We start from the raw sequence: 144,179 nt of genomic DNA on the forward strand, positions 1-144,179 counted from the left end.
GTAAAGCAACTGAAACGGGAGTTTAAGAGATGGTAACAAATCTTTGTCTTGCATTCTCAGGGAAGTTACTACATGTATATCCTCTACATTACCTGTGTTCAAGGCCTATTTATAAATATCCTTATCTATTAATTATTTTTGAATAAAATATAACCATTTTCTATTCAATCTATAAATAACCCCCTTATATTACACCCTTCTATATGTAAAAAATGTATAAAAATGGTATTTTAAAAATACCTTACTTTGAACCCACGTGATACACACATATATTCATTAGTAACTTACCCGAGCTTGCATTTAAATAAGGATGTTTTATATAGTCTACTAAATTGACTAAGGATGCAACCTTAAGCACTCTTTTGGATGAATATAAGGACCTCTTTCTGCCACCTATAACTCTCCCACCAAAAAGGCAAGTGGATCATCTTATTGACTTTGAAACCACTCCATAAGTTGCCTTATAATATTTACAAGTGTGAGTGCAAGGAAGTTTCCAACCAAATTAAAGAGCTCATTGAGAGGGTGTATCAAGGATAGCTCTTCCACCTATGCATCTCTTATCTTGTTGGTTAAGAAGAAGATTGGCTCCTTCAAGATGTGTATTGATTACCTTGACCTTAACAAGATTACAGTCAAGAATAGGTATTCCATACCTAGAATTGACAACTTGCTAGATGAGCTCAAGGGAGCCCGCTACTTCACTTAGATAGACTTGAGGTCTAGCTAGATATGCATGAGGGTAGGTGATGAAATCAAAATAGCATTCAAGACTAACTTGGGAATATTGTATCACTTTCTTGTCATGCCATTTGGGCTAACAAATGCCCTTGCCACTTTTTAGAGTCTTATGAACAAAATCTTGCATCCTTCCTTTTCACTTTGTGCTTGTCTTTTTGATAACATACTCATCTACCACCAGGACATTGAGAGAGCATCTACAACATGTACGGTAGGTATTTAATGTATTACAGGAGCATAGATTGTTTGCCAAGGAAAGAAAATGTATTTTCATGTAGACTAAGGTTGAGTATTTGGATCATATTGTGAATGAAACGAGGATCCAAGCTGACCCCAAGAAGGTGTAGTAGCGTGTTCGGGATTGACCCATGCCCTCTAATACTACCTCTTTACATGGCTTTCTTGTTCTCTCCTCCTTTTAACAAATATTTATTTGTCATTATGCTACCATTGTAGCACCATTAATAGATAATTTAAAAAAAAGGCTTTTTAAAAATGTTGTAGCTGATCACAGCTAAAAGAATTGCTTACTTTAGCCCCCATTCTTGTGTGTGGTCCTAACTTCACAAAAGAATTCATTATATAGTGTGATGCTATTGGAAGGGGTATTGGGGATGTTTTCCTACAAGAACATGGTGTTATAGCCTTTGAGAGCTACACATTAGATGAAAAAGAGAGGCAACTGCATGTTTATGATCAAGAGATGTTGAAAAACATTCATGCTATTAAAAAGTGGCACCACTATTTATGTGGCAACAAATTTAAGGTGAAAAGTAACCATTGATTGCTCTGATACTTCTTGACACAACCTAATTTGACTCCTAAGCAAAGACAGTGGGTGGAAACTTTGCAAAACTATGATTTTGAGAGTATTCATACCCATCGAAAGGATAATGTGGTGGTCGATTCACTCTTGTGTATGGGGGACATGCAAAGTCTCATTGATCAACATAACTTCATAGTGATTGGATAGAGGAACTTCAAGAGGCCTACTTGCTTGATGCTGAATTTAGCCTTGTCTTTCAAAAATTATAGCAAGGCACTATGGATGAGCACTCCCCATATTAGCTCAGAAATGGTCTCATCTAAGCACATGTATGGATTGGATCACAAAGTTCTATATCCCTATCAGGAACCATTAGATTTTTACTATTGTCCACCTATGGTGATAGATGAAACAACAATGCAATTAACTAGTTTAACCATTTGACTCTTGGGCATTAATGCAAGAACTAACCTTTTGGATTATCTCTAGGTCTCCAGAATTCCCATTGGATCTTGGGGCTAGTCCAACCACCAATGGCACATTACATTGTAGATTCAATGCCATATAACAACTTGGATCTTCTTATTATAATAACCAATACAACCATTAAAATGTAATCACACAAAAGCAATGAATAAAATCCTTTCTAATTAATAGAAAACTTTAATCAAAGTAACCCTTTTATCTTGAATAAAGTAATTATCTAAAATATAAGTGATTTAACATGCTTGCTTGTCAAACTAGATACAATAGATTTTGCATCATTGGTGACATATTTTAGGCCTATCATTAGAGCATCGTGCTTAGATTGTATGGAACTTCTCTCGCACTTTCCTTTCATTTATAACATTTTTTGGATACAAGATTTGAGCGAAAATTTGGTGGATCTTCCATGGGGTTATGGAAAATAAGCAAGATCTATATAAATTTTACCAAAGATCTTGCCAATTGTGAAAAGAGAGGAAAATGTAGGTGGATGTTGGTAGAACTTCTATATTATTATGGAAAAGAGAGGAAAATTTTGAGCAATTTTAGACAAAGATTCTATGCAACTATGGAAGTGAGAGGAAGAGCTAGCAAAAACTTGATAGAACTTTTGTGAGACACTTGAAAAGAGGAGAGAAACTAAAAGATACATGCTCTCTCTCCCTTCTCTCATGGAGAGGAGTGTCTCCTACAAAAACTATTATGTATTCAAGGCTCACCAGAGGTTATTTATGTAGGCAAAGAAGGGGGATAGTCTTATGCTTCAAATGTGCTACTAATTTTGAGTTCTTTTAGAGAGATTTAGCTCAACCTCAAAGAGTGCAAATATGTTTGTAAAAATAGGGATTCAAATAAAGTGAGAACATGTTCATCTATGCTTGTGCATAATGTGCAAAATAGATAGGAGTTCAAATAGCCATAACTTTTGATCCAAAACTTTGAATTTCGATCTGATTAAAGCATTGGAGTTATGGTAAGCTCTAAAATTGTATGTCATTTCAAAATCCTTAAATATTATTCCTCTATAATCATGCTCAAATAACAAAACTTGCAACCTCCTGATAACTTCTATTCCTCGTATTACATAATATCTAAAGTAGCAAGGTGGCTACATTGCATTCACTTCCACTTTTAAAAATGAGATATTCTTATCTTGACAAAACTTCATGTATTCCAACCTGGCTTACATTCATGAGATACATCTCTATAAAGCTTAATACTTAATTTCACTATCCACAAATATACTTAATTTCACTATCCACATTAAATATTAACAATCCAAACCCTTGAAATCTCTTTATCCACTCCTTTTGAAATATTTGATCTTACTTCTCTTAATCTAAGAAATCATTTCTAATAAGAAGTCTACTCAACATTACTTCTAATCAAAAGCTCATAGAAATGACATAGACTAAGTTTTTACGAAGTAATATGGATGAGTATTCATTAATTTTAAAAAGTTAATATGTAAAATAAGAACACAACAATTGTACTACTATATTCTCAAAGTATTATGATTTGATATCTTTCTCTCTAATACTATTAGAAAACATGGATCAAAGGTAAGAGAAAAAGAGGGCCATGGAGGATAAAAGAAGAAGAAGTGCTCAAACATGTTAGCCTCACTTAATTTCTTCCATTGATGTATAGATGAATAATCATTTTATATCTTTTTAGTAGTTGCCTCAATCCTCACTTTTTTAATGTGATAAACAACCATTTGCCTTTAGCACCACTCTTTGCTTCTATAAATGACTCCACTTTTTTAAATGCCCTTTTAATACTAGCTTGTCCTCTAGATAGTTTCACCTAAGGGGAGTTGTTTTTACATGTTCTAATGACCTCTCTAGATGCTAGCTCTCAATAATGTCAAATCATACAAGGATATAGGCTCCCTACCTTAAGGTTTGCAAGGCCTCTAGCTTGAGCAATGACATTAGAGTGTACGCAATATTAACATACACTTTTTTGGATGAACATTATAGTTGTGGATTTATGATAGCTTTTTAGGCTTTCATTATCTTTTCTTGGATTGTCTTTAATTGTTGATTATAATACCTTGTTTTTTATGTTTTCTTAGCTTGAAGTTTTTACTCCACTTGGATTCATTCTCACTCTTCTTAAATTTGATATTCTTCGTTTCAATTGCCCGTTTACACTTCTTTTCCTCATGTTCTTCATCTTTGCTTGGTTAGGATTTAGTGACAATGAGATCTAGAATCTTATAGCCTCTTAATAAGTTCAATTCTTTAAAAATCAAAATTTAATCTCCATGTACTTTGTTACTAGGATTTTACAAATATATAATTTAAAGACTGAAGTGAAGGACAAGAAGCAAGGATTTGAGCAAGCAACCAACGGGTAAGAAGCTCTCCCATTCTTCCACTCTCTCTCTTGGATAGTGCCTGTGGAGATACCAGAAGTAGGGCAGAGTGAGAATCTCAGATTGCTGTGAGATTTGGTATGCAAGCAAAGTAGTGTATATTGTCCACATCATATCCTTCAAGAAATCCTTGATGCCTTTTTTATAGAAGGCTTTAATGATAAGTGTAGGTTGGTCACAAAAGGAAGTGGAGGTGGCCGCATGTTCACTTTAGATGTTGGAGTTCCTATAAGAAATGCCGCTATGTATGCTAAAGAAAAAGGAGTGGTTGAAAACATTGAAATATGGCATAAACGTATTGGACATGCGAATGTGCAAAGGTTGAAATTAATGTATTCCAAAGGATTAATACAAGGTTTCCTACTTTTAGAGTTGCAAAATTTCATAAAGTGTGTGAAGCATGCGAGTTTTGTAAGTAGGACAAGACAACCCTTTTTGCATGACAAAGATATGAGCAGAAATATACTTGATGTTGTGCACATAGATGTTTGGGGGCCTACACATAATGTATCTCTTGGTACGAGTAAATACTTTGTTATGTTTATTGATGATTGTTCAGGGAAACTATGGGTATACTTTATGAAGGAAAAGAGTGATGTATTTGAGCACTTCAAATCTTTCAAGAATGTAGCTCTTAAAACATAAACAAGCTTGAACGTTAAGTGTTTGAGATCAGATGGAGGGGGAGAGTATCTCTCTAATGAGTTTTGTGGCTTCTTGAGTCTCATGGGATAAAGAGACAGTTTAAAGTATACCTCCCAACAAAATGGAGTTGTAGAAAGAAAAAACATGCATATTGAAAAAGCTGCATGGGCATTGAGGCTGAAAAGAATATGCCAAAATATCTATGGCCAGAAGGTTATGAGGATTTAGAGCATCCCACATATGTGTGCAGGTTACAGAAGGCACTATATGGGCTGAAGCAAGCACCTAGAGCATGGTATGACAAGATTAGAGAGTATCTTGTCAATATTGGATTTTGTATTTATGATGTTGATCACTCACTTTATGTGAGAAAGGGAGATATAGATTTGGTCATTATAGTCATCTATGTGGATAATTTGATTATTACATGTGATAGTAACAATGTGATTGCTAAACTTAAGGACTTTTTGAGATGAAGGATTTGGGTGAGTTGAGATACTTTCTTGGTATTGAGGTGATCAGATGTGATGATGGTATATGGCTATCTCAAAGGCAATATGGCTTGGATATGTTATCCAATTATGGGATGATAGAATGTAAGCCTCTTTCAGTACCATTGGAGCAAAATGTGAAGTTAAGTGCTGACGTTGGGGATGAGATAGAAGACCCTACTATGTTCTTGAGGATAGTAAGGAGTCTGATTTACATGAGTATCACAAGGTGGCTAGACTTGAGCTATGTTGTTAGCCTTGTTAGTCAGTGGAACCCCTTGAGGAACACCAAGGAAAAGGGGATTCTACTGCAAGGAAATCTATCTTGTAACATCAACAAGCTTTTATTTCATTCCTTTGATGATCAAAACAAAGAAAACAGTAAATCTTCACGCAGCATCATAGTAGATATCTCCCACGGATTTGATAGAATCAACCATAAACTTCAACATCTTCATAGAATCCATCAATAGAAAAATGAACATAAAAGAATATACATTTTTTTAATGGAAATCAATCACATAGTATTCATCTTTAATATCTTCATAGTTTTCTCTCTCAATCTCTCATATACAGATACATTGTTTTGATAGAATTGGCTATCTCTGGCTCTCTCTCTCTCTCTCTCTCTCTCTCTCTCTCTCTCTCTCTATCAATAGTACATCATCTCCTCACTACAATGCTCGATAATGACTCTCAATAATCCTCCTTAGGTCGTGGATGCACCTCCCAAGAGGTGATGCGAAGAGGCACCAGAGCCACTACCGTGTCTCTTCATAGCTCACTACTATCAATGTCTCTTTAGAGAGGGTTACTGAACATCAAATCCTCATAAATCATATTAAAACCATTTCAAACTATCAAAAACTACTCAATAAATCTTCAAAATATTTCAACCTCCATCAATAATCAATCCATGCTTCATACAGAAGAAAATCAAAACAAAACAGAAGCTATACAGAAGGTATCAGAACCAATCAGAACCTATCAGAACATCACAGAGCTTCATATTTCTACTAAAAATCATCATGAACTTCCAAAACATAATCAATATAATCCAAAACATTCTCAAACACTTCCATTAGCAACCATACATCACTCTAAATCCATTAAAAATCAATCATTCAAACCTCAAAAACAACAAAAATCAATAAAAAATTCAGTCTTTTTCCACTCTCAACATATCCCCACACTTAGAAAGGAAGTGTCCTCGCGACCTAAGGAAAAGAAGAATATAAGTTCACTAAAGATCTCAATTTGATCTTCTTCAGTATCTTCAATAATCACTCAAAACCACGGCCCCAACTTATCACCTGTATCTGATAGAAAGAATACAATGAAAGGAAAACCCTTACACATTAACACTTCTTATTAAACTAAAAATCACAACAAACTCGTAAATGATATAAGAGGTTTCTTCATCATCATCTCGAACTATCCAACGAGCACCACCACCACAGTAATTTTCCAAAAATGTATCTCTTGAAAGAAAATCGAATAGGCAACCACTACGATCTCATCACATAAGATTAACCCACAACACACACACTAAACACAAAACAACCATCTGAATGACACCTCCAAAAAGAGATATATATATCATTAAGAATAATCCAAAATACATTGCAAAGGCATCAATGAAGGTGATCCCTCTTGAAGGCTTGGTGATTACGAAAATGATCCATGGATAAGCACTCATCCACAAATATCTCGAGAGGATTTTGAAAGAACTGAAGGTAGCACATCCATTCTAGCAAAACAAGGTATCTGCTAGGTAGACAAAGGGTATGAAAATATAGGCCATCCAACTGTTCGGAATCAATGTTCACATTGACATTCATATAAAGCTTTGGAATGGCCTTTTGATCATTATGGGAATGCCTATGCATATATGCTAGATACCAAGCAAAATGGGCGGTCAATCTCACTGAAGGATCTAGAGATTGTGAATATTGTTGAGAAAAATAGAGGTAATTTTGGTATGATTGACTAGTAGTTGTCTAGTCCCCTGGAATTAATGGCCAATTAATCTGTGGTCTTGTGAGAGAATTAGTTGAGCTCCATTCTCTTCTTCTTGGAATCTGCTGATCAAATCCTTCGTACCCGCTAATTACCAACTGAGGGGGTTGAGAAATAGAAGTGGCAGGAGATGAAAGTGGAATAAGTAAAAGAGGATGAAGAGATAGGTAGGCAAAATCATAAAATGAGGAATAAGATAAACAAGGAGTGGCATAAAATTTAAGCGAATCAGTTAGGAAAGGTATCAATTGATAATTAAGAAAAGGAGAAGGTATATGGATAGATGGAGAAGGGCATGGTGGAGAAGGAGAAAAACCTCGATCTTGAATGAAAGAACAATAGGTAAAGTATGGAATTTTAGGAAAACCCTAAGGTTGGAAAAGGAGAGGTAAGATAGCTATTGAGTTGGATTTATAAAGGGAAAAATAAGCATCATAGCGATGTGCTATTTGTTGATAGTACAATAAGCTAGGAATAGAGGGACCTAAAACAGATCGTCTACGGTAGGCATCAAAGAAAGATTAATCAAATGGATGGTTCTTGGAAAGATAAGCTAGGAGATCCACCCTCAGTTGGTTAGTGCTCTAGAGGCACATAAGTAGAAACTGTATTTTGACGTTGGTTCAGGACTACAAAATCAATCATTGAATACCATGAAGTGTCATGGCAAGTAGCCACTTTAGAAGAATAGCATTGGAACATGTCATCTATCCTCAACTCCAAATGGTTGACATATAAGGCAGCTTGTAAGACCACATCCCCCACATACAAAGCTAGATCTACATAATCTGAAATCAAAAGATTACCTCGTAGGTACATATAAGACAGCAACACGGTATTCGTCATCACGGAATCTTCAAAGACCATACATACAACTTTTGTCAGCAAATCAGAAGACCAAGCCCCACTCCAATCATCCTCTAGAAGAGGGAGATCCATCCTTGAGAGCTTAATATAGAAGGCCAACTTCTGCAACTGATAGTGAACAAAAAAGGAATGTTCCGGAGAAACATACTCCTGAAATTACTCAAATGTAGACCATAACAAATCCATCCTGGACTGTAATCTTTCCACTTTATCTTGAAACAACGGATATAATGTGGCTTGTCTCTGGAGAACTGCCAAGTCCTACTGAGATATAGAAGGAATCATAGGAACACTAGGGTTTGGAGGAATGGACAGTGACTATGCCAGTTGTCCTACAATTGCTTAATCTGGGAAGCTTGGGATTCCACTGTATGGTGAGTAGTCTGCAAAGCTGAGAGTTTCATATCTAAAATAGTCTTAAACTCTTGAGCTTCTTTAGACATTTTCTCTTTCTCTTCCAAAACCCTAGTGACCTCTGACTGAGTCTCTGCTAACTGGATTTTCAAAGAAGATATTTCTTCTCTTTGGGTCTCAATCATTTGGATCTGTGCTGCTTCATCTGCTTAAACAGATCGGCAAGATTATCTTTAGTAGAGGCTAACTCTGTGGTTGCCTTATGCAACTGGTCTTTGGATTACATCAATTCTTCATAGAAAGAAGCATATAACTGTTAAACACAAGCTGTCACAAAGAGTTCAATAGAACTCTGGCTGTCATTACAAAGGAAAGGAATGGCATCCCCTGATACTAAACTATTCAGCAAAAGGAACTGATATTTTCAAAGAACCCTCTTGATATGCCTTGAATAAATTGTTGCATGTGAGGTAGGTAGGAAGGTCACTCCCAGAGGTAGCATGAACTATTACTGAAGGAATGACTGGGGGAGTTTTCTCTGCCACACACTTCAAGCACTTCCATTGAATGACCAATGGAGGAGAGGAATCAAGATCCTCTATGTCAATGGGTTCTAAATCCTCTGAAGGTGGAGGGGGGGTACTCGATCTAATGGAGGAGGAGGAAGAACACCCTTCTTAAGGCCTGAATACGTCAACAAAGTATATAAATATGAACCATAAGTTACATTGGTAACATTCCCTCTGGTCACTTTGACAAAATGCTAGTCCATCTTTGTAAGCAAGTAAGTACTCCAGTCAATGGAAACCCCTTTTAACACCATCCTAGAAGCTGTGAAGAGCTCTTTGGACAAATAGTGGGATAGTTTCTTGGCAAGCATGAACCTGTCTTGAAGAAATCGGCAGACTAGATTTCAAAAAGGATCAGTGATCATTGAGAAAGACACTCCTAAAGTGTTACTCACCTTCTTGACATTGATGACCTCTTTAGTCTGCTTCTGTAATAGCTTGAGAATCTCGTCATTTGAGAATAAATGTTTGGCTGTAACAAAGGGTTCTCCTTTGTAGGGAAGAGACAAAGCCTTCCCTAACCCTCTAGGTGTCAAAACCATGGAAGTACCACGAACCAAGCCCGATTTCTTACTATATGACGCAATAAACTCATCACATAGGGCTAGATCGTCTGGAATCAAAGGGAGTGAAGCAGCCACAAAAGATGCAAGGCTTGCTTTCGTGATAGGCTCAAAAGTCAATAGGGAAGAAGAATCCCTACTGATCAATGGGACATAATGAACATGAGGAGGAGCTTGAGATGCCATTCAGATGGAATACGCACACATGACAAACACAGACAATTACAGAGAATGCCTACAAAACAACAAAATAGCTATAAAAAAGAAATCAATCAAAATAAGTACACACACATACGTAGCTAATCAATTGACCACCCTAAAAAACACATATCCTAGAAAAAATTCCGCATGACCCCTACACATATGCGATCGAAAGCTTCATGCTATGCAACAAGCAGGCACCCAAGACCCCGTATGATGCAAAAAAGAAAAAAACTACAAATCGCACATGTAATCGTATCACACAAGCAAACCATAATACTTCAAAAACTTAATCAAGACCTAACCAGAACTTCGATAGACAATATCAGCTTAAAGGACTATATATGCCCATCCCACGAAGTGTATTTATTAAAAAGGAAAAAAAAGTGCAATGAGGGGAATGATTTTAGTGAAGGGTTTATTTTAATAAATTATTAACAATGATTGAAATTTTATTAGATTGTAAACCTTAATAAGAAAACGGCGGTTCATTTTTAAATTGTTAGTTACAATTTATTAATGTGAAATGGTGGTTTTAACGAAACCTGGACTGCGATCCCCAAACTCAGATCTCTAAATGCATATTCATTGATTAAAAATTTAATGTCTCTGAAGCGCTCTTCTTTTTTAGTGTGTGTATTTTTGTGACTGCTGGTTTGTTTTTATTTACAATTTAAGTGCCTCTAAAGCACACGTAGTGCGTGCAAAGTGAACGATAGGTTGATTTTTAGTTATTAGGAAAATATGTGTTTAGCGCGAGCGCGTGAGGAAAAGGTGGGTGAATAAAGTTCATTTTAATAATTAACTGTGGTTAAGGGATGACCAAAATAAATAAAGCACGAAAAATAGATACCTAGTAGGGGTGTGTATGCAAGAGATTGAGGGCGCACTGAGTAGTCCCAAATGCAAGGAATCTAACAAAAAAGCAAAAACCACTAACTGAAAAAAATAAAGCACCTTAGTTTAAAAAATAAAATAAAATAAATATCAAGGCAATGTTAGTGGGACCATGTTTTTTTGGGTATATTTTTATTTTTAAAATATTCAAAAAGCAGTCAAATGCATTGATGGAATTTTATGGTGTGATTTTTTTGAATTTAATTCTAATTTTTAAGGATCTTTAATAAACTTTTCTCAAATTTTAATGAATTTTAAAAGGATTATATATATATATATATATTGCAATTAATTTTCTGTATTATAATCAGCAAGATCAACCAAAAAATTACTAAATTTACCTAGGAAAATTTTAGTAAATTTTTTGGTTTTTAATTGAATTTTTATGAATTTTAAAATATTTTTAAGTGTTTTTAAAGGTATTTTTAGGTATTTTTCTAAGGTTTGTGGAAAATCAAAAGAGATACTCGACTACGTGTGAATATCTGTGTGTGCTCGAGGATGGCACCGCATGAAGAAGACCAAACACGCATCCTCATGTGTGAATACTTGATGGCCACTCCCATACGTGTAGGCACACCTAGAGAGGCCGGCATGGCGTGTGAACAGTGGAGATAGAGTGGAGAAGGGGCAAGAAAGGGGGCTAACACGGGCGAAACGGGGGTTAGTAGATGTTAGTTAATTAGGTGAGCCAAGTGCATTAGGTTAGGTTAAGTGACTTAGTGAAGTTAAGTAAATTAGATAAATTAAGTTAAGTAGGTGAGGTAAGTAAATTAGGTTAATTAAGTGAATTAGGTAAGGTAGGGTGATTAAGTTAATTAAGTTAGTTAGGTTAGGTTAGGGTGATTAAGTTAATTAAGTTAGTGAGGTTAGGTTAGTTAATAAAGTTAAGTAAGTGAGTTAAGTTATGTTAGTTAAGAAAGTTAATTAAGTTAGGGTAAATTAGATACCTAACCAGGAGGAGGAGGGGTGGAGGAGATTTGGCGGTGGCACTGGGAGGCGCGGAGGGAGGAGGCGGGGAGGAGGAGATTCCGCGGCGGCGCTGGGTGGCGTGTAGGTGCTGGCGAGGCGCTGCGACGGGGCGGCGAAAGGGAGGAGAGGGGGTTTTGCGTGGGGGAAGAGAGGGAGGCTCAGGCAGTGGAAAAGAGGGAGGCAAGCATGGGAAAATAGTGGAGGAGGCGCGCTGGGGCATGGAAGGGGGAAGGAGAAGGCGGGATTGGAGGAGGAGGGGAGGAAATGCACCGTGGAGGAGGGAGGGAAGGGAGGAGGTTGGAGACGGCGGCGGGTGGAGGAAGAGAGGGAGCCGAGGCGGCAACGTCTGGAGGAAGACGTAGGCGTGGAGAGGGAAGGAGGGAGGGAGGGTGTGGCAGCTTCGGGAGGGAGGCGTAGGCGTGGAGAGGGAAGGAGGTCGCGTGTGGTGAGGGAGGGCCGAGGGGAGACGCCGAGGGAAGAGAAGGAGGGAGGCAGCGTGTGAAGAAGGGAGTGGAGGAGGCGAAGAAGGTTGTGGTGCTGCGGGAGGAAGGAGAGGACATCAAAGGAGGGGAGGAGAGGTCGACATTCACAGGACAACAAACATGTAAGATTTTTTTTAAAAAATAAGTTTTTTTTTGGGTTTCTTTGTTGTTTTTTTTCCTCATTTTTTCTTTTTTTTCTCTGTTTTTTTCTTCTTTTTTTTCTTTTTTCTCTTGTTCGACGTCTTTGTTGTTTTCTTTTTCGTGTTCATGTCGTGGTGTGATGATTATTGTTTTTTAAAATATTTGGGTTTTATTATGCGTGTTTGTTTTTGTTGTTGGTGTTTGATTAGTTTTGTTATTATTATAATTTATTATTATTATTATTATTAGTGGTTTCTGTTTTTAAAATTTATTGAGGTGTAGGTATGGGTTGTGGGGTTATGTGTTGGGATTTTTTCTTTTCTTTTCTTTTTTCATTTTGTTTTTTATTTTTTGTTTGTTTTTTTTCGGCATGCATGGGGCGAGAGGAAAAAAAAGTTGCATCGGCTAGATTAGATAAGATGGCCACACGCGAGGCATAGAGGCCACGGGGGCGTCCCGAGGCATGTAAAACCAAAAACAGGCATGTTCACGCGCGACACAAGAGACACAACCACACGACAAAAGGAAATTTTTAAAAATAAAACCCAAACCGTACATTGGATCGAAAGACCGTAAAAAGAAAAAATATGCCGAGATATGAGAGGAAGATGATGGAAAAATGTGACATGGGTTCCGGGGCAAAATTAGGGTGTTCACATCACTACAAGATATAGACCTTATACCGACATTTAAAGCGACGAAAATACAAACAACAAAATTTGCCCCCGTCGTCGCAAAAAGCGTCGTTATTGACGACGCCATAGAATCGTCGCTATATGCGGCGCAGATAGCGACGCAGATAGGGATGCAAATAGCGACGCAACCAGTAAAGTTGCAACGCTCATAGCGACGCCAATAGCGACGCGAGCAGTAAATTTGTGATGCAAATAGCGACGGTAATAGGGAATTTTTTTTTTTGTGGCAGCACATATAGCACTGTGTGCTGTATGAGAGCCATACAAAATAGTTTCTGCACTGCTGCATACAAAGCACTTGCAAACAAAAAGAATGTATACTGAAATCATAAAACTGATACATGAAATAAATACATGATTGCATAAAATGCGATTGGTACAATCATGAAAGGATATCATTAATACATAGAAAATGTCTACATAGATCAGGCGACTAAAAACTAAAGGTGTGTGAGCTCTAAGGATCCAAGGGTGAGCTAGAAATCCTCGTCCCCCGAAAGCTCGTCCCGCCGCAAAGGAGCATCAAATGGATTCTACAGAAAAAGAAACAACATATCAATCCACCATACAATAATGCATTCAAATATCTCATGATAACTACGGACAAGAAAGATGAGTGACTTACAGGGCCACCGCGTCTATACAATCGGTCGATCAATGCCCTGAGACCGTGCCTCTCTGCATATCGAGTCTCAAAGCCTTGCGGATCGCGATTTGTAATGGAGTGCTGCAAAGAAAACAAAATGCTAGCTGTTAGAAACATGATTGTCAGTACAAAGAATATTTCAAAAAAACAAATAAGCAAAACAAAAGAGAAACTTACAAAGTCCTCCAAATATGTCCTGTGGCCGCCACTCCCAAGATGATGCACCGCTCCGGCCTCGATTCGTGCCCTCGCTGCCTCTCGCTGCTGACTCCAACATCCTGGTGAATCTGTAGCCTCCTTCCTCAGTCGGCGCCAGTCACCTGTATCTAACCACTCGAGCTTTGGAGCCCTACTCTTGATTGCCTTGTGTGCGTCGGATCTTCTATGTGACATGTATGCACACATGCAATCCATCATCCAGCCCGTAGAGAATCTATCTACTGCGGCTGGCACTGGAAACTCCTCGTGCAAGGATGGTAATATGTAGTCCTTGCTCCCCTCCAGTATGTTCCTCCAATGATCCAGGACGTTGTGCCGAAAAACTTGTTGGCACAACTCCCTCATGCGAGCCATCACCCTCCTCTCCTCATCATTCATGATGATGGCTCCTGACCTACTATCCAACCACTAGGTATCCATAACCCCTAGGAGTCTGCCTAAGATGGGCCCTCTCCCATCTCCGTCCACGCTCCTGGGCATATCCAGGAGACCCCTATACATCCGGTGTATCGACGGGGGTACCCTCTCCCGGAGTGCCACTCAAAGGGGTGCCACCAAAAGGAGTGCCACCAAAAGGCGTGCCACCTGCTGACGGCTGCACAAAAGCCGGAGTAACTGGAGTAGACGTCCCCACAGGTGTGACAAATCCTGGAGGTGACGCAGCTCCAGCTGAACGACGAGACAGAGACACCACGTCCGTGTCTCCACAGCAGCACCCCCCTGGTCCTCCTGCAGTCCCTCCCTCTGGCCCAAGTCATGAGCCTCGAGATCGTCTGCTCGAAGCTGAAGCATCTGATCGCGCTGAAGCAGATCTAGCAGAGCGCCCTGACGAAGAACGAGACAGCTCCTGGTCTGCCATCTCTCTGAATCTCGCGAGCTGATCTGGAGACACGCGTGCCATCATGTCCTGAAACTCCTCATCGCTCATCCCTTGACTCATCTTGAAAATGTCACCTGCACAGATAAAAAATGATGTTAGAATAATCAATTTAAACTATACAAAGCACAGTAATATAAATCATTTTTGAAAAATCCCTCTTAAAATGCATATCTTATGTACCTTTATGGAAGATCTAAACAATGAATTGAGTAATACAATTCTCCAAGAATGAAGTATTCTATGGTCCCATGTTAATCTCCTGACACAACTCTGCATACACTGGAAGGTCGATAGACATGTCACCACAAAAGAACGAGTCTGTCTCGTTCTCAAAAAATTCTAGAACTTCTGTAATTTCCATCATTGTTAGCCGATCCGGGCTCCAAGCTTGCGGTATCGCTCCAACCGTATTTTGCTTGCACACTTAAGAGTGCAAGCAATGTCTTCAACTGAGATACTCGGCACCCATCATATAATGGTATGGATGCTTCCTCTCTAAGCGGGTCAGATGTCTCAACATCCATGGGAATCAATGCATCGATCATTGCCTCCATCTCAGGCTCTAAGATTGTAGGTAGGTCGGGAAGGTTGTTTGTCTCCTCTGGCATTGACGGTATAGATGGGCCTTGCGAGTGGTCGATTGGCTCCTGCAATCCATCCATCGCACGTCCATGAACTCTTCTAATTGGCCGCAAAGGGTACACTCCCCCTTGGGTCGAGACATCACCCCCCTGGATAGAAAATTTGCCAACAAGACCCAATCTTATTGTGTATGGTTTTCAATTAGCTTGAGAGTACAATGCATGATTAATATTAACTTCAAATTACTGTTTGCTGAAAATCCGCAATCGCCTGATCAATGATCTCAGATTGAAACTCGCCAAATCGTCGTACGTGTTCTATAGACAATCGACGTTTTCGTCTAATTGCCAACTTGCATTGAGAGCAAGGACATGGGACACGTTGATTAAGATACGTCTCGCGGTCTTGAACAGTAATACCTTCTTCGTTTTCCATCTTATCTACATTACAGCAAACAAGGCTTAAATGGATAGCTTTATGGAGATGTACGTCAAGTTGCAAGTTGACCATAAATCTTGCATTGTATATAGTAGTTGAGAGATTTTCCGATGTTATTCTCGGCCTTGTATCATGCTCAAGGATTTGTTTGTCCCGGTAGATAATTATTTGTTATATCTCGGCTTTGAGTATAAGTAATCCATTTTGAGCATCATTGAGGATCTCTTAGTCTAATAATAAATCAATCTCAATAAAAAGCATCTTAGAAATGTGGTTTTTTTGTCCTAGGATCGCGTATTAAAATTAATGCTCACCATCTATGAAATTTAATAACTATAGTAATAAAATTTATTTCAATCAATTCTACTCATAGTCATAAGACCTGAGAGAAAATATCCTATACTCAATTTAAGGGTTTCTTCTTCTATAACAATACTTTTGGGTTCATTTTGATGAAGTATCGTAATGACCATTAGCTAGGGTATCATTTTTTTTTAGTCCTTCCGTTGACTAGTTGGCATGATTTCTAATTTGTTTTGCCTATAAAGTCAATACAAAAACAATGAATTATACATATCACAATTAGATCCCCTACTTGGACATTATGAAGGAATTGACCATTTTTAAGCCATCTTAAAGAGTCACCAATGTACGTGGCCCATGGCAAAGCACATTGCATACCATTATCGATAAGTCTATTATCTTAAATTTCCTTCCTCTCCCTCTCCCTCTCTTTCTCTCCCTCTCTCTCCCTCTCCCTCTCTTTCTCTCTTTCTCTCTTTCTCTCTTTCTCTCTCATTTTCTCTCCTAAACAAGCAAAAAAGAAAGTGATTCAAACAACAAACAACCAAACCCGTCGTGAGAGAGAGAATGCACACTCTCTCTCTCACCCTCTCCCTCTCCCTCTCGTTCTCTTTCTCTCCCTCTCTCATTTCCTTCCCCTCCCTCTCCCTCTCCCTGTCTTTCTCTTTCTCTCCCTCTCCCTCTCTATCTCTCTTTCTCTCTCATTTCCTAAACAAGCAAAAAATAAAGTGATTTAAACATCCTCCAAGCAAAAGGGAGAGGGAGAGAGACAATGCACTCTCCCTCTCTTTCTCTTTCTCTCCCTCTCTCATTTCCTTCCCCTCCCTCTCCCTCTCCCTCTCCCTCTCCCTCTCCCTCTCCCTCTCCCTCTCCCTCTCTTTCTCTTTCTCTCCCTCTCTATCTCTCTTTCTCTCTCATTTCCTAAACAAGCAAAAAATAAAGTGATTTAAACATTAAACAAACAAAAGGGAGAGGGAGAGAGACAATGGACTCTCCGTCTCTTTTTCTTTCTCTCCCTCTCTCATTTCCTTCCCCTCCCTCTCCCTCTCCCTGTCTTTCTCTCCCTCTCATTTCCTCTCCTAAACAAGCAAAAAAGAAAGTGATTTAAACATTAAAGAAGCAAAAGGGAGAGGGAGAGAGAGAATGCACTCTCCCTCCCTCTCCCTCTCTTTATCTCTTACTCTCTCATTTCCTCTCCTAAACAAGCAAAAAAGAAAGTGATTTAAACATTAAACAAGCAAAAGGGAGAGGGAGAGAGAGAATGCACTCTCCCTCTCTTTCTCTCCCTCTCCCTCTCCCTCTCCCTCTCTTTCTCTCCCTCTCTCTCCCTCTCCCTCTCTTTCTCTTTCATTTCCTCTCCTAAACAAGCAAAAGAGAGTGATTTAAACCTTGAACAAGCAAAAGAAAGAGAGAGGGAGACTCACCAATGAGATATAGCGAGCGTGGGGCGGCTTCTCTTTGCGATGAAGGCTCCTCCTCTCCTTCGCGAACAACGGCGGTGGCGGCAAGTCTTCTTCCTCTTCTTCTCTCACGACGGTTGCTCTCTCCCTCGCTCTCGCTCTCAAAACTCGAAGCAAAAGAAATGAAAACCACGCTCTGGTTTCGGCCGTGTTTTTTCCCTGCGGCCCGTCGCTATTAGCGACGCCGCTATCTGCCGTCGCTAATCGGCATCACTAATGGCCCAAATCCTTGTAGTGCATGGGAAAAACACAAAAAATAGACTTGAAAACACATATGTGTATTAATATCGAAAAATTCGCTCATCGGAACGAAGTGCAGAAAGAAGGGAAAATGTGCAAAATAACGTGTCCAACAACCCTATCACGTCAACACACGGTTTTAATCTAGATAGGATACGTTTACATGGAAAAAACCCCAAAAATGAACCCGAAAAGAGATTCAAAAATTAATATGGAAGGATCCGTGCACCGGAATAGAGGACAGTAAAAAGGAGAAATGTCCGGAGGAAGGGAATACAAAGGAATTGTGCATCAAAACTCAGTTTGGGGGGAATGAGGAGGGGTTCACATGGAAAAAATGTAAAAAATACGGACGAAAATGTTTCGAAAACCCACATAAATGAATAGCGGATGAACTGTGCATCGGAATGATAGGGTGTAAAAAGGAAAAATGTCAGGGGGAATGGGTAGGGCAGGGCTGGCACATCAGATCAGTGGTCCGAAGCAATAAAAGCACGTTCACATGGAAAACCGTCCCATTTAGGGGAATTACTTAAAAAAATATTAACTCAAGAACCAGTGGTCGGAACAGGGGTTAGTAAAAAGGAAAAATGGACAGTTTGAAGGGACGAACAGGGTTGTAAGGTTGGATGTGATGCTTAGTGAACGTAGGATACGTTCACATGGAAAAATTACAAAACAAAAGATAAAGGCAAACGAATAAGGAATAGCCCCGGGGACAGGGTGAAATAAAACGGAGGAGTAGGGAAGGGACCCCATCAGAGAATAAAAAACAAATTTTTTGCATTTGGTGGTGGATAGATGTATTTCCATGATGATATACAGAACTCATGCGTAGGGACGCGTCCCCACACTTAAGACCTTACCGGGCAGGGTAGATTGATCATCACGACCACAGACTTGTCAACCGACTGGACATTGGCGTCCCCACACTTAAGACATCACATACACTTGCAAACAGAAAAGTAGGCTTAGAAACACTTGGCATGTTTTGCGTATAGTCGAAGGAATTATCACTACTACAGAAGGGTTAGAGTCGGCTGCAAGAGGTACCACGGCTTGCTCCAGCATTCAGTCAGCATGGCAGGGACCATGCAGCAACACCTAAGGATGTAGTTAGTTGATGAAGTCCATCGGGGGAGGTGTCATTGACGAAGAAGAGAAGAGTCACTCAACTCACTAGCACTCAAGAGGGATGAAAGAATAGTTGCTCACCCCATAACTAACATCACTTGAGGTAATATTGATGGAAACCCAGATCTCACACCCGGTTTAGGAATCGACAAGGGAATGGTACAGAGGAAGTATGCCAGGGTGCACAATTGATGGTGCATTAGTGCGTCCAACTCGTCTGGCATATGTGCAAGGAGGAAGGCCAGGGAGCTTTGCAGTACAGTGTACATAATAGAGTGACATGTCCTGTGCTGATAGGAGAGACCCATCTTGTGGGTGCATAGGGAAATAGAAATGTACATGACTCCAATGGTCGTAACGTCCCTTGATCCTCACCTCTCAATACGGCACACTCAACCCACCCTTTGTCTCATGCTCGCTTGAAAGATACAGAAGGTAGTCCATTCCTAAAACCCATTGATGTAATCTTCACTGTCACTTGTGTAGAGGTTGTATGCCTTCTTGTGCACTTTTGATGGTGCAACTATGCATCCTGCCCTGTGCACTGGCATACAGTGCAAGAAGGAAGGCCAGGGAGCCTTATGGTGCAGTGCACATGAACAGATCGTGTGTTTTGCATTGAGAGGCCCATCCCGTGCGTGCAACACTCCATTCACACATCTCACCTCTCATTTGATTTGAAGGGAAAGACTGGTCACTCACCCCATCCTTTGTCTCACGCTCTGATAGATACAGAGGATAGATACAGAGGGAAGCCCCCATACTCACATCCCCATCCTGTTAGGATGAAAGCTCACATCACTCAAAGGGTTGGTGATGAAGATCATGTCGGTTGTTATTGTCAGCAGGATCTTGAAGATGAGGCGTACCAAGGGAGGTGGCTTCAAATTACTTACTGGAAAGGTTCTGCTAGTGAGTCAGCTATCCTGAACTGCGGGGTGTTACCACCTTTTCCACAATCAGCTTCCTGCCCAATGGTGTTTCCGCCTTTTCTTGGAACAAGGCCTGTTATGACAAAGAATTTCTTCCTTTTCTCCCATAACAGTTTTGTTTTTTTCTCATTTTTTTTGGTTAATCAAGAGAATGGTAGAAATACCATGTGTTAGGACCAACTTCACCATCGTGGTTGGATTAGACAAGAAGAAAACAAGGTCGAGTTGAGAGGTATCTGTGAGGGGCTAATAGAACGAGACCGCCTCATGAGGAGAATAATAAGGGCTATCAGAAGCACGAAGAAAATGACGGTGTGACACCCAAAAGGGGAAGGGTAGGTCGACTGTGATTGTCAAGATCCCCAGGGAGGGAAGTACTTCTTCAGACGATAGCCATTGATCAGGAAAGGATCATCAGAGGCATCAACGGTCTGCACCTGAACAGAGCCATTAGGATTGACAGCAAATTCCTTGTATGGGCCCATCCCCCGTTGTTGAAGCTTGCAAGGAAACTTGCCAAATCTCGAATCATAGGCTAGGACAAGATCACCTTCTTGGAACTCCTTGTGCTTAATAAAACTGTCATGATAGGCCTTGTGTCGCGCTTGAGTGGTTTCCATACACTGTAGGGCCATCCGCCATATCTCATCCAAGCATTCCAAGTGTAGGAGGTGGCGTTGCAGTGACTCATCATCTCCCAAGCGTTCTTTAACTGCCACTTGCAAAGAGGGCAATTCCAGTTCAACAGGGAAGATGGCTTTTGTGCCATACACTAACTGGAAAGGGGTCTGTGGGAGATTCTGTATTCCTAAAGGGCCTCTATAAGTTGATCGTCCCAGTCGCAACGATGTGCGGCAATCGGTCATGTTAGGATCGAGTAGAGGATGCGTTTGGTGACTTCAACTTGGCCATTGGCTCTGGGGTAGTAAGGAGTGGACTTATGATGGCAGATCTTATATAGTTCCGTCAGCTCCTCCATGATTTTATTAAGGAAATGAGTACCTCTGTCACTTACCAGCTCGAGGGGATTGTCAAAACGAGTGATAATATTCTTGTACATGAACAGGGCTACGTTGTTACCATCGTCCCGCTTCAGGGATTTAGCTTCACACCACTTTGTGACATAATCCGTACATACTAAGATGTATATATTCTGCTTCCGTCTGGAGGGTGGATCAATGGGACCCACAAAATCAATCCCCCACTTCTCGAACAGCTTTAGGGGAAGAATAGGTTGTAGTGGCATGGCACTTGTTTTGGTGGGTTTCCCCATTCACTAACAAGCATCACATCACTTACAGTAGTCACGTGCATCCTTGTGGAGGGTCGACCACCAGTATCCTGCCAATAGAGCCTTCCTGGCTGTTGCTTCTCCTACAAAGTTTCCACTACATGGTTCGTTATGGCATGCTTTCAATACTATGCCGATTTCATCTCCTGCAACACATCTTCGCAGCACTTCATCTTTGCCTCTCTTGTACAGTGCACCGCCTAGCAAAGTGTAGGGGGTTGATTCTAACAGAAGATTCTTCTTCTCACGGCTTGAGATGCCAGGAGGATATTGTTGAGTTGCCAGGAGGTTGGCTATGTTTGCATACCAGGGAGTAACTGTTTCAACTAGAAACAAGGAAGTATCAGGAAGGTCCAGATCATCTTGTTCCTCTTCTACAGTTTGAGGAATTCGTGATAGATGATCGGCTAGGACATGGGAACGGCTAGGCTTAGTGACCACTTCAAAATCAAACTCTTGGAATAGGAGTAACCATCTCATCAGTCACCCTTTAACATCTGCTTTGTTCATCAGGAAGGACAGGGCTTCATGATCCACATAGAACTTAAAATGCGTTGACAGTAGATAGTGTCAAAACTTCTCTAGTGCAAATACCATTGCTAAGCACTCAAGCTCTGTCACTGTATAGTTCCATTCCCTATCAGTGACCTTCTTGCTTGTATAATATATTAGTTGATCTAATTTAGAGGGGCCCTTTTGACATAGGATAGCACCTAGCCCTTCGACTGATGCATCCGTGTGCACATGAAACTCCTTCGTTTAGTCAGGAGGTTGTAAGATAGGTGCTTGGATAAGGCACTATTTTAGGGTGTTAAAGGCTTTTTCACAATCATCAGTCCAAAGGAAATCCGCATCTTTCCTTAGGAGCTTATGCAGAGGGGCTGCCTTGGTTGTAAAATGTGCAATAAATCTTCTGTAGTACCCCACATGGCCAAGAAATCCTCTCAATTGCTTGAGGTTTGTTGGTGCTGTTAAGGCGGCAATCTTTTCAATCTTTGTCGGGTCTGTTGCAATTCCTTGTGCATAGACAATATGGCCCAGAAGAACTCCTGATGAGATGCCAAAGATACATTTTTCGGGATTGAGAGAAATCCCATACTCTTGGCATATATCAAAACATTACTCTAGGTGTCCCCAGTGGTCACGGATTAAGCTATAGATACAAAAGTCATCAAGGTACACCTCAATGAAATCATGCAAATGATTCTAGAAGGCAGCCATCATTACTCATTGGAAGGTGGTAGGAGCATTACTGAGCCCAAATGGCATCACTCTATAGACATAGGTCCCCCATTCTGTGGTGAAGGTTGTTTTGGATTGGTTTTCTTCTGTGATTTGGACTTGGTTATATCTGCTGAGTCCATCCAAGAGGGAATAGAGCTCATGGCCTACCACTGAGTCCAACAGTTGGTCTATAAAAGGGATAAGGAAATGATCCTTCTTTGTCTTTGAATGGAGCTTTCGAAAGTCTACACATATTCAAAGTTTCCCGTTCTTCTTGGGTACTACCACAATGGGTGAAACCCATTCACTATTAGCCACGGGATAAATGAACTCGACTTCAAGAAGCTTCAATAATTCAGCTTCACCAGAGCAAAATAATTAGGATTCATACGCCTTTGTCTTTGCCTTATAGGTTTGGCATCAGACTCTAGGTCAATGTGATGTTGGCATACTGTGGGATCAATCCCCTTTAGGTCTTTATATGACCAAGCAAACACATCTAAGTTCTCTTTGAGTAGGTCTTGTAGGACCACTAGTTCTTCTGAAAGATTGAGGCCCACTTTTAGGTGACGTTCGGTACCATCAGTATCCAGGAACGTCACTTGTCTTTCACCTTCCACTTCATGGATAAACATCCCACGGATTGCTTTTGGATAGAGGTTCGGACTCTTTCAAGAGAGTAGTGTCATCATCTGATGTTCCACTAGAACTAGTGTCCTCCTTCTGAACAGATGACTCATTTGTTTGTTAAGGTTGCTGGAAGGGTATCAGAGCTTTGTTTGCTTTTGTGTGAGTAGTGATTTCTTCTGGACTTAGGGATTCATCTTTAGAGGATGTGTCCAGGAATATCACATAGCATGGACCTTCTAGAATCCGTGACTTTGATGGTTCTGGATTCTATTGACAAGGGGCATCATCATTATCTTTTCTTCGAAATGAATGGTCAAGGCGATAGGAGCTGCTAGTGAACTTAATTTTTATGCCTTTGATCCATTGCTTATACAAATTTTGCATACTTTGTGGTCCATTGGCCAACCCAAATGGAACCATGGTCACTCCCTCCAACACCTTGAGATCTTTGGCCTCTAAGGTCTCTGTAGGGACATCAACAAGATCATCCACCTATCAGAGGATCTTCTTCATTTACACTTTCATATCCTGCTTCGTTTTCTTCCTCATCATTTTCATCCTCTTCCTTTGGAGGCTCTGTCCCTTCTTCTATAGAGGCTCTGTAGGAGAAGAACCGATCTTCTGCCTCTGCGTCTACTTCTGCTTCTGTTTCTGTCTCTGTTACTATCTCTATTACTGTCTCTGCAACTGACATGTAACAGGGAGAACAATACATCCATGCTTCTATTTCGCTGTCAGAGGTGATTTCAGAAGTCAATTCTAGTTGAGGTAGGAGGTATTCTCCCATGGACAAGGACTTTGCTTCCCTTGGTAGTTCACTTACAGTGCCCACTGTTAGGGACTGTGCCTCTGTTTTCTTGGGAAATATCTGTTTAACAGCCTCTTCGTCTCCTAATGTACCATCCGTTACCTCATTGGAGGAGTCAATTATGACTTTGATGGATGTGGATCCATTGCCTTTTTGCAATCCTCCATAAACACCATATTGGGAAATATGAAAATTTCCCGTAAGTTTGGGACACCTGGTCAAATCTTTGGATTTGTCATAACTTGAATAGTATAACTCCAAATCGAGCGCTCTATAGCTCAATAGATTCCATTTTCCAAGCGCTTTCCAATTATAGGTCACATCATATGGTTTTGAGAAACTTATGGGAATGTTACCCGGGTGCCACCTTGTTAGTATTCAAAAAATGGGAATTGGGAGATTCCCAAACTCACTAATATTGTGTTCATACAACTTCAACACCACTTTGTTGGGTCCTTTGCCTAGGGTTAGGGTTCCTTTGAACCATTCCGTCTTGGCTTTTGCTTCAAAAAGCCAATGTCTTCCCAATAGCAGAGGATATGAGGTCCCATAAGAATTTGGTTTAACCACCAGATAAGTTAGTCAATAGTCTCTTCCTGCAAGGGTTTCTTTTTACGTATGCCCAACAATTTAATTCTGCTTTGGTCTGCCAATCTGATAAGCCACTGTGTAGGTTGAATTCCTTGCAACCCTAAGTCCTTCATTTTCACATCCGTCATTATATTTACTGATGATCCTCCATCAATCAATGCATCTGAAATAAAGCATCCTTCTATCCATACACTAATCTCTAGGGTTCCAGGATCTAGGAAGGTGTTAGCCACATCTACTTCCTTCACAGGTTCTGAGGCTTTGTTGGACTTTGTTGTTGTTGGGGAAGCAATCCTTAGTCCGCATCTTCTTATCAAGTTGATTTTGAATTTCTTTCGGTAGTTGGGAGACAACATCAACAACTGTCGGAATGTTAAGGTTGGTTTAAAAATATTTAGGTCTTTTACCAAGTCATAATCTTTGATAGGGTCCACAGGCTTCTCCAGCTTGCTGGGGAATGGGGCTATACCCATTTTCATCTTTCCTTTTTCTTCTAGCAATGGCAGCATCGGCACTTCCTCTATTTCTGGAGGTGCTTCTGTATCATCTATCTCCTGGACCTCTAGTCCTGTTTCTGGGACTGTCTTTGTGACTCTTTGTGGCACTACACTGCTATGTACTGCACAGTTCTGTCCCTCTGTTGACAAGTTGAACTTCACAGTCTTAGTAGGAGAATTATTTTCATTCTAAACAACTCATTCCTTCTTCTTGGCATGCGTGATAGCGGCAACTTTCAACTCTACCAAATTGGAGGTAGGCTCTTGTGCCTCTTTTTGGCTATCAGTAGCATTGGCCTTGATAGGGGCTAGACTTGGACAGTCCTTTGTAGTGTGGCCTTCTCCTTTGCATTGGTTGCATAAGGGCTTGTAATCCACAGATCATCTAGGGTTTGGACAATTTGGGGAGATAGGGTCCTTTTCTCCACACCTGTAACATTCCACTTCTGATCTCTAACCACCGCCAGATTGTTTATTGCCAGGTGGCACCTACACTAAGGGATGAGCGCCTTAAATGGTTCTCCATCAATGCGGGGCACGTTCCTAAGAATTGTCTTAGGCGGAAGGTCGATGGGGATGCCTATCCTTTTCGGGCATCGATGCAAGTGTGAACGTGGGTGGTACCACTTTATTCACATGAGTATTAACGTCTTTGTGAACTAATTATTGTATGGAATTCCAAATTAATTGATTTATGAGGTCACTGAACAGGTACATTATAATGTATTTGAGGAAGCACAAAGTGCATGGGATCTATGGAATAAGATCAAGAATCTTTATGATAAGAAAAGTCTGGCAAGTCAGATGTACTGGTTGAAGCAGGTTATGGATCTGCGCATGAAGGATAATGCGACTATGTCTGCTCACTTGAGCCAGTTCCATGCTATACTAAAGAACCTGACTTCGTAGGATATCACCTTTGGAGAGGAAGTAACTCCTCTTTTCTTGCTTGGGACTCTGAATGGGTCATGGGATGTATTCCGCACTGCCCTATATGCCTCTAGTGCTACTCTGAAACTGAATGATGTTGAGAGTGCTCTTCTACAGGAAGAGGTTAATTGCAAAAACTTGGATGCCTCTTGTGTTTCACATGCTTTGACAGTTAGAGGCAAGAATGACAGGAATGATTGTGGTCATGGCCGTGGCCGTGACTCGCAGAAGGGTTGGTCTAAATCTCGTGGAAAGTCGCGTAGTAAGTCATGTGGACGCAACGCTAATGTCACTTGTCATCATTGTGGGAAAAAGGGCCATTATCAGACCACAGTGTCATGAGTTGTGCAATGAGAAACGCAAGGATAAGGGGAAAGAGAAAGTGCAGGAGAAGTCCCCTGATCGCAGCATAATACCTGCAAAGTCTAGTGCCAAGATTGAGGAAATTAATGTCACGCAGACCAAGGATTCCAATGGTGGTGATGAGTTCATACTTGCAGCTAGTTCTTCTAATGCCTCACACTTGATTGAGACACCTAGTATGTATGCACAATGCTGGTTATTGGATTCAGGTGCGTCCTTCCATGTGACGCCTTACCGTGAGTGGTTTCACTCTTATCGTATTGTATCTGGATCAGATCAGACTTGGAGATGACAAGTCTCTTGATATTGTGGGATGTGGAGATATTCAGTTGCAGTTTTCCACTGGCAGTTCCTTTTTGCTTAGGGATGTACGTCATGTACGCACTTACGCGCAGTCTTATGTCTGCAGGACAGTTGGATGATGCAGGGTTTCATGTCTATTTTGGGGATTCTGCTTGGAAGATTACCAGAGGCAGACTTGTGCTTGCTAGAGGCGCCAAGGCTGGCAATCTCTATCCTCTTGTTGTATCTGGGTCTTCTATAGACCATGTTTTGGCAGTGGGCTCTATCCCACATGTATCACTTTGGCATGCTCGTTTGGGGCATATGTCTCTGAAGGGAATGAAAATGTTATCTGGTTTGCAGTATCTTCCAGCTTTGGACTATGCACGTTTTGACTCGTGTGATCATTGTCTTTATGGTAAGCAGAATAGGTCTACGCATAAGAAATCGGGTAGGCCATGCATGAGTGAGGCCTTGGCTTTGGTGCATTCAGATGTTTGTGGACCCATGCGGTGTATGTTTATGGGTGGTGCGAAGTACTTTGTTACCTTCATTGATGATTTTTCTAGGCAAGTGTGGGCTTATCTCATAAAGTAAAAGTCCGATGTCTTGGCAGTCTTTCAGCGTTGGCTTGCTCTTGTTGAGAACCAGACTGGGTATAGGCTAAAATGCCTTAGGACTGACAATGGGGGAGAATATGTCTCTCGTGCTTTTGAGCAGTTTTGTGATGACAGGGGTATTAAGCATCAGTTGACCGCCCCTTACACCCTCGCCCAGAATGGTTTGGCTGAGCGCATGAACATGACTATTCAGGAGCGTATCCGCTCTATGCTTAGCCATGCATGCCTACCATAGAGCTTTTGGGCTGAGGCAGTTAGTACGGCAGTGCATGTCATAAACCGATCGCCTTCTACTGGATTGGATTTCCAGGTTGCAGAGGAAGTTTGGGCTGGTAAGCCACCCTCTTATGCGCATCTCCGTGTCTTTGGGTGTGAGGCATTCTGCCATGTGCCCAAGGACAAGAGGAGTAAGTTGGATCCAAAGAGCATTAAATGCATCTTTCTTGGTTATGGTGATTCAGGAGAGATGGGCTATCCCCTATGGGATCCGCAGGCACAAAAAATAGTACGCAGCCATGATGTAGTCTTCCATGAAGACAAGATGCACAGGGAGCCTGAGAAGGTGGTTGAGATCCGTAGAGTGATATTTCAGGAGGAGTCTAGAGCTCCTGCACAGCCAGTTGGACAGCCTACAGCTCTAACAGATGCTCATGGTCAGGGTGTTGGACAGGCAACAGAGCCTGCAGTGAGACGGTCTGCTAGAGACAGACGTCCACCTGATAGATTTCAGCCCTCTATGCATTATGTTTTGGTTACAGATGCAGGAGAGCGTTTCACTTATGATGAGGCTATGTGCAGGGGTGACAATCACTCCTGGGAGAGGGCTATGCAGTTTGAGATTGACTCCTTGCATAAAAATGAGACTTGGGATTTGGTTGCCTTGCCTAAGGGTAAGAAGGCTTTGCCATGCAAGTGGGTGTACAAGTTGAAAAGTATCCCTGGACACCCCAAGTTGGCATACAAGGCTAGATTGGTAGCAAAGGGTTTTAAGCAGGAACATGGTGTAGACTTTGATGAGGTCTTTTCTCTTGTGGTTAAGATGACCACCATGTGCTTGGTCTTGGCTTTGGTTGCTCAGCTTGACTTAGATCTATATCAGATGGATATCAAGACGAATTTCTTACATGGAGACTTGCATGATGAGATCTATATGGAGCAGCCTAAGGGCTTTGCAGAACCTGGCAGGGAGCACCTAGTGTGCAAGTTGAAGAAAAGTCTTTATGGCTTGAAGCAGGCACCTAGGGAATGGTATCATAAGTTTGATGCCTTTATGCAGTCACAGGGCTATAGCAGGAGTGCTATGGATCCGTGTCTTTACATAAAGAAAGCTAATGATGGTTCATTGCTTATTTTGGTACTCTATGTGGATGATATGCTGATAGCAGAGAAAGCTCATGATGAGCTAGATGCTCTTAAATATCAGCTGAAGAAGAGCTTCGAGATGAAGGATTTGGGACAGGCCTCTCATAAACTTGGTATGCGCATTAGACACGACATGCATCAGGGACTCCTCTACTTGTCACAGAGGGAGTATATTCATAAAGTCCTTGAGCGCTTCCGCATGCAGGACGTAAAGCCTATTGGCTGTCCATTGCCTTCTTATGTGAAGGTATCATAGGCTAATTGTCCGCAGACAGATGAGCAGAGGGCCGAGATGGCCCAGATCCCTTATGCTTCAGTCGTGGGTAGTTTGATGTATGCCATGATAGCCACTCGTCCAGATATTGCCTTTGCAGTTGGTGTTGTGGCACGCTATATGGCTACACCTGGCAGGAAACATTGGGATGCCGTGAAGGGTATCATGAGGTACCTGAAGGGCACAACATATATGTATATTTGCTATGGCAGCTAGGATACAGGGGTCGTGGGGTACACTGACTCCGATTATGCAGGACATGCAGATAGTAGGAAGTTCATTTCTGGCTATGTATTCACCTATGTTGGAGGTGTTGTCTCTTGGATGTCTAGGGTTCAGAAGTATATGGCTTTGTCTACCACTGAGGCCGAGTATGTTGCAGCCCACTGAGGCTTGCAAGGAGGCCATATGGCTGACCTTGGGATTGATGCTATACCTACACTGCATTCGGATTCTATGAGTGCCATTCAGTTGGCTAAGAATCCGATCTTCCATGCAAAGACAAAACACGTTGAGGTGAGGTATCACTTCATATGTGGTGTCATGGAGGACAAGTCTGTTGACCCTGTCAAGATCTCCACTGACGAGAATCTTGCAGATCTGCTCACGAAAAGCCTCACTACTGAGCGCTTTGCCTTCCTCAAGAGATTGATGGGCATTGGATGAGATGTTGCCTTTCCTCATCCCTTGTACCTATGTAAAGTTGTACTGTCTTTTTCTTTTCTTTTCTCTTTCACTGGGGCAGATTCGCCTTTAAGTGGGAGGTTGTTGGGGTAAAGGCGCCTCCGCCGTGACGCCCCGTGGATTACTACACTAATAGTACCCGCCACTACACACTACAGGTGGCGGGCACCCGTCACATCACTTTATTCTTAAAATTCATTTTAGTGACTAGTAAATAAAGGAAGGCCCGATCACACATTGTGACTGTTGGAGTTCCCATTTCTTGTCTCTCTCTTTCTTGCTCTTGCTCTCCCGCCATAGCTCACATGCAAGCTTCGATCCTTCTCACCTTTCAGTATTTCGAGTTCTAGTGGTCATATAGTCAACATCAGGAATTGTTTCAGGGATTAGGATTTCATGGTCATCTGCAATCAAGGGTAGTGATTCATAAACAGGGTGAACAGGAAGAGAGCCTTTGAAGGGACGTAAAAGACTAATGTGAAAAGTGTTATGGATTTTCCAATGATGAGGTAACTCTAATTTGTAAGCACTAGGATTAATACAATGGAGAATTTTAAAAGGTACATAGAAACGAGGAGCTAATTTAACATTCAGGTTCTTTTCTACACCATAGAGTTTATGTTTTTCAACATGTAACCAAGCATAATCTCCTTCCTTATAAATCATAGCTTGCCTCTTTTTATTTGCTTGTTTCACATATGATTGTTGGGCCTTTGCTAGTATTTGTTTAACTTGCTCATAAAGACTTGAATGATTTTGAATCCAATCGTCAACAGAATGTATTTTCTGAGTTAGACAAAATGTGGGAGTTGGCAATTTGTGACCATAAACAATTTCAAAAGGTGCCTTTTGTGTAGCAGTGTGAGTGGCATTATTGTAAGAAAACTGTAGAAGGTGAAAATGATTATCCCATGTGGCAAGAGAAGAAATTGTGTAAGCACGGATTAAATCCAAAATTGTGCTATTTGTGGCCTCTATTTCTCTGTTAGTCTTTGGATGAAATGCAAAACTAAAATCAATCTTAGTTTCTAAGTTCGTAAACAATGTAATCCAAAAATTATTACAAGATCGAGGATCTCGGTCGGACACAATAATTTTTGGCAATCCATGGTGCACAAAAATATGCTTGAGAAATAAGTTAGTGGCTTGTGCAGCACTTAAGGTCTTTTTACAAGCAATGAAGTAAGTATGTTTACTAAATCTATCAACTATGGTCCATATCATATCATTATGTGAAGAAGTTTGTGGTAAACCTGTAATGAAGTCCATAGAAATCTGCTCCCAAGGTAAATTAGGGATAGGTAATGGAAGTAATAAACCATATGATTTACCATGATGTCTTTTTATGTGTTGACATACAATACAGTCAAAAACAAAATTAGAAACATCACGTTGCATATTTGGCCAAAAAAAATATTCATGTAAATTTTTAAGTGTGGAGATAATACCATGATGCCCCATATAAGGAGGCTTGTGTACTTCTTGCATAATGAAATGACGAAAAGGTTTAGTAATACATAACCGTTTTTCATAAAATAGAAAACCATCGGAAACAGAAAAGTTATTAGTAGGGATCCATTGATTGTTAGATAAATTTACCCAAACATCATGAAAATCGGGTTCTTGAATATAAGTATTTTTCATTGTGTCTAATGAAGAAGTAGAAATGATAGAAATATTATTTAATGATGGCCTACGGGGCTAAGTGCATCGGCTACTACATTTTCCTTACGTGGTTGATATTGAATGAGTGGATGAAAGGATTGAATAAATGATGCCCATTGTATGTGTCTATCAGATATTTGTGATTGTGACAATAAATGTTTAATACTCTGTTGATCGGTTTTAATCATAAACTCCGAAACCATTAAATGATGCTTCCATATGCGCAATGCATGAACTACGACTAGTAATTCTTTGTCATATGTACTATATTTAACTTCAAACGGTTTCAATTTACAACTAGAGTATGCTATAGGGTGATTGTCTTGCATTAATACTGCACCAATGCCAAAACCACTTACATCAGTAACCACAAGAAAGAATGGTCTATTGAAATCAAGTAACTGTAAAATTGGTGCGTGTTTGAGTGCATGCTTAAGTATTTCAAACGATCATTGTTGGTTGTCCCCCCAACGATAAATAAGACCTTTCTTTAACAAAAGAGTTAACGGTAAAGTAAGCAATGAAAAATTTCTAACAAATTTTTGATAGAAGCTAGCTAGTCTTAGAAATGAACGAACTTCATGGACATTTTTAGGTGTTGGCCAAGACTGAATTGCTTCAATTTTACGTGGATCTACGTGTATGCCTTTGGCAGACACGATATGACCTAAATATTCTATTTCAAATTGAAAGAAAGAACTTTTGTCAGGGTTAGCATATAGATTGTTTTGTTTTAATAAACTAAACACTAAAGATAAATGTTCTTCGTGTTCTTTTTCAGTTTTACTGAAAACAAGAATGTCATCGAAAAAGACTATTACACAATACTGGAAATGCAAAAATATTCTATTCATCATTCTACTAAATATAGCTGGTGCATTGGTAAGTCCAAAGGGCATTACCAAGAATTCATAGTGTCCAAATTGTGTACGAAAATCTGGCTACCGAGCATTCAGCCACAAAGCAATAATGTCTACTGTAGCTGATACAATTGAAAGCCATATGGACTTATTCAAGAGCTTTAAAAATAGGGATAGGATCAAGCTTATGTCCTCGCTGTCACCATGAGGAAGAGACCATCATCCATTTGTTTTATTTTTGCTAGCATAATAGGAATACTCTCAACTCACTTCAATAGATGATGTCTCCCTTTCACTGCTTGACTATCACAAGGAAATAATTAATTCTTAGTGAAATCTATGGATTGCATCCTGTAATATGGAATTGGATACACAGCTTAGTACTATTGACAGATTTGGTTATGTAGAAATAAAAAGGTTTTTGAACATGTAATGGTGGACCCAATGTATGGCTTTAAAGAAGATTTTCTATTGCAGGCTAAGAAGAAAGGAAAACAGTTGGCCAAAGGCTACAGTAAACATCCATCTACCCGCAAGAAGAAAAAATATGATCCATATGAAGGCTTGGGATTCAAAATAAGGAAGTTCCTTATCCATGAAGAAAGAAGAAGGAAGATGGAGCGTAGGGAGGCCTTGTTCTTAGCCATGTTTGAAAAACCTACTCTCAATGCACTCAATGTAATGGAAAATAGAGCCAAGGAATACAATTGTATGTAAAAGGCTTGTCTAATAAGTCAAAGGATGATGGACTCCTGCTTTAGTCCAATGATGTAATACTCCTCTTTTTACCTTTATTAATACAACTTATCGTATGGAAGGATAGATATTAGAGAGCAATGTCAGCCCAAGTAAAGCAACCTCATAGCAGCAGAGCCAACGGAACCTTTGCTGTGGTTGTCATGAGTTTGGCTGGTTGGGCCATGAGCGCCGCCTCGTCACGTCTCGGGCAGTGATCTCATGACAGCCACCCTCAGGATTGATGGACGACTTAGCTACTCCTCTTGTACTGAAATTGGTCTTGTGATGTGTTGATATTATCTTTGCCACGGATGCCATGGCGCCAAGCACAGCGAGGCTGTAGATGCTGATCAGACTAATGATATCGGCCTTGCGTTCAAGATGGCACGCTTGTTGCTTGCTCTGACATTGCAATCTTTGCTTGTGAGCATCCTCATTGGAGCATCATCATCCATGTGACCTTTGCATGCACAACGTGTCTCGACTTGTGTGGGCAATGACTTCAATGTCGGGCAGTAACTCACATCTAATAGGAGTGTGCCAGTGAGCACACCTCTTCCCACCCTGATTCCCCAAGATGCAAAATGAGTGGCAGCACGTCGCAGTTGCAATAGTAGGCGTCAGCATGCCGCATTCTGTAAAGCGGTGTCTCAGCAACGGATGCCAGTGCTGGCATTACACACGATGGCAGAGGCGGCAGTAAATTCGATGGCAGGGGCCGCAACACACACGTAAGCTTCAATCACTTTTTTTAAAAAGCTCTGGTTTTCTTCGTTTTACGCATTATGTGGCATCCACTCTTATGTGACATGCACTCTTGCGCTGGGTTCAGAGGGAGGCGGCAATACTGCAAAACGTGACCAACCTTACATGACCAACCTTCCTCCTCCTTTGTGTGAACAGTGAAGCCAGAGGCACACTGTGTTACAAGAAGGTAAAGAGGTTTTTCCTCAGTGCCAAGGCTCTTCCAAGGGAGCAGGGGTTGGTAGAAAGAGGGTGGGTCCGGTGGAAAGAGGAGGGAAGTCTCAAACATTTGTGGGATGCCATGCCAAAAGTACGCCCCTTTGAGATATCTCTGCTACCGCCAGCCTTACACACCCAAACACAAGTTACCTATACACATATGCTCTCTCTCTCCCACACACCCATTCACACCTACTCACCCCATTCCACCACAAACTAACAACACACACACCCCCACCCACCACACTATCCACACACCCACTTACACAAATATACATGAAACATGTTCACGCCTTACAACCATTAACCCACTAAGCACATACACTAAACCATTCCCTAAGCCTCCTTATACACATCTCCCATATGCCAAACCATAATGATCACCACTTTTGGACTTGCACTATGTTTGGTACTAGGCCTTGAACCACCCTAGGATTCTCACCACTAAGACTTACACTACCTTTAGTGCTTGCACCACTTAGAACTTGCACTATTTACCATGACTTACACATCTCCCATATGCCAAACCATAACGATCACCACTTTTGGACTTGCACTATGTTTGGTACTAGGCCTTGAACCACCCTAGGATTCGCACCACTAAGATTTGCACTACCTTTAGTGCTTGCACCACTTAGAACTTGCACTATCTACCATGACTTACTCCATCTACCCTTTATACTCCACACATATAACCTAAAAAAGCACACACATTAACTACACCCTACACACAATCATCTAGTTCACTCCTAAGTTAAACTCACTTGTTCTAGGTTGAGTTTACCCGTCTTGAGTTTTCCTCATCCTAGGTTTACTTGTCTCAAGTTTACTCATCTTGAATTTCCCTGTCTTACATTAGTTGTCTTGAGTTTACTTGTCCTTCCTGAGTTTACTCATCCTAGGCTTACTCCTCTTGACTTTACTTGTTCTAGGTTTACTTGTCTTGAGTTTATTCATCACCACAAGCTTACTTGTCTTGATTTTACTCATCCTAGGTTTAATTAGTCTTGACTTTACTCGTCCTACGTTTACTTATCCTAGCTTTACTTATCTTGAGTTAACTTATCCCAAGCTTACTCGTCTTGAGTTCACTTGTCCAAGGTTTATTGGTCTTGTGTTTATTAATCTTTGGTTACTCATCTTAGTGTATTCATCCTAGGTTTACTCACCTTGAGTTTCCATACTACTTTCCCTCACACCTCCTGCAAGTACACTTATACTACTCCCACACACACTAATTCTAAATATAAACCTGTCTACCCTTGCACAACATTCATCACATCTCATTTTCTCTACGATTCTCACCTCCACAAGTTTGTGAAAAACTACCACAAGTTGCATGCTTGATCATGCTAGACTCTCATATGCAAACCTAGAAGCAAAAATCATAGCCTTTAAAGATTAGGGGTCTAGTAGTTTCAGTAAGATACCCAAAGATACAGTGGATACAAAGCAAGAACTTTCATATATGAAATTTGAATCTAATGGGATCAAGAATATGCTTTTGAATATCGAAACATCAAGTTCATCCATTGACATTATAATAGACCTTGTTCAACACAAGCTCTTTGATCACATAGATCTACTCACTATAGGAGCTCATATGGCCCAAACATTATTGATTGGGATGAAAAAGACGAGAAGAGTCATACTTGGTTTACTAGCATTGATATAGCTAAGAAGGCTTCCTTCATAGCCCTTAAGACTCTCTTCATTAAGAGATTCATAGAAGTAGGCTATGGGGATAATCTTGTTATCTGCCTCATGAATATAGAGTAATAGAATGAAGAGAATATGAGAGATTATTTATCTAACTAAGAGAGCTATACAAATGAATTCTACTAGTAGAAAAACGAGTATCAAAGTAGTTGCAAAGGCTTTCATCAAGGGTATCCACGATGTAAATAACTAGGAGAGGTTGGGGCTAGGAACTCTATGCTTGATTGGATGAATCTCAATGGAGCCTTAGATGAAGCAATACTAATACAAGACCTACACAATGAGAGAACTCAATACAAAAAAGGAAAAGGCATAAAATCAGAATCCCAATCTAGTAGAGAAAAACTTGAGATAGGAAACACCCAAACTCAATTGGCATGGTCGAGGTGATGAAACAATGACAAGAGTACTTGAAAATGATTGAGTGTATAAAGTATGTCAATTTGGTAAGTAGGACCTAACATTTTTCGCATGATAGAGATGTGAGCAAGAATATACTTGATGTTGTGCATACGTAACTTGGTGGTAGAAAATATTTTGTCACATTTATTGATCATTGTTTAAGAAAGTTGTGAATGTATTTCATAAAGAAAAAGAGTGATGTGTTTGAGCACTTTAAAACCTTCAAGACTATTATTGAAACTAGAAAAAAACTTGAAAGTTAGGTACTTAAGATCAGATAGAGGGGGAAAATACCCCTCTAATAATTTCAGTGACTTTTTAAGGGGTTTGACCATGCCAACAAGATGTCCAATGTACACATTGTGGTGGTGATTAGTTACCATCTAAATACCCTTGACAAAGCAGAAAATGTAGAATTTGTGGGTAATTTGATCATGAGGCAACCACATGTAGAGCCCCTAGGTAGCTTCCATATGCTACACCAAATGCAAAATGTAGGCTCCCATATCCAAGACCACAACAGATGGCTCTACCTACATCCTAGGGCAACTCCTAGAGCCAACTCACCCCATCGTGTATCCCATGGCCTCTAGGACCACCGATCATAACTCATCCACCTAGTGATGCTTCAATTTACTATGTTGAGCCATTTAGGAGGATGATTATACCAACTTGTATGTCTCTTATGAGACGAGAAAGGAAATAAAATACTCATGGACTACAAACTCATTTAGATTATGATGTTAGGAAGATGTAGAGGGAGTGGCATGATGCAATCAACTCAAGAGACTCTTGCCTATTGGCCAACCCAGCCACATCTCCACTGGATGCCATCGGAAACATGAAAAATCCAAGGAGAATGAAGTTGACCAGAGGTGTCTTGAATGTGGAGTTACTCACATGTATCTTGATTGCCCAAAGAGAGAAGATAGCTCCAACAAAGCTATTATACATTTTGTATCCTTATCACTCTTTATGATTGAAATGGTGACAGATGAGAATATGATTCCCATTTTGATTCATGCTATTACCACAACACAGGCTAAGCATGGACTCAATATTCCTCGCCCATCTCTTGCAGCTAGCACTATCATTGGAAAGAAGAATACAAAGAAGAAAGCTAAGCATGTTGCTCTCAAGCTCAAGAGTATAGGAGCAACCTTAGTTCTTGCACACGCTTTAAGTGTTGAGTAAGCTACATCTGCTCCACACACTAACATGGCTGACTTAGCTATAGTAGATGAATACTCAAATTTAGAGCATCAACTTAAGTTGATTAGCAAGGTGAAGCATAAATGAGAGCATATATTTGGTTAGGTAACCCTCACCCTTGAACCAGTGGAACAAGATTGTGTATCCTTGTTGTCAGTATTCCTGGTCCATGTCTCACAATTAGCACTATCATTAGAAAGAAGAATGCAAAGAAGAAAGCTAAGCGCATTCCTCTCAAGCTTAAGAGTATAGGAGCAAGCTCAAGTCCCCCATTTTCTTTAAGTGCTAAGCAAGCTACTTCTGCTCCACACACTAACATCAATGACTTAGCCAAAGTAAGCAAATACCCTAACCTTGAGCATCATTGATTAGCAAAGTGAAGCATTGGGTAGGATGGGAGCAAAGATTTGGTCAAGTCACCATCATCCTCCCTAAACTACTGGAGCAAGCTTTAGGTATCCAATAAGGATCAAGCAAGTACAAAAGGCTATTCAAGTCCTTCTTGCTAGACCAATGATGGAGTGATCAGCCAAACACCAAACACACATTGTACACACAAGAGAAATCTCACTCAAAAATGCAAGAAGAGAGATGGAGGCCAAAAGGTTTTCTTGCTGGTTTCTTTTTCTTCTTCCACACACAATAGTCAAACAGTGCATAACTAACTATCCTAATAGGTAGGCACTATATCTATGCCAGTTGTAGATAGGTGTAACAAACTAAATATAATAAGTGATAAGTGAATGGCCATGTGAGGATCATAATAACTACTGACGTGCTAAGTGTAGATGTGTGGACCCCTCTAGCCAAGCAGTCTATTAACAATGTCCACACATGTTGAGCTTGCTATTTCTGAACACTCCCTTCAAGCTCAACTCCAAGTAAGCTTTGGAACTTTCGAAGCTTCACTACACCCAATGCCTTTGTGAAAATGTCAACTATCCGATCATATATGCTCACATATACCAAGTCAATCTCTCTTGCAAGTACCTTCTCTCTTACAAAGTGGTAGTGCATATCAATGTGTTTTGTCCTAGCATGGAACATTGGGTTTCTAGCTAGTTGTATGCTGCTCATGTTGTCCAATGAATGACAAATCAATCGTCTCCATGTACATTTAAGTTACCCAATAACTTTTGCATCCATACCACCTCACATGTTGCCATAGTAGCACCTCTATACTTAGCCTTTGTATTTGATCAAGCAACTCTAGGTTGCTTTTTGTTGCTCTATGTAACTGCTACAGTACCAAGGAAAAACATGAATCCGCTAGTAGATCTTCTATCTGACACGCTACCAACCCAATCAACGTCTTTGTATCCAAACACTTGTATATCCTTACCTACCTCATAAAAATTTCCATAATGTAAAGTGGACTTCACATACCTCAATATGCATCTAACTGCATCCAAATGAGGCTTTCTAGGCATCTACATAAGCTAACTGTTGAGAGTGGAAATACACTGAATTTTTTATTGATTTTTGATGGATTTAGAGTGATGTATGGTTGTTAATGGAAGTGTTTGAGAGTGTTTTGGATGATATTGATTATATTTTGGAAGTTCATGATGATTTTTAGTAGAAATATGAAGCTCTGTGATGTTCTGATAGGTTCTGTTGAGGTTTTGATTGGTTCTGATACCTTCTGTATAACTTCTATTTTGTTCTAATTTTCTTCTGTATGAAGTATGGATTGATGATTGATGGAGGTTGAAATATTTTGGAGGTTTATTGAATATTTTTTGATAGTTTGAAATGGTTTTAGTATGATTTATGAGGATTTGATATTCTCTGATGACCTTCAGTAACCCTCTGTAAACCTTCTGTAGAGCCTCTGTCTCTATTTTGTCTCTGCTCTGTTCCTGTTTTGTTTTGTTCTATAGATCTTCTATAAATTTTATGTAGAATGTATGTGTGACTTTGGGAAAGTTTTCTAACTTTTGTAAAGGATGAATCTAAGTTCAAAAGAGCTAAAATAAATGGAAGCAGCAACTATTGAAGACTAAAGAGAAGACTGGAGAGACAGTGACAGTAATGAGCTATGAAGAGACACTGTAGTGGCTCTGGTGACTCTTCGCATGAGACATACCTCTTGGGAGGTGCATCCACAAACTAAGGAGGATTATTTAGAGTCATTATTGATCATTTTAGTGAGGAGATGATGTACTATTGATAGAGAGAGAGAGAGAGAGAGAGAACCAAAGATAGCTAATTCTATCAAAACAGTGTATCTATATATGAGAGATTGATAGACAAAACTATGAAGATATTAAAGATGAATACTATGTGATTGATTTCCATTAAAAAATGGTTTATTATTTTATTTTCATTGTTATATTGATGGATTCTATGAAAATATTGAAGATTATGGTTGATTCTATCAAATTTGTGGGAGATATCTACTATGATGCTGTGTGAAGATTTGTTGTTTTCTTTGTTTTGATCATCAAAGGAATGAAATAAAATCTTGTTGATGTTACAAGATAGATTTTCTTGCAGTAGAATCCCCTTTTCCTTGGTATTCCTCTTGGGGCTCCATGTTTTTGGTGCGCAGTTGGGGAAACTTGCCATCAACAAGCATAAGAAGAGGCTGAAAATGAAGAAAATGGCATTGCCAAGAATACAAGAATTCAATGGATGTTTGCAAAGTTCCTTCTTCAACTGAAGAGTTGGAGATTCTTATTATTAAAGACACTTTCCACAAGAAGTTCATCCCACATTGGCAGAAATATATTACCATCATGATGCAAGCTTTATGTGGTGGACTATTTCCTCTTCCTGTTGAGGCAACAAAAACTTGCATCTTGGTAGCAAACTGTTTGGGAACAAACTGAAGGATAGAAGCAGAGAGAATGACTATCCATGAAAGATTTGGTATTCATTGAGAAGTTTATAGACATCATCAAGTGGGATATCGTGAAGAAGCTTCACGAGTCATGGTCTGTGGAGGTTCACGAAAACAAGAAGGAAAAGAGTTGGAATTTGTTCGTGGATGCTCAACAACAAGATACGTGGGATGCTTGGTGCACTGACAATATTCTATTTGTCCAATTAGCGACCCATCGAAAGTTGGTAGACACAGTGGTTTTCACAACATACACTATTGAAACCATCAAAATCTGGCATTATTATCATGTTGGCATAACAACGATCCTAAGAAGAATGAGTTTTGATACTTTCAAAATAGAATATCTTCACCTCTATAGTGGTTTGAAAGCCGAATTCAAAGATGTTGAAAAGAAGGAAGTAGAGATGTTGGCGAGAGAATCCCCCAGAGATTGAAGTCCTCTCTGATTCTATTATGTTGAGTACTGAACAACTGGTTGGAGCCAAGCCCCTGATGAATGATGCAATCAATAGGCAAGCGTTAGAACGAGTCCAGAGGTATGTGAGAAGGGAGAAGGCAAACATCAAAGCCAAGAACGAGCTTGTAGCAGAAGCCTTGTTTGACACCCTAAAAGCACTCTTTACAAAAGTCCTCATGGCAACTCAAGGTCCCCTTCCTAGTCAGATTCATCCTAGAAATATTGATGATAGGCCAGCAAATGTAGTTCCATTGCCAGTTTTTAAGGGAGAGTACAATGAAGACCCTAATCTTCATGTAGCAGAATTGATGGTAGCATGTGTGGCTAACAATGCCAGAACCCCTGAGCATTGGTTAGCAATATTCCCCGCCACTTTCAAGGGCACGACATTTCAGTGGTATGAGAGACAAGCAGCTGGAACTTTTGGCACCTGGGATGACATGAAGTTGGCCTTCCTCACTAAATTCAGGTGTGAAGGTTTTGAAGAGCGGATGTGAGAGGAGTTCATGAATCTAAGTCAGTACTCTAAAGAAAGAGTAGAAGCTTATGTCTCGCAAATGGAATCCATCTTGAAGAGATGGACTAACCATCATTTGGATGAAGGTATCCAGAAATGAGTGTTTCTCAGAGGCCTACAACCAGAAGTTCGCAAGTTCGTGAATTGAGAAGACCAGTCAATCTACAAGCTGCAGTGGAAGGTGCAAGATTGTATGATGAAGTTGAAGCAAGGTTGTCAATGACTCCAGGAAGAGGAGTCTTACCTTCTCCCATGCCAGGAATGGTATACCCACCAAATGCAGTCCTAGGGACAGTTCTCTACCCCTATCCCCAGATGCAAACAATGCCGCAGTATAATGCACCTAATCTACTGTGGTCGCCACAGACGGCAGTGCCTCAAATGATGGTTCAACCACAACAATAGTGGCCTCAAACAGTTCCTCCAATGGTGACTCAATAACAATGGAATCCTACCAACTAGAATCAATAATCCCAAGTCTCAACAAGAGCTTTGAATCACAACCAAAACAGAGAACCCTCTGGATCAATCCAACCAGTGTATGTAGTAATTACAGAAGCTTTCCAAAACCCTACTACAAGTACTTTAGGAGGTGAAAATCTGAAGGACTACTTATCCAACTCAGTTGCAAGTATCAAGAAAGAGATAATGGATGTGATTATTGAGCAGCTATAGACACTGAAGGTGAATACCGCCAATATATCCACTCCTGTGGGAGCTGGGAGAGATGTGATATGCTCTAATACATGGTGAGGAGAGAGGGGGGACTAAAAGGCCCATTTGTGAGTTCATTTTTTTTCTAATGTGACCACTTATTGTTCAAGTATCTCAAGAGAGCTCTAATGGCTATCTCTCACCTAGCCAATGCACTTCCGATCCTATGTGTGTAGCGAGCTTATCTTGATGTCTGAATGAATAGCCTCCTCCTTCAAGCACTCCAGTAGCTCCAGACACACCTAACTTGAGGACCCAATAGCTCCATGGCACGATATACCTAGGGAGTTAGGGACTTGATAGCTCCAGGACATGATATACCATAGGCTAGGGGGTTAGGGATAGAATCAACTAATCAAAGCCACCAAACACACCTAACTTGAGAACCCTTAGGTGCAGTGACTATGGCACTCATGAGTTTCTTGCTTTTTCTTATGATTTTCTTCTTTGTTCTCTTATTCTTTTCTTTCATTTTTCATTTTTCTCTTTCTTTTGTTGTCTCTTTTTTTGTTTGTTTTTTGTTTGTTTTTTTGGATGAGATTATAACAAAGAATTAATATTTTTCATCATGGTCATGAGAGGGAGAAGTGGGGGTTTTAACAGACTTACTAAGAAAGCTTTTCCCTTACATGTATCCTTTTAGGCCCATTCAAATATTGAGAGGATTTGTGGAAAAAAATGGATGATTGCAGCTAGTGAATCGGCTATCGCTCATGTCCTCTAAGAGGGCTACCAAAAAGATGGTAAGAGGGAAACACACATCATTAGCCTACCATTGCACAACTATCTATGCCTGCATTGAGATCAAAAAATAGGCAGGAGGTAGTATTCTTGCGGAGTAGAATCCTGCTTTAATAATACTCTAAGGAGCCGAAGGTAATTATAAGTTATGAGAAAGGCACGATGTGGGTAAGAACTGAACTCATTAAGGATATGGTCAATTGATGCATATAAGTCTTGAGCAAAAAAGGTGATTGCTTCCTTGGGCTTAGTGATGTTGACATTATAGATTCTTGGAAAGTCATATCAGCCATGGATGTTGAGATTGAAGTCCACTCCTACCCTTCTAGGATATGGCATGCAAGCGGGGTTATCTCTTTTGAAGGGTAGGGTGTTGGAAAATGATATCCAGGTGTCCATGTTGTCGTCCCAGATTCTTCTTCTCCACCTTGGCTCGCACTCATAGCCGTTCACTATTTTGGGCACTTCCATGACCTTATTCTCCCAGTAGTCAAGAGCATCTGTTCTCGATAAAGTAAAACTCTTCTCTCTTTCAACAACCCACCTATCTCCTAGCCTTCTTCTTACATTCATCACCTTTTCCACCACCTTGGTTGATAGCACTCTACTCAATGTAGTGAGAAATCAGAAATTAAAGTCAAAGGTTCATGGCCATTCTCTTTTTTCTCCCACATTATGAGCTCTACATTCCAATCTAATGGGAAACTATCATCTCTTGGAGGGATGGGCACTTCTGGGGCCACTATACTAGTTGAGCTCTCAGCCTCCTCCGTGCCTAGTCCAACATGTTCAATCTCTTCTTTTTTATTTTTATTTTTCTTTCAATGGTGGTATCTACCTCTTGCTATAATTCTAGCCATGGAGAGGGAGGTTGGGGGACTAGCTCCTCATCTTGCTACCCCTTTTCAAAGCTTGTTCATGCTTCTTTGATCGGCATTTGCACCTCCTCTCCCTTGTGTTCATATGGCTCTCCTTCTCTGAACCCTAGAGGCTACTTCTTGGATCTTCAAGCCAGCCCTTAGCAAGTAGCTCCTTTGGTCCTATAGGCTTAGGTTGGCTCCTGTTGCTTGTGGTTGGATGTGCAACCCATGTTTTAGAGCCTTGTGGATGATCTCCAACTTTTTCTTTAGTGACTCAATGGTCTCCTCATCTTCTCATTGTGTAACATCCAAGATAATATTGAGGAAAGCATGTTATTGGGCTTCTAAGCTTGTTTGTGCAGCCTCTACCCTATTTTTTGCTAACATCTTCTCATCTTCTGCAAGGGCTAGATGGCTTGCTCTTTTACTCTTCCTTCACTCCTACCCACCCATTCATCAATTCTCTTTTTCATCTCTTCCAAGCTTTCACTATGCATTTGAGCTAAGGTCCTTATTCTCTGCTCTTGCTCCTCGATCTCTTTTTCTAGCTAGACTTATGGGTCAGGGATATAAGCTAAGCTAATACCATCATTAGTATAGACCAGAACTTTGTCCATTCTCAGCATGTTGTACACATCCCTTTTTGGCAGTCTTTCCACTTTGTTGGCCATGAGGCCCAAGGCTCTCTCCACCAACTCCAGGGTCAGCTCAACTTCAACTTGGTGGGTGGCATCTCCTTGCCATATCATCACAGTGTTGAGGTTCTTGTTGAAGGTGCGAAGGAACTTTGTGCACTTACCATAGTTCACTACTTGGCCAGCTTTCTCCACATATTTTTGTAGATTGTGTTGATTCATAATCTGCTTGATGGCTTGATCTTCCATAGCTACATCTTCCAAATTCAAGATGTGCTTGAACTTGAATCGGTTGAAAGCCCTTGTCTCCAACCACTGAGAGGCCATACTTTTCTTGCTCTTCCTTTAAGAATGGCAACTTGTTGGTTTTCTCCTATCCTGCCATTGTAGATGCCTATCGTCATGAAGCCAGAGCTCACCATTAGTGTTCTTCAAATAATTTTTTGGGGAAAGACACGTAGAAAATGGTTGTGTGCTTATGGAAAACTGAAATGCTTAAGTACAGAAAGAGAATTTTCCTTCAATAGTCCATACATTCCCCAAAAAATTTATGACACTTTTCCTCAATCATAAGTTGAATTTTATCCATTTTTTCTACTTTTTGGATGTCGATTGACATTTAGGGTTTGTTTGTATGTCCACACCTTACCCCCTTCCCCCTTGGAAATGAGAAGAATCCTTCTTAGGATTAGAGGTTAAAGGGTTCATGCTATTCAGTGCATGCTCATGGTGTTTCACTTTCACCTAAGCTAAGTGTAGAAATTTGGGTTGTACTCCATGGTACCATAGTGGTCTATGTCAGTAGGTCGGATGCCTGCATGGGTGATGTAAGTGAGGACATCCATTAAGAACTCACTAGATTCTATTCAACTAGCAATGTGAAACTCCTCCTCAGTCAAAATGTGATCTAAATAGGAGTGGGTCATGATGTGCTCTTCTAGGGGTTGGCTACGAATGGTGGTCAACACCCGATGATAGGAGGTCAAAGCTATATAAGTTGTGTCATACTCCAAGGTTTTGATTGCATGTCTTTGCTCAGTGTTGGCCATAATTTGGTGGCCCTCTAGCTCCCAATGAAGTTAGAGAGCATACCATTTTTGCAAGAAAGAGGAGTTGTTGCTAGCAGGTTGTTTCAACTCTTCAATTTCCTGGTATGTGGCAAGGACGATGATCATGTCATATGATATGATGAGTTGTCATTTGCGTGCTTACTCATAGGAAATCTTGGTGACAATCAGCTCTTTAGCTGCCTAGGGAACCTTAAGGAATACAAATTTTGATTCTTCCCAAGAGCAAGGCAACATATGTACCTCTGTTGCTAAAGGCTCTTCTAAAATGCCTAGGTCTAATCGGTCATAGCTTTTAGCAAGCGTAGTAAAGGTAGCATCCAAACATTGAAGGCAAGTAACCAAGTCATCCCCCATATTTCCAACTAAGTCCAAGGCCAAAGTAAGAATTGATCATCACTCATAAGAGGGTTTTAGGCCTATGGGAGGTTGAGGTTTGATTGGGCTAGACAAGGCTTGTAGCTGAGGTTGGAGATTTTGGCTGCTTTTGAGGGAGCGCTGCAATCACTTGCATATTAGGCGTGGGTCATGATGTAGATGTTGTGCTACCAGATGCTTATGAGGCCTTAGGGGCACTAGCAATGCTAGGTTGAGGCAGTTTGGAGGCATCAAGCTGCAATTTCGATCGATAGACTTGTTGAGGCTCTATAGGTGTCGTGGGTTTGGGCTATATGGGCTCCGCATCTTGAGTCATTCAAGCTTTTGGTTTTTGATATGTCATGCGGGCTTGTATGGACAAGCTAGAGGTTTGTGCATGAGTTGTGTAGTTGAAAGTCTTCGCTTTAGGCACCCATATCTAGATATGGGCTTTGTCTTTCATCTCGACAGTTTGCTAGTGTTGAGGCTTAGTGGGTTGTGACAAGTCACAACCGCCCTCCTTAGATTTGGTTGTGGATTTCTCTATTGGTGGCTTTGCGGGCTTGGATGGAGCTACATTGCCCTTACTAGAAGCTATCACAATGTGGACACTATTGATGGCAAGGTGAATGTGATGTGACTCATAGTCAACATTGCTATGGGCCTATTTTTTAAAGGCGCATCCTTACAATGATTCCTTACCAGCATCTTTTGTATTTGGTAACACATAAAAGATCATGGGTATGCTCTTAGACTCGATAGAGACTACGACTTTGCACTTTTTCAAAATTCCATATGATTGGCCCCCAAAAGGTCTGAGCTTAGTGCTCATGAACTATAGTTGTGGTTGATCGATTTGAGTCCAATGATCATGAGTTAAGATATTAAAATCAACTCCCTTATCGATCAATGCATCGAAAGCATGTATTCACTAGGCTATGACTGTTATATGGAGGTAAGCATATTCCACTGCTTATTCATCCTTATCTTCAATTTTCGTACTTGTGGCAACTCAAACTTTCACAAAGGACTCTAGCATGGGAGGCTCATGTAGTGGATGTGTGGGAGGGTAGTATTTATTTATGCAACTACCATTGAAGAAGCCTATGCCCTCTCTGTCTAGGGTCTTAATCTCCACATTATCAATTCAGCTGATGGTGCGAACTCAAAAAGGCCCTAATCCCTTAAACTTCATCTTTTGTTTGTGGCCTTTCAATGAGTATAATAGCATGAGGTTGCCTTGATTGAAGTCTTGTTGCTTATTGACATGCTTGTCAAACCAACTCTTATGTTGTGCCTTTTCGCAAATTTTAGTGCATGGATAGCTAGAAGTCAAGTCTCTAATATGCATTCTAACTCAAATAGAATTCTTTCCATGCCTCCTTCCCATCCCATCGCTCTTTAATTACTATTCTCTGGCTAGGGACAAAGAATTCGATTGGTAAAATGGCTTCAGTTTCATAGGAGAACATAAAGGGGGTTTGTTCTCTGTAGCCATTTTGTAGGCTGTTTGATAGGCCCATAAGGCTGCGATCAACTTGTTGTCCCAATTACTATGCGAAGTAGAGGCTACCTTGGTCAGGATGTTCACTAAGATCTTACTTGTAGATTCTACCTAGCCATTTTCTTGAGGGTAGTAAGGCGAGGATTTCTGATGTATGATTAGAAAGGTAGACAAGAGGTGAGCAATCACTTCATTGATGAAATGTGTGCCTTGATTACTAATTAGTTCAATGGGGTAGCTAAATTGCAAGATCACCTGCTCACAAAGGAACTTAGCTGTGGTTCTAGCATCATTCTTTCTAGTGGCACATGCTTCTGGCCACTTTCTGAGGTAGCTTGTGGTATTTATGATGTAGGACTAATTGACCCGATGAAGTCAATTCTCCAATTTTTGAAAGGCTGCCTTGCAATGATTGTGGTTAGCTCCATCTTGTCCTTGTGAATAGGTACCTTGGTCTATTGGCACTCATCACAATGCTTTATAAATCGTGTTGCATCACTCGAAATAGTGCAGGCCACCATAGTTGAGACTGGAACACCTTGTGGGTTGTCATGTCTCTGTTGAAGTGTCCTCCACCAATTCCGATATGTGCTTCTACAAGTACATCATGCATTTCATGCTCACACACACACCTACGTAGAAAGCCATCCTATCGATGCCCTAGCCTATAGAGATGACCTGATATCAACTGAAAGGGTTGTATCTTGAGGATGAGTCACCTATGTCCGAATTTCTCGATGGGTCTTTCGAGTAGTTCATGTTCAAGCACTTTGACTACGACATCTACCTAGTATGGCATCAAGTCGGCTCTAAACAAATCCTTCTCGCTAAACAAGTTAAAGAGATGCTTGTTTATCGGTGATACCCTGTCTACCACCGGCTTCTCCTGTGGGTAGGTAGGACATGTGGTTAGCCATGTAATGTTGTTTTCTCTTGCGCATAATCATAGAGAAGTAGGATTCTAAAAGTAGAAGTAACCATCAAGTAATGTGTCTTGTAGCTCAAGGTTTATTAACAAGATAGAGCAAGGCTTGATTGTTCAACAAAGAAAGTAAAAGGCATAGCCAAAAGATAATGTCGAAATTTCTTTACAGCAAACATTATGGCTAAATCTTCTCTCTCAATCATGGAATAGTTCACATTTCGATATTCATGGGTAGTCTACTAGCAAAGCTTAACACAGCTCCACCATGGCAAACTTTGAGATGTCGATGTGGACATGGAAGGTTATAGTCCAGTCTGGGGCTCGTAGTATTGGTGCAATTGTCAAAGCCTTTTTCAACTCTTCATATGCATGTTGGCATTCCTCGGTCCATTCCAATATTATTAGTAGCTTGTAGAGTGGTTTAGCGATTAACGCATAGTTTAATACAAATCACCAATAGTATCCTATATGTCAGACATAATAATCTTCGGTCGAGAAAGTAGCCCAAGATGGCAATTAATTAGTGTGTCCCGGACAAGGGCAAGAAGTGCCAAGGTCTGAAGCTCGGGTGATATCCTTAAATTTCTTATTAAATTGGGTAAGACTTGTCTATCTGGGAACACTGGTCGGAGGTGCACCATTAAAATAGGCCCTAGAGACCTGATTAGAAGGTGGGAAGAGGGTATATTTGGTTGGGAGGTAAGTAAGCATTAGGAAAAATATGAACTCACAAATGGGTCCTTAAAAATAATATAGTTTAAGATGTGGGCCTTATGGATTGTCCAATAGGAAGGCTAGATGTTGACATCCATGGAGGGTGAACCTTCTCTCTCCAAATCTTGGGTTTTCTATTAAAAAAAGGGGTAGTGGGGGATTAAAAAAAGGGAGAATGAATAGTACACAAAATTTGAGTTTCTCTCACCTCATATTTCTCCCCTTTTTTTGGGAGAATTTTCAATTTCGGTTTTTTTTCCTCTCACAAAATTAGTTTGAGCCAAAAGTTGAGCAACATACCATTTTCCCTTTCTTCTCTATACTCGTGAATTTTCATCTCCATTGAAGCTCCTTGCTGAGAGTAATTAGGGTTTTGAGCATTCTACTTACCTTTGCACTTTCATCTCCACACAGCTCTAGATTTTGGGCAAAACACAAGTGCCCATCTCTCTTTCCATTTTCTCTTATTTGCTATTTTTTCAATAGGGTTTGATGTCATTTCTTACTGTTGCTGTTGTTTTATTGCAGAGGTTGTTTGGGGCAGGAGACATAGGTGCTCATCTCTCTCTCCTTTCTTTCCCCCCTCTCTCTATGTGTTGTTTCTCTTTTATATTGTGTTTTCAATAGAATTTGATTTTGGTTCTAATTGTTGTCTTCTTGCAGAGCAAGAGGCAAAGGTGTTAATCTCTCTCTCTGTTTGTTTTTTTTTTTTTGCTGATATATTTTGAATACAACACAATGTTAGTTCTAACCCTTGTTGTTGTTTTATTGCAAAGATAATTTTGGGTGACATTGCATAAGTGCTTATCTCTCTCTCCCTCTCTCTTTCTCTCTCTATGTTTCCTCTTCTCTTTTGTTTTTTCAGTATACCTTCATGTAAATAGTAACTCTTACAAAATTGTCTTTTGCAGAGATCAATTTGAGCAAGATTGGATAGGTGCTCATTTCTTTCTCTCTTCCGTGTACTCACACACTCTCTCTTTCTTTCTCTCTGCATTATCCCTTTTCTACTATCTTTACAATAGGGTTTGATGCTAGTTCTAACTTAAGGATCAATTGTTATTCCAACACTTAACACAAGGTAGAGCAGAGATTCTGTAGCTCAATTTATAGGTAAATCTACCATATTTTGTGGTGCCAAAATTTATTCATTTAATTAGTAGCTTTTATATTTGATGGGATTGATGTTTTCTTATATCTATCATTTGCAATGAGTTTTGATTAGCAATGATACAATCTTATCCTCAGCAGATCAGCTTATAGGTAAATTGGCCATGTGTTGTATTACTTTTATTCATGCAGTTGTCTAGATATTTTTTGCTAAAAGAGATTCATGCAAGTATTTTTGTTAAAAGCACGTATTGTATAAGGTTTAGGTGAAGCATATAATTCTCGATCAACTATTTTGATGTGGTGAGTGATTCCTTTGTGTTGGATGATATGGATCTGCTAGAAGTTGATGGTTCAAAAATCCTCTGCTTTATTGGTTCTATGTGTCCATTTGGATCTCCATGCCAATTGGCAATGATCCATGAAACTCTTGTATCATATCATCCATATAACACACAATGTGTTGAGTCTTAGAATATCTCAGGTGTCAATCCAATGTGCCTATTAAGATTTGCATGCCATGTGGTTGCTATCCTTATAACAACTACTCTATAATACCCACATTTCATACAATGTATTGAGTCAAATTAGACTCCTCTTCATTATAATAAAATTTATTTTGGCGAAATTCTCTGAGTTTTCGTGTGCTATTCTTTTCATTATATTTCATGTAAATGGTATGATTAAACTGATGTCTTTAAATTAAACCTATACTTTATGTTGATGTATATATCCACATGGGTTTCGATATCGACATTTATACATGTTTACAAAAGTGTAAACATCTCTTAATGCCATGTTGATTTGTATGGCATATTGGTGATTACTGGACAGACCTAAAATGCTTATTATTTAGGGGTTAATACATACGTTTTTACATCTAATGCGTAGGTTATAATGCCTGAGAGAAGAACAAGCATTCTCTCAATAGAAGTACATAACAGAAAAGATGAAGGAAATTGGATCACTGATATGTATCATTGCTCGTCTTAGGTACATATGCATCCAAGTATGAAGGGAGCTTTCAGGGTGAAAGCATCTACAATTGCAGATGTATCAAAGCATTGGAAGGGTAAAATTTTAGCTCTCAGACAAATGAATGTTGATTCTCACCTTGTAACAAAGGCATTTGTACAACATGTATTCATGCAAAAACAAAAACATATTGCACCCAATGTGCCCTTTCAATAAAACATTGCAACCAGTAAGTATTTGCAACTCATTGAGAATGAGAAATTTCATGATACCTGTGTAACAACTTGTCTCATATTTACAGAAGCCTTCGGATTGCTGTGAGTGGCAAAATGTTGAGAGTTTCACTAGTTCTTTTAAGTGTTACCACCTCAAAATTGGTAGATTGCTCTTTGAGGGGCGTACATCTAAGCAACTCACAGAGGACCTTGTTTTTTTCTATGACTTCAAGTACATATTGCCCAAGGGGAGTCGAGAATATGGAACCCTTGAGTCTATGCACATATCGAATCTCAATAGATTGCTCTTTGAGGGGTGTACATCTAAGCAACTCATAGAGGACCTTGTTTTTTTCTATGACTCCAAGTACATATTGCCCAAGGGGAGTCGAGAATATGGAACCCTTGAGTCTATGCACATATCGAATCTCAATAGCATAGAATGGCCATTGTGTAGTAGCGACATTTTGCACATGTGTAGCACAAAAATTTCAGTAGACATATTGAATTCTATGAAGCCAAGCACCAACTCAAAGAATGCACATCTAAGCTGGTTCATACCGATTGCAATTTTTGCACACGTTCAAGGAATGTAAGGGTTTGAGACGTACCAAAAGCACGTACGTCATAAAAAATACATCAGAGGATTATGTAACAAGGATTCTAGGCAAAACTTGGACATAAAAAATAACTCACAGTCCTGACATAATGGAGTGTCAAGTCACAACAAGGGACATGGCTTTCAGGTAAAAATTTTCTCTCTTAGTTGATTATTATCTTACTTTAGGATGAATCGCGTAACTTTCCTTTCCAATCACAAGTACTTTGTCACACGACAAACTTTATACCTAGTATTCAAGTATCCTAGATGGAGGATGCTCAAGGGTAAATAGTTGTGCCTTGATCAAGACATGTGTGAAAGTACAGTTGTGGATATTACTGTCATTTGTGAGGGCCGGTAGCCCCAAGTGTTGCAAATGGAGGATGGTTGGCCCTGGAGTATATTGCACTAAGAAATTACAATGTTAATGTAAAATCCACATGTTAGCCTCTATTTTAAACTAGATGGTAGAAAAATTCGAAGCCGAGTTGAGGATACTATTACCAGCGGAAAGTGTGTGGCTCCATATATTTTAGAAATTGTAGAGTCTCCCTAAAAATCCCAACACCACAAGTTGTAATATCCAACACCTATAGATTTTTGGATTTTTTTGGCCAATACAATATTATCTCTTACAAACTTGTAATATTTAAAAAGTATGGTATTTATATAAAATCATACACTTGTTATACACTTTTCACATCAACACATTTACATATGCATGTAAACTTTACAAAGATGTAAGTAAAGCCAAAACTAAATATCGTATGCGAATAACCCTTAATGGTTTAAAACTTTAGGTTTTTAAGGTAGAACTAGTTTAGTTCTTGTTTCATTGTTTCATTTCACACTTTCTCTCTTCATCTCTTTATATCCACCACATCTCTCCTACCTGCTATGATGGATGCTCACGCACATTTGATGAGTGGATCCACGAGACTATCTTTGCCAACCAGGGTGACGAGATATTCCAGGTTTTCTCTAAGAACTTCAACCTTGAAAGCATGCTCTCATCGCTGAATCCCCTCCTTCAGGTTTTGCAAGACTTTATGAGCACCATTGCTACATGCACATACTCCATCGAGGGATCCGACATGACTTGGGTGCCTCTGGAATAGCTCATGGTATTTCACGCAGGGAAGAATCACCAAAAAGTGGTGAATAGGTGCCTGGCCCATGTGGATCCTTCGCATAGAGTATGCATTGTTTCCATGGGAAGTGCAGGTACATCACCTTTGGATCTCGTGGAGTGTGATTGCGCATTGGCAATTTACCTCCTTGCATTGGATACACCCCTAGAGGAGAAGAGCAATGAAGATACAACTCCACAGGTTGTTTCTATCACATACACAGGAGAAGAACTGATTGAAGAGCTCATAAATATTGAAAAGGAACATCTAGTGGTGGCAGAGCAAGGGTTTGCTCTCATGGTGCCATCTTCTTTAGAGAACAGCCACAAGTCGACAAACCTAACCTTGCCTCCTTGACACCCATTGAAGTAGATGGTGTACAATACTTACTTATATCAGATGTACTGCAATACTTGGAAATGAAGAAAGAAGAGTTGTTTTCTATCCTAGTCAGGGATTCAATGGAAGACCTGATCGATTATGATTACATGGATGTGCATCCAACAATGGCAGATATTGGAAGATATGATGGCACAAGCTTAGATACTGTGTGTGTGATCATAACAGCATAGGAGCATGATACCTCGGTTGAAGAAGATTACCTTGTGCCAGATGTTGAATTTGAGGCACTATAGCATGATTTGTTCGAAACAAGGCCCCAGCTTCCTACCAAGGAGTTCGTAGATCCCTCTGCCCAAAGAGGTATCTCCGTGACACATGAGGAAATGAAGATACAAGATGACTTGGAGAAGGTGAGATTTCTAACTACCATATATTTTTATGCAATGAAACTTGACGGTAGGGTGCATCGGGTCCCCCGGAGTTCACCGGTGAAATCTTCATAAAAAATGATGCCTGCAGCTACCCTGCTCGAAGTCTGGCATGTGAGGCCACTTTCTTGGCCAAAAATGATGCATGCAGCTACCCTGTCCGAAGTCTGGCATCTTGGGCCACTTTCTGGCAAAAAATGATGCCTACAGCTACCCTAATCAAAGTCTAGCATCTGGGGCACCAGACTTCGGACAGGGCAGCTGTGCAGGCATAATTTTTTGCCAATATTTCACTGGTGGACTCTGAGGGACCCGATGCACCCTACCATCAAGTTTCCTCACTTTCTAATAACTCTAGGTTAGTCGGTAAATATATTGTTTGATTTAACTTTGTCATTCAGGACATACTGTATATAGATGAGTTTGCATCAAGGTAAGGAGGAGCTCGACATGCGGATCGACGTAAGGATTCAACTCTAAAGGAGTATATTGGTAATGTTGTTGCAGATTTGGTGGTCTTCCATAAGAAGAGCTCACCAAGGAGGGCAAGAAATAATAATGAAAATTCGAGCTTTGACCAAGTTTGGACCTTTTCGAGCGATATCTGTGACATCTAGCTTGGAGAAGGTGGTGCTAATCAAGCGGTCAAAGCTTCTTTACTTGCTTGACTAAATGCGTGGTGGAGCAATGTGTGTGCTTGCTACATTAGGCGACCTCGCTAAAGTGTCAGATCCGCTTCTCCTGGAGAAAGAGCTGAAGGGGGAATGCATCATTTTTGAAGCAAAGAAGGAACTTATATTTTCATTGGAAGATGGCCCCTCCTCTCCACTAATGAAAAAGCCAAGGAACAATTGAGAGTTCTTATTGGCTATCGGCTTTTTATATCTACCATCACTAACAGCCATCACATGTATTTTTGTTGATGAATATAAGATACTTTACTTTGTCCCTACAAATAAATATTTATTAAATAAATATCACTAACAGCCATCACATGTATTTTTCTTGATGAATATAAGATACTTTACTTTGTCCCTACAAATAAATATTTATTAAATAAATGTGTGGTTCATATAAGTGTGATGATAATGTGTGGTACGTGAATGATGCATTTGCATACGTTAACATAATTCAATGCAAAGCACTGCACTTGCGATTGTGTAAGTGTGACGATAATGTGTGGTACGTGAATGACGCATCCGCATATATTAACATAATTCAATGCGTAGTACTACACTTGCGATTGTGCATAAGCAATAACGTAACTTGTATCCATACGTATTACTACTTTTGATTAAGAGTCACACGTTTCAAGAAAAAAAACAAAACAACTTTACTCAATTATTTGAATTCAGTACACATCGCATGAGATATTATGTATATATAAATAAATATTCCAAAGTGGCAGAGTATACAAAAATTGTTGGCCTTCCAAGATGTTATGTCACTGTAACACTCATTACAAACCTTGCATCATTAATCTAGTAAACTGTGGCGGAGTCCCCTTGCTATGTCGAAGCCGAATGATAAATTTCATGTCTTTATTTGTTATTGTGACATGCTTTGCATGGATGGCCGCAAGTTGTGTATTATCAAACAAGTTGATGAGAAACCCCTCTGCAGGTGTTTGTAGGGCCTCCATGGCTACAGTAGTCCACCTTCCTGCTGGTGGGCCATCCCGCACTCGTGCCCAAAATCTTCCCATCCCTTTTAGCTCCCAGTCTTGTATGACTTCTCAAACAACCTTATGAAAAGAACTTTTTGGAATGAGAAGCTCGTATCCGCGTTGGATTCTCCTTATCTCTCGAAGAGCGAGAGTGCCCAATTTCCATCTCCTCTTCTTCTGTGGTGGTCCTTGTGCTCTACGGGGAGCACCTATTGTTGCACCAGAGGAGGCTCCACCTTGTGCTCCACGTGGCAGGCCTTGGTGTGATGTCTTTCCGAGGCCAAAACGGTGACATGCTTGCTTGATGTGTGCCATGCAAGCTCAAGGAGGGCAAGACAAGGAAGAGACAGAGGTTAGGGATGTGAAAATAGAGGAAGCAAAGAAATCAAGATGTGAAAATGAGAAGAAGAATAAACTTTTAAACCATTTAAACCCCAAAATCGGGTTAATGCAGCTTCATACGCACTGTCCATTTGTGTGATCGTAAATCCATAACCTTTTATCGGAATGTGACGAAACTTCACACACATACTCGTTAGGTGGCCAAGAGTCCAAATTATTATTTTTTGAAAACAAAGTTCTTGCATATGCCTGGTCCAAAGTCTAGCATCTGGAGCCCCCCTAATCTGAAGTCTGGCGTCTGGAGCCACTTTCTTGGCAGGGAGTCACATACCAGTTGATCTTTCTTGCCCTTGTACTGGTACCTACATATAACATTTGCTCATCTTTAGAGGTGCTTGGTTCTTCTTTGGATTTTACCTTCTTTTCTTCTTGAGATCAATTCCTACAAGTTGAGTTAAGAGACTTTGCATGTAGTTTAAGCGAGTTGCAAGATATGTGTTTAATTTCATATCTAGCATGAAAAATTAAATCTCAGTAATCCATACTTAGATGACTTTGATTGTGCACTAAGGACCCTTCTTCATTAGAGTGAGCTTGATGCGAGTTTGCTAGGTGTGGAACCCAAACCCTTTGAACCAAATAGTTGGAGAGTCATTGCCCATGATGGAGCAGAAAATCAGCACCAAAACACTTAGATTTGAGTAGTAGAAGGTTTAATTTTATCAAGAGACACAAGGAATGTAGTGTCAAATAACACTTGATAAGTAACAGTAGCTAAAGTGCTTTCTGGCACACTTGAGTTTGATGCTTTGATGCTTGGATTTCTCCCCTCCTTGTTGCTGATTTGATGGGAAATGCTTGCTGGAAATAGCTTCAAAATGGCTTCACTTGATTGAGGTTGACCAGTAACCAAGTTGACTTGTAGTGTGTTGAAAAACACAAGCAATGGTAGTATAAAATTTCACTATGCTTGATGCTTGTACTTCAATGAAAGCTTCAAATCTTTAAAAGCTTTCCAAGGCTTGCTTATTGGATACTGAAATCTTGTTTGAAAATTTAATTCTCAGTGGATAAGAGTGGTAGAGGTTTGTCTTGAGTGCTAGGAGAGAGAACATGAAGAAAAGATAAAGTTTCAAGTAAGTTGGCTATGGAGTTTTAGGGTTTGCAGGAAAGGGGCTTGGTTTTTCTCTATATGGCTCACACAGTGAACCATTTGGGACAAGATTTGAGCTAAGGGTGCCTTAAGTGATGGGATTTCATTGCCCTATGAAAATCGTCAACATTGCTGTGGGCGTAGGTGGAATTACTAGTATGAACAGGAAGGGTGAAATCTGGACATCAATCACATTTTTTAGCAATGCTAGACATATACTCCACCAATGTCAGCACAACTGGAGTGCCACAGAGAAGCTTTGGAAGTAGAGGAACAATTCTCCTCTTCCATAATATGCTCGAGAGGTGGTTGATTCATAGCTTTAGGAGGATCCACACTTCTTCTTGTCACTCTCTTAGATATCCTTGCATGAGTGCTATTATTTAGCAAGCTCTTCATTTGGAGCTTTTTAAGTGCTTCTTGAAGCTTTTTGGTCATCACTTGGATTTTTTTTGTTATTTTATGGAGCTTTTTATTTGATTATGTTATCTCTTTGAATTTAATTATTTTGCAATTGCAAACTAATTAGATCAATTATGTTAGGATGTTGAATTGCAAACTAATCGCAAACTATTGAATGCTTTTATCTCTAACAAAAAATAGGTATGCAACTACTTCTAAAGCATGAAGTTTTTAGCATAATTTTATAAGTTTATGAAGTAATCCCAATTTAAGTGAGATCCAAAATCCATAGAGTCATACATAATTCCCGAGCATCATCAAGCCCCATGGCATGCACTACCAATACAAGGCATCATATTAAAAATAATGCAACTACAAATCATGTGAAATCATCATCGTCACTAGGATGAACAGATGGCGGTCCGCATGCCACATCAACCAAGCACTGGTTGTAGAGGCTAAAATCACCCTCAAGGCACATGCAAAAATGATGCATCTTTGTGGCATGCTCTACCAAGGCCGCCACAACCTGAAAAAATATCCAACATATAGTCGAGATCCTCTGTGAACATAGCAAGGAGCCACCTACAAAAGAAACTATTTAGTAGCATCCATAACAAAAGCATGACATATGTCAATGCAAAGTATAAACTAGTATAAGAGTGCATAACGCACCTATAAAAAACTAGTGATCTTTCTGCACCCCCTCGAACCTCTACACCATCCACATAAGAGTGCTCAAATGATGTGCCCTGGAGGTCTGTCTCGAAGAGGAAGCTACGAGAGGCAGGAAACCTGTATGGGCTAACCCTCTCACCATCCTCTCTATCATATGAAGGGACATGCATCCCTCGATAAAACAAGCCAATAGTAAGATCCATGACCTAGCAATGCAGAATCATCTTGTTAGCTACTTAAACTTTTATTTTAAAAAGTTACAAGTTTGTCTTCAACACACTTACCTCCTCTCGAGTATTAGGGTGTCTATATCCACCCTCACACACGAGAGTCCATGTGCGATGGAGCTTCAATCCAATGGCATGAGCTCCTCTAAGCACTTTTCCAAAGTGTTGTGCAAGTCGCAAAGTCACCAAGAACCCCTCATCTCCCAAGAATCTATGGGCTAGGTCCATGACACCTTTGACAAGTGCACTAGAAAATGTATTCCATTCGGGAATCCCTTTCAAATGTAAAGATGTATAAGACCATGCAATATCACATGAGTTTATAAACTAAACTAATGCAAGCACATATACCTTCTGCCTCAACGCCAACAACAAGCAAAGATGTAGGAAAATCTGCAAACAACAACTTAGCAACCTCATATGATGGGACGCCATTACACTGGTAAGAGTTGATGGTATTTCCTTCCATGAAGCGCTTAATGCTAAAATTGAAAACACAATAACAAAGCATAAGTAACCATTACAATAGATGTGTAAATATACCCATCCAATGCAAAATCATCAATCGATGTCATGTTTACCAACAGAGCATCTACGATAGTTTGGTATTTATAAATAGGCTATAAACACACGTGACGTAGAGGATATACATATAGTAACTTCCTCGAGCTGAAAAGTATCCCTAGACACCCCAAGCCGGCTTATAAGGCAAGACTTGTTGCTAAGGGTTTTAAATAGGAGCATGGAGTTGACTTTGATGAAGTATTTTCTCCTCTAGTTAAGATGACTACGCCACCTGAATTTAGCTGAAATTCACCTTTAGCCCTGTTGAATCCAAGCCTTGGAGCTTCCAATTTTTGGCACGCTTTCTGAGACTGTTGCTAAACCTTAATTTCTGTTGTAAATTAGGGTTTTTAGCAGAGAAATTTACAATTTCTCAGCCTCAGAGTCCAAATGCTGAGATCTTCGGAGCAAGGCTGTGTCATCAAAATAAATTTTACTTACAAATGTTGATGTTGGCTAAATGTTAAGACTCATAATGTAAAGCTAGAAATCTACATACCTGTCTTGCGTATAGCGGGACGTCTACAAGACTCTTGTATAGGCTCTAATGACTGAGTCATGAATGACATAGCCCGAGAAGGTGTAGTATGTTGCAAAGATTCCTAAAAGTGACCCTTACTTTTTTCCTTTTCTTTCCAAATGCTATGCATATCAAAACCATCTTTTTTTCCTAAAGATGTAAAGAAAAATAGGAAGGAAAGAAAATTATTTAGTGTTTAATGTTTAGATTTTATATTATCTTCAAAAAAATATAAAAATGTACTTTTAACATGACTCCAATAATCCAAAAAATGATACTTGATTCACCTTCTAATTCTTCATCCAATGAAACAACTTTCTCTTTGTGTTTAGACCTTCGCTTTGTTGTACCAACCTCATTTGATTCACTTATATTACCTACGCAATATAAAGACAACAAAATAATGCTTTAATAAATTGACTCGTCAAATGAAAATCCTAAACTCTATCATTCATGCAAATTGGCTTACCCTTTCTTTGCTTCAATGCATCATCTATCGTGGGGATATTCTTTCGTTTTCCCATGGATTTTTTCTTCATTGTAGTATCAACAGTTGCATCACTAATGGCACCTAAGTAGTGTGAAGTCAACACAATATAATATCATATTCATGCAAATTAGAAACAAGGCTACTTGGATCAAACTAAAAAGTTGCATTCCATCCAATATACCCTTTGCCATGCTACTACCACAAGTCGCCTTTATCCCCACAACATGAGGGACCATGTCTATTGTATTGGACATTTCTAATTTGCAAAAACAACAAAGTTAAGAAAACACAAAAGTCTAAAAAGTTATGATAAGTTTCATGTTAAACAAATAAATTTTTAGAAAGTACCATTTCCTTCATCCTCTTCTTTGTGCATAGAAATTACTCTATTTTGTTCCAAAAATCCTGCATATAAGGCAAATATTACTAAAACAAGTAGCTAAGAGCAAGAGTTACCACATATTTACTATGTTTGGCTCTCAAAGTACTTACTCTCTCTTAATTCAATCTCTTGCCGTGGAATGTCATCCAATGGATAGTCTATCCACCATGGACAAATACGCATTTCCCATTCCGACAGACCCCTCTCAAGCAGTGCTTTTGAGAACATACAATTTTCACATCCCAAGTTCATCCACTCCTCCACTAGAGGAGGGAGGCTTTCTAGCACTCCACTTTCCTGTAGACTACGCAACCATCTTTTCCAAAAACATAAGAACAAACAAAAAAAGCACTCTTAAGTTAGAATACATTTGTACATATGGTATTTAGAAAATATGGTTTCTTTATACTAGAAATACCTGTATACCACCCTCTTGCTTGATTGTGTGAGCTCTGGAACCTTCTCAGAGTCTCCAACATTCTTCATTTCACCAAAAATATTTGCAAATACCTTTAAAATATGTAAACGTCTTTGGCCTTTAAAAAAAGCATCAAAGCCTCCTGGAATCTCAGTGCCATCAACTTGTAAGCTCCTGATCAATAAGGAGCATTCTCCAATCATATGAAACCAACACACCTCTTGCTTCATGTAGCTACGAAATCTCCTTACATCCGCAAAGTGTGACATAGTGGAGTCCTTTGCCTTTGTGACAGTCATGAGAAGTAAAATCTCCCTTTTTCTAATATATTGGTTATTGAACAAAACATAACTTCAATATTGTTGAACCTAATTATGTTCAATTCCAAAAAATAAGAGAACATTAGTCCATGAGGTAAACATACCTCTCCGCAGCAATATTAGCACTACAAATGGCATACAATTTGTCCTTGGTAATAGACATCATGTTCTTTTCATCCCAATTCAATGCAAACAAAACAGAAAAGAAATCCTCTCCATGCGCAGGATTAGCTATTCTAAGGTACTTGTATCCTTTGTCCCTCAATTTATCTTGCTCTTTGTTTATGAATTGTTTTCTTTTTGCCTCATAATTTGCCTCTGGCAATGCAAGCTCCTTGAGGCGGGCCTCCTCTTTGAGTATGGCAGAGTTATAGTCATCCTAAATAGAAAAACCAATACACTATTCTTAGTTATGGTTAAATTCAAGATACCACAATTTGTTATGCTGAAAACTAAAATACTATACCAAACTTTTTACCTTCCACACCAAAAGCGATATTAGCAAACATAGGTTCTTGTACCATGGATCATTGCCATGGTTACTTTTTCCCTCAATTTCATACTCTATTTCAGCCCACCGTCTTTGAGAAGGGCTCATCCTTTCCAAAATGCTTTGTTTATCAGCGATGCCAAAATTTTGGAACATGAAAATTTAATGGCCTAGGTTGGGTTTGACATGTGCTCTTGTTACACTACAACATTGAAAATTGTCTTTAAATTTTAAGACTCACACATAAATAAAACATATTCACATTCACATAACTAATAAATGAAACCTATTGGCATTCACATGTAAATGAAACCTATTGGTATAAATAAAATATCTTGACATTCACACATAAATTATCTTTATATTTTGAGATTCACACATAAATAAAAACTATTGGCAATATTCACACACAATTGATGATCTATTAACCCATTTGAAAAAGTTAATAGTGATAAGTATACTTACGCATTTGATGTATCCAATGCTAACAGTAGTTCTCCTTCTTTCTTCTTCTCCACTTGAATGAATTGACATAGAACTCTAACATGTCGCGAAATATCTTCATTATAAACTACATACATCAAATAATAAAATAAATAATTAGTCAAAGAAGGAAGTATCATCACAATAAACAAGAGAAAGCAAGACAGTGCATAGTTACCTTCCTTTATCCTCTTCATCCATGTCTTCAACCTATGATTACCGTCCCATACCAAAAACTTGCGCCCTCTTAAATCAGCCCACTCATCAATCAATTCATCTTCAAACCTTTGGTTAACTTCTCTCCAAAGAGGGCCCCACTCTTCCAAATTTTGGGGAGATACATCCATTAGCTCACCAGTGGGCCTTCTCAAAGAAACCAAAAATTTTCCCATTGTTTCCATATATGAAGCATTATCGAAAGATGAAATCAACCATGTAGCAGAACTAGATGCAAGCCTTATAGCCTCGTAGGGCACAAGTCTACACAAAGGGATAGGAGGAGGAGAAGTAGACCTCATTACAAAAAATGAGGCCAACACATCTGACATAAGCCCAAACTTGACATTCTCTCCAATGTGTCTATCATGCTCACTGACCTCTTTCTTTTCTTCATTAGCAACATCCTCATTCACCTCTTCATTTTCCTCATGTACAGTTTGCAAATCTAAAGACCTCTCCTATGTTGTTTCACCACACTCCATGGTGGTAGTGTGGGCGCTCATAGGATCAGCATGAATGTCATTGCTTGCTTCATCCATGCTATCCTCAAGCACTTCATCATCAATGAAAGGACATTTTTTCCTTGGTTTTCCACCCTTGTCATTTGGAGATTCAGAGAATGCATGGGAGGATGCTTCTTGATTGATACTTACTAGTCTATTGCATAGACCGGATCTTAACCTTGTAATTGGAGTATCTACAAAAATAATTTGAAAATAGAATATAACATTTATATGGAACTTTAAAAGAGTTGCTTAACCATTAAGGATAGAATATGTAAATTTAAAAGAGTGATTGAATGACTTACCTGGACGGCCCCTTTTGCTTTGACCTCTCCTACCACCACCACACCGACCTCTAGCCATGCTCAGAAGCACTAAAACAAACCACAAATCATTTTAAAAATGAAGACAACTCAACTAAATCACATGTTCTATTAATTAATCTCCACCAAAATATGACCATTTGATGCAGACAACACACTTTAATATCATTTGTTATTTGGTTTTAATAAATGTATTAAATTTTCTTAATCATTTGAACCTCCTGACCACATTTTCACCCCCGCACCCTCAAAGGGGGGATACTCCCAACCCCTTGTTCCTCTCTGCGTTGACGCAGACAATGCTGAGTGTTTGACAATTCCCAATCCAAAAAAATCAAATCATGTCACACTTATTTCTTTAGGATGATTTGTGTATGATTTAAAAATGGTTTAATTTTTCATGCCTTGGACTCACGCGGTTTACACCCACTCTATATGGAGGGAGGGTGTAGGGGGGGCATCAGCCCCCCCTACTATTGTGGCAACTTGGCTATAGAAGAGGTTTAAGGGGCGGTTTAGGGAGGAGCAGTGGTTTAAGGATGAGGGGCTAAGAGGGGAGTGGTTTAGGGAGCAGGGATTGAGAGGGGAGTGGTTTAAGGAGGAGGGGCTGAGAGGGGGGCGGCTGTGCACTACCCGCCCCATTTCATAAGGTACCCCACCCCCCCACCAGGTCGTCTGCATTGACGCAGACAGCGGGCGGGTACTGAGCGTTCCCCCTCCTCGCCTTCTCCCTCTCCTCCTCCTCCCTCCAAAGGGGGCTGCGCCCAACCCCCGAGAGTTGTTTGCATTGACGCAGACAGCCCCGGGTGTCCCAAAGGTCTCCTCCTCTCCCATTTTTTCAGTTTACTATCTCCTTCTCTACCTCCCCTTTCCTTCTCTCCCCTCCCATTGTTGTCCTCTCATTGTCTACCTGCTCTTCCATTTCTTTCAGCCATGGAGGAAAAATGAAACTTGAAATATAGATTTTCAGTCATAAGGATGGAGTGTGGAGCTTACCCGGTGAGTTTGATGGAGAATGTTGATCTTGTTTGAGCTTGTTGCAGGGGCTGCTCTCCTTCTTGCTTCTTCTTTATGCCTTCCAACTTGCAATGGGAGAAAAGAAGAGGGAAACAAAAAAGAAAAGGAAGAAAAAGAAAAAGAAATAGAAGAAGAAGAAGAAGAAGAAGGATAAATAAGAAGATATGTTTAAACTATTACACACAACTTGGCAAGCGGTACATGCATATTGAACATCCATCATGAGAGAATGTTTCTCTCGAACACCAAAAAATTATTTACTAAAAAATGTAAATGCTGACGACACCTGACATCTGACAAAATAAAACGTGCTTATAAAAATATGTGCTACAACACGGCATGATTTTCGAAAAGACATGATTTATTTTCGAAAAGACATGTTTTTTAAAAAAATTATTTAATTAAATCTTTTGATTTTTCAATATGTAGACTTTTTTTAATGATTTGATTCATTAATGGACTAATTCACAACTTCAATCGTCACTAAGAACTTGCCCATGGAGTAAGAGCTCATTTAATCCATATTTGGTGGGGGTAACAGACTATTATTTCTACATTCAAAGAAATTGATAAACAATAGGCATGCTATTAGATATAATATTTTGCCTTCATAGCTCCATTGTTTGCTAAGTTTCAAACCGGCTTTTGTGAGAGACGATGGCAGAAGTTACTCTTCAATGGTCAATCGGCTCCGAATCACTGGAACGTGTTGTGCCCCTGAGGGATGGAAAGATTATTGTGAGCTCTTATTTTCTTCAATCACTTCTATCCCCTGACCGGAAGCGGGTAGGTTTGTATGCTATTTTCCAACTTGATGCTTATAGTGAAGAGATTGCGGTTCATGGCCAATCGGATATCAATGATGCGGAGCAATTTTTGCTCGATTCTTCTCTTTCATGTCAGTATAAAATAGTACATTGTGATACCACTTTCACCATGGACCAAGATGAAGGACTACACACTGTAGAAAACAACAAACAAGCTCATTCACTTTCATGACCTGTTGTAGACATTACATCCGATTCCTTTGCAGAGACATCATCTCAAACTTCTTTGCCACTTATAACAAATGCTTTTTGTGCACCCATCTCAACTCCGACTATTGAATTAGAGTCGGATGATGGACTTGATAGTCCTCATTCATTTCCACAAATAAAGAAAGAGATTTTACCTTGGATTTCTAATAGCCCCAGAGGAAAGAAGTTGAAGGCTTTGTAGATGAGTGAAGGCCCTTTTTTTGTTAGTGAGATTCCAAGAGAGTATAATGGTTCTGTTGCTTTCGTTCTTCTACCGACATATGGCACATCTTCAAACATGGATGGGATGCAACAAAAATATGATAGTCATGTCTGGACAAGACCCCATCTAACTAATATGATGGTCATGTCTGGACAAGACCCCATCCAACTAATATCTTCCCTGATGCTACTTCGAGAATTAGCCATTGCCTTGGAGACTTACAATGTCATTGAGTCAATTGTCCTTACTATGAGAGCAACCATCAACATAATAAAATGTATTTTCATGGTTACCTCAATAGCACAGTGAGCAAGGGGCTACTTGCAAGTGAAGAAAAACATTCAATCACATGTCACTATTGTAGTAAAGTTGTCACTTGTTATGCAACTTGTGATTGCAAAGTTTATTACATTTTGCCAAAGGACACAAGCATGGAGAGATTGATGCTTCATGTAGGCACTCACACACACAATGTGCAACCAGGGACTTCAATGGCTACAATTTAAAAAATTAGATCTCTAGTTCACTCAGTTTTGCAAGTGAATCGACACTGTGGTGCTAGGAAGATTCAAATGATTGTAGCAAAACAAATTATCACTGAATCTTTGACAACTAATGGTTCAATGGTGGAGGGAGAACAAGAGCTTACAAACTTTTTGGATGAGTTGATGCCATTGGTTCAAAATCAGAGGTTAGTTTCGGTTATTCAAGTCTGCAAACTATGGTTTGTAGCATTGTTATTAGTTTAACAAACTTTCGTTTGTTGAGGTTGCAGGTTCAATAGTATCGTGACATGCCAGAAAAAAAAAGAAACATGTGTTGTTGGAGATGGCTTTGATAACATTTTGGAGTTGAAAAAAATATGCATGTTTCCTTTTTTTCATGGCAGTAGATTTCTAGGGCAAGGAGGGGTGGGTGAAAAAAGTTACATTTTCAAGATGTCTACTAAAGGACCCGGCTCTGGAGTGGAATTGGTTAATCGAATGGGACACTTAGGAAATGGAGACCTTTGCAAGTCTTGGGCTCACTTTGACTTTACACATAGAATAGATGACTGGGCAACAATGTCTTGTTCTGTGTACGATCCATGGTTTGTTCGGGAACCTTACTTGTTATCAATTTTCATTGACATATTCTAGTTCCTAATCACTGTATTTCTTATTGCAGCTTGAAGGGGATCATGGTGATTGCTATTTGTGATACAAAGGAAGAGGATACAGAAACACAAATTCTTTTTTGGAGATGCCTTAATAATGTGATGCTTGAGTATGGACACCCTCCTGCTGCAGACTTTGCAGGTTGTATGGCGGATGAAGCCGGTGCAAATTGGATGGCAATCCGCACTATTTTCAATGCGGGACCTGACAATGTTTTGGAAGGAAGAGAGAGATCGTGTTTGTTTCACTGGGAACAAAGCTTACAAAAGCACACAACAAAATACGTGCCTTCAAACCTTCGGAAGCATCACTTGAATTTATGTGAGAGGTGGCGCCTTTCAAAATCCATTGAAGAGGGCAAGAGGAATGCCACAGCTATACAAAATTGATAGCAACAAGTAGGACTACCTCGAGATAGTACCGTACCATTGAAGAGATGGATCAAATGGTGGGAGAATAGGATAGACCATTGGGGTAGTACTACACATGTAAATGTTTTTTTTTGTTTCTATTTGTTACATACACATGTACTAATATCATTGGGGTGGGAATACCCAAGTATGAGAATAAAATAGACATGTAAGAGGAATTGCTGAGTTTTTAATTGGGTTGCAGGCTTCCTTGAGTCCTTGGGAGAGGGCTTGTATTCCCAACACAAATCTTTCTGAGAGTGTGCATGCAAGTTGGTTGGTAGGGGAGGATGGAAAGAAGAAAATTGGTTTGTATGATGCATGCACCACTGACTTGATCAACTCATATATTCAATGTTCAAGGCAATTGGCCTTCACAACTGGAAGATACTCTGGAAGTGGTCCCGACATGGATGCTCTTATTAATAGGGTGGTTGCAAGAAATACCCCTTCACCTGCATTCATAGCTTGAACAGTTCAAGGAGCAGTTATTGGCACCCCCATGTATGGAGAGCCTTTCATTTTTGGAAACAAAGAAACAGTTCAAAGGAAAAGAAGAACTCTAGATGGTTGTAGCTCTCATAAACCTAGCTATGTAATGGAGTCAAGGGATAGAAAACAAAAAGGATGACCACACAAGATAAATTTTCAAAATAGAAATGACCAACCGATATGTGAGAGGTATCCATTAGTGCTTGGCTTGGAATGCTTGAAACAATAAGGGGTCCATGGGTCTTGGCGGTTGAGCGAAAGCTTCCACATTTTGGTTCCGTTGCCGGGACCAACAGATTTAAGCCTTGAGCACTTGCATGCTTCGAATCGAGCATCGAAGTAAGGGTTTTTCCCCAAACCTATGCTTGAGATAGGTAGGAAGTGAGGGGGTTGAAGATGGTATTCGATCTCCTTGGGAAGTAGGTTTTTTGCTTTTTGAGATTTATGTTGTGAGATGGAGTAGTGTAGGTATTTACTTTGTGGTTTGGATGCATTAGAGTAGGAGAAAACAAAGGAAATAAACATTAGGGTTTACTGTTGCAAAATAGATGCAATATATACAGATACATTCTTGCCATTAAACAACTTCATCTCATGCTCTATTGCCTTTAGAGTAATCAGCACAATAGTTTTTGTTTGAGCAAAAGCTTGCATCTCCTATTGTTGTTGTTGTACCTACATAAGCATGTTCATATATTGCACTAACTGTTGCAAAACATCATTAGAAACTGTGCTTGAAGATTCTCCCATCATGTCTTTCCTTCTGATGACCTTTCACATTGGGTTCAACAATGTGGAAGGGGTTTTAGTTGAAAGGTCATATCCACTAAGGATTAGAGTGAAAAGGAAGTAGATAATAGGATATAGAAGAGAAGCAAAATAATAGGCAGGAGATTCAAATGAATCCAAAGAATGCTAGAAATCAAGTTCTCTTCAAGACATATCCACACATCATGAATTGATCATAAGACCTTCTTCCAAGTCTACCAAAGCCTTTACACAAGATAAAGACAAAGCTCAGTGATTCGTACTCTACATGTATTATATGTAAACTCTACTATAATCCAAGAGAAAGAGTACAAATAATCCAAATGCCAATAGATTTAAATGATTTCTTGGTAGGAGAAGCCCAAGTACTTCTCCTGGGAGCACTATGTATTGATAGAACCTAAGAAGAGAAACAAAAGCCTTGTATGGGACTCCGAACACACTTCATCCTTGTGTATCCCTGGTTATTATAGCAGTCACATAAGTTGATCGTTTGATAGTGAGAGCTGATTTTAAAGTCAAATTTTAGGAGCAAATGTGGTCTAAGACCCAGAAAATAGATGTTTTAGGTGAAAAATAGAATGATCATGGATCAAGGAGCTTGAGTTTTTCTAGATGCATTTCAATGCCAGGAACCCAATGCAGGTGTCCATTCATCAGTCGGAGTCTATTTGACCCCTATTTAATAGCCACAAGGATTGATGTTATGAAACACCTATTGGATTTGGAAGCCAAAAAGCATGTGACAAAGGCCAATGCAATAGATTTGGATGCTAGAAAGCCGCTCGTCTAGTTGGATCATCATGATTCTAAGGCCGTTTGTCCCTCCATTCAAGCTCGAACCACTTGCAAACAAGTGTGAACGAGAAAATTTGAACTAGATAATTTAATGGTTAAAAGCTTAACATGATTAAAAGAGCTAAAAAGCTCAAAAAACTATCAAGAGGTCTCCTCCTTCTCCACAAAGAATACAAATGTTGGATGTTACAATGCTCCACTTAGATATCCATGAGTGGATAGCTTTTAACTTTCATAGACTGCTAAATGTTGAACCAAGTTTGCTTTTAAAGAGACATATTATTTGCGCTGGCAAAATTCGAATTATAAGTTACATGGGGAAAGTCCAAAGCGAAGGATCAACATTACAATCGTTTCCTCAAGTCCTTGAGTCTTCAAAACAGAAACCTTCATATGAATCTATTTTCCCATGCATTGTGCCCTACCAAGAACATGCTTTGGAAAAGAACTTCATGCCCAATCACTCATGCCATTTGCAAATTAGAATCCATGCTATGCAATCAATCAAGTGATGTTAACAAAAAAAATATGAATGCATTGAAGAAATTGTGCCTAATCTAACTACAGGTGTTTGTGTGTCATGCAAATATAAACACAAAAGATACACACAACGGACAAAAAATTCCTAATGATGCCGACTAATGTGGTCAATATCTTGGCAAAAAACTCTGCCCTCAAGTTTGCAGTGGTGGACTCGTAACATCACAACATCTGCCCCCTCCAAACTTGCACATCCTCCAGATGGGCCACAACTACCCATCCTCATCATCTCCAAGCTCAACGCTCAATGCAATCTCTTCATCTTCTGTAAAAGCATCTATAATGTCCACATCTTCAACTTCATCATTTCTTGGCTCAAGTCCATCATAAATCGCATCATCCAACTCCTCAACTGCATATGCTATATCATATCTTCTTTTGAATAGTTTGATTCTCTTTCCTACAATCTGAATCCGCAAGGCCATACCATCAAGCTCTGCTAAGGAATATGTAGCATTGTCATGGACATGGTGCACTAAGTAGGGCCCAAACCATCGTCTCTGGAAACCTTGCGGATAGCACTATACTGGTTGTCTAGACTGCTATCATAGACTAACATCCAATCTCCTTCCTTAATCTCTTTAGGTCTCAATCTGTGTCTGCTATCAAAGTAGTGTTTGTTGTGAATCCTAGCTTCTTTGAGATTTTGAATTGCTCTCTCACAAACTTCAGGTCTTCTCTCCAACTGACGAATGTGAAGAGCCAAAAGATATTCTCTAGTCATCTCTTCTTGCTGCCATGGTGGTAAAGCACTCCAAGTAAGTGTGCAAGTCTCTATAGGCATGTCTGGCTTCTGCCCCTATATAAACTCAGTTGGCATATAACCTATAGTCACACTATGAGTAGTGCAATCAGTCCATAAGGCGTAAGGCAATAACCTAGGCCACTCCCTAACCCATCCATCGCATGCTTTGGCCAAAGCTTTCACAATCGGTGGATGGTCTCTTTTTCTCTTCTCATTGCCTTTTGGATTATATGCCAAAGTCAAAGAAATTTTAATGCCAAGGCGAGAGAAAAACTCCCTAGCCTTATCAGCATCCAACTCACCTCTATCTTCAGTAAATTTTTCAATACATCCATACCTACAAATAACATCCTCCAACAAAAACTTAGAAACCACTGAAGTACAGAAGTGGGCTTGGACCATGAGGTGCATGCAGTGCCGATTGAAATGGATCTCCCAACTAATATTGTCTCAGAGGAGGAAATGCATAGAAGTTTGTGGGCCATCCAGAGAATGCCTGTTCATTGCAAACGAAAATGTTTTGGTATTATAAATAGAAAGAAGTGCTGCAACGTGATAGAAAGTAGATCACCTGGGTTACTATGCCCTTCATTTTGGTCAGAGAGGGAATTTCAAGGTAAGCCTATTGCACAATGGTTCTGGTTTTGCAGTCATGATGTGGAGCATACATGGGATGTTGATAAACAAGTTAAGCATGTGCCCTTGCGACCAAGGATTTGGTCTATTGACAAGGGCACCAATGCTTCTGCAGAGGAGATTTCAATTCTTATAAAAGGAGGTTTTGTATTCAAGCAAGATGGCATTCCACCTACCCCCAAAAATACTACGACCCATGATACAGAACCACTTACCTCTTCAAGTGACAAGCAAAGAAAAAAATGGAGACAAGGTATTTCTAAGGATGCAAAAAGAAAAATTGCATTGGCTGAGGCATTGGATGTAGTTTTCATGGAAGAGAAAGTAATGGTGGAAAATGAGAAAGTCATATTTTATGTTATGTCAGAGCATTTGTATGAGGTGCACGTTAATCCCGAGCCCTTCTGCACGTGTTCTAACTTTCAAAAGAGAGAGTTGGAAAGTAAACCCTTCATGGCCTACAAGCACATGTATTATGTCTACAATCGTGTGCTTGGGATGGACAAAAATTAATATATGATGATGCATCAACCTTCCCTTAAGCAAACTAATTTAAATTTTATGCTTGCCCTTCCGTGATGCATAAAATGCAAATCAAAGACTTGAGAGTTTTATGTTGGCTATTGTTCAATGAGATGGGGACCATGCAGTACTGAATGAAAGATTTAAAGGGCATATGAAGAAGTGGAGGTGGACGTTCATTTTGGATACATGATGTGAAGGGACCACATATTTGGTATTTTTCTTTTTGAGCATAATGAAAACTCTAGTAAAAGTAGACATTATTAATCATGGACTAGTTATCCATTTGTGGACATGATTGGACGAGGATCTAAAAGTGGAATTATTGATCATGCTTTTTTGATTCATTGAGGGGGCCATCTATTTATAGGTTAGGGATCTCTTTAAAAACTATGCTTATTTAGTATGCAAAGTAATTTCATTTTTCCTGATTTGATGCTCCAACTTCATTTTTGTTGAGCCAATTTTTTTTCAAGGTAATCTAGATCTTGCTCCTCTTCTCCTATTATGAAAAGTATGCAAGTTTATTGTTTGCCTTTTGCTATGATGAATACATCCATAAAGCTTGGTATTCACTGAGAGGGGGGTACCTTGATGAATACATCCATAAAGCTTGGTTCATTTTTGCTAGTTGTGACAATTTTTTTCTCAAGGTAATCTCGATTTTGTTTCATAAAGCTTGTTGATCACTTCGTTTTAATTCCCCTCAGAGGATTGTCTATTTATATGTGAAATGTCTCTTTATAAATCATTCTTATTTTCTATGCAAAGCATTTTCATTTTTCCTGGTATTGATGTTCCAAGTTCGTTTTTTTTTTTTGTGATACTTTTTTCTTAAGGTATTCTTGATCTTTGTCCTTTACTCCTATTATGGAGAGCATGGTTACATAGAATCTAATCATGTATCATCTACTCTAGTCACATTTCTAATATATATTATGGTTGATTCTTCTTCCCATGTTACACCTTCTCAATTGTTTGCTTCCCCTTATCATGTTATCAAGGTGTTTTTTTATCTAAACATGTTCTAATTTCTAATTTTCATTTGTTAATTGGGTATTTTTTATCTAAACCATGTTTCATCTAACCTTTGATTGGCAAGTTTGCTATTGATATAAACCATGGCCAAGTTTGATGTTGAACCAAACCATGATATGGTTGCTTCCCGTCCTTATGCAACAACTCTACTCTTTGCTTCTCTTTTGCATATTACTCTTCCTTTCACTTTCCATAGTCAATTCTACTAATTTTTATTTTTAGCACAAGGTTTTCTTTAAATTCTACATGAGTCAAATCATGCCTAAACCTACACAGGAGGAGCTAGACATGAGAAAGACCTTCAGAACTGCAAATGGTAAACTAGATTCGTTGTCAAAAGCTACAAACTATGATGAGAAGTGGTCAATAAATGATGCAATCTTTGCCATTGGAAAGGTTGATTGGCCAAATTTTTCAACAAGAGGATGATAATGATATATCCCTTGTAGATATGTTAGAGTTAAAGCTCCCTATAACCATTGCATATATGAGAAGCTTTGGAGTGATTAGTAAAAAAGATGAGGAAGATATTGACATTTGTTGCTATCAAGTCCACATATCGATACTATATAATAGTTATATATAAGTGGCTTTCATAATTTGCCTAAATAGTTGCAAGAGAAATAATTATATTTTCCTATATTGAGTTCTTTTTGTGTTTTGTTTAGGTTGACTCATAATTTTAGAGATTAGTCTGATTGATAAGGGTGCTTTTTGAGATGTGTGGTAGAAACCCAATTTTGTTCATTTTTCTCTCTTCGGTATATTTTGAGAGTTTGAAAAAAATGGTCCCTTGAATAGCTTGTTTAATACAAATTTTCAAAATGGGTAACAAGATTATCCCTCATAAAGTTACAAATTTTGTGAAAAAACTCTCAAGTTTTGGCAAATACATTGAAAAACTCCAAGTTTTAGAAAATTTTGTGAAAAACTTCAAATTGGGGGCTTGCTTTTTTAAATCCCCCTCCTTGCATTATCTTCATCTCTCTTCTGTTTCTCTTACACAAGTACATCCATGTTTTGTCCTTTTACTAAATATGCATCCACTGAATGTGCATCTACCAATGATTACTAGCTAGTTATGTCATGAACGTTTTGCCCTACATGAGACATTTCACTATCAGTAACTTTCCTCTTTTCAACTACATGCCAAGCATGTGTCCATATTGTAGCTTTTGGGGACACTTGGCCAAGCATTCTATCCAACTATAGATCTGAAAGGTGAGAAGGATCAAAGCTTGCACACGAGAGCTATGGTGCGAGAGCAAGAGCAAGATAGAGAGAGACACAAAGTGGGAACTCTAACAACCACAATGTGTGGCTGGGCCTTCCTTTATTCAAACTGTCACTAAAAGAATAAAGAATAAGTAACTATGACAGATGCCTGCCACCTACAGTGTGTAATGGCAGGTACTGTCAGTGTAGTAATACAAGAGTGGCTAGGCGGAGGTGCCTTTACCCCCAACAACTTCCCACTTAAAGTTGAATCTATCCCAGAAAAAAGAAAAGACAGTTCAACATGTACACATGTACAACAGGATGAGGAAAAAGACATCATCTCATCCAATGCCCATCAATCTCCTGAGGAAGGCAAAAGCACTCGATAGTGAGGCTTTTTGTGAGAAAGTCTGTAGGATTCTGCTCAGTCAGAATCTTGACAAGGTCAACAGACCTATCCTCAACGACCTGGGGAATGAAGTGATACCTCACCTCAATATGTTTCATCTTTGCATGGAAGACCGGATTCTTGGCCAACTAAATGGCACTCATAGAATCTGAATGCAGTGTAGGCATAGCATCTATCATACCAAGGTCTACAATCAAATGACCTAACTAGATAGCCTCCTTGCAAGCCTCTGTGGCTACAATATACTCGGCCTCTATAGTCGAATGATCCGTACACTTCTACGCCCTGGACATCCAAGAGATAGCCCCTCCAGCATAAGTGAACACATAGCTAGAAGTGGACTTCCTACTATCTGCATGTCCTGCATAATCAAAGTCAGTGTACCCCACGACTCCTGTATCCTGGCTACCATAACAAAGACACATATCTGTTGTGCCCTTCATATACCTCATGATACCCCTCACGATATCCCAATGTTTCTTGCCAGGTATAGCCATATAACGTGCCACAACCCCAACTACAAAAGAAATATCTAGACGGGTAGCTATCATGGCATACATAAGACTGCCCACAGCTGATGCATAGGGAATCTTGGCCATTTTGGCCATCTCCTCATCTATCTATGGACAATCGGTTTGTGAAACCTTCACATGAGAAGGTAATGGACAGCCAATAGGCTTATCATTCTGCATGCGAAAGCGCTCAAGGACTTTATGAATGTACTCCCTTTGTGACAGATAGAGTAGTCCCTGAGATCTATCGCGTGTAATACGCATACCAAGTATATGAGCAACCTGTCCCAGATCTTTCATCTCAAAGCTCTTCTTGAGATGAACCTTAAGAGCATCTAGCTCCTGATGAGCTGTCTCTACTAGAAGCATGTCATCCACATAGAGTACCAAAATCAGTAAAGAATCATCACGGGCTTTCTTTGTGTATAAGCTCGAATCCATAGCACTACGACTGTAGCCCTGTGATCGCATGAATGCATCAAACTTATGCTACCATTCCCTAGGTGCCTGTTTCAAGCCATATAGACTCTTCTTTAGTTTGCACACTAGGTGTTCCCTGCCAAGGTCTGCAAAGCCCTTAGGCTGCTCCATGTAAATCTCATTATGCAAGTCCCAACATAAAAAATCCATCTTGATATCCATTTGGTACAAGTCCAGGTCAAGCTATGCAACCAAGACCAAGACTAAACATAGGGTGGTCATCTTGACCACAAGAGAAAAGGCTTCATCAAAGTCAACATCATGCTCCTGTTTAAAACCCTTACCAACCAATCGAGCCTCATATGCCGGCTTGGGGTGTCTAACGGTACTTTTCAGCTTGTACACCCACTTGCATGGCAATTCCTTCTTACCCTGAGGCAAGGAAACCAAATCCCAAGTGTGATTCTTATGCAATGAGTCAAGCTCAGACTACATAGCCCTCTCCCAAGAGTGACAATCACCCCTGCGCATAGCCTCATCATAACTAAGAGACTCTCATGCATCTGTAATTAGGACATAATCCATAGAGGGCGTAAAATGGTCAGGAGGTCGTCTATCTCTAGTAGAACGCCTAAATCCACGCTTTGCTTCCCAACATCTTGTCTAGCATCAGCATGTCTAATATCTGGGCTATGAGCATCATGAGATGTTGCTCGGTGTCTAGCTCGCTGTGGAGCGGGCTGAATGAGAGTAGGTGGCTCTTCCTGAAAGATAACTCTGCGTACCTCAACCACTTTCCCAGGTTGTATATGCATTTTGTCCTCATGAAAGATGACATCATGGCTGCGGATTACTTTCCGTGCTTGTGGATCCCATAGATGGTAACCCATCTCTCGTGCATCTCTATAGCCAATGAAAATGCATTTGACACTTTTAGGATCCAGCTTATTGAGTTTTTCCTTGGGTACATGGCAAAATGACTCACATCCAAAGACATGCAAGATCATAAGAGGAGGGCTTGCCGACCAATACCTCCTCTGCAACCTGAAAGTCAATGCTACTGCTAGGCGATCGGTTAATGAGATGCACTGCAGTAGTAACTGCCTCAGCCCAAAAGTGTTGTGGTAAGCCAGCCTGGCTAAGCATGCTACGGACCCTTTCCTGAATGGTCCTGTTCATGCGCTCAGCCATACCATTCTGGGGTGGGGTGTAAGGGGCGGTCAAGTGACGCTTAATACCCCGCTCATCACAAAAATGCTCAAAAGCACGTGATAAATACTCACCCCCATTATCTGACCTTAGGCATTTGAGCCTTGTCCCAGACTGGTTCTCTGCCAATGCAAGCCAGTGCTAAAATGTGTCTAAGACATTGGATTTTCTTTATGGGATAAGCCCAAACCTTACGCGAGTAATCATCTATAAAAGTAACAAAGTACTTTGTCCCACCAAGTGATTGATAGGGCATGGGCCCACATACATCTGAGTGCACAAGAGCTAAGGGCTCACTCATGCGTTTCTTACTAGACTTTTTATGTGTATTTCTAGTCTGGTTGCCATACAAACAATGATCACAAGAATCAAAATGCGAAGAGACAAAAGGAGGAAGATATTGCAAAGCACGGAGCATTTTCATTCCTTTAAGAGACATATGCCCCAAACGAGCATGCCAAAGGGATACATGGGGAATAGAACCCACAGAAAAAACATGATCCAATGTAGCTCCATATACAAGTAAGGGATAGAGGTTGCCACACTTGGCACTTCTTGCAAGTACAAGTCTGCCACAAGTAATCTTCCATGCAAAGTCTCCAAAAGACACAAAATACCCTGCATCATCAAGCTGTCCAGCTGACATAAGGCTACGAGTCTACGCAAGTACATGGCGTACATCATGCAAAACAAAAGAGCTGCCAGAAGAAAACTGCAGCCTAACATCTCCGATGCCCACAATGTCAAGAGACTTGTCATCACCAAGGCGCACAAAACCAGGCATAGTATGATAGGTATGAAACCAATCTCTACAGGGTGTCACATGAAATGACGCACCCGAATCCAAGAGCCAGCAGTGCGCATACATAGAGTGTATCTCAAAGTCTGTAAGGCATCGCATGATGAAGCTGCAAGTATGTAATCATCATCTGAATCAGTAGCCTGTGTGACATTAACCTCTTCTATCTTCACACTAGACTTGGCAGGTACTATGCTACGCTCAGAAGACTTTTCCTGCACTTTATCTTTTCCCTTTTACTTGCACTTATCATCACGCATTTTATGGCACTGCAGCCTAATATGTCCTTCTTTCCCACAATAATGACATGTAAGATCATACTTCCGTCAACGGGACTTACTGCGACCACGTGACTTGGACCTGGACTTCCGAGAGTCCCTACCCTTATGATTATTATCATGCCTGCCACTTTGCCACCTCTAACGGTCAATGCATGTGAAGAGTGGCAAGCATCATTGTTTCTCATGTTGATATTCTCAGTCAATAAAGCACTCTCAACATCTTTGATTTTCAGCCCATCAAGCTTGTTCATGCATATGGTAGTACGGAATACATCCCATGATTCAGGAAGGGTGCCAAGCAGAAATAACAGGTGCAAGTTATCGTTGAACTCAATACCCTGTGATGACAGCAGATTCTTCATGATAGCATGAAACTGACTGAAATGAGATGATAGGGATGACCCGTCCTTCATGCGAAGGTCCATTAGCTGCTTCAGCCAATACATCTATGATGCAGGACTCTATTGTGCATAAAGCTCCTGAATTTTCTCCCATAAGTCCCATGCACTCTGACTCTCATCTTCAACAACATTATGATGGACCTCTTTTGAGAGTGACAAAATAATGGTAGACTTGCATAGCTCATCAACTTCCATCTAAACATCATCATCCATATCCTTAGGTTTGACACCCTTGAAACGCAAGGGTTTAATCTGCAATTTTGCACCAACACCTACCATATTTGGGACTTCCAATACCCATAGTTGGTACCATCCAACTTGGCAATGTTAAAGAGAGTTGTATCTTTCAAATGACCAGCCATATTGTCCCAAATCAATGCAAAATAGTAAAATTGCATGTTGCTATAATTAGCAGAAAATGCACTGAAACCAGTACTAGAACTGGTTGAAAGAGTGGATTTCACCAAAAAAAGCACCTGCCCACCAAATATGATTAAGATAACATCAAATAGAAAGCATTACCCTCATAGAAGTGCTCAAAATCTACAGATTTCAGCTTGCTGTAATAAATGACAGCAATATGTAAAACTGTCCCAAAATGAAGCAATCACTGATACATATGTCACTGCAAGTGCCAGGTAACAAGATACATCCAACAGTAAGTAAGCATGAATTGAGCACTGAGAACTGTAAAGCAATGCAAAGTGTCAGTCAGACATACATCTCATAGGCAAAGTCCATGTATGCATAAAGAGGGTCTCATGATAGCAGAGGAAACCAACAACCATAGGCAAACAGACTAAGTGTGAGTATCAACACTCGGTGAGTAGCCAACCAAAATGCATAAACCACTGACAACAAAGTGATAGGAAAAGGGGCTTGCTCAATGTCAATGTCAAATCAGCTCATAACCAAAGCTCTGCAGACAAGCAACATGACGAGCATATACATGTAAGAGATCCCACAAGCTCAAGGGTAACTATAAGTGCCAAAGCTCTATATACATCCAAGATCGATCAGAGACTCCCACTTGAAGCAAAATCCAATGCAAGCATCAAATGCATATCACCTAGCATCCGATAGCCAAGCGAAATATATGTGACATCCAAGAGGAGCATGAATACAATGTAATTGACAAAGAGTAGCATGAACCAAGCATTTCAAGTCTGCGTGTAACAGTTTAAGTAAATGTCCAAGCATCAAGTATTCAGCTCAATAGTGTTCCATAAGCATATCCAGATGCATGACATGAGGTGTAGACATCAGTTCATGAGTTGCCAAGCATCCAAGTATCCAGTAGCAAGCAACTCCAAACAATGTAATTAGCATGCATAGGTGACATAACCCGTAATGGCGGTCAAGGCGGTCAAGCATAGACCAAAGCATGCCATAATTGCATCAAAGACGAAGTATCCAAATGCTTTCCAAAGCCGAGCTCAAGATCAATCAATGATCTGGAGTGTAAGCCAAGCTCAAAGTCGTACCCCAAATGTCAATACATCATTGCATATCCCAGAGACATAGCCCGAAAAGCATAGGCATAACCAAGCATGAGTTAAATAGCTTCAGTTCAACTGTGTACAACATACATTCATCGCTTCAAATTGAGTATTTTCAGGCCCAAATCATCACCAAAATGATGGCAAAGCATTACCATTACATCCACCAATAATAGGCATCCATTGCATAGGCATACGAGCATGAACCAGTGTAGATAAGCTTCAATGTACCTACAAAAAAACCCTATTAGAGGTTGTAACCAGTAGGTTTGCTGTGTATTCTAGTAGAGGAGAGGTTCAATCCAAGGCTCCAAGCACACTAGTAATGCCAAGCATCAATAGGATGTGCCCAAGAGGGAATATGACCCACAAATGGTGTTTTAACCAAGGAGCAAAGCATTGAAACTCAAGGACTTTGACATGCAGGCTAGCGCAATCAACGCATGTATGGTAGGCTATGTTGCTACTCCATGTGACAGGGATGAAGGCCACAATAAGGTTCAATGGGGCCAATAGTAGCCCAAGCAAAGGCTCATGTAGGCTAAATGAAGCCAAGTGAAGAGAGGAGCTTCAAACTTCAAATGAGAAGCTTGATAATGGCTTCCCCTGCCTTGCCTAAATTGTAACCAACATAAACCCTGCAAAGAAAGAGTGTATACCTCTGTGTGAATGCCTTGAGGGCATCTTAATAGGCAGGGAAGAAGCTCGGGAAGCTGAGGAGTGACGAGAGCTCAAGGGAGTTGGCTATGGCTGCCGGGAAGGAGACCCATGAAGTGTAGGTATTCAAATGCAAGTTGAAGACTCCATGAACCAAGCTTAGGGAGTCAGGAAGCCAAGCTCTGATACTAGTTGAAAGGTGAGAAGGATCGAAGCTTGCACGCAAGAGTTATGGCGGGAGAGCAAGAGCAAGAGAGTGAGACACAAAGTGGGAACTCTAACAACCACAATGTGTGGCCAGGCCTTCCTTTATTCAAAGAGTCACTAAAAGAATAAAGAATAAGTGACTGTGACGGGCGCCCACCACTTGCAATGTGCAGTGGCGGGTACTGTCAGTGTAGTAATACACGGGCGGCTAGGCGAAGGCGCTTTTATCCCCAACAAGAGCAAAAGTAGAAGCATGTATAGCCACATAAGCATTTCAGACAGCCAAGTCTTCCAACAACTGTTGTATACCTTCCTTTTCAAAATTCAAAGCAAGAGGCAATCCCGTTTCTTGTGCATAGATCTTGCCATCTTTCCAAAAGATGAGCTATTGTGCCAAGGCCTCTTAATAAGTAGCACAATCCTTTCTTTCATGCTGCAAACTATCACACCAGATACATCTTTTCCTTGGTTTAGGGGCTATTGCCCATCCCCTTTCCTCTTGTCCTTTCTCATCCGATTTTGCGACCTTCAATTGAAGATCCCACATGCCTTTGACCAATTCATTTAATATATCTTTCTCCCTAATATCGGGAACAACAAGTGTAACCATAGGATTAGCCCTAGAAGTGGATGGCTTACTACTTACATAAATTGTTTTACCCGTAAGAGTGGGCAAGCTAGATACATGCAATCTTTCTCTTCTTCTATGCCTCGAGTAAGTTACTGATGAATATATGTGTGCATCACATGGGTTCAAAATAAGGTATTTTTAAAATATATTTTTAAATATACAAAAGGGTGTAATATAAAGGAACTATTTACAGATTGAATAAAAAGGGTTATGTTCTAATCAATAAAAATTCACAGATAAGGATATTTATAAATACACCTCGAATGCATGTGATGTAGAGGATATACGTATAGTAACTTCCTCGAGTTCTATGATTTTTCACCAGTGTAGTAACAACTTCCTTAACATGCCTCCACTCTATTTTAAGCAATGTCTCTGTAGTCTGATCCTCTAACAAATCATCAAGCTTCTCTTGAAGCTCAAGATTTACCACTTGTAGAAACAATTCAATATTTTGACTTGCAAGAGCTTGCTATTGTGCAACATCTAACTGCTCAAACACACTTTCAAATTCTCTTAATAACTCCATAGCCATAAGACACTTATTGGGTTGTGGAACCCACTCTTGGAAAGTTTTGTGGATAATCAAATTGGTGTCTCCAATGTAAAATTCTTCCCTGAGTGTCTTCTTGAAAGCTACCCAGTCAACGTCATGCATGTATAATTTAGTAACTTAGACTTTCAATTCATGTACAATGAGCCGTACAAAATATTAGCTCCATGCAAGTTGAGCCATCCCAAAGAACTCCATCTTTTAAGCATAGGTATGCAAATATGCAAATACATTTCTCCCATTAAACAACTTCATCTCACACACTACTACTTGCAAAGCATTCATCACAACAGTCTCTGTTTGAGTAGAAGCTTGCATTACCCTCGTTGTTGTACCTGCATAAGCATGTTCATATTCTCCACGAATTGTTGTAAAACATCACTAGAGATTGTGCTTGAAGGTTCTCCCATCTTTTCTTTCCTTCTGACGACCTTTCACATCCAGTTCACTAATGTTGAAGGGGTTTTAGTCGAAAGGTCGTATCCACTGGGATTCATATATAGAAGGAAGTAAAGAATAGAATATAGAAGAGAAGAAAAAGAATAGACAAGAGGTACACAAGATAAAGACAAAGCACAATGAATCAAAGTAATATGTATTAATAGAACTTGAGAAGATAAACAATTTCCTCGTCTGGCACTACTCAAGAGCAATCTCCAAGCATTGGATCTCTTAGAGCTCCCTTGTAGACCAAAAAGATGCATCAAACACTAGCTTCTTCCCTGCTACTCTGACCACAAATATAATGGTTCTATTGGCTCCAAAAGGTGGTAAAACATCTGGACACATGGTCGGAATTCTCCTAGATTACTCCTCCTCCTCCCAGTTTGAAGTGTTGTTTGTTAGATATGATCAATGCCCCACCCTCATTAGGTGCTACCAATGATCCATGGTGCTCAAAGTTGTAAGGCCCCCATTATGAGGAGAAGCCAAATGTGAGCCCGGACATTGGTTGAGTCCTGACTTGTATATCAGATGAGGTCTATGTGACCGGATGGCAAAAAGGTGACTGTTGTGGGTCTAATCTTTGGGTTAGACGGAGTGGTTAAGCTGGTAGCAACTCGAGGCACATTGCATTGAGTTGCGTGGTAAGGGAGTTAAAAGGGGCCCCTATTGTGGGGTCCGGGGGCCGCGGAAGCGGCCCCTGGCTGGGGGGTCCCAGGGGGGCCAGCGGCCCCCCTGGCGGGGGTCCGGGGGCAGCGCCCCCGGCCCGATGGTAAAGGGAATATTCCCTGGAATATTCCCTGGCCGACTAGTGGAGGCTCATATGGTAGGTCGGTCAGCAGGCCGACCTAACGACCTTCGCGGGCTATAAAAGCTAAACCCCTTCGCAGCCATCTTACACTCATCTTTCACCCAGTCAGAGTTGTTGTTCCAGCTAGCCTTAAGCTCTTCACCTATCTTCTGTCTAGATCGCCATCTAAGCTTCATTCATTGGAAGCGCACGGGTGGACAGAGCCATCTTTGTATCAGTTGTTTGGAGTTAAAGAATTTTACTGATTCTCCTCTTATCTGTTGTGTACTCTCTATCTCTTTCTCAGATTCTGTTCGCTGCGCCGTGTAATATTTTACATGGTATCAGAGCCCAGGGGGCTCTAGAGATCGGAGAGAGTGCAAGAGGCAAAGGCTTCAACAGCAAAGAGAAACGATGTCGACTCCGGGAAGCAGTTCTGGCGCATCAGGAAGCGGTGCAGGAGGTGGTGCTGCTGTACCGGCTATTCAAACACTGAGGATTCGTCCACCAACCTTCAGCGAAGGCAAGTTAGATGGTACAAACTACACCTTGTGGAAGTTCAAAATTACTACTATCCTTGATTCTTATGAGCTTCTGGAGACTGTGCTGGGGACTGACGCAGAACCACAGCCTACCCCCGACCCATCAAATCCTAGTGTGATGATTCCTCCGAATGCAGATCTTCTACGAGCTTGGAAACGAAGGAATGCAGATGCATTGTGTGCCTTAGTTACAAGCTGTTCTGACAGTGTTTTGACTCTGATTCAGCATACAACCAAAGCGTCAGAGGCTTGGAATGTACTAAGGAGTCAGTATGAAACACGAAACCAAACAAGGATTCAAAACTTGGAGAATCAACTAGCAGCGGAGAAGTTTGCTGAAGGAGAGACGGTTGAAGCATTCATCACTCGGATTAAGAATCTGCGCGACCAGATGGCTGGCGCTGGGATACAAAAGACTAGCGAAGAGCTAGCTCGGAGGTGTCTTCGGATTTGTCCACAAAAGTTTGATGGACTAGTAACTGCCCTTAATACTCAGGTGAGACCTCAAGCTTTGACTTTTGAGGAGTTTTGTGCATTATTAATGGAGGAGGAGTTGAGGCTGAAAGCCCGAGAAGGAAGCAACAATGGAGATGCTGCATTCTCTGCCAATGCAAAAGGCAAAGGTGTTTCCTCCACCAAAAATGATGGTGACAAAAAGAAAAAGGGCGGCAAGAAGAGGTTTCAAGGAGAGTGCTTCTACTGTAAGAAGAAAGGACATGCAATTGCAGATTGTCGTGTCAAGAAGGCAGATGAAAAGAATGGTACCCTTAAAAGTAAAGGGAAAGAGACAGCCAATACGGCTGAAGCAGAGTTGGAATTATTCATGGCGACCATTGAGGAAGTGTGCTCCTCGGCGCAAGAAGAATCTACCACTGACTCTTGGGTGTTGGATAGTGGGGCCTCCCGTCACATGACCAACAAGAAAGGTCTATACAGTTCTATGCAGCCTCTACAAGAATCCATCACTGTGACGGTTGGAAATGATGCTAAATGCCCTGCTGCGGGCACAGGTACTATTTCTTTTGTTGCTGCAAATGGTGAAGTAAAAAAGCTTTCAAATGTGTTGTATGTTCCCGAAATCAGGAGAAATCTCTTATCAGTTGCTGCCATAACTGATCTTGGTCATGAAGTGAGGTTCAAGAAGACAGGTGCAGAAATTATTGATAGTGCTGGCACAATTGTTGGCAAAGGAGAAAGAAGGAACAACCTGTATGAGCTAAGTGCTCTTACAGCCACCGCTGGAGTGGGCACAAGTAAGCTTTGGCATGAAAGGTTTGGACACATCGGATTTGCAGTATTGAAGGAGATGCAAAAGCAAGGTATGGTTGCTCACCTACCTACAATAACTGAATTGAAGGAACCATGTGAAGCTTGTATGATGGGCAAGCAACAGAGAAAGGCATTTCCACAAGAAAGCAAGAATAGAGCACATGCTCCTCTAGAGTTGGTGCATGCTGACTTGTGTGGTAAGATGCCTACACAGGCCTTGGGGGGATCTTCTTATTTTATGTTGATTGTCGACGACTACAGTAGGAAGATGTGGGTGTACTTCCTTCGTGATAAGGCTCAAGCTTTTGGTAAGTTTAAAGAGTGGCTAATACTTGTTGAGAATGAAACAGGGAAAAGTGTGAAGAAATTTAGAACAGATGGTGGTGGTGAGTTCAACTCAAAGGAGTTTGAAGGCTTTTGCAAGAGCAAAGGGATCAAGCGTCAATTGACGACGCCTCACACACCTCAGCAGAATGGTGTTGTGGAACGCAGGAATCGTACCATTGTGGAGATGGCAAGATGCATGCTAAAGGGCAAGGGATTGCCTAACCATTTTTGGGCTGAAGCTGTTAATACTGCAGTCTACATTCTAAATCGGAGCTACACAAAGGCTCTCAAGGGAAAAACACCTCATGAGGCTTACACTGGTAAGAAACCATCTGTTTCACATTTCAGAATTTTTGGATGTGAATGTTATGCACATGTTCCAGATGAGAAGAGAAACAAGTTACAACCAAAAAGCAGAAAATGTATCTTCTTGGGTTATAGTGATGAGCAGAAGGCTTACAAGTTATATGACCAAGAGGCAAAGAAGATCATCGCGAGCCGTGATGTGGTGTTCAAGGAGGAGCCGCATACAGTGGAGGAGGAGAAGGCAAGGTCTTCCACTTTATCATCAAGCGAAGAAGTAGTCCACTATGAACCTGTCCCGAGAGCTATCCCTATCCTTAAGGAGGAGGAAGCATCATCTTCAGATGATGAGGAAAAAGTTCACCAACCTGACATCACCCCACCGGAAAAGCCATTGCCGCGCTGGGTGAAGCAGCTCTATGACCACAATAATCCTATGCCTGCATCTGTTGAGGAGAAGGCAGACGGACCAAGGAGGTCTCAGAGAATAGAGGAGCAAAGGAGGGCTTCTGCTCACATAGTCAACATGGCCTTGATGGTTGAGATTATGAGAGAAGTAAAGGAGCCAACTGACTTAGAAGAAGCACTTGCAGATCCATCATGGAAGGCTGCTATGCAGGCGGAGTATGACAGCATAATGAAGAATGACACTTGGGAGCTAGTGGATCGGCCAGCAAAGCGGAAGATTATTGGCACCAAGTGGATCTGGAAGGTAAAGTACAAGGCTGATGGTACCTTAGAAAAGTACAAAGCTAGACTGGTTGCCCAAGGATTTTCACAAGTTGAAGGGTTTGATTTTCAAGAGTCATTTGCCCCAACTGCCAGAATGACCACTATTCGCACGGTACTTGCAGTGGCTGCCTACAAGAAGTGGCCAGTGTACCAAATGGATGTTAAGTCAGCGTTCTTAAATGGTGACCTCAAGGAGGAGGTGTACGTGGCTCAGCCACCAGGGTTTGAGGCCCCCCATTCTGAGAACAAAGTGTGTAAACTGAAGAAGGCATTGTATGGGCTGAAACAAGCCCCCAGAGCATGGTACCAGCGGATAGATAGGTTCTTTTTAAACCTAAACTTCAAAAGATGTGCCTCAGATGCTAACTTGTATGTTTACAGGGATGGTAAAAAGTCTGTAGTGATTGTCCTATATGTGGACGACCTTCTTATTACAGGTGACTATGAAGATATGATCAACCAAACTCGAAAGGCTTTGAGTTTTGAGTTTGAAATGACAGACTTGGGCTTGCTGCACTATTGTTTGGGGATTGAAGTCTGGCAAGAGCCAGGAAAGATCTTCATCTCTCAGAAGAAGTATGCATGGGAGATCTTGAAGGCATTTGGCATGACCGAGTGCAAGGAGATAGCTACACCTATGGAGGTGAATGTAAAGTTATCCGTTGAGGATACATCAGCACTAGCAGACATTGGGAGGTATAGGAGATTGGTCGGCAGTCTAATCTACTTGTGTAACACCAGACCAGATATCAGTTTTGCTGTTGGTGTTTTGAGCAGGTTCTCAAACAAACCTCATGAGAGTCATTGGAAGGCTGGGATGCGGGTGCTCAGATACTTGAAGAAAACTCTTGACTATGGTATCACATACAGTTTCGGAACTTCTCTTGTGGGGAACTGTGACTCAGATTGGGCAGGAGACATTGATTCCAGGAAGTCAGTTTCTGGTTATTGTTTCTCTTTGGGTTCAGGAATTTTCTCTTGGATTAGTAAGAAGCAACCAACAGTGGCATTGTCTTCTACCGAAGCAGAGTACAAGGCAGCTTGTTTTGCTGCATGTGAGGCCGTATGGTTGAGAAGGATTCTATGGCATATGGGAGTGCAGGATGAAGAACCAACTGTGCTGAGATGTGACAATCAGAGTTGCATCGCCATTGCCAAAAATCCAGTGTTTCATGCACGCACCAAACATATAGAGATCCAGTATCACTATGTGCGTGATTTGATGGAGGATGGGATAGTGGAATTGGTCTACTGTCCAACAGAGGAGAATGGAGCAGATATCTTCACCAAAGCACTTACGAAGGATCTGCTTCAAGTTCATCTTCAGAGACTCGGCATTGGGCCGAGGAGATAGTTCACCTATGGGTGGACATTGAGGGGGGGTGTTAGATATGATCAATGCCCCACCCTCATTAGGTGCTACCAATGATCCATGGTGCTCAAAGTTGTAAGGCCCCCATTATGAGGAGAAGCCAAATGTGAGCCCGGACATTGGTTGAGTCCTGACTTGTATATCAGATGAGGTCTATGTGACCGGATGGCAAAAAGGTGACTGTTGTGGGTCTAATCTTTGGGTTAGACGGAGTGGTTAAGCTGGTAGCAACTCGAGGCACATTGCATTGAGTTGCGTGGTAAGGGAGTTAAAAGGGGCCCCTATTGTGGGGTCCGGGGGCCGCGGAAGCGGCCCCTGGCTGGGGGGTCCCAGGGGGGCCAGCGGCCCCCCTGGCGGGGGTCCGGGGGCAGCGCCCCCGGCCCGATGGTAAAGGGAATATTCCCTGGAATATTCCCTGGCCGACTAGTGGAGGCTCATATGGTAGGTCGGTCAGCAGGCCGACCTAACGACCTTCGCGGGCTATAAAAGCTAAACCCCTTCGCAGCCATCTTACACTCATCTTTCACCCAGTCAGAGTTGTTGTTCCAGCTAGCCTTAAGCTCTTCACCTATCTTCTGTCTAGATCGCCATCTAAGCTTCATTCATTGGAAGCGCACGGGTGGACAGAGCCATCTTTGTATCAGTTGTTTGGAGTTAAAGAATTTTACTGATTCTCCTCTTATCTGTTGTGTACTCTCTATCTCTTTCTCAGATTCTGTTCGCTGCGCCGTGTAATATTTTACATTGTTTGCTACCTGTAAACTGCGAACATGCCTTGCGCGATTTCGCTAGACTTTTTTTTCATGAAATCTCCAAAATTGGTTGAAAAATCAACTTGATTTTTCATGTCACTCTGTTCTAGAAGTTTTCTATAGCTTTTTGGGATATTTATAAGAAATAATATCAAAAATAGATTAAACTTGTCCAAAAATCTAGTATTTTTGAACCATCCATACTATGGACACTAGCATTAATGACTAAGATGACATTGACTCTGTAGATCAATAAGAAAGATAGATGATAATGCACTCTAGAGTTTTTTATACTCTGTCTGCATAGTGCCACGACAACGCATCAGGTATAGCGTAAACAACTTGAATTAGGTCGGTGCTACCATCCTCCTTGGCCCACACCCAGTCGCTTTGGAAGCATACAATAAGCAATCAATTCTTGGCTTCTAGATGTATGTAGTGTCATTCATTCTCGTCATGAACTCTCTTGGCTAGACCCTTATCTTGTTCCTCTAATTCTTTCCTCCTCTTATACCTGCCATTGCTCTGATCATGACCTACACCAACACTTGGATATTGCTTCTCCCAATGATCCCCATTATCATTATTTTTTTGCTCTAAGATTTTCTCACTTGACCATATTCTAGCCCGTTGTTTGTACAAGAAACACACGAGTGTGAGACTGAGGAAGAACTTGTGCGTGTCTGTATTTCTTACAAAGCAAAGACCATTGCCAGGCCAAGTGGCAATAGACCTAGGCATGGCAGCGTGCCTCTAAGGCTTTGCTCGCATCGCTGTTTTAGAAGAAATAGATATAGCAAAGCCTTTCTTTTTCCAATCATAAAAAAATGTTTAAGTTAGAGGATTCTTCCAATTTCCTTAGTGGGGGAGGTGGGCCCACATGAGGCGTGCCATGACTCTTGAGACCACACCCAGGTCTTGAGACCTCTGGCTCTCAAAGATCTTAGCTAAGGCTTACTTAGCCTTAGCCTTGGGTGAATTTTAAAAAAAAAGGATCTGGCGGCCGTAAAAAAAGGGGCCGCTTGTTCATCGTGTTTGGTGGCTGGACGGTCCACGTGTCCTGGCCCTCTTGGATGACAAGCATGTCTACGTGTTTGGTGGCTGGGCGGTCGACGCGTGTTCTCCCTGTTGTATGATGGCACGCCTACATGTGGTACCCACCAGCGTGCTTTGTGGAGGACAGCCATGATCCATCAAGTGAAGAGCAGTCCTCAAGAAAAACATTTTTTCCATCCAATGGAACAAAAGGAAGAGGCTTAAACCCAGCCCCTTAACCCCAGCCCCTTTAGGGAAATATCCGACTTTACAAATAAAATACTAAAAAATAGCTAGATTTCATCAATATGAACTTTAATTTTAGCTGGCCTTTTGAAATAAAATACTAAAAAAATAGCTAGATTTCATCAATATGAACTTTCATTTTAGCTGGCCTTTTGAAAATCTTACCTAGGAAAAATACACTTAAGAAAGGCTTTTTTGTGAACACGGGTGAAGAGCCATTCTGCCTCTAGTGTTGAGAGAGTCGTCAGTTGTTATGGTTTGGAGTAGGCCGATTGTAGTTGTAGCCAATGTTTTCTTCTCCTTGTGAGAAGTTGGCAATAGCAAAACAATCCGGTTGTGGTGAGTTGGTGGTATTCCTACACTAAGCCAACATATTAAAGTTGAAGATGAGTTTCATGTCTACAAGTAGTGATTGAAGGTGGTGGCATTATTAAGATGTCTTGCAGCTTTAGAGAGGATGCAACATCCAAAAGACATTCGTTCGGCTTGTCATTGAATCAAAGCAAGCTATATGCGGTCTTAATCCTTCCATTCAAAATTTTTGAAATGTACATAACCTTCAATACTTGATCATTGAAACCCTTCTTAAACTATAACTAGAAATTTATTCAAAACATTGAGATAAGAAAATTGATATATATAAGAGTTCCTTGAGCCTTTGGAGTTTGCAACTTTTGAGGATGTTATGGTAATATGCATGTTTTATTGATTAGAACTATTGATTGAAATTATGAGTCTTATTTATATGAACTTGAGTGCTAGCATTGTCTAGTGATATTTACAAGCATTATGGGAATGATGCTTATTGCTTGGGTTGAGATGATTGTTTCTTTTCATTGGATGTTGAGAAAAGTTGTGTTGATGCGTTCCTAGAGCTATATGAGGCATTGCTTTTATTATTCATTTTCTTTGTGTTTTGTTGAACTTGAGTGCACAGGCACACGAGATTCGGAATTATACATTGTGTTGTCATTATATATGTAATAACTTCAAGTGTGTAGGTTTTGAATGTTTATGTCAATTATGATGTTAGGTAGTTATTGTGTGCTATGGATATAAATTGAACTCAAGACTTTGAAATTCAAATATGTTTATGGACATTATTGCTCTATTTCGAAAGTACCTGAGATATATAGGTTGATGTGTTGTGCTTGTCTCACTAATGTTTGATCATATGCTGTTCAAGTTTCATCTCATCTTTGGGTTGTGAGTGTGTTTTCATGTTTCACCACTCCTCACACATCTTTTCAAGTGTCTCCACAGAGAAGTATCGATTTGACTTTGTCTTTGCTATCTAGAATTGACTTGTAACCTAGTTTTGGCCATGTGAATGTGACTATAGATTGTTTAAGATGGCCAACTCCTTGGTGGGTTGCCTACTATAAGTATGTGCATTGTAAAGTGTTAAGTGTGGTTGGCAATTCCCTAGCCCCTAGTACTTGATGAATTCCCTCATTCTACTAGGATAAGAGTGCATGGGCTCAAGAGAAGAAGATCTATTTTTTGTGGTCATGTGCAACTAAAGGTGATCTATATGTTTGTGTTCTAGTTGGTGCACGAGAGGTAAGTGCACAAGGGGTCTTAGTGCAAACTCTAGCTCACAAGTGCACTCAAGTGTTGTGCACTAGATGTTGTGGTACTAATTGCATGACTGCACGTGTGTGATGATAAGTGCACTAGTAAGCTAGTGTGCACAAGGTTGAGTTGGTTTAGGCCATTCACTACATGTGTTCCTAGGTGCAATAAGATGGTTACTATGATGTGCTAGGTGCACTTTTTATGGGTGTGTGTTAAGCTTAGGTGTGTAGCAATGATGCATTGGTGCACTAGGGTTACTACTAGTATACATGGATGTTGTGATATGGAATTGTGTTATGGTCAAGTACACAATAGTCTATGAATGTAAGAGTATAGGCTAGGTGCAAGGTTCTACTTAATTATGGTTATGCTAGGCTATTGGGTGGAGTACGAGTGCACTATGGAGTGCACGCGGTGTGCACTAGTGAATCTTTGGTGTAAAAAGGGTCTTTAGTGCATGGATGCACATGTGTGGGTCTTGTCACAAGGAGTGCACTAATATCTCAATTGGGCACTAAGTTGTAATGTATTAGTGCAATGTGTCTGGTGCACTAGGTGACACATTGTTGTGGTTAAGTGCACGTGATGCTTGTGTAAGGGGTCGTAAGGGTTGGTGCACATATTGTTCTTGTATGTGGTGAGTGTAGTAGTGCATATGTGTGCACTGGTGTAGGATGTGGATAGTGTAGTGTTCTAGTGCAAAAGGATCCCTAACCCTTGAGTGCACATGTTCATTTGGTGCATTAGTGCACGTGTGTTAGTAGGTTGATGCAAGAGTCCTATAATGAGATTCATGCCATGTGGTTGGACTAGGTTGATGGGTGGTTGATGCACAAAGTTTGTGTGATGTGGATGTGTTGGATGCAAGCCTATTAGTGTGCCAATGTTCTATATAAAGTACTCTTGGGTGTGCTAGGTGCACCCATGATGCTTACACTTGCATATGGTACTAAGATGGGAAGGAGATTGCTCTAGGGTGAAGTACAACACGATTGTAAATTTGATAGTGTGTATTATAAGCATGCCCTAATTGATGTAGATAGTTGGTGTGCTCCATAGTGTTTGAGTATAGCACATTAGGGTATGATGTCGCATGTCTATGTCCACTTTCACTTGATCACCTCAACTCTATGAACTCCCTCCTTGCCAATAGGAAAAGAGTGTAGGATCTTGAGTCAAAGAGACTCATGTAAGAATGTGTGGCATGGTTGTGTGCATCATGATGCCATATACTAGACTTGTTTGGGCACTAGTACAAGTGAGCATGGATGCACTAATGTAAAATGTGTTGTAATGCATGTGTGCTTTAGGGTCCTTATGGTGTAAACTGAGTCTCTAGTACACAATGGTGTAGGGGTGCAACATGCTCTAGTGCATTAGGATGGTGTAAAGTGGCTTACATGATTACATGGCATCAAGTGCACTAAGACACGAGTATCGAAGACACATGAGCTAAGTGGCATGTATTCAGTCATGTTTGCACTGCCATTCTCAAGTGGTTTGCCATCTTCAAAGTGGTCCTCTACTACTTCCACAAGTGCTGCATATCACTTTCACACTACAACAGAAACGAGGCATAGACGCGCATGTTAGACGCGCAAAGTCGGGCACGTCTATCATTGCGTCTATATGTGCGTGTAAAAGAGCGTGTAAATAGACGCAAATTTTGCATCTATATATCCTCGCAAATAGAAGCCAATATAGACGCGCCAGCAGATGCGCAATTATTTAACCACCTAAAATTGGAATTAATATAATTAAAAAACCAAAGTTAATAATTTTTTAACCACCTGAAATTGATTCTTGAGCATGCACGTGTGCGCATGATAAAAACCATAGAATTAAGAATACACATATTTGAATCATTGAATTAAAAAAATAGAGTTAATAATTATTTTTTCATTGCTCTCTAATGAATGGCAGTTCCTCCAGTTGACAAGCCTGATATAAGTAATTAGCAGCAAGCGACAGAAACCTTATTATACAATTAGTAGCAAGCATTGCAATATGTATACCACCATCGGTTATTGTTTACCATTGGATGATACACAATATATATTTGAAAAACAAAAGCAAGAAACTTAAATACTTATTATATTGTGTATATGTATCACATGTATACATATTAAAAAATTGGCCTTTGCATATATACCTGCTCGCATTGTTGAGGTAGTACTAATGTGTCATTCTTGTTTTGGTGAAATTTTGTAGAGTCAATGATTACAAAACCACTTGGATGATGTCTGATTGTGCAATGCTCACCATTTGTTATCACTTCTTTAAACCACTTCACATCCAATACATATATAAAGAATTGTCTGAAGTCAAGCTTCAGAATATCTTGGATCAAGCCACAATAACCTTCCATGGTACCATTGGCATCCTCGAAGTGATCAAGGACACCACAATCTTGGGGTATTTCTCTTTTCATCTATACGTTGAGTTTGAATATGTTTACCCTCACACCAAAGTGCATTGAATAATGTGCACTAGTAGTAAAAGATAAAAGATCAAACATGTCAATTATTTATATAAAATAAAACTTATAGAAACATATTAATTGATAGTATGTCTCACCTTTGATAAGCAACCTCGTGCGTATTCCCATTCTTCTTGAGATATATTAATTTCCTCCTCTTTTTTCATTCTCTCCATTTCCTCATGTAACCAATCTATATCAATATGACGTGGGAGTGTATTTAGATGATCTGGAAATGAGACATTACGTCCATATCTAGTGGTGCGAAATTCTTGTCTTTCACTTTTTCTTCTTGCCCTTGCTTCATTATATAGTGTCACCCATTTGTTCATTACATCACTATTGAGCACACAAAAATTATTTAACTTACGAAGTTCTTCTTTTGTTAGTACTTTACTCATTCCTTTTCCTTGAGGCATTTTAGAGGTCATCCTCAAGTCTTCATCATCTTTCCATAGTCGTGGTTGAGAGGGATCCACTTCAGCAAGATATGCAGAGATATAAACAAGGGATGATTGCACTAACCAACCCTCAGCCATGCTTCCCTCAAGCCGTGCTTTTTGCCTCACAAAATCTTTCAAGGTTTTCATGAAGCGCTCAAGAAAAAACATCCACCTTGCATGAACTGCCCCATAAAGTGCGATCTCATCAATCAAATGTACGAGTAAATGTAATTGAGTAGTCAAAATGGATCGAGGAAAAATTTCCTCCACCAAACAAACCACCTCAACAGATAATACTCGAGCATCTTGCAATGTGTTTGGATCAATTTCCTTCGAGCTCACGTATCTATCAGGATGTATTTGAGTATTGTTTATTTTTGTGTAGAAATTCAAAGAATTATAATGAAAAAATACAATGTATACACACCTCACAAGCTCTCCCATCTTGTAAATGATATCACATACATCTTTGGATACACAATGGGATATACTAGTAGGAAGTACGAACTGAATGTAAACAATATTCATGGATCAAATGATTAGTTGAGGAAAAAGTCATCATACCCCAAAGTTTACACATAGTTACTCCACTAATTACTATATTCATGGTTAGAGATACCCTTACTTGAATCATTTTGTGCCAATCGTGGGACTTCAAACCAGATAGTTGCTCCACACCTCTTTTCTTTTTCTTTATGAAGGCTCCCTTGAGACATCTCATACATCCTGTGGGTGTTCGAAAGCTATATATTTGTTCCTTCACTATTTTTTCCTCGTTCTTTGACAACATCCAAGGTGCATGGGGTAGCTCAATCTTTCCTCTGGGTCCGATGCGTGGCCAAGCTCGTCTCATGTGACCAATGTTACGTAAATCCTCCCTTACATTGACTGAATCACGAGCCCCTATCAAGTGATCCCATAATGTAGATACAACATTTTTGAATATGTGCATGGGGTCCAACAGGTGATTGATCTTGAGTTTAGTCCAGTACGGAAGACGAAAAAATATAGAGAACCTAACAAACAAACAATATATTATGTAAACAATTCATCATGCTAAATACTTTAAAGTCAATCGAGAGAAATGCACTTCTTACCGACTCATGCCGAGTGGAGGGTGGCTGTCGGCATTTATCCATCTCTCCTTCCAATCTCGAATGGTTAGAGATTGTGGAGTCATTCCATTAGTAGGGAGAACATATTTGGGATGGTCAATAGGAAGAAATCAATGATGATTGTCGTAGATAACCTTCTTTAAACGTGCCGGCCTAGAGGAAATCTATATATATTTTTAAAAGTAAGTTAAAAAACCACCAACATATATTTCTACTTGATTTCAAAATAGAACAATTAATATTATGATTCATAAGCCAAACTGAATTGATACCTACTTCAATAATGCATCCAAACTGACATTACTCCATCCATAAATTGTTTGCAAGTTAAGTATCTCGAGGGACGCACGAAGAACGGAGTACGTACAACCTTCATACAATGGAGTAGATGATGCTACATATAGTGGATCATCTGGCTTCGTAGAGTGACCTTCTCCCTGAACTAGTTGCGAAAATAGATGGTGTACCATGTTGTCCAAAATCTCATCCTCTACGACTTGATGGGGCATTTCATGAGGGCTACTATCATGGTCATGAGTCTCTACTCTTCTTGAAGACTTTGCCTCCTCGTGTTGACGTTTTGCAGCCTCTCAACACTTGGGAGGGAGCATCTGAGGATGTGGCACCGCATCCTGCTCAACCACAAAAGGGAGTTTCATGTACATTGATATATATTGAGTAACATAGACTACCAATCTTAATGGTAAAAAAACAATGAATACCGGTGATTTTTCTCGGTCCCATTCTCCATACAAGCTGAGGTGTGACATTGCAATTCGATGTGCTCGAAAAATACACCCTTGACAACGATCACACATGCATTTAATTTTTTGTCGTAGCCATGCATCTCGATTATGAAGACGCAATGTTTCATCCTCACTTGAGGATGTGCTCATTGACTCATCAGCATCATGCACCGCACTAGGTGATGACGACGACATGATTAAACCTAATTCATGACAACATCAAAATATTTGTCATTCATATGTTTACATAAAAACTTAAAGCTAGCGTATTAATTATTCTAAGATCTCAATTTTAAATACACAAAAATCATCATAAATACATTAAAACTTATTATAAGAATTCACTATCAAAACTTATCTTAAAAACAAAAAATTATGATAAAGCCTAAATGCGCATCTATATCCGCGTTTACGTACGCGTCTATATTAGCGTCTATGTTCACGTCTATACTCGCGTCTACATGAACAATAGACGCGCATATACACGCCAAAATAGACGTATACGTCAAAATTCAAACCATACTTAAATCATTTCTTTTCAAAATGTGACTTTCCTTTCCTACGTTTTTTGCGGTTCTGAAGCTTGAGTTTAGCCGACATGCAGTCTCTTCATGCCTCACCTAGTCTCTTCATGCCTCACCTCCTCATGACTCACCTCTTCTTTCATTTCAAACACACAAGAAGGGAAAAAGGAAAGCCAAGAAGAGGAAGAAAGAGAGAACAAGAGAGAGGAGAACAAGAAGAAGAAGCAAGCAAGCAAGCAAGCATCAAGGTAGGGTAACTTACCAAGGAGAGGAAGAAGGAGAAGGAAGAAGCACCGCCACCTGCCACACCAAACACCCAAGGTGAGTCTCTCTCTCTCTCTCTCTCTCTCTCTCTCTCTCTCTCTTTGTCTCTCTCTTTCTCTCTCTGCTCTCTCTGTGTATTAGGATTTCTGATTCCATTAAGTATTGCATTTTGTAAATCATCAATGGCGGTCGTCGGACTAAAATCAACCGACTGAGCGCGTCTACTAGCGCATCTACATTTCAGTGTAGATGTAGATATAGACACGAAAAAATATTTCCTCTCATTGCGTCTGAGGACGTGTCTTAGAGCGCGTGTGCTGGCACGTGTGCTCTGCAGTTTACATGTGATGATACATGCGCGCGCAGATTGACCTGGAATATGCGTCTGACAACGCGTCTATACTGCATCTCAGATGCGAATATAGACACGCTGAACAGAGGGTTGACTTTAGGGATGCGTCTGAGAGCGCGTCTAACCTGCAATTTAGACACAGTTATACAAGCGCCAGCTCTCCCAGCTCTGATAAAAACCAATATATTTTTGCAATGATGAATATGACCAATCTCATGTTTGTGTTTATCAGTTTTCTTGTTTATGAGAAGCATTAGCACTTAAGTTTTATGCTCAATGTCTAAAGAAAGCTCTTTGAAAATGTAGGTAATATATGATTTTTTGTATGCAAACAAATTTGTCTTTTTTCTGTGTTTTTTTTGCAGATGTCGTATCCTGGTTCATCTAGCAATGACCCAGATTTGGATCGCATGAATGATACATTGGCCTTGTTTGGTAGGGGATCAATGCATTTTTTGGGGGTTTTCCTAGTAGGGAAGACTTCATGGGAGAGATGACCAGACACCTTGGCCGCTCTCCCACAGCGGACGAGGTGTTCAGTGTCATGTCTGGAACGCCTCTGATGTCTTTGCCTGGCACTACTTCCCAAACTCCAATTGCAAGTACTCCACATGCAGGTACTCCATATGTAGGTACTCCACATGTAGCGCCTGTACATGCATCGGCTGAAGCACAAGCGTCAGTCGACGCACGTGCATCTGCAGAAGCACGTGCATCCAGCGAGGCAGAGGGTAGTCAACAGAGAGGGAGGAGGGAGAGTTGAGGGGGAGGATGAGGCTTGTGTGGGGGTTGCCTAAGAGGTGGCGAGCAATCACCCTCACCAGTAGATCACGTAGAGGAGCTTGTACGCCAGTACTATAGAGTTACAGATACTGGTGGCATCTTCCATGATGATGAAGGAAGGGATGTAATGGCGTACATGAGTAGCGTCGTGCATGCGACGTATAAAGATTGTTTCATGCACTTCAAAAATCAGAAAAGCGGCTTGTGGTAGGAGGTGTTGAGGGAAGTCCATAGGAGATACCCAAATCCTGAGGGTCAACGATTCTTGGATGATTGGGGACGCACAAAAGTGAGGGATTTGCTTCATAACAAAAGATCCCACCTCATGACATGCGCCAGGGACTCACTACAGAGGCAGGAGGAGGGGCGTGGAGCCTATAGCCAACCACCTATGTGCCACCACATAGAGTGGAAGAAAGCCAAGAAGAAAGCAGCAGAGAAAGTGAAGAGTCGCCAGCATGCAGAGGCGCGACGGATCCAAATGGAAACCATGGGATCGCATTACGGATCGAGCGGCAGAGAATCGTGGGAGGCAGAGTTTGTAAGCATATTTTGATTTTTAGTTTTTTAAAATTTATATTTCTTTCAATTATTTATATAATTTGTTCTAATACATTGTGTCTCATAATTGTTTGTATATATCATAATTGTTTTGCAGACTACTATCGTAGGTAGGATACCTACTCCTAGAGAGGTAGGTTACCATCGAGGCCATAACCGCACAGCCACATGGCTTCACTTCTATGAGGAGGGTCTCATCACTGAGGACCAATTCAACCAGGCTATGAGGATTCGACAGCCAGAGGAGGTATGTTTTTCTTACTTTCCTATTAAAAGTATAGCTAATTATAACTTTTTCTCCACCATGTCTACATAAGCAACCTTGATATTTTGTGTGTGTAGGCGAACCCGGATGTGGAGCATAGCGAGGAGGGGGATAGCGACGCTAGTAGCCATGGTGGTACTAGCGAAGATGTTCCTTCTTCAGATTCGTAGAGGAGTACCATACCTCCTCTATGGCCTTGTTTTCTTGTATATGTATGATCTATCTTTGAGCCTACTGCTTGCGGCCACGCTTTAGGTCGCAAGCACTTAAACTTTCCATGTAAATGCTTTTGATCTATAATGAATACATGGACTTTTGTTTTCAATTCTCGTGCTTTTAGATCCATTGTCTTTTTCCCAAATGCAGAATCTAATGTATGGGAGGGGGAAAAAAAAAAACCAGAGAGCATGTGGTTGCAACCACATGCTCTCTGGTTTTTTTTTTCTAGTTCTATTTTGCGCCTCTATCCGTGCGTCTAAATTGCAAAAAATGCGCGTTTATAAGTGCGTCTATAATGCAGAGTACATGCGCTAGCTAATTCAAATTTTAAAAAGAAATTAAATATCTTTTAAAAAAAAGAGATTTTTTGTTTTCGGTTCGCGTCTATGGGTACTTGTAAAAGTGTGTCTATAAGCGTGTCTATATGCCCGTCTAACTGCCAAATAGATGCACTAATAGACGCACAAAATAAATTAAATAAATAGCAATTTTGGTTTGTTATGCGCTTGTATTCACGCGTGTATATGTGCGTCTATTGTGCGTCTATTGTGCGTGTATTTTTGCGTGTAAATTCGTTCATACATGCGATTATAGATGCGACACGGTAGACGCACAAATAGACGGGCAGATAGACGCGCCCGTAAGATTTTCTCTATATTCAAAAATTGCGTCTAAAAGTGCGTCTATGAGGCCTTTTTGTTGTAGTGCAAGAGGTATGCTATCATTGGAAAACAATTGTCACCACCAATGACCAATAGTAAACCACTTGTGGACATATGCTAAACTCACATGGTTGCAAGCTAAAATCTTTATTCATGGACCCCATTTTTTCTTTTTGTGCTACCATAGACAAATGACGACAAATGGGTAACTTACAAGATACAAGTGGTAAATTAGCACTCAAGTGATGATCACAACATCCAAGTAGTGGCAAATCACTCATGAGTAGTTACACCACTCATAAGTGGCTTCTTTTCACTTACACCACAATATTTAGTGATCATTCATGCCTTTCAATAGTGATTTATTACTACCACTTCCAAGTGATAATAGCCACTCGAAAGTCCTTTCTTTTCTCTAAGGAGTATATTACCACCAACTAGGATGTGTTGCCTCTATACGTTCATCTTTTCTTGAAAAATATCTTTTTATTAACAACGCATTTAGATCAAGAATAATAAGTTTCTTAACCTAGTAAAAGTTTGAAATGGCATACTTCCATCCCAACTAGTCCATTGAAATCTCCTCGATGATGAGATGGGCATCATTTGCATCTTTGGTTACCTCATCTAGCCACATTTTGGCATCTTTTTTTCATCCTCAATAAGTTCGTCTATTTTGTGTTTAAACTCATTGGTCTATGCTATTGGATCCAATTCTACCATATACAAATTATATTTATACAAAACCTTGAGAAACACTAAAATAAAATGACACCATAAACTTAACCACTAAATTGAATATTTTATTAAACTAAATAGTGTTTGTGATACAAATTAATGACACACAAATGCAAGGAAAAAAGAAATTGGACCTATATATTTTAGACAACTATTATGCAAGACATTTATTTAGTACACTTCAATATGAATGACTATCCACCTAGGCCTACCTATTCATTTGTATTCAGAAACTAGAGGGGAAAATAAAAACTAAAGTTGAAATGTGTATCTTAAAACAAAAGCAACACCATCACAATAATAAATAGATGTAAATCAATAATAGCCATTGGACAAAATAGATGTCATTGTTTCATTATAATTAAAGTTACAAATCAAAAAAGAAGTTACAATGAAGCCATATGCTATAAAAGGTTTTGGAGTAAACAATGTTAAGAGCTTCAAAGGGGACTATGAACTGCATGAGTTTCTTTCATGACTTCGATTTGAGGGGTTTATTTTTAGGATATCCAAAGTTAGTGCTTTTTTGAAGAGGTGAATGGTCATTGGACCTTTCACCTCCTAAGTCAAGCACTATAGACTCTACAGAAACCTTTGTGAGTCTTTTCAGAGTGGTGCACCATGTAGTATCTTTTCTCTTCCTCTTCCTAAAAATTTCAATGCAAAGCTTTGAGATTTTTTCCACCGTGACTCCCTTATTTCTCTTCCATTTTTCTTTTCCTCATCTTCCTTTTCCTTATATGGCTTTTTAGTTTCACATAGATGCTGTCTCACCTTAGGCATATCTTTATAGGCTCCTAGTCTAGCTCCTCCAAATTAGTGTCCTCTCCACCTCACACCAGATGTGTCGATCTTGTTCGCCCTTTCTTTGCCATATAGTGGGGCTTCTTGCTCCCTCTCTAGTAAGTACTAGGGACTCTTTTTTGAGATTTATCTACTCCCCCAACACATGCATTATCAATGCCAGGCTTCCTTAAGGATCCAGCCTAAGAGTGCATTATACAAACCATAAAGAGATAATGTACACTTGCATTATCAATGCTAGGCTTCCTTGAGGATCCAACCTAAGAGTGCATTTTATAAACCATGAAGTGATAATGCTCAACAATAAAGTTCTTTTAACACTTTGAGAGGAGAATGTAAAAAAAAAACAAAGTATTACTAATGCTATGAAGCGAAAATTCAAAAGTTATGCCAACCAATTGTCGCTACACATTATCTACATGGGAAAAACAAGAGATATTTAAAGAGTGAAACAACAATGAGCAATCTATTGTAAGATGTACAAACATATATTATCTACATTGTGGTTATTCACATACACATCACTAGGTGCCAACATTATCAATATGTCATTCAAAGGCTCTTTGTAGTTGTGAAACAGACAATGGGAGAAAGTGGTACAATAAATATAAAGCACATTGGGTGTGGTAGGGGTATAGATATCTAAGCATTTGTACATCTATAAGAACAATCTACATTATGGGCATTGTGTAAGCTATGTAGTCATCAAATGGTACATTGGTATGGGCCATGCCCAGTTTACAGATAGTCTAATATGAAGGATTGGTATTTATGTCTTGAACAAATTTGTAACTGTCTCCACAAATATGAGATGTGTTTTTGTCCTCTATAACCTTGCATGTTTTATTTTTTTCCTAACCTTGTAATAAAAATGGCACACGATACTTTACAACAATAGACTAAGTCTACAACCATTAAAGAATAGCTAAAAATATAATCTTGCAAACTTGTACTTTTGTCATTCCTTCACCAACCCGCGATCAATGTTGAGTATGTTTGTATCTTCAACTTGCATGTCTCATAGGGATTCATTTCTAATGGTGACCCTTCACCAACCCAATCGATGTTGAGTATGTTTTTATCCTCAACTCCCATGTCTCATAGGGATTCATTTTTAATGGTGATCATCTCCTCGAGCTTTGTCATTTTGACCTCATTTGGCACTGGACTAGGTTTGTGCATTTAAAGGGCATTCATATCTTTTTCAATTTCTTGATTATCTCTACCACTCAACACATCAAGTTGACTTGCTTGTCTCTATGAGTTTTTAATACGTTGAGAGTATTTTTTGTTGCATTGAGGCAATGGTAATTTGTTGTCAAGCTTTGCACAAGCTATAACCCTTATATTATAAAATACTGCTACATCAATAGTTTATACAAAATGGGTGGTCAATAGGATATTTAAGATAGATCCAAAAGCCCATTACTTTAGAAACTCCTTGTTAGATATGCTCAATGCCCCACCCTCATAAGGTGCCATTAATGATCCATGGTGCTCAAAGTTGTAAGGTCCCCATTATGGGGAGAAGCTATGTGTGAGCATGGTGGGTCCTAACTTGTATGTTAGATGAGGTCTATGTGATTGGATGGCAAAAGGTGATCTTTGTGGATCTAGCCTTTGGGTTAGATAGAGTTGTTATTTTGGTAGCAACTCAAGGCACAATGCATTGAGTTGCAGGTGTGTGAGAGTTATCACAATCCCCTATTTTGGGATTTGGGGGCTGTGGAAGAAACCCTTGGTTAGGGGGGCTCAAGGGGGCCAATGGCCCCCTTGACAGGGATCAAGACACAATGTCCTTGGCTTGACGGTAAAATGAATATTTGCTAGAATATTCCTTGGTCGACTAGGGAAGATTCATAATATGGTTGTACATGCTGACTAGACTACCTTGTGGGGCTATAAAAGGATGACCCCCCTAAAGCTATCATCAATTTATGTTTCACCTAGTCAGAGTTTTTCAAACTACCCTAAGCTCTTTGCCTATCATGTCTTTGGATCATCGCCATCTAAGCTTCATAGTGGAAGCACATAGGTGGACAGAGCCATCTTTATACTAGTTCCTTTGAAATTAAATTAGTCTCTATTTTTCTCATATTTGGTGTGTGTTCTCTACTCCTTGCTTAGATTTTGTCCATTGTGCTATGTAATGTCTACACTCCTTAGCATACCTTCCAAACATGTGTGCACTAGTGGTGCCAGAGGTACAGACTAGAATGGCAGTACTTTATTATTACAGTGTTGCACTAGTTATATATTGATTTCAAATGGATTTACTCTGACTCTTATTAGTGTATCGCTACTAAAACGAGGAATCTACCACTAAGAAGTGGTATGGACAACTTAAGTTGAGTGTAGCACCACTTCATTTCAAAATGGTAGTGGTTTCAAGTGGTGAATATCCACTTTTTGTTGGTCTTTTACCAAAGAAAAGTAGCACAATAATTTAAATGGTTTTACTCTAATTTATATTCGTGATTACCATAAAAAGTTGAATTGCATAACTAGGAAGAAGTATCACCACTTGAAAGTGATAGTGTAAGTATCACCATTTTATATTGGTGATTACAACAAAAAGTTGAATTACACAACTAGAAGGGAGTATCACTACTTGAAAGTGGTAGTGTAAGTTTAAAAATACAAGTTTTTAGTGGTTGGATACCATTTTTAAGTGGTCTAAGATCACTTTATAGTGTTGGATGCCTCTTCCTAGTGCTATATGCTCACTTTTTAGTGATCCAAAACTTCTTTTTATTCTTTGTGCCATTTTTAGGTGTACACTTTTTAGTGTGGGACCACTTCTTAGTCATAGGAACTAGGTCTTACCTATAGATTATCACTTTTTAGTTGTAAATACAAATTGTCAATGGCATGAACCGCTTTTTAGTGAATTACTTTTTAATGATAGATAGCACTTTTTGGTGGTGTGCATCACTTTTTACCATGTTAAGTACCACTTTTCAATATAGCAAGTTACCATCATTGGTGGCAAGTATCATTTTAAGCGTCGTAAACAATTTTTAATGGATCACTTGGTGCATGCCACTTTTTTGTAGAATGCTACACTTTTTCTTGTATTTATTGGTTAAAGCCCACTTTGTAAGCCATGGGGAATACCACTTTCAAGGGATATTGGAAATCAAGTGTCACTACTTAGGAGTGCCTCTTCATGTTTAGGTTGTGGTCTATAAAGGAGCGAGATATATGGAAATTATGTGGAAAATACCAATCATACTGACAATATTTAAGGTGTAAGAGGGTTAAGTTAGTCATCATGCATTAATCCAAGAAACTCTCTCTCCAGTTTCACAGCTTCCATGACTTCCTTCCTCTTCTTTCTCTTTTTCTCTCTCTCTTTCTATCTTTCTCTCTCTTCTAATATTTCGCTCTCCTCGTCACTCTCTTTCTCTCTCTTCTGCAATCCTCTCTATTAGGTCCTATTAGGTTCATATTATTATTATTGATATTAGAGCACCAATCTTTGATCCTTCTTCTCTCTCTTCTTCCTTTAGATTTAGTTCTTTTCAGTCTCAAGAATCCTAGTTACTCAGGTAGACAAGTACACAAAGTGTACCCGAAGTAGGTTTGCAGCTTTCTTGAAGACCATGGCAACCTTTCTTGGAGTTTTAACTAGAGCTTTGATCAAATTTGGAGATAGAAGCTCATTTTTACTATATAACTCAATTTTAGAGGTGTTTTATCCAATGAGGACTCTTAAGACTTGGAGGATGGCTTAACTATGACTACTTTTCCCAAAAGTGAGTTTCCCTCTTCTTCCTCATAGTTTCTTGAGGCAGCCATGGAACCTCCAATCCAAGAACTCCCAAGATCTTCCTCCTCTCTCTTTTGGGGCTTGAGTGCCATCTCCCACTACTTCCCTAACACCTTGGGCAGCCTATAGAGCACCCACATGCCTCATCTTTCCCACATGGAGCCTTTAGGGATAGCCTCCCAATTTTTGGCACATTTTTTGCTAAGTCATTTGGTCCCGCTCCTCTTGCTCCAGCACTTGGCACTAACCTCTAAATTCATTCCCCAGTTCTTGGCACTCATTTAAGAAAGATTCAGCCCTCTTGACTAAGATCTATGATCTTGGCACTCTCCTGAGACCTTGGAGTGAACAACATCATTGGTAGCCATGTCACCTTCCCTATAGATTAAGATCTCTTGAAGAATCTTGAATTTCTTGCCCAAGGAGCCACTAGTAGTAGTAGCTTAGCTGAAGACTTTTCCCCTTGAAGATTTCATGTGATTGAAGGCCTTCTTCCATCCACGGGATGAATTGAAGGAAAAGCATGGATTCTTGATTCCAAAAATCTACCAGCACTTCTTCAAACATGTCTAAGGTATGTCTCATAGTTCTTGATCTCTCTCTTCATCCATTTTTTGAGATCTGTCCTTTTCTTTGAGAGAGATTAGAGAATCAGCCCTCTCTTGGCATTGATTATGAGAATGTATTGGCCTACTCCTTCATCTACAATTATTTATGAATGCATTCATGTCTCTGATTCAATTAATCCCTCTCTTCAGCTGAGCATCATACTCCTAATCATAACCATCTTGTTGGCTATGATTATGAAAGTAAACCTGATAAAATTTGTAAATGTGGTAAGTTAAGCAATCTTCTCCATCCAATTTTTCTATTATACCCTTGCATCTCATCAAAGCTAAAAGTCTATTTCCAAAATATGCATTTCATGCATATCTGGTTAGCTTAGAATGCTATTTCCATGTCTCTTCAGATTGATGTAATCAAGGCCGATACTAGGCGAGATAGCAAGAAAATAATGGGGCGACCTCCCCTTCTTTCCATTAATGACCCTGAGAAGGGGATACACAACCCGGCTCGAGGTGAAACTTTGTACACCCCTCGAGTCTTGGATCCCAAGAACTTATTTGTAGGTGCAAGTATAATCCATCCCTACCCCAAACACCATTGGAAGAACATTGGAAATGTATATGGGATGTATGTCACACATGTATTGGCAATGAGTTGAATGCCATTACTTGGGACTCTTACTGAGTTTGCCAAATCATTGCACGCAATTTTTGAGGCTACATATATGCTATAGTCAATTGTCTAAGGCTTTTGCATCATAAAAAGGTCAAATACTATTGATTTGGATCAAGATAGACTATGAGATAAGGTGTAGGCATTCAAGGATTGTTCTAGAAAACCTATTACAAAAAAAAAGGATTTGGGGGAGTAAGCTAAAATTTCATAGCTCATTTCAAAGAGGGCCTTGTCAGCTTTCCCAATTCCACGAAGTTTTTTCCCGAGAGTTAAGACCCTGATTAGAGACGAGGTCTTCAAACAAATTTAGAAAGCTCCCTTATTAGAGCTCCCATTGGAGAGTTACAACCACTTTTGTGTGCAATGGTCTTGTGGGATAGGTTTAATGGAAAATTTCAGATTGGATTGAAACAATTCTAATTCCTTGACTTCATTGATAAATAAATTTAAAAGCTTGAAGGTGAAATTGGCTTCTATTAACAAAAACATTGAATAAGATGGAGCCATTGCTACACTACTAAACAGTGTGGAAAATTTTAGGAAAGGATATGAGCAGGTGGTATCAACCTTGAGAAATTTTCAAGATAGGAAACTCAACTTGATGGAAGCTACTCTTATGAGCAAGAAAGAAAACTCAAAGAAAAAATCCAAGAAACTTCATTGAGTCCATAATATTTCAATCTATAGGAAATGATATTCACATATTGTTTACAGGACATGTGTGAAAGCTAGATATAAAGAGCAAAACTATTGAAACAAAGGGAAATCCGAGTGCAAGTACTACAACATATATTCCCCTTCTATACGACCATAGAAAGTTTCTCATAGTTGATTCTAAAAACTTTTTGTGATAAATTTTTTTACATGGGCTTATAGAAGGCACTCTCCCCTCTGTTTTAAATAAGAAAGTTCCTCAATCAAAGCTCCCTAGCTAAAGACATCTCAAAATTTCTCCTAGAGGGTCTTTTTGGAGAGCACTCAACATGGCAGGACAAAGAGGCAAAGCAAAGGCCCAAGAGGAGTTTCAACATGAAATTAGGGAATCTTAGGCATCAATGAATGACTCTAGCATGCAAGAGGACCATGAGGAGACGCATAAAGAAATGCCCCTTGAATTGGACTACTACTCTATGCTTAATCACACATTGTGCCAATATGAAAATCGTTATAATGAGAGACATAGAGAGATGATGACCATGATGGCTACACTAATGGAGCAAATGACCACTCTTTTCTCGACATTGGTAGCCCCCTCAATGCAAGCAAAGGAGCATCAGTCCAATCTTGAGGCCAATTGGCTGCCTCCCTTGGAGATCGTGCATGCAAGGCATCATTGGGAGGCGTGGTATTTCCTTCAACACCTATGAGATGAGTGAGCCCTCAAAAAGGCATGATGAGCCTGTCCTTCCATCACCCGTTGCCAATCCGTCCATGATGCCAAGAGGCATATTCCACAATGGATTCCCTGAGACCATGGTGGATTCCGTGAGGTTTTTATTCCACGGTGGATTTCGTGAGGTTTTGTGGTGGATTCTGTAAAACTATATTTATTTGTCGGGGCTCGTACACAAGGTGGATTCCTTGTGCGAGAGGTTGACGGGGACGCCTCTCCTTTTTGGGCATCATATTATTTTAATGTGCACGTGGGTGATTCCATAGCATGTGATTCTGCAAAATACATATTAAATTAATGGAAGTTTATGAGTTTAGAGTGCACTCGTATTAAATTAAGGTTAGAAAAGAGTTCCAGACTATTTATTTATTTTGTAGCTAAAGATTGCTAGGTATTCACTTTTGTTGGTTTAATTTTATTATTTTTTAACAATTGTGAATGCTTTAGTTGATGTCTAGAGCAAGCAGCGGTGGCGTTTGGAAGCATCGGGTGATGGCATGTATTCACATTACCTAGAAGAATTATTATTTTTGATGGGTGTGCGCCTTATCATTAAAGGCGTAGTACTAATATTTACTTAGGTGTGCTTATTATTTTGAAGTGCTTGACAAACATTTATTATTTTGTATGCACATAGATGCTTGGTTGAAATATTTTATTATTGGACATTGTATTTGGGCACAACTTGACTTTTGGGATGCCCAACCAGTTTATTTTTTATTTGGACAAAAGAAAATACAAAAGCCAAAGCATGCTAATTGTAAATTGGGCTATTTTTTATCTTGGAGATTAATTAATTTATAAATACATGCCTTGTGGAGTGCTCACATAAGGCATGGGTGGAGATTGTACCCAATTTGTCTTTTTGCCTTATGTCGTGCAAATCTTTCTTCTTGCTTTTATGAACTTTATGTAGAGTTCTTTGTTCTTGGGGACCTTATGGCATTCACTATGTGACAGATGATTTTTTATGCCGAGAGGTGCTTAAAAATAGCCAAAAATTACGAATATCAGGGGAAAAATAGACTTCTCGAAGGCGGCAGTGACAATCAGTACAATTTTAAGCGGCAAGTCTCTAAAGCGCTAATGCTAATTTTCATGGAAATCAAACGGTGGCAGATGGCCAAGTTGGAGTTTTTCTAGATGTATAATGGTGTCAGGAATCCAATGCAAGTGTCAGATCTCCATTCCGAGGTCGTTTGATCCCCCATTTAATCCCCGCAAGGTTTAAGGTTATGAAACAACTAACTGGATTTGGAAGCCGAGAAGAGCGTGACAAGGCCCAGCTTTGTAGATTTCAATGCCACAGAACCACCCATCCAGATAGATCTCGAATCCGATGTCGTTTGCCCCTCCAAAAGTGAAAAAACCATTTGCCGGAAGTGTGAATGCAAAAGGCATACACTAGATAACTTGATTAGAGTTTAAAAGCTCTTAACAAAGAGCTTAAGAGCAAAAATACTCACGAAATGAAACGATGGGGGGGAGGGGGAGCGTTAATTTTTTGGCGCCCCATTTTTCCCCCAATTATCATGATTTCCTGATCGGGTGAGGCAGGAGGAATGCTCCTGGCCTTGAGATGCTTCTATCCTTCACCCTCCATCGCCACAAATGGATCAAGGAATGATGCACTGAGCAAAGAGATAAAAAACCAATCTTTCTCTCTCCTTCCTCTCTCTCCTGCATAGAGGGAATTCATGTGCAAGAAATCAAGAAGAAGAAGGGCTGAAGAATGCTTGTCCGGTTGTGATCGGATTGCTTCAAGATGAAGAGGAGGCTGAGGAAAGAGGTTCAAAAATGAAGAATGGTTGTTGGTCGGTCTGTGGGCTGCCCAGAATAATCATTAAAAAACCTGCAACACGCAAGACACGCAGTATGCTTCAATTTTACAAAGAAATTTGATTGTTTTTGTTGTTTCATGGTCCAAATGTTGTTTATATGCCATGAAATTTTGTTTGAACCTTGTTTACATCATGATTGAGGGCTGTGACTATAGAAATACAGAACTCATGATGATTTAGAGCCGTTATTAATTTGTTAAAACCCGTAAAATGTCATTTTTTATAGAAATTAGTGGTGTTTTGTACTTGGAGTTGGAAAAAAGGAGTGAAAATGGGATAAACTCAGAGAAAATGTTAAGTTTCAGTCAAAATAATAAGTCAACACAAATAAATCAGAAAATATCTTTTTTTCACGAATAATAAATAGGAAAAATAATAAAAAATGAAAAAAATTGGGGTTTTCATGCTCAAAAAATATGAAAAAATAAGATTTATGTGTGTGAGTGTTTGGCAAGGTTAAAGCATGAGGTTAAGCCTCAGTTTGGTCTCATCCTTTGTATTATAGTACATGTTTATTGGTTTTTACATACAAAAATGATACAAAACAACCATTTACACCTATGCACCGTAGCAACACCTAAATGGTGGGGGGGGGGATAAAGTTTGTGCGATGATCTAATTGCTGAAAAGATACAAATTTCAATTTCCCTCTTTGTGTATAGCATTTAGGAATTGTTCCATAATTAAATATAGGCGACTAGTAGCACGAAAGTTTTGGTGCTAGTCCCTAAAGTAGCGCAGCACGTAATGCTTGGTTAAAAGTCATGAAAGGGTTGTTTTTCGCACCTCACATAGCTGGTTTTTTTAATTATAAAATGGTTGTGCAAAATTGTCATACACCTTGCATCAAGCGTGCCATGTGGTATCTCTTGGAATGCATTGCACTTGTCTGATAAACTTTGACCAATGCTGAGAGGACAGGAAACCTCAGCTATAGGTTAGACGGGTGCTTCCGTTGGGGAAAGTTTTGTGAGGAAAATCAAAATCTCCTAGAACGCTAAATTATGAAAGAGTGGAGTTTGTGCATTATATTTTATATGTTGGAGCGATGCATCTTGGGGCCAATCCCTGAGGTGTAGGAGAGTCGCAGTGGAGCTGCGGCAATCAGCTGAGAGGTGCTTCCCTATGTGTGTATTACGAGGCATTATGCCTATATGTTATGGGATCTCCCTCTAAGGAGAAGGGAAGGTGAACGTTGGACTACATATTGGATACAAACACAAAATTGTCATAAGCATTTAGTGCAAAGTGAGTTTTAGACGCTCTTGGCCCGCGAGGCCGTGTGGTGGGGTTTTCTGTTGTATACATGAGGTCTGGCTAGTGCCATAGCCAATGCTGGCCCATTTTAGGTCCCATCACTACGTGCGCATACAACATCCGATTTGTGCACCAGTCCAGCCCTTCCACATGACAACCAACCACTAGAAATGGTAGCTACATGCCTATCCAAAATCATGTACAATACACTCCACAAGGTACTTATGGACAACATGGCATGCATGGCACTCATGGGCATCACACATAGGGTACTTTTGGGCTAGCACGGCCCTAATGTTCAGCTTGGGTAACATGGGATATATGGGCAGCATGCCTCACATGGTAATCATGGGCAACAAGGTCCTTATGAACAATTTGGCCACCATGGCCCTCATGGACAATATATGCATGGGTAGCATAGACCACATGGAATGTATTGGCAACAAGGCACTAATGAGCTACATGACAAAATCATTTTACCAAGATTAATTGGCAATCCCCATCCTTAGGTATGACTTGGAAGTGAAGGCCTCTAAGCTAGAGGCTTATTTTCACATCCACCCATGCACCGATGAGGAAAAGATCATTTTCATCTCTTTTCATTTAGAGGGATTTGCCCATATGTGGTGGCATTACATACAAAGGGAAAGTCAACAATTCTATGATTGGGATGACTTTAAGATGCATATGGTGCAGGTATTTGTAACCCTAGTAGAAAAGGTACAGTTGGCAAGAAGATGGTACCAACTTGATTAGCGTAATCTCACCATACGAGAGCATACACATCAGTTCATGAACTTGACAATGTATGTAGAGGCTATTAGCAATGAATGCCAAGTTGCATAAGTATATTTATCGGTTGGAACCAAGCCTTTCAGTTGAGTAATGGCACAAAAGTTGTCTAGCTTGTTTGAGGCCATAGAGTTGACTGAAAAATATGGCTAGAAGTATCTCAAGAGTGACAATTTATTGCCTACTTATGGATAGCAAAGAACCCCCATAAGGCAAGGCTAATATAGTGGGATTTATTGCAGCACTAATATGCCTAGTGCGAGCCCCAAAATACCTAAATTTTCAACTTTTAAAGGTGATAGAAAACATGGCAATTTTTGGATAGCAACAGCTACCCCAAAGGGAGACACAAAGTATGTTGAAAGTAGACCACGCAATGTGTCAACTCTAAGTGGTCATAAATTTATCCCACTGAAAGTGGTTAAGGAAAGAAAAGCTAAGGGTTTATGTTTTAGAAGCAAGGACAAATATACAGTCGATCATGCTTCTCAATGCCCTTATAGGACTACCATTGTCAAGTTTTACAGCATATATATCTTGGACGATTATGAACATGAGGATGAGGACCTCAATGCTATAACTCTTGTGTCCCCTGCTAAAAGTATTGATTATGAGGAGGACCTTGACCATGAGTAGCTCTTGGACTCCTCAGAAGGATTTTCCTTTCATCCAGGTGGGTGTCTTCCTCATGAGATGGATGGGACTGATCATATGACACCCCACATGCCACTACTTCCATTTTCTCCATATCTATGTATGCATGGATGGGCTCTAGAAGTCCAAGTACACTACACATACAAGGAAACATAAATTTGAAGCATGTATTTATTCTTGTTGATAGTGGTTGCATGCATAGCTTTGTAAATAAATCAACCCTTAATTGTTTGAGATGATTTCCCATAGAATTATGGTAGTCCCTTGAGGTTCAACATGAAAGGGATTTGTCCCTAAAAGTGTCGCTATTTTCGATGATCTTTGTGATGCATATGGCGACGCCAATAGTGATAGTTTTCTAAGAAAAAAAAAAACAAGGCCGAAAACTTGATGTATATTTGTGATACATATTGTGATGTAAATAGAAATCACTCAGCTTGGCTACAAATTATGAGGAAATTGTGCACTTGATCACACTTGATATGCGACCCATTGATATTGTCCTAGGTTGTGAGTGGCTGAAACAGTTGGACGAAATTACCATGGATTTCTCTCAATTGTACAATGGAATTTGTGATGCATGGACAGCTTATACACTTAGAGGGGATCAAGGGTAAAGCAATTGAAACAGGACTTTAAGAGATGCTCACACATCTTTGTCTTGCATTGAAACAAGGATGTTTCAGATGGACAACTTATACACTTAGAGGGGATTAGGGGTAAAGCAACTGAAACGGGAGTTTAAGAGATGGTAACAAATCTTTGTCTTGCATTCTCAGGGAAGTTACTACATGTATATCCTCTACATTACCTGTGTTCAAGGCCTATTTATAAACATCCTTATCTATTAATTATTTTTGAATAAAATATAACCATTTTCTATTCAATCTATAAATAACCCCCTTATATTACACCCTTCTATATGTAAAAAATGTATAAAAATGGTATTTTTAAAATACCTTACTTTGAACCCACGTGATACACACATATATTCATTAGTAACTTACCCGAGCTTGCATTTAAATAAGGATGTTTTATATAGTCTACTAAATTGACTAAGGATGCAACCTTGAGCACTCTTTTGGATGAATATAAGGACCTCTTTCTGCCACCTATAACTCTCCCACCAAAAAGGCAAGTGGATCATCTTATTGACTTTGAAACCACTCCATAAGTTGCCTTATAATATTTGCAAGAGTGAGTGCAAGGAAGTTTCCAACCAAATTAAAGAGCTCATTGAGAGGGTGTATCAAGGATAGCTCTTCCACCTATGTATCTCTTATCTTGTTGGTTAAGAAGAAGGATGGCTCCTTCAAGATGTGTATTGATTACCTTGACCTTAACAAGATTACAGTCAAGAATAGGTATTCCATACCTAGAATTGACAACTTGCTAGATGAGCTCAAGGGAGCCCGCTACTTCACTTAGAAAGACTTGAGGTCTGGCTAGATATGCATGAGGGTAGGTGATGAAATCAAAATAGCATTCAAGACTAACTTGGGAATATTGTATCACTTTCTTGTCATGCCATTTGGGCTAACAAATGCCCTTGCCACTTTTTAGAGTCTTATGAACAAAATCTTGCATCCTTCCTTTTCACTTTGTGCTTGTCTTTTTTGATGACATACTCATCTACCACCAGGACATTGAGAGAGCATCTACAACATGTACGGTAGGTATTTAATGTATTACACGAGCATAGATTGTTTGCCAAGGAAAGCAAATGTATTTTCATGTAGACTAAGGTTGAGTATTTGGATCATATTGTGAATGAAACGAGGATCCAAGCTGACCCCAAGAAGGTGTAGTAGTGTGTTCGGGATTGACCCATGCCCTCTAATACTACCTCTTTACATGGCTTTCTTGGTCTCTCCTCCTTTTAACAAATATTTATTTGTCATTATGCTACCATTGTAGCACCATTAATAGATAATTTAAAAAAAAGGTTTTTTAAAAATGTTGTAGCTGATCACAGCTAAAAGAATTGCTTACTTTAGCCCCCATTCTTGTGTGTGGTCCTAACTTCACAAAAGAATTCATTATATAGTGTGATGCTATTGGAAGGGGTATTGGGGATGTTTTCCTACAAGAACATGGTGTTATAGCCTTTGAGAGCTACACATTAGATGAAAAAGAGAGGCAACTGCATGTTTATGATCAAGAGATGTTGAAAAACATTCATGCTATTAAAAAGTGGCACCACTATTTATGTGGCAACAAATTTAAGGTGAAAAGTAACCATTGATTGCTCTGATACTTCTTGACACAACCTAATTTGACTCCTAAGCAAAGACAGTGGGTGGAAACTTTGCAAAACTATGATTTTGAGAGTATTCATACCCATCGGAAGGATAATGTGGTGGTCGATTCACTCTTGTGTATGGGGGACATGCAAAGTCTCATTGATCAACATAACTTCATAGTGATTGGATAGAGGAACTTCAAGAGGCCTACTTGCTTGATACTGAATTTAGCCTTGTCTTTCAAAAATTACAGCAAGGCACTATGGATGAGCACTCCCCATATTAGCTCAGAAATGGCCTCATCTAAGCACATGTATGGATTGGATCACAAAGTTCTATATCCCTATCAGGAACCATTAGATTTTTACTATTGTCCACCTATGGTGATAGATGAAACAACAATGCAATTAACTAGTTTAACCATTTGACTCTTGGGCATTAATGCAAGAACTAACCTTTTGGATTATCTCTAGGTCTCCAGAATTCCCATTGGATCTTGGGGCTAGTCCAACCACCAATGGCACATTACATTGTAGATTCAATGCCATATAACAACTTGGATCTTCTTATTATAATAACCAGTACAACCATTAAAATGTAATCACACAAAAGCAATGAATAAAATCCTTTCTAATTAATAGAAAACTTTAATCAAAGTAACCCTTTTATCTTGAATAAAGTAATTATCTAAAATATAAGTGATTTAACATGCTTGCTTGTCAAACTAGATACAATAGATTTTGCATCATTGGTGACATATTTTAGGCCTATCATTAGAGCATCCTGCTTAGATTGTATGGAACTTCTCTTGCACTTTCCTTTCATTTATAACATTTTTTGGATACAATATTTGAGCGAAAATTTGGTGGATCTTCCATGGGGTTATGGAAAATAAGCAAGATCTATATAAATTTTACCAAAGATCTTGCCAATTGTGAAAAGAGAGGAAAATGTAGGTGGATGTTGGTAGAACTTCTATATTATTATGGAAAAGAGAGGAAAATTTTGAGCAATTTTAGACAAAGATTCTATGCAACTATGGAAGTGAGAGGAAGAGCTAGCAAAAACTTGATAGAACTTTTGTGAGACACTTGAAAAGAGGAGAGAAACTAAAAGATACATGCTCTCTCTCCCTTCTCTCATAGAGAGGAGTGTCTCCTACAAAAACTATTATGTAATCAAGGCTCACCAGAGGTTATTTATGTAGGCAAAGAAGGGGGATAGTCTTATGCTTAAAATGTGCTACTAATTTTGAGTTCTTTTAGAGAGATTTAGCTCAACCTCAAAGAGTGCAAATATGTTTGTAAAAATAGGAGTTCAAATAAAGTGAGAACATGTTCATCTTACTTCTCGTAATCTAAGAAATCCTTTCTCATAAGAAGTCTACTCAACATTACTTCTAATCAAAAGCTCATAGAAATGACATAGACTAAGTTTTTACGAAGTAATATGGATGAGTATTCATTACTTTTAAAAAGTTAATATGTAAAATAAGAAAACAACAATTGTACTACTATATTCTCAAAGTATTATGATTTGATATCTTTCTCTCTAACACTATTAGAAAACATGGATCAAAGGTAAGAGAAAAAGAGGGCCATGGAGGATAAAAGAAGAAGAAGTGCTCAAACATGTTAGCCTCACTTAATTTCTTCCATTGATGTATAGATGAATAATCATTTTATATCTTTTTAGTAGTTGCCTCAATCCTCACTTTTTTAATGTGATAAACAACCATTTGCCTTTAGCACCACTCTTTGCTTCTATAAATGACTCCACCTTTTTAAATGCTCTTTTAATACTAGCTTGTCCTCTAGATAGTTTCACCTAAGGGGAGCTGTTTTTACATGTTCTAATGACCTCTCTAGATGCTAGCTCTCAATAATGTCAAATCATACAAGGATATAGGCTCCCTACCTTAAGGTTTGCAAGGTCTCTAGCTTGAGCAATGACATTAGAGTGTAGGCAATATTAACATACACTTTTTTGGATGAACATTATAGTTGTGGATTTATGATAGCTTTTTAGGCTTTCATTATCTTTTCTTGGATTGTCTTTAATTGTTGATTATAATACCTTGTTTTTTATGTTTTCTTAGCTTGAAGTTTTTACTCCACTTGGATTCATTCTCACTCTTCTTAAATTTGATATTCTTCGTTTCAATTGCCCCTTTACACTTCTTTTCCTCATGTTCTTCATCTTTGCTTGGTTAGGATTTAGTGACAATGAGATCTAGAATCTTATAGCCTCTTAATAAGTTCAATTCTTTAAAAATCAAAATTTAATCTCCATGTACTTTGTTACTAGGATTTTACAAATATATAATTTAAAGACTGAAGTGAAGGACAAGAAGCAAGGATTTGAGAAAGCAACCAATGGGTAAGAAGCTCTCCCATTCTTCCACTCTCTCTCTTGGATAGTGCCTGTGGAGATACCAGAAGTAGGGCAGAGTGAGAATCTCAGATTGCTGTGAGATTTGGTATGCAAGCAAAGTAGTGTATATTGTCCACATCATATCCTTCAAGAAATCCTTGATGCCCGGATGATACTCTTTAAGATATTTTATTATCTTACCTCCTTTTCTGACTCATTTTCTTGAGTGGAATCTCAATGCTTGCCTCATGTTCCTCCCTTGGTCTTTTGTTCTTCTTTCAATCCACCTCAACTCTACTACTAGAGCTAGCTCAAAGGTTCCAAAGAGTCTTAAGGTTGTAGCAATGATCTTGTTGAGATGGCAATCTCAACACCGCATGTGAACATTGATGATCAACCGCCTAGCTAGATGGGTCTGCATGTCTACACTTAGTATGTTGGTGGTCATTATGATCCTCACGTGACCATTGACTTATCACTTATTATATTTAGTTTGTTATACCTATCTACAACTGGTATAGATATTGCACCAATCAATTAGGATAGTCAGTTATGCACTGTTTGACTTAGTAGGTCGCTTTCCTTTATATTGTATCTTATCTATACTTTGTATACATTATATTTTGTGTGGAAGAAGAAGAATGAATGAGATTCCTCTTGTCTATACAATGTGTGTTTGACGCAACAGCTCAAGAAATTATGCCCACCATGTGATTCTTGACATGGTATCAAAGTTGTGCCATTGAGAGAGGCTAGTTTGGAAGGCTGAAGTAAATAAGAAAAAACAAGGATTTGAGCAAGCAAGCAGTGGGTAAGAAGCTCTCCCATTCTTCCACTCTCTCTCTTGGATAGTGCCCATGGAGGTATCGAAAGTAGGGCATAGTGAAAATCTCAAATTGTTGTGAGATTTGGTGTGCAAGCAGAGCACTATATATTGTGCACATAATGCCTTTAGGGCTATGCCACTACTTTTTTGGCCATCTGAGACTGTTTCTAGCCTCCTTTCAAAGCCACAAGGTTGTAGACAATAGTTTTGGGGTATACTGTGATTTTGGTTGAATTGACCGAAAGTGGGTACACAAGTTGCAGGTTTCGAATCTGTAATTTTTGAGGTGTTTGCCAAGAAGAAAATATAAATTTTATCTATAAAGTGATTGAAAATTACGTATACTATTAAGTAATCAGTGAAAAAGGTTGCTTGGTATATTACTGTGCACTTGTTGTAGAAGACTTGCTTGTTGTTTTGTATCATTTTTGTGATAATAGCAGATAACAGTGAAAATCCCATCATTGAGAAATTGAACAAGAACAACTACCCTTCATGGAAGTTCCTTGTGACCAACTTCCTCATTGGAAAGGGCCTTTATGAGTTTGTTTTAGGTGAAGAAAAGGAGCCAGTGTTGAATTAAAGGCATGGAAAGAATGGAATGCAAAAGACAAAAAGGTGATGTATTTGCTATCTACAGCCATTGATAATACTATGCTGGGACATATCAAGAATGCAGAAACTTCACATGTAGCTTGGATAATTTTTGAGAACATATTTTCAGTAAATACAAAGGCTCGAAAGATTCAACTCAAGCAAGAATTGAATACATTGAATAAAGGAAAAATGTATGTCAATGAGTATGTTTTGAAGGTGAAGAGCATTGTAGATGCTTTAGTAGCAATTGATGCAATGCCTAATAATGATGATCTGGTTTCATCTACTTTGGGTGGCCTTAATAATGAGAATGCTTGGAAATCATTTGTCACTTCTATATATGTACGGAAGCCATTTCCAGATTTTGGTGAGTTAGTCTCTCTCATGATTACCGAAGAGATCAATATGCAAGGTGACTCATCTAAAAGAAATGGTGAACAGGTCCAAGAATTTTACTCAAGTTTAGGAAAGAGATGTGGCAGATTCTCTTCAAGAGGCCGTGGTATGGGACATGTTAGTGATAACTAGGAAAATAAGTTAAATCAGGAATTTGGTGAAATGCACATTTCAGGAGGCTCTGGAAACTTTAGAGGTAGGGGGAGCTCTAGAGGAAAAGGTGGATGGTAGAATAGAGGTTCTGGAAATTTTGCTATTGTTTGTCATTGTTTTGGCAAAACAAGTCATATTGTATCCCATTGTTATGCTAAGAAGGATGATATCTAGAGTGGTAAATTGTAGCAATGAAACTATACATCATCTTCACGATAGAATGAAGATATATATGAGCATTTATTTGTTATGCAATATATGATGAATGCTATTACGAGAAAAGGGACACACGATTATGTATGGTATATTGAATCAAGTGCATCTAATCATATGACTAGTCATGTTGAATGGTTTGGAGAGATGTAGGACTTACAATATCTGGGTTATGTGCAGACAAGTGATGATTCATGCCACCCAATTTCACACATTGGAAAGGTTTTCTTGTCCTTGCATGATGGTCAGATGAAGAGTCTAACAAATGCATTACATGTACCATCAATCACAAAGAATTTAGTACTATTGGCCAAATAGTAGAGTAAGGATTATAGGTTTGATCTAATGTAAAAGGTTTTTTTTATAGAAGGCTTTAATGATAAGTGTAGGTTGGTCACAAAAGGAAGTGGAGGTGGCCGCATATTCACTTTAGATGTTGGAGTTCCTATAAGAAATGCCGCTATGTATGCTAAAGAAAAAGGAGTGGTTGAAAACATTGAAATATGGCATAAACGTATTGGACATGCGAATGTGCAAGGGTTGAAATTAATGTATTCCAAAGGATTAGTTACAAGGTTTCCTACTTTTAGAGTTGCAAAATTTCATAAAGTGTGTGAAGCATGCCAGTTTTGTAAGTAGGACAAGACAACCCTTTTTGCATGACAAAGATATGAGCAGAAATATACTTGATGTTGTGCACATAGATGTTTGGGGGCCTACACATAATGTATCTCTTGGTACCAGTAAATACTTTGTTATGTTTATTGATGATTGTTCAGGGAAACTATGGGTATACTTTATGAAGGAAAAGAGTGATGTATTTGAGCACTTCAAATCTTTCAAGAATGTAGCTCTTAAAACATAAACAAGCTTGAACGTTAAGTGTTTGAGATCAGATGGAGGGGGAGAGTATCTCTCTAATGAGTTTTGTGGCTTCTTGAGTCTCATGGGATAAAGAGACAGTTTAAAGTATACCTCCCAACAAAATGGAGTTGTAGAAAGAAAAAACATGCATATTGAAAAAGCTGCATGGGCATTGAGGCTGAAAAGAATATGCCAAAATATCTATGGCTAGAAGGTTATGAGGATTTAGAGCATCCCACATATGTGTGCAGGTTAAAGAAGGCACTATATGGGCTGAAGCAAGCACCTAGAGCATGGTATGACAAGATTAGAGAGTATCTTGTCAATATTGGATTTTGTATTTATGATGTTGATCGCTCACTTTATGTGAGAAAGGGAGATGTAGATTTGGTCATTATAGTCATCTATGTGGATGATTTGATTATTACATGTGACAGTAACAATGTGATTGCTAAACTTCAGGACTTTTTGAGATGAAGGATTTGGGTGAGTTGAGATACTTTCTTGGTATTGAGATGATCAGATGTGATGATGGTATATGGCTATCTCAAAGGCAATATGGCTTGGATATGTTATCCAAGTATGGGATGATAGCATGTAAGCCTCTTTCAGTACCATTGGAGCAAAATGTGAAGTTAAGTGCTGACGTTGGGGATGAGATAGAAGACCCTACTATGTTCTTGAGGATAGTAAGGAGTCTGATTTACATGAGTATCACAAGGTGGCTAGACTTGAGCTATGTTGTTAGCCTTGTTAGTCAGTGGAGTCCCAAGAGGAACACCAAGGAAAAGGGGATTCTACTGCAAGGAAATCTATCTTGTAACATCAACAAGCTTTTATTTCATTTCTTTGATGATCAAAACAAAGAAAACAGTAAATCTTCACGCAGCATCATAGTAGATATCTCCCACGGATTTGATAGAATCAACCATAAACTTCAACATCTTCATAGAATCCATCAATAGAAAAATGAACATAAAAGAATATACATTTTTTTAATGGAAATCAATCACATAGTATTCATCTTTAATATCTTCATAGTTTTCTCTCTCAATCTCTCATATACAGATACATTATTTTGATAGAATTGGCTATCTCTGGCTCTCTCTCTCTCTCTCTCTCTCTCTATCAATAGTACATCATCTCCTCACTACAATGCTCGATAATGACTCTCAATAATCCTCCTTAGGTCGTGGATGCACCTCCTAAGAGGTGATGCGAAGAGGCACCAGAGCCACTACCGTGTCTCTTCATAGCTCACTACTATCAATGTCTCTTTAGAGAGGGTTACTGAACATCAAATCCTCATAAATCATATTAAAACCATTTCAAACTATCAAAAACTACTCAATAAATCTTCAAAATATTTCAACCTCCATCAATAATCAATCCATGCTTCATACAGAAGAAAATCAAAACAAAACAGAAGCTATACAGAAGGTATTAGAACCAATCAGAACCTAAACAGAACCTATCGAACATCACAGAGCTTCATATTTCTACTAAAAATCATCATGAACTTCCAAAACATAATCAATATAATCCAAAACATTCTCAAACACTTCCATTAACAACCATACATCACTCTAAATCCATTAAAAATCAATCATTCAAACCTCAAAAACAACAAAAATCAATAAAAAATTCAGTCTTTTTCCACTCTCAACATATCCCCACACTTAGAAAGGAAGTGTCCTCGCGACCTAAGGAAAAGAAGAATATAAGTTTACTAAAGATCTCAATTTGATCTTCTTCAGTATCTTCAATAATCACTCAAAACCACGGCCCCAACTTATCACCTGTATCTGATAGAAAGAATACAATGAAAGGAAAACCCTTATACATTAACACTTCTTATTAAACTAAAAATCACAACAAACTCGTAAAGGATATAAGAGGTTTCTTCATCATCATCTCGAACTATTCAACGAGCACCACCACCACAGTAACTCTCCAAAAATCTATCTCTTGAAAGAAAATCGAATAGGCAACCACTACGATCTCATCACATAAGATTAACCCACAACACAAACACTAAACACAAAACAACCATCTGAATGACACCTCCAAAAAGATATATATATATATCATTAAGAATCATCCAAAATACATTGCAAAGGCATCAATAAAGGTGATCCCTCTTGAAGGCTTGGTGATTACGAAAACGATCCATGGATAAGCACTCATCCACAAATGTCTCGGGAGGATTTTGAAAGAACTGAAGGTAGCACATCCATTCTAGCAAAACAAGGTATCTGCTAGGTAGACAAAGGGTATGAAAATATAGGTCATCCAATTGTTCGGAATCAATGTTCACATTGACATTCATATAAAGCTTTGGAATGGCCTTTTGATCGTTATGGGAATGCCTATGCATATATGCTAGATACCAAGCAAAATGGGCGATCAATCTCACTGAAGGATCTAGAGATTGTGAATATTGTTGAGAAAAATAGAGGTAATTTTGGTATGCTTGACTAGTAGTTGTCTAGTCCCTTGGAATTAATGGCCAATTAATCTGTGGTCCTGTGAGAGAATTAGTTGAGCTCCATTCTCTTCTTCTCGGAATCTGCTGATCAAATCCTTTGTACCCGCTAATTACCAACTGAGGGGGTTGAGAAATAGAAGTGGCAGGAGATGAAAGTGGAATAAGTAAAAGAGGATGAAGAGATAGGTAGGCAAAATCATAAAATGAGGAATAAGATAAAGAAGGAGTGGCATAAAATTTAAGCGAATCAGTTAGGAAAGGTGTCAATTGATAAGTAAGAAAAGGAGAAGGTATATGGATAGATGGAGAAGGGCATGGTGGAGAAGGAGAAAAACCTCGATCTTGAATGAAAGAACAATAGGTAAAGTATGGAATTTTAGGAAAACCCTAAGGTTGGAAAAGGAGAGATAAGATAGCTATTGAGTTGGATTTATAAAGGGAAAAATAAGCATCATAGCGATGGGCTATTTGTTGATAGTACTATAAGCTAGGAATAGAGGGACCTAAAATAGATCGTCTACGGTAGGCATCAAAGAAAGATGAATCAAATGGATGGTTCTTGGAAAGATAAGCTAGGAGATCCACCCTCAGTTGGTTAGTGCTCTGCACATAAGTAGAAACCGTATTTTGACGTTGGTTCAGGACTACAGAATCAATCATTGAATACCATGAAGTGTCATGGCAAGTAGCCACTTTAGAAGAATAGCATTGGAACATGTCATCTATCCTCAACTCCAAATGGTTGACATATAAGGTAGCTTGTAAGACCACATCCCCCACATAAAAAGCTAGATCTACATAATCTGAAATCAAAAGATTACCTCGTAGGTACATATAAGATAGCAACACGGTATTCGTCATCACGGAATCTTCAAAGACCATACAGACAACTTTTGTTAGCAAATCAGAAGACCAAGCCCCACTCCAATCATCCTCTAGAAGAGGGAGATCCATCCTTGAGAGCTTAATATAGAAGGCCAACTTCTGCAACTGATAGTGAACAAAAAAGGAATGTTCCGGAGAAACATACTCCTGAAATTACTCAAATGTAGACCATAACAAATCCATCTTGGACTGTAATCTTTCCACTTTATCTTGAAACAACGGATATAATGTGGCCTGTCTCTGGAGAACTGCCAAGTCCTACTGAGATATAGAAGGAATCATAGGAACACTAGGGTTTGGAGGAATGGACAGTGACTATGCCAGTTGTCCTACAATTGCTTAATCTGGGAAGCTTGGGATTCCACAGGATGGTGAGTAGTCTGCAAAGCTGAGAGTTTCATATCTAAAATAGTCTTAAACTCTTGAGCTTCTTTAGACATTTTCTCTTTCTCTTCCAAAACCCTAGTGACCTCTGACTGAGTCTCTACTAACTGGATTTTCAAAGAAGATATTTCTTCTCTTTGGGTCTCAATCATTTGGGTCTGTGCTGCTTCATCTGCTTAAACAGATCGGCAATAGTATCTTTAGTAGAGGCTAACTCTGTGGTTGCCTTATGCAACTGGTCTTTGGATTACATCAATTCTTCATAGAAAGAAGCATATAACTGTTAAACACAAGCTGTCACAAAGAGTTCAATAGAACTCTGGCTGTCATTACAAAGGAAAGGAATGGCATCCCCTGATACTAAACTATTCAGCAAAAGGAACTGATATTTCCAAAGAACCCTCTTGATGTGCCTTGAATAAATTGTTGCATGTGAGGTAGGTAGGAAGGTCACTCCCAGAGGTAGCATGAACTGTTACTGAAGGAATGATTGGGGGAGTTTTCTCTGCCACACACTTCAAGCGCTTCCGTTGAATGACCAATGGAGGAGGGGAATCAAGATCCTCTATGTCAATGGGTTCTGAATCCTCTGAAGGTGGAGGGAGGGTACTCGATCTAATGGAGGAGGAGGAAGAACACCCTTCTTAAGGCCTGAATACATCAACAAAGTATATAAATATGAACCATAAGTTACATTGGTAACATTCCCTCTCGTCACTTTGACAAAATGCTGGTCCATCTTTGTAAGCAAGTAAGTACTCCAGTCAATGGAAACCCCTTTTAACACCATCCTAGAAGTTGTGAAGAGCTCTTTGGACAAATAGTGGGATAGTGTCTTGGCAAGCATGAACCTGTCTTGAAGAAATCGGTAGACTAGATTTCAAAAAGGATCAGTGATCATTGAGAAAGACACTCCTAAAGTGTTAATCACCTTCTTGACATTGATGACCTCTTTAGTCTGCTTCTGTAATAGCTTGAGAATCTCGTCATTTGAGAATAACTGTTTGGCTGTAACAAAGGGTTCTCCTTTGTAGGGAAGAGACAAAGCCTTCCCTAACCCTCTAGGTGTCAAAACCATGGAAGTACCACGAACCAAGCCCGATTCTTACTATATGACGCAATAAACTCATCACATAGGGCTAGATCGTCTGGAATCAAAGGGAGTGAAGCAGCCACAAAAGATGCAAGGCTTGCTTTCGTGATAGGCTCAAAAGTCAATAGGGAAGAAGAATCCCCACTGATCAATGGGACATAATGAACAGGAGGAGGAGCTTGAGATGCCATTCAGATGGAATACACACACATGACAAACACAGACAATCACAGAGAATGCCTACAAAACAACAAAATAGCTATAAAAAAGAAATCAATCAAAATAAGTACACACACATACCTAGCTAATCAATTGACCACCCTAAAAAACCCATATCCTAGAAAAAATTCCACATGACCCCTACACATACGCGATCGAAAGCTTCATGCTATGCAACAAGCAGGCACCCAAGACCCCGTATCATGCAAAAAAGAAAAAAACTACAAATCGCACCTGTAATCGTATCACACAAGCAAACCATAATACTTCAAAAACTTAATCAGGACCTAACCAGAACTTCGATAGACAATATCAGCTGAAACGACTATATTTGCCCATCCCACGAAGTGTATTTATTAAAAAGGAAAAAAAAGTGCAATGAGGGGAATGATTTTAGTGAAGGGTTTGTTTTAATAAATTATTAACAATGATTGAAATTTTATTAGATTGTAAACCTTAATAAGAAAACGGCGGTTCATTTTTAAGTTGTTAGTTACAATTTATTAATGTGAAATGGTGGTTTTAACGAAACCTGGACTGCGATCCCCAAACTCAGGTCTCTAAATGCATATTCATTGATTAAAAATTTAATGTCTCTGAAGCGCTCTTCTTTTTTAGTGTGTGCATTTTTGTGACTGCTGGTTTGTTTTTATTTACAATTTAAGTGCCTCTAAAGCACACGTAGTGCGTGCAAAGTGAACGACAGGTTGATTTTTAGTTATTAGAAAAATATGTGTTTAGCGCGAGCGTGTGAGGAAAAGGTGGGTGAATAAAGTTTATTTTAATAATTAATTGTGGTTAAGGGATGACCAAAATAAATAAAGCACGAAAAATAGATACCTGGTAGGGGTGTGTATACAAGAGATTGAGGGCGCACTGAGTAGTCCCAAATGCAAGGAATCTAACAAAAAAGCAAAAACCACTGACTGGAAAAAATAAAGCACCTTAGTTAAAAAAAAATATCAAGGCAATGTTAGTGGGACCATGTTTTTTTGGGTATATTTTTATTTTTAAAATATTCAAAAAGCAGTCAAATGCATTGATGGAATTTTATGGTGTGATTTTTTTGAATTTAATTCTAATTTTTAAGGATCTTTAATAAACTTTTCTCAAATTTTAATGAATTTTAAAAGGATTTTAAATATTATTATTTTTTTGCAATTAATTTTCTGTATTATAATCAGCAAGATCAACCAAAAAATTACTAAATTTACCTAGGAAAATTTTAGTAAATTTTTTGGTTTTTAATTGAATTTTTATGAATTTTAAAATGTTTTTAAGTGTTTCTAAAGGTATTTTTAGGTATTTTTCTAGGGTTTGTGGAAAATCAAAAGAGATACTCGACTACGTGTGAACATCTGTGTGTGCTCGAGGATGGCACACACCACCGCATGAAGAAGACCAAACACGCATCCTCATGTGTGAATACTTGATGGCCACTCCCATACGTGTAGGCACACCTAGAGAGGCCGGCATGGCGTGTGAACAGTGGAGATAGAGTGGAGAAGGGGCAAGAAAGGGGGCTAACACGGGCGAAACGGGGGTTAGTAGATGTTAGTTAATTAGGTGAGCCAAGTGCATTAGGTTAGATTAAGTGACTTAGTGAAGTTAAGTAAATTAGATAAATTAAGTTAAGTAGGTGAGGTAAGTAAATTAGGTTAATTAAGTGAATTAGGTAAGGTAGGGTGATTAAGTTAATTAAGTTAGTTAGGTTAGGTTAGGATGATTAAGTTAATTAAGTTAGTGAGGTTAGGTTAGTTAATAAAGTTAAGTAAGTGAGTTAAGTTAGGTTAGTTAAGAAAGTTAATTAAGTTAGGGTAAATTAGATACCTAACCAGGAGGAGGAGGGGTGGAGGAGATTTGGCGGTGGCATTGGGAGGCGCGGAGGGAGGAGGCGGGGAGGAGGAGATTCCGCGGCGGCGCTGGGTGGTGTGTAGGTGCTGGCGAGGCGCTGCGACGGGGCGGCGAAAGGGAGGAGAGGGGGTTTTGAGTGGGGGAAGAGAGGGAGGCTCAGGCAGTGGAAAAGAGGGAGGTAGGCATGGGAAAAGAGTGGAGGAGGCGCGCTGGGGCATGGAAGGGGGAAGGAGAAGGCGGGCTTGGAGGAGGAGGGGAGGAAATGCGCCGTGGAGGAGGGAGGGAAGGGAGGAGGTTGGAGACGGCGGCGGGTGGAGGAAGAGAGGGAGCCGAGGCGGCAACGTCTGGAGGAAGACGTAGGCGTGGAGAGGGAAGGAGGGAGGGAGGGTGTGGCAGCTTCGGGAGGGAGGCGTAGGCGTGGAGAGGAAAGGAGGTCACGTGTGGTGAGGGAGGGCCGAGGGGAGACGCCGAGGGAAGAGAAGGAGGGAGGCGGCGTGTGAAGAAGGGAGTGGAGGAGGCGAAGAAGGTTGTGGTGCTGCGGGAGGAAGGAGAGGACGTCAAAGGAGGGGAGGAGAGGACGACATTCGCAGGACAACGAACATGTAAGATTTTTTTAAAAAAATAAGTTTTTTTTAAAGGTTTCTTTGTTGGTGTTTGTTTTTTTCCTCATTTTTTCTTTTTTTTCTCTGTTTTTTTCTTCTTTTTTTTTCTTTTTTCTCTTGTTCGACGTCTTTGTCGTTTTCTTTTTCGTGTTCGTGTTGTGGTGTGATGATTATTGTTTTTTTAAATATTTGGGTTTTATTATGCGCGTTTGTTTTTGTTGTTGGTGTTTGATTAGTTTTGTTATTATTATAATTTATTATTATTATTATTATTAGTGGTTTCTGTTTTTAAAATTTATTGAGGTGTGGGTATGGGTTGTGGGGTTATGTGTTGGGCTTTTTTCTTTTCTTTTCTTTTTTCATTTTGTTTTTTATTTTTTGTTTGTTTTTTTTCGGCATGCGTGGGGCGAGAGGAAAAAAAAGTTGCATCGGCTAGATTAGACAAGATGGCCACACGCGAGGCATAGAGGCCACGGGGGCGTCCCGAGGCATGTAAAACCAAAAACAGGCATGTTCACGCGCGACACAAGAGACACAACCACACGACAAAAGGAAATTTTTAAAAATAAAACCCAAACCGTACATTGGATAGAAAGACCGTAAAAAGGAAAAATATGCCGGGATACGAGAGGAAGATGATGGAAAAATGTGGCATGGGTTCCGGGGCAAAATTAGGGTGTTCACATCACTACAAGATATAGACCTTATACCGACATTTAAAGCGACGAAAATACAAACAACAAAATTTGCCCCCGTCGTCGCAAAAAGCGTCGTTATTGACGACGCCATAGAATCGTTGCTATATGCGTCGCTATATGCGTCGCAGATAGCGACGCAGATAGGGATGCAAATAGCGATGCATATAGCGACGCAACCAGTAAAGTTGCGACGCTCATAGCGACGCCAATAGCGACGCGAGCAGTAAATTTGCGATGCAAATAGCGATGGTAACAGGGAAATTTTTTTTTTTGTGGCAGTACATATAGCACTGTGTGCTGTATGAGAGCTATACAAAATAGTTTCTGCACTGCTGCCTACAAAGCGCTTGCAAATAAAAAGAATGTATACTGAAATCATAAAACTGATACATGAAATAAATACATGATCGCATAAAATGCGATTGGTACAATCATGAAAGGATATCATTAATACATAGAAAATGTCTACATAGATCAGGCGACTAAAAACTAAAGGTGTGTGAGCTCTAAGGATCCAAGGGTGAGCTAGAAATCCTCATCCCCCGAAAGCTCGTCCCGCCGCAAAGGAGCATCAAATGGATTCTGCAGAAAAAGAAACAACATATCAATCCACCATACAATAATGCATTCAAATATCTCATGGTAACTACGGACAAGAAAGATGAGTGACTTACAGGGCCGTCGTGTCTATACAATCGGTCGATCAATGCCCTGAGACCGTGCCTCTCTGCATATCGAGTCTCAAAGCCTTGCGGATCGCGATTTGTAATGGAGTGCTGCAAAGAAAACAAAATGGTAACTGTTAGAAACATGATTGTCAATACAAAGAATATTTCAAAAAAACAAATAAGCAAAACAAAAGAGAAACTTACAAAGTCCTCCAAATATGTCCTGTGGCCACCACTCCCAAGATGATGCACCGCTCCGGCCTCGATTCGTGCCCTCGCTGCCTCCCGTTGCTGACTCCAACGTCCTGGTGAATCTGTAGCCTCCTTCCTCAGTCGGCGCCAGTCATCTGTATCTAACCACTCGAGCTTTGGAGCCCCACTCTTGATTGCCTTGCGTGCGTCGGATCTTCTATGTGACATGTATGCACGCATGCAATCCATCATCCAGCCCGTAGAGAATCTATCTACTGCGGCTGGCACTGGAAACTCCTCGTGCAAGGATGCTAATATGTGGTCCTTGCTCCCCTCCAGTATGTTCCTCCAATGATCCAGGACGTTGTGCCGAAAAACTTGTTGGCACAGCTCCCTCATGCGAGCCATCACCCTCCTCCCCTCATCATTCATGATGATGGCTCCTGACCTACTATCCAACCACTAGGTATCCATAACCCCTAGGAGTCTGCCTAAGATGGGCCCTCTCCCATCTCTGTCCACGCTCCTGGGCATATCCAGGAGACCCCTATACATCCGGTGTATTGACGGGGGTACCCTCTCCCGGAGTGCCACTCAAAGGGGTGCCACCAAAGGGGTGCCACCAAAAGGAGTGCCACCAAAAGGCGTGCCACCTGCTGACGGCTGCACAAAATCCGGAGTAACTGGAGTAGACGTCCCCACAGGTGTGACAAATCCTGGAGGTGACGCAGCTCCAGCTGAACGACGAGACAAAGACACCATGTCCGTGTCTCCACAGCAGCACCCCCCTGATCCTCCTGCAGTCTCTCCCTCTGGCCCAAGTCGTGAGCCTCGAGATCGTCTGCTCGAAGCTGAAGCATCTGATCGCGCTGAAACAGATCTAGCAGAGCGCCCTGACGAAGAACGAGACAACTCCTGGTCTACCATCTCTCTGAATCTCGCGAGCTGATCTGGAGACATGCGTGCCATCATGTCCTGAAACTCCTCATCACTCATCCCTTGACTCATCTTGAAAATGTCACCTGCACATATAAAAAATGATGTTAGAATAATCAATTTAAACTATACAAAGCACAGTAATATAAATCATTTTTGAAAAATCCCTCTTAAAATGCATATCTTATGTACCTTTATGGAAGATCTAAACAACGAATTGAGTAATACAATTCTCCAAGAATGAAGTATTCTATGGTCCCATGTTAATCTCCTGACATAACTCTGCATACGCTGGAAGGTTGATAGACATGTCACCACAAAAGAACGAGTCTGTCTCGTTCTCAAAAAATTCTAGAACTTCTGTATTTCCATCATTGTTAGCCGATCCGGGCTCCAAGCTTGCGGTATCGCTCCAACCGTATTTTGCTTGCACACTTAAGAGTGCAAGCAATGTCTTCAACCGAGATACTCAGCACCCATCATATAATGGTATGGATGCTTCCTCTCTAAGTGGGTCAGATGTCTCAACATCCATGGGAATCAATGCATCGATCATTGCCTCCATCTCAGGCTCTAAGATTGTAGGTAGGTCGGGAAGGTTGTCTGTCTCCTCTGGCATTGACGGTATAGATGGGCCTTGCGAGTGGTCGATTGTCTCCTGCAATCGATCCAGCGCACGTCCATGAACTCTTCTAATTGGCTGCAAAGGGTGCACTCCCCCTTGGGTCGAGACATCACCCCCCTGGATAGAAAATTTGCCAACAAGACCCAATCTTATTGTGTATGGTTTTCAATTAGCTTGAGAGTACAATGCATGATTAATATTAACTTCAAATTACTGTTTGCTGAAAATCCGCAATCGCCTGATCAATTATCTCAGATTGAAACTCGCCAAATCGTCGTACGTGTTCTATAGACAATCGACGTTTTCGTCTAATTGCCAACTTGCATTGAGAGCAAGGACATGGGACACGCTGATTAAGATACGTCTCGCGGCCTTGAACAGTAAGACCTTCTTCATTTTCCATCTTATCTACATTACAACAAACGAGGCTTAAATGGATAGCTTTATGGAGATGTACGTCAAGTTGCAAGTTGACCATAAATCTTGCATTGTATATAGTAGTTGAGAGATTTTCCGATGTTATATCTCGGCCTTGTATCATGCTCAAGGATTTGTTTGTCCCGGTAGATAATTATTTGTTATATCTCGGCTTTGAGTATAAGTAATCCATTTTGAGCATCATTGAGGATCTCTTAGTCTAATAATAAATCAGTCTCAACAAAAAGCATCTTAGAAATGTGGTTTTTTTATCCTAGGATCGCGTATTAAAATTAATGCTCACCATCTATGAAATTTAATTACTATAGTAATAAAATTTATTTCAATCAATTCTACTCATAGTCATAAGACTTGAGAGAAAATATCCTATACTCAATTTAAGGGTTTCTTCTTCTATAACAATACTTTTGGGTTCATTTTGATGAAGTACCGTAATGACCATTAGCTAGGGTATCATTTTTTTTTAGTCCTTCCGTTGACTAGTTGGCATGATTTCTAATTTGTTTTGCCTATAAAGTTAATACAAAAACAATGAATTATACATATCACAATTAGATCCCCTACTTGGACATTATGAAGGAATTGACCATTTTTAAGCCATCTTAAAAAGTTACCAATGTACGTGGCCCATGGCAAAGCACATTGCATACCATTATCGATAAGTCTATTATCTTAAATTTCCTTCCCCTCCCTCTCCCTCTCTTTCTCTCCCTCTCTCTCCCTCTCCCTCTCTTTCTCTCTTTCTCTCTTTCTCTCTCATTTTCTCTCCTAAACAAGCAAAAAAGAAAGTGATTCAAACAACAAACAACCAAACTCGTCGTGAGAGAGAGAATGCACACTCTCTCTCTCACCCTCACCCTCTCCCTCTCGTTCTCTTTCTCTCCCTCTCTCATTTCCTTCCCCTCCCTCTCCCTCTCCCGCTCTTTCTCTTTCTCTCCCTCTTCCTCTCTATCTCTCTTTCTCTCTCATTTCCTAAACAAGCAAAAAATAAAGTGATTTAAACATCCTCCAAGCAAAAGGGAGAGGGAGAGAGACAACGCACTCTCCCTCTCTTTCTCTTTCTTTCCCTCTCTCATTTCCTTCCCCTCCCTCTCCCTCTCCCTCTCTTTCTCTTTCTCTCCCTCTCTATCTCTCTTTCTCTCTCATTTCCTAAACAAGCAAAAAATAAAGTGATTTAAACATTAAACAAACAAAAGGGAGAGGGAGAGAGACAATGGACTCTCCCTCTCTTTTTCTTTCTCTCCCTCTCTCATTTCCTTCCCCTCCCTCTCCCTGTCTTTCTCTCCCTCTCTTTCTCTCTCATTTCCTCTCCTAAACAAGCAAAAAAGAAAGTGATTTAAACATTAAACAAGAAAAAGGGAGAGGGAGAGAGAGAATGCACTCTCCCTCCCTCTCCCTGTCTTTCTCTTTCTCTCCCTCTCTCATTTCCTCCCCCTCCCTCTCCCTCTCCCTCTCTTTCTCTCTTACTCTCTCATTTCCTCTCCTAAACAAGCAAAAAAGAAAGTGATTTAAACATTAAACAAGCAAAAGGGAGAGGGAGAGAGAGAACGCACTCTCCCTCTCCCTCTCCCTCTCCCTCTCCTCTCCCCTCTTTCTCTCCCTCTCTCTCCCTCTCCCTCTCTTTCTCTTTCATTTCCTCTCCTAAACAAGCAAAAGAGAGTGATTTAAACCTTGAACAAGCAAAAGAAAGAGAGAGGGAGACTCACTAATGAGATATGGTGAGCGTGGGGCGGCTTCTCTTTGCGATGAAGGCTCCTCCTCTCCTTTGCGAACAACGGCGGTGGCGGCGGCGGCGGCGAGTCTTCTTCCTCTTCTTCTCTCACGATGGTTGCTCTCTCCCTCGCTCTCGCTCTCAAAACTCGAAGCAAAAGAAATGAAAACCACGCTCCGGTTTCGGCCGTGTTTTTTCCCTGCGGCCCGTCGCTATTAGCGACGCCGCTATCCGCCGTCGCTAATCGGCATCACTAATGGCCCAAATCCTTGTAGTGCATGGGAAAAACACAAAAAATAGACTTGAAAACACATATGTGTATTAATATCAAAAAATTCGCTCGTCGGAACGAAGTGCAAAAAGAAGGAAAAATGTGCAAAATAACGTGTCCAACAACCCTATCACGTCAACACATGGTTTTAATCTAGATAGGATACGTTTACATGGAAAAAACCCCAAAAATGAACCCGAAAAGAGATTCAAAAATTAATATGGAAGAATCCGTGCACCGGAATAGAGGACAGTAAAAAGGAGAAATGTCCGGAGGAAGGGAATGCAAAGGAATTGTGCATCAAAACTCAGTTTGGGGGGAATGAGGAGGGGTTCACATGGAAAAAATGTAAAAAATACGGACGAAAATGTTTCGAAAACCCACATAAATGAATAGCGGATGAACAGTGCATCGGAATGATAGGGTGTAAAAAGGAAAAATGTCAGGGGGAATGAGTAGGGCAGGGCTGGTACATCAGATCAGTGGTCCGAAGCAATAAAAGCACGTTCACATGGAAAACCGTCCCATTTAGGGGAATTACTTAAAAAAATATTAACTCAAGAACTAGTGGTCGGAACAGGGGTTAGTAAAAAGGAAAAATGGACAGTTTGAAGGGACGAACAGGGTTGTAAGGTTGGATGTGATGCTTAGTGAACGTAGGATACGTTCACATGGAAAAATCGCAAAACAAAAGATAAATGCAAACGAATAAGGAATAGCCCCGGGGACAGGGTGAAATAAAACGGAGGAGTAGGGAAGGGACCCCGTCAGAGCATAAATTTTTTTTTTCCGCATTTGGTGGTGGATAGATGTATTTCCATGATGATATACAGAACTCATGCGTAGGGATGCGTCCCCACACTTAAGACCTTACCGGGCAGGGTAGATTGATCATTACGACCACAGACTTGTCAACCAACTGGACATTGGCATCCCCACACTTAAGACATCACATACACTTGCAAACAGAAAAGTAGGCTTAGAAACACTTGGCATGTTTTGCGTATAGTCGAAGGAATTATCACTACTACAGAAGGGTTAGAGTCGGCTGCAAGAGGTACCACGGCTTGCTCCAGCATTCAGTCAGCATGGCAGGGACCATGCAGCAACACCTAAGGATGTAGTTAGTTGATGAAGTCCATCGGGGGAGGTGTCATTGACGAAGAAGAGTCACTCAACTCACTAGCACTCAAGAGGGATGAAAGAATAGTTGCTCACCCCATAACTAATATCACTTGAGGTAATATTGATGGAAACCCAGATCTCACACCCGGTTTAGGAATCGACAAGGGAATGGTACAGAGGAAGTATGCCAGGGTGCACAATTGATGGTGCATTAGTGCGTCCAACTCGTCTGGCATATGTGCAAGGAGGAAGGCCAGGGAGCTTTGCAGTACAGTGTACATAATAGAGTGACATGTCCTGTGATGATAGGAGAGACCCATCTTGTGGGTGCATAGGGAAATAGAAATGTACATGACTCCAATGGTCGTAACGTCCCTTGATCCTCACCTCTCAATACGGCACACTCAACCCACCCTTTGTCTCATGCTCGCTTGAAAGATACAGAGGGCAGTCCATTCCTAAAACCCATTGATGTAATCTTCACTGTCACTCATGTAGAGGTTGTATGCCTTCTTGTGCACTTTTGATGGTGCAACTATGCATCCTGCCCTGTGCACTGGCATACAGTGCAAGAAGGAAGGCCAGGGAGCCTTATGGTGCAGTGCACATGAACAGATCGTGTGTTGTGCATTGAGAGGCCCATCCCGTGCGTGCAACACTCCATTCACACATCTCACCTCTCATTTGATTTGAAGGCAAAAGACTGGTCACTCACCCCACCCTTTGTCTCACGCTCTGATAGATACAGAGGGAAGCCCCCATACTCACATCCCCATCCTGTTAGGATGAAAGCTCACATCACTCAAAGGGTTGGTGATGAAGATCATGTCGGTTGTTATTGTCAGCAGGATCTTGAAGATGAGGCGTACCAAGGGAGGTGGCTTCAAATTACTTACTGGAAAGGTTCTGCTAGTGAGTCAGCTATCCTGAACTGCGGGGTGTTACCACCTTTTCCACAATCAGCTTCCCGCCCAATGGTGTTTCCACCTTTTCTTGGAACAAGGCCTGTTATGACAGAGAATTTCTTCCTTTTCTCCCATAACAGTTTTGTTTTTTTTTCTCTTTTTTTTTGGTTAATCAAGAGAATGGTAGAAATACCATGTGTTAGGACCAACTTCACCATCGTGGTTGGATTAGACGAGAAGAAAACAAGGTCGGGTTGAGAGGTATCTGTGAGGGGCTAATAGAACGAGACCGCCTCATGAGGAGAATGATAAGGGCTATCAGAAGCACGAAGAAAATGACGGTGTGACACCCAAAAGGGGAAGGGTAGGTCGACTGTGATTGTCAAGATCCCCAGGGAGGGAAGTACTTCTTCAGACGATAGCCATTGATCAGGAAAGGATCATCAGAGGCATCAACGGTCTGCACCTGAACAGAGCCATTAGGATTGACAGCAAGTTCCTTGTATGGGCCCATCCCCCGTTATTGAAGCTTGCAAGGAAACTTGCCAAATCTCGAATCATAGGCTAGGACAAGATCACCTTCTTGGAACTCCTTGTGCTTAATAAAATTGTCGTGATAGGCCTTGTGTCGCGCTTGAGTGGTTTCCATACATTGTAGGGCCATCCGCCATATCTCATCCAAGCATTCCAAGTGCACGAGGTGGCGTTGCAGTGACTCATCATCTCCCAAGCATTCTTTAACTGCCACTTGCAAAGAGGGCAATTCCAGTTCAACAGGGAAGATGGCTTTTGTGCCATACACTAATTGGAAAGGGGTCTGTGGGAGGTTCTGTATTCCTAAAGGGCCTCTATAAGTTGATCGTCCCAGTCGCAACGATGTGCGGCAATCGGTCATGTTAGGATCGAGTAGAGGATGCGTTTGGTGACTTCAACTTGGCCATTGGCTCTGGGGTAGTAAGGAGTGGACTTATGATGGTGGATCTTATATAGTTCCGTCAGCTCCTCCATGATTTTATTAAGGAAATGAGTACCTCTATCACTTACCAGCTCGAGGGGATTGTCAAAACGAGTGATAATATTCTTGTACATGAACAGGGCTACGTTGTTACCATCGTCCCGCTTCAGGGATTTAGCTTCACACCACTTTGTGACATAATCCGTACATACTAAGATGTATATATTCTGCTTCCGTCTGGAGGGTGGATCAATGGGACCCACAAAATCAATCCCCCACTTCTCGAACAGCTTTAGGGGAAGAATAGGTTGTAGTGGCATGGCACTTGTTTCGGTGGGTTTCCCCATTCACTAACAAGCATCACATCACTTACAGTAGTCACGTGCATCCTTGTGGAGGGTCGACCACCAGTATCCTACCAATAGAGCCTTCCTGGCTGTTGCTTCTCCTACAAAGTTTCCACTACATGGTTCGTTATGGCATGCTTTCAATACTATGCCGATTTCATCTCCTGCAACACATCTTCGCAGCACTTCATCTTTGCCTCTCTTGTACAGTGCACCGCCTAGCAAAGTGTAGGGGGCTAATTCTAACAAAAGCTTCTTCTTCTCACGGCTTGAGATGCCAGGAGGATACTGTTGAGTTTCCAGGAGGTTGGCTATGTTTGCATACCAGGGAGTAACTGTTTCAACTAGAAATAAGGAAGTATCAGGAAGGTCCAGATCATCTTGTTCCTCTTCTACAGTTTGAGGAATCCGTGATAGATGATCGGCTAGGACATGGGAACGGCTAGGCTTAGTGACCACTTCAAAATTGAACTCTTGGAATAGGAGCAACCATCTCATCAGTCACCCTTTAACATCTGCTTTGTTCATCAGGAAGGACAGGGCTTCATGATCCACGTAGAACTTAAAATGCGTTGACAGTAGATAGTGTCAAAACTTCTCTAGTGCAAATACCATTGCTAAGCACTCAAGCTCTGTCACTGTATAGTTCCATTCCCTATCAGTGACCTTCTTGCTTGTATAATATATTAGTTGATCTAATTTAGAGGGGCCCTTTTGACATAGGATAGCACCTAGCCCTTCGACTGATGCATCCGTGTGCACATGAAACTCCTTCGTTTAGTCAGGAGGTTGTAAGATAGGTGCTTGGATAAGGCACTATTTTAGGGTGTTAAAGGCTTTTTCACAATCATCAATCCAAAGGAAATCCACATCTTTCCTTAGGAGCTTATGCAGAGGGGCTGCCTTGGTTGTAAAATGTGCAATAAATCTTCTGTAGTACCCCACATGGCCAAGAAATCGTCTCAATTGCTTGAGGTTTGTTGGTGCTGTTAAGGTGGCAATCTTTTCAATCTTTGTCGGGTCTGTTGCAATTCCTTGTGCAGAGACAATATGGCCCAGAAGAACTCCTGATGAGACGCCAAAGACACATTTTTTGGGATTGAGAGAAATCCCATACTCTTGGCATATATCAAAACATTACTCTAGGTGTCTCCAGTGGTCACAGATTAAGCTATAGATACAAAAGTCATCAAGATACACCTCAATGAAATCATGCAAATGATTCTAGAAGGCAGCCATCATTACTCATTGGAAGGTGGTAGGAGCATTACTGAGCCCAAATGGCATCACTCTATAGACATAGGTCCCCCATTCTGTGGTGAAGGTTGTTTTGGATTGGTTTTCTTCTGCGATTTGGACTTGGTTATATCTGCTGAGTCCATCCAAGAGGGAATAGAGCTCATGGCCTACCACTGAGTCCAACAGTTGGTCTGTAAAAGGGATAAGGAAATGATCCTTCTTTGTCTTTGAATGGAGCTTTCGAAAGTCTACACATATTCAAAGTTTCCCGTTCTTCTTGGGTACTACCACAATGGGTGAAACCCATTCACTATTAGCCACGGGATAAATGAACTCGGCTTCAAGAAGCTTCAATAATTCAGCTTCACCAGAGCAAAATAATTAGGATTCATACGCCTTTGTCTTTGCCTTATAGGTTTGGCATCAGACTCTAGGTCAATGTGATGTTGGCATACTGTGGGATCAATCCCCTTGAGGTCTTTATATGACCAAGCAAACACATCTAAGTTCTCTTTGAGTAGGTCTTGTAGGACCACTAGTTCTTCTGGAAGATTGAGGCCCACTTTTAGGTGACGTTCGGTACCATCAGTATCCAGGAACGTCACTTGTCTTTCACCTTCCACTTCATGGATAAACATCCTACGGATTGCTTTTGGATAGAGGTCCGGACTCTTTCAAGAGAGTAGTGTCATCATCTGATGTTCCACTAGAACTAGTGTCCTCCTTCTGAACAGATGACTCATTTGTTTGTTAAGGTTGCTGGAAGGGTATCAGAGCTTTGTTTGCTTCTGTGTGAGTAGTGATTTCTTCTGGACTTAGGGATTCATCTTTAGAGGATGTGTCCAGGAATATCACATAGCATGGACCTTCTAGAATCCGTGACTTTGATGGTTCTGGATTCTGTTGACAAGGGGCATCATCATTATCTTTTCTTCGAAATGAATGGTCAAGGCGACAGGAGCTACTAGTGAACTTAATTTTTATGCCTTTGATCCATTTCTTATACAAATTTTGCATACTTTGTGGTCCATTGGCCAACCCAAATTGAACCATGGTCACTCCCTCCAACACCCTGAGATCTTTGGCCTCTAAGGTCTCTGTAGGGACATCAACAAGATCATCCACCTATCAGAGGATCTTCTTCATTTACACTTTCATATCCTACTTCGTTTTCTTCCTCATCATTTTCATCCTCTTCCTTTGGAGGCTCTGTCTCTTCTTCTATAGAGGCTCTGTAGGAGAAGAACCGATCTTCTGCCTCTGCGTCTACTTCTGCTTCTGTTTCTGTCTCTGTTACTATCTCTATTACTGCCTTTGCAACTGACATGTAACAGGGAGAACAATACATCCATGCTTCTATTTCGCTGTCAGAGGTGATTTCAGAAGTCAATTCTAGTTGAGGTAGGAGGTATTCTCCCATGGACAAGGACTTTGCTTCCCTTGGTAGTTCACTTACAGTGCCCACTGTTAGGGACTGTGCCTCTGTTTTCTTGGGAAAGATCTGTTTAATAGCCTCTTCGTCTCCTAATGTACCATCCGTTACCTCATTGGAGGAGTCAATTATGACTTTGATGGATGTGGATCCATTGCCTTTTTGCAATCCTCCATAAACACCATATTGGGAAATATGGAAATTTCCTGTAAGTTTGGGACACGTGGTCAAATCTTTGGATTTGTCATAACTTGAATAGTATAACTCCAAATCGAGCGCTCTATAGCTCAATAGCTTCCATTTTCCAAGCGCTTTCCAATGATAGGTCACATCATATGGTTTTGAGAAACTTATGGGAATGTTACCTGGGTGCCACCTTGTTAGTATTCAAAAAATGGGAATTGGGAGATTCCCAAACTCACTAATATTGTGTTCATACAACTTCAACACCACTTTGTTGGGTCCTTTGCCTAGGGTTAGGGTTCCTTTGAACCATTCCGTCTTGGCTTTTGCTTCAAAAAGCCAATGTCTTCCCAATAGCAGAGGATATGAGGTCCCATAAGAATTTGGTTTAACCACCAGATAAGTTAGTCAATAGTCTCTTCCTGCAAGGGTTTCTTTTTACGCATGCCCAACAATTTAATTCTGCTTTGGTCTGCCAATCTGATAAGCCACTGTGTAGGTTGAATTCCTTGCAACCCTAAGTCCTTCATTTTCACATCCGTCATTATATTTACTGATGATCCTCCATCAATCAATGCATCTGAAATAAAGCATCCTTCTATCCATACACTAATCTCTAGGGTTCCAGGATCTAGGAAGGTGTTAGCCACATCTACTTCCTTCACAAGTTCTGAGGCTTTGTTGGACTTTGTTGTTGTTGGGGAAGCAATCCTTAGTCCGCATCTTCTTATCAAGTTGATTTTGAATTTCTTTCGGTAGTTGGGAGACAACATCAACAACTGTTGGAATGTTAAGGTTGGTTTAAAAATATTTAGGTCTTTTACCAAGTCATAATCTTTGATAGGGTCCACAGGCTTCTCCAGCCTGCTGGGGAATGGGGCTATACCCATTTTCATCTTTCCTTTTTCTTCTAGCAATGGCAGCATCGGCACTTCCTCTATTTCTTGAGGTGCTTCTGTATCATCTATCTCCTGGACCTCTAGTCCTGTTTCTAGGACTGTCTTTGTGACTCTTTGTGGCACTACACTGCTATGTACTGCACTGTTCTGTCCCTCTGTTGACAAGTTGAACTTCACAGTCTTAGTAGGAGAATTATTTTCGTTCTGAACAACTCATTCCTTCTTCTTGGCATGCGTGATAGCGGCAACTTTCAACTCTACCAAATTGGAGGTAGGCTCTTGTGCCTCTTTTTGGCTACCAGTAGCATTGGCCTTGATAGGGGCTAGACTTGGACAGTCCTTTGTAGTGTGGCCTTCTCCTTTGCATCGGTTGCATAAGGGCTTGTAATCCACAGATCATCTAGGGTTTGGACAATTCGGGGAGATAGGGTCCTTTTCTCCACACCTGTAACATTCCACTTCTGATCTCTAACCATCGCCAGACTGTTTATTGCCAGGTGGCACCTACACTAAGGGATGAGCGCCTTAAATGGTTCTCCATCAATGCGGGGCACGTTCCTAAGAATTGTCTTAGGCGGAAGGTCGATGGGGATGCCTATCCTTTTCGGGCATCGATGCAAGTGTGAACGTGGGTGGTACCACTTTATTCACATGAGTATTAACGTCTTTGTGAACTAATTATTGTATGGAATTCCAAATTAATTGATTTATGAGGTCACTGAACAGGTACATTATAATGTATTTGAGGAAGCACAAAGTGCATGGGATCTATGGAATAAGATCAAGAATCTTTATGATAAGAAAAGTCTGGCAAGTCAGATGTACTGGTTGAAGCAGGTTATGGATCTGCGCATGAAGGATAATGCGACTATGTCTGCTCACTTGAGCCAGTTCCATGCTATACTAAAGAACCTGACTTCGTAGGATATCACCTTTGGAGAGGAAGTAACTCCTCTTTTCTTGCTTGGGACTCTGAATGGGTCATGGGATGTATTCTGCACTGCCCTATATGCCTCTAGTGCTACTCTGAAACTGAATGATGTTGAGAGTGCTCTTCTACAGGAAGAGGTTAATCGCAAAAACTTGGATGCCTCTTGTGTTTCACATACTTTGACAGTTAGAGGCAAGAATGACAGGAATGATCGTGCTCATGGCCGTGGCCGTGACTCGCAGAAGGGTTGGTCTAAATCTCGTGGAAAGTTGCGTAGTAAGTCATGTGGGCGCAACGCTAATGTCACTTGTCATCATTGTGGGAAAAAGGGCCATATCAGACCACAGTGTCATGAGTTGTGCAATGAGAAATGCAAGGATAAGGGGAAAGAGAAAGTGTAGGAGAAGTCCCCTGATCGCAGCATAGTACCTGCAAAGTCCAGCGCCAAGATTGAGGAAATTAATGTCACGCAGGCCGAGGATTCCAATGGTGGTGATGAGTTCATACTTGCAGCTAGTTCTTCTAATGCCTCACACTTGACTGAGACACCTAGTATGTATGCACAATGCTGGTTATTGGATTCAGGTGCGTCCTTCCATGTGACGCCTTACCGTGAGTGGTTTCACTCTTACCGTACTGTATCTGGATCAGATCAGACTTGGAGATGACAAGTCTCTTGATATTGTGGGCTGTGGAGATATTCAATTGCAGTTTTCCACTAGCAATTCCTTTTTGCTCAGGGATGTACGTCATGTACCTGCACTTACGCGCAGTCTTATGTCTGCAGGACAGTTGGATGATGTAGGGTTTCATGTCTGTTTTGGGGATTCTGCTTTGAAGATTACCAGAGGCAGACTTGTGGTTGCTAGAGGCGCCAAGGCTGGCAACCTCTATCCTCTTGTTGTATCTAGGTCTTCTATAGACCATGTTTTGGCAGTGGGCTCTATCCCACATGTATCACTTTGGCATGCTCATTTGGGGCATATGTCTCTGAAGGGAATGAAAATGTTATCTGGTTTGCAGTATCTTCCAGCTTTGGACTATGCACGTTTTGACTCGTGTGATCATTGTCTTTATGGTAAGCAGAATAGGTCTACGCATAAGAAATCGGGTAGGCCATGCATGAGTGAGGCCTTGGCTTTGGTGCATTCAGATGTTTGTGGACCCATGCGGTGTATGTTTATGGGTGGTGCGAAGTACTTTGTTACCTTCATTGATGATTTTTCTAGGCAAGTGTGGGCTTATCCCATAAAGTAAAAGTCCGATGTCTTGGCAGTCTTTCAGCGTTGGCTTGCTCTTGTTGAGAACCAGACTGGGTATAGGCTAAAATGCCTTAGGACTGACAATGGGGGAGAATATGTCTCTCGTGCTTTTGAGCAGTTTTGTGATGACAGGGGTATTAAGCATCAGTTGACCGCCCCTTACACCCCCGCCCAGAATGGTTTGGCTGAGCGCATGAACATGACTATTCAGGAGCGTATCCGCTCTATGCTTAGCCATGCAGGCCTACCATAGAGCTTTTGGGCTGAGGCAGTTAGTACGACAGTGCATGCCATAAACCGATCGCCTTCTACTGGATTGGATTTCCAGGTTGCAGAGGAAGTTTGGGCTGGTAAGCCACCCTCTTATGCGCATCTCCATGTCTTTGGGTGTGAGGCATTCTGCCATGTGCCCAAGGACAAGAGGAGTAAGTTGGATCCAAAGAGCATTAAATGCATCTTTCTTGGTTATGGTGATTCAGGAGAGATGGGCTATCCCCTATGGGATCCGCAGGTACAAAAAATAGTACGCAGCCATGATGTAGTCTTCCATGAAGACAAGATGCACAGGGAGCCTGAGAAGGTGGTTGAGATCCATAGAGTGATATTTCAGGAGGAGCCTAGAGCTCCTGCACAGCCAGTTGGACAGCCTACAGCTCTAGCAGATGCTCATGGTCAGGGTGTTGGACAGGCAACAGAGCCTGCAGTGAGACGGTCTGCTAGAGACAGACGTCCACCTGATAGATTTCAGCCCTCTATGCATTATGTTTTGGTTACAGATGCAGGACAGCGTTTCACTTATGATGAGGCTATGTGCAGGGGTGACAATCACTCCTGGGAGAGGGCTATGCAGTTTGAGATTGACTCCTTGCATAAAAATGAGACTTGGGATTTGGTTGCCTTGCCTAAGGGTAAGAAGGCTTTGCCATGCAAGTGGGTGTACAAGTTGAAAAGTATCCCTGGACACCCCAAGTCGGCATACAAGGCTAGATTGGTAGCAAAGGGTTTTAAGCAGGAGCATGGTGTAGACTTTGATGAGGTCTTTTCTCCTGTGGTTAAGATGACCACCATGTGCTTGGTCTTGGCTTTGGTTGCTCAGCTTGACTTAGATCTATATCAGATGGATATCAAGACGAATTTCTTACATGGAGACTTGCATGATAAGATCTATATGGAGCAGCCTAAGGGCTTTGCAGAACCTGGCAGGGAGCACCTAGTGTGCAAGTTGAAGAAAAGTCTTTATGGCTTGAAGCAGGCACCTAGGGAATGGTATCATAAGTTTGATGCCTTTATGCAGTCACAGGGCTATAGCAGGAGTGCTATGGATCCGTGTCTTTACATAAAGAAAGCCAATGATGGTTCATTGCTTATTTTGGTACTCTATGTGGATGATATGCTGATAGCAGGGAAAGCTCATGATGAGCTAGATGCTCTTAAATCTCAGCTGAAGAAGAGCTTCGAGATGAAGGATTTGGGACAGGCCTCTCATAAACTTGGTATGCGCATTAGACGCGACATGCATCAGGGACTCCTCTACTTGTCACAGAGGGAGTATATTCATAAAGTCCTTGAGCGCTTCCGCATGCAGGACGTAAAGCCTATTGGCTGTCCATTGCCTTCTTATGTGAAGGTATCACAGGCTAATTGTCCGCAGACAGATGAGCAGAGGGCCGAGATGGCCCAGATCCCTTATGCTTCAGTCGTGGGCAGTTTGATGTATGCCATGATAGCCACTCGTCCAGATATTTCCTTTGCAGTTGGTGTTGTGGCACGCTATATGGCTACACCTGGCAGGAAACATTGGGATGCCGTGAAGGGTATCATGAGGTACCTGAAGGGCACAACATATATGTATATTTGCTATGGCAGCTAGGATACAGGGGTCGTGGGGTACACTGACTCCGATTATGCAGGACATGCAGATAGTAGGAAGTTCATTTCTGGCTATGTATTCACCTATGTTGGAGGTGGTGCCTCTGGGATGTCCAGGGTTCAGAAGTATATGGCTTTGTCTACCACTGAGGCCGAGTATGTTGCAGCCCACTGAGGCTTGCAAGGAGGCCATATGGCTGACCTTGGGATTGATGCTATACCTACACTGCATTCGGATTCTATGAGTGCCATTCAGTTGGCTAAAAATCCGATCTTCCATGCGAAGACAAAACACGTTGAGGTGAGGTATCACTTCATATGTGGTGTCATGGAGGACAAGTCTGTTGACCCTGTCAAGATCTCCACTGACGAGAATCTTGCAGATCTGCTCACGAAAAGCCTCACTACTGAGCGCTTTGCCTTCCTCAAGAGATTGATGGGCGTTGGATGAGATGTTGCCTTTCCTCATCCCTTGTACCTATGTAAAGTTGTACTGTCTTTTTCTTTTCTTTTCTCTTTCACTGGGGCAGATTCGCCTTTAAGTGGGAGGTTGTTGGGGTAAAGGCGCCTCCGCCGTGACGCCCCGTGTATTACTACACTAATAATACCCGCCACTACACACTACAGGTGGCGGGCGCCCGTTACGTCACTTTATTCTTAAAATTCATTTTAGTGACTAGTAAATAAAGGAAGGCCCGATCACACATTGTGACTGTTGGAGTTCCCATTTCTTGTCTCTCTCTTTCTTGCTCTTGCTCTCCCGCCATAGCTCACGTGCAAGCTTCGATCCTTCTCACCTTTCAGTATTTCGAGTTCTAGTGGTCATATAGTCAACATCAGGAATTGTTTCAGGGATTAGGATTTCATGGTCATCTGCAATCAAGGGTAGTGATTCATAAACAGGGTGAACAGGAAGAGAACCTTTGAAGGGACGTAAAAGACTAATGTGAAAAGTGTTATGGATTTTCCAATGATGAGGTAACTCTAATTTGTAAGCACTAGGATTAATACAATGGAGAATTTTAAAAGGTACATAGAAACGAGGAGCTAATTTAACATTCAGGTTCTTTTCTACACCATGGAGTTTACGTTTTTCAACATGTAACCAAGCATAATCTCCTTCCTTATAAATCATAGCTTGCCTCTTTTTATTTGCTTGTTTCACATATGATTGTTGGGCCTTTGCTAGTATTTGTTTAACTTGCTCATAAAGACTTGAATGATTTTGAATCCAATCGTCAACAGAATGTATTTTCTGAGTTAGACAAAATGTGGGAGTTGGCAATTTGTGACCATAAACAATTTCAA

The sequence above is a fragment of the Lygodium microphyllum genome, chromosome 20 (genome assembly GCF_053477565.2).
Source record: "Lygodium microphyllum isolate KBCC chromosome 20, Lygodium_microphyllum_v1.1.10, whole genome shotgun sequence".
Taxonomy (NCBI): domain Eukaryota; kingdom Viridiplantae; phylum Streptophyta; class Polypodiopsida; order Schizaeales; family Lygodiaceae; genus Lygodium; species Lygodium microphyllum.